Source organism: Theobroma cacao, chromosome 1, assembly GCF_000208745.1.
Source record: "Theobroma cacao cultivar B97-61/B2 chromosome 1, Criollo_cocoa_genome_V2, whole genome shotgun sequence".
NCBI classification, from domain to species: domain Eukaryota; kingdom Viridiplantae; phylum Streptophyta; class Magnoliopsida; order Malvales; family Malvaceae; genus Theobroma; species Theobroma cacao.
In genome coordinates, this window is record NC_030850.1 from 31,429,136 (window position 1) to 31,548,754 (window position 119,619).

Here is a 119,619-nt window from a genome sequence, read left to right on the forward strand (position 1 = left end):
TATGAGTTAGATTAAATCAGTTCATTTTTTACATAGACCATCAAAACTTCAACTCAACTCACCTCTTACTAACTTATGGGTCTGATTGGATCAAGTTATTTTTTTAAAAAAAATTATTTTTATAATTTTACCTAATAAATTTTTTATTAATAAAATTATTTTATGATTTAATCCATAATTGAATAATAAAAATATGTTACAAACAAATAAATTACACTCAATATAAATAAGTAAATAAACTACATCAGACATAAATAAAGTATTAATTTTGAATGCAAACTACAATCCTATAAATATAAGTACATAACCAAATAAATATAAATTTTAAGACTCATTTATATCCTCCTTAATCTTCATCTTCAAATAAAACATTTAAATTTTATTTAGACAGTAATAATGTCTCAAGTTTGAATCATTATCATTTAATATTCATTGTCATAAAAGAAAAAAAGATAGTGAGTTTTAATTTTAATTAAAATTATTAATTTGACAAGTAAAGATTANTTAATTTTTTTTCTTTTGGCCCACCCATCCCAACCCACTGATTAGATAGACAAGCCCATTTAGGTTTGATTTTAATATGAACTTAAAATTTTAAATTCAATTCACCTCATATTTAATGAAAAATGGGCTGATCAATGGGTTAAGCCCATTTTGACAGGTCTATTTAACAGTGTGTAGGGTTGTCAATTTAAGTTTGTGAATTCAGTTTGTTATTTTTATTATATATATATATATATATATCAAAAATTAGAATCCAACAAAAATTTCAAATTGACAATAAGATAATATATTTTAAAAAATATTCAACTGCATTAATACATATGCTCGTTTGTACTATGTATGTTGCTTAACAGATGCATGAAGTCGTACTTATAAGATAATGCACAACTATTACTTACCCTAAAAATACTGGTTCCAGACATTAATTAATAATTTAAGGACCCGATACTACCTACCCTAGATGTGTGCATGATGCTTATTGTTATAACTAAGAATGAATGAAATTAAGAAGGGAAATACAATTCTTTTATTGAAAAAAATTTGTCAAATATTTTTTGATGATTAGAAATTGGAATTTCTGCTTTGACAATTGCAAAGTTCAAATCAGAATCTAAAGGGATATACTCGCACAAATGAGATCCCAGCTAATCCTTGTTTGGTAATTCTAGTATTAATTATTTGAGTCAAACTTTGAAGAAAATCAATTTATACATTAATTTCTGGATATTTTAAATTTTATAAGCATGTCTACGAAGTTATCACATATCGGTTAAATTATAATTAAAATAATTATGAATTATATAAATTTGGTTGTATAAATTAAAAATCTTGTTGAGACGTATCAAAAACAATCCAAAGGCCATTAGAAGTAATCTTTACCCATTAAAATTGAAAGTATTTATTTATGGGTTGGACCAGGCTTCTAGCTTAAAAGTTTGCCATTAGCTTAATGAATCCAAGCCAGGTCCAACCAAAGAAATGTTAGGAACTTAGCCGGGTTGGAATACGTAGAACCATAAAATGCCAAGTCGAGCCCAACTCAATTTGCGAAGTCCACAAACACTTAAAAAGACTCTTGGCGGGCCGCCCAGCCAGTGAATACATGAGAGAATACATTTTGGTAAACATAGGGATGAGAAGCACTGTTCTAGAAATATTTACTGTCTAAATAGGTGGTTAAAAAATGAACAGAATCTTTGCTAGCAAAGGGGAACTTGAGAAGGGCATGGGCATGTGATGACCAATTACTATTTTTGATGCCTTATTCTTGTCTGAGAACCAACGCGCACATAAATGCATGTTTAATGAAATCTGCATAATAGTATAATAGAGTAATGTAATTTCAATTTCTTAATGTTTTTCAGGACATTTGATTTTGCTCATAGCTTTTCCTTTACGTCCTAGAACAGTAAAAACCCCGCCCGCCAAGTCCATTTATTCTTTGATCAAGGAAATTAATGCGACTGCTCGTCTGCAACAAATCAATATCAAAGACCAACCATAACCTCGAGAATTGCCAGCACTGTCATCTGTCAATGCCGAGCCACTGCCATAGAACTAAACTGCCTAACTATTGAATGACTTCATTCCTATATGTGACATTGTAATTAGAAAACAAAAATAAACATCTCCATTTACCAAATTATAAATTAAAAATGAAGGATCCTCAATTTGATGATGATAAACTTCTATTCAATTAACAAAGAAAGTTCAAAGAGTCCTCCAAGTGCATAGTCACAAAAGGAAAAATAAAAAAAAGAACAGCTTTTCGGTGCCTAAATTCATGTTTATGATCTGCGATCCACGTTGATTTAATTTTTGAAATGTACAATCATATATATATAAAAGCAGTGATGACTGTCCCCTTATCGGTGCATAAAGGGCTCCAAGTCAAATGTGTGAATCAAACGTTTTTTATATAGAAGTGCCGCTTATTTTCTGTCAAAGCATGGCTTTTGGCATACGTACCAAACCCCTTTCGTCATGTGCATTTCTGCCAATTTAGACTTTTCTGGCAACATTTCAATCTCGTGCCTCATTTACTTCGGAGTTATTTGTCTCTCATGCTTTGTCTGTTTATAATTTGAAAGATTTGACCCCTGACGTACGTTGATGTTACTTTGCATTTAAATTACAGAGAGAGCTTCTATAAATTGATTCTTTGTATCAATTAGACAAATATAAAACGTATCAAACTCCCATTTCTTATTGAAGAAGCCTCCTCTAATTTCTCAAGTTATTAAAACCTTTTCATTATTATAGAGAAGGTAATAATGCGACAGATTGAACTGTTTTTAATTCGTAATTTACTCATGATGTTGTTAGAGAAAAGATTTTATGAAACCGTTTACTGAACTAAACTCCTTTTTATCGTAAAATTGTTTACATGATGATATTGTGTAAGATTAACCACTATTCTGCTAGGGGCTGGGGGAAATAATATGTTTTGCGGTGTGAGAATGTAAGATGTATACTTTTATAGCATGTTTGGTTGGGGGAATGGCTAAGTCATTCCCCCTTTATTCCCAATGAATTTTTATTCCTTTGTTTGGTTGAAAAATGATCCAAGGAATAGCCATTCCTATGAAATGGCTATTCTCCAAAATCCTTTAAAACCAAGGGAATAGCTAATGCCACCCTTCCTTATGGTATTAGCTATTCCATGGTTGAAGAATAAATTTAAAAATTAATAAAGACAAAAATACCCCTTACAAGTTTGAAAATTTACAACTTTATTAGTATAAAATATTATTTTTCTCTCTCTCTTCTTTCTCTCACTTGATTCCAATTTTTAATAAAATATTAATATTAAATTATTAAATAAATATTAATATTTAAATTATTCAATTCTATTAAAATTAAAAAATATTTTTTAATGAAATCATTTAATGCAATTAATATTTTTATTTATAAATTGTTTAAATCTTACTGATAATTATAACAAAAACTATTTCAATAATTCTCATTTAATTAATACATATTTATGAATATAGGCTTTTAATATTTTACATAATTGATGAATATTGATATTTTTATAGTGTTATGGTAAAAAAAATGATGAGATGGAAATTTTTTTGAAATTAAAGCTTACTTTTATTATAACTAGGATGATGCTCGTAGCTACGCTACAAAAAGATCACAGAAAATATTGATTATGTTATAGTGGATTTCAATTTGATACTTTTTAAAAGAGTTTGTAGAGAAAGCAATATTGTATTAGTCAACTGCATGAATGTTCGGTTTTTACTGATGAGAAAAAAATAAACTAATATTAATTTAAAATAATTATTTGCTCTGGTTTCAATTACAGGAAACTTNATTTTAAATTAAATAAATGTTAATATTTAAATGATTTATTATTAAAATTTTAATTAAATTCTAGATTATTAATATTTTAAAAATATAATAAAAATAAAATGTCACATAAATAATAAAGGGTGTTTTTTTCTTTTTATTTTCTATTCCTTTCTTATTCCAAAATTATTGTTACTAACCAAACACTACAATAAGTCATAATAATTATTCCTGTTCTATTCTTTTTGTCATACCAAACTAAGTAATAACTATTCTATTCTATTCCCACCTCATTCTATTCCCACATAATAACTATTCTATTTCATTCCTGTCTATTCCGCCAACCAAACGTACCATTATTGTTATGGAGAAATAACAGAACAGAAATATGACGTGACCTGTGTGAAGTAACACTTTTGTAAATGTTTTGAATAATTTAATTTTAAGGGAAACTGTGTCCTAATTATAGATTACACCCGTGAGATGTCAAGCTCAACTTTCTCATTCTATAACATGAGGTACAACCATTGAACTTTAAGCATGCAGTGCTTGTTCTTTCACATCTTCATCCAATGACATTATTGTGAATTGTGACACCAGGTACAGTATATATTTTATAGAAGAAAGTAATTGTAGGCCACAAATTTGCCATAAACATTGTGCTCCTGCTTGACTTTCATGATTATGGTTCACATTCTGCATATTCAAGACAAAGATTCACCGCAAGCTACCCGTCCCTAAAAAGTTCTACTCTACAGGTTTTAGTTTCCAAGCAACCTTAATTAGAATCAGATTAGGCTACAGTCAATTTATTGGGTCCAGGTGGAGTCCAAACACTTTTAAAGTTCCCTCTCAGGCAGACCTTGTGAGGTCCAGTTGCAGTGGACCATGACCCATGTAAGGCCACTTGTTCTACTCAACAGCAATCAACAACCTTCTTTAAGAAGGAGCAATTATCCTCTTCGCACTTTGTCAGTCTGCTAATATCAAAGCACTTTCCTTTCCTGTCCTCCCTCCCTGTTCTCTACTTCTCCTCCATTTTCAACGTCAAAAAATAGCATCAACCATGTACATTCCTTGTGGAAGATCTAAGCCCCTGCATGTTCTTTTATTCGTTTCGACTCTTGTCTTTGTCCTGCTTTTGTCGGTGGCTATCCTAAAAAAGAGCCCCAAAACCGCAAAAATCCAGCATTTTCACGTCCACAATCATCTCCAAATTGCTCACTCAGCATGTCAAGGCACATTATACCCCGACCTTTGCGTCTCAACCATCTCTGTTCTCCCAGATCTCGCCTCCAAATCACTTCCAGAGCTCATCTCAGCAATCTTGAACCAGACAATGTACGAGGTCAGACTCGCCTCCGCAAATTGCACCAACATTGAAAGGAGGTTCAAAAGTTACAACACATTAGAAGAAAGAGCTATAAACGATTGCCTGGAGCTTTTCGACAACACCCTGGCGGAGCTCAAAGTAGCCCTCGCTGATCTCACCCCGAAGAAATTAGCAGTCTCGAATAACTACCACGACTTGCAGACTTTGTTGAGCGCTGCAATGACGAACCAGTACACATGTCTTGATGGGTTTTCTCATAGCAAAGGAAATATTAAGAACATTATCAAAAAAGGTCTGCACAACATCTCTCATCACGTCAGTAACTCTCTCGTCATGCTCAACAAAGTCCCCGGTGTGAACAAATCCAAATCCGAGGTTTTCCCTGAATACGGACGTGTGAAAAACGGGTTCCCCACATGGTTATCCTCGAAAGATCGAAAACTGCTACAGGCTTCAGTTAATGAAACCAAGTTCGATCTGATAGTTGCCAAAGACGGCACTGGAAACTTCACTAACATCACCGATGCTGTTGCCGCCGCTCCGAACAACAGTGACACAAGGTTTAGTTAACAAATTTATACTCCTTCTGTTACAAAATGTTAAACTGAGAAGATTAAGAGCTCCTAATGAGCTGATTAAAGCTGCTGATTTGTTGAATTAGGTTTGTGATATACATAAAAGCCGGGGCTTATTTTGAAAATGTAGAGGTGGAAAGGAAGAAGAAAATGCTGATGTTTGTGGGAGATGGGATCGGGAAGACAGTGGTGAAGGCGAGCAGAAATGTCGTCGATGGCTACACCACTTTCCGTTCTGCAACAGTCGGTGAGTTTGAAATTTCAATTAACTTTCTAATTTAGTACTAATTGTTTTTTAAGCCTAATTAAACAATTTTATGTTTAGCGATAAACTTGTTATATATGCTTTATTTTTTCTGGGTGGTTAAAAAACTCACGAGTGGGAGAATCCATATACAATGATTTTGAACCAATCAAAAGAGAAAGCCACGCTGACGTGTCCACTCTTTGTTTTTTCTTGCTACCTCCTAGCGGCTTAGATGATACTACTATAGATAGAATTTAGGAAGTGTCTATGACATTACTCGTAAGATTAATTGATTAATTAGGACTTGGCTTAGCTTATATTTTCACACCTCCAACGAGATATTACCCTTATTAATTAGTCTCATTCCTCGTTGTGGCTATAAGCAGACAAAGTTTAATGCTTTTCAATAGAAATAGAATAGAATAGACACGCAGCAGTATTTCAAAAGTAGAGGTACGTTACTTACCAATACCATTCAAGTCATTCACATGTTATGATAAAGCAACACGAGGGAGCTTTCCCAGGGTGCTCCTGCTGCTGTTCTAAATTTTTAATTTTATGATGAGTGCAATCTCTATCATTTTTGCTTCATTTGCTTATCTTTTCAATTTTTGTCATTTTACGTAAAAAGTATTGAAAATTATTTTAGAAAATAATAACGCGAGTTATTAGGGACTATAACTGTACGATAAATTCTAAATATACTTTTCTAAGTCAATAATCGATTGTTCGCCTTCTCATAATGTTCTTTAAAAGAATCTCGGAGAAAATCAATGCTTCTATGTGAAAACCTAAAAATGAGGAGAAAATGTATAACATTTTTCTTTTTTATTTGTTTGACCTATAATTTTTTTTAAAAAAAAGAACAAGGCACCCAAATTATACAGTCGCATCCATAACTAGACGTTGGCGATATAATTTTTAAAATGAAACTTTTGTAGACAGTCAACCTCATTAAATGTCCTTAACATTAGTGCTTCTCTGGGGAAACAAAAAAAAAATACAAGGAGAGACGCCAGAAAAATAAATGAGGGCTCATAGACCATGAAGCATGAAGAGGGCGCATGCATCACCGAGTGAGTCACTTGCGTGCTGATTGATATAGATGTTTCACTGCCGTTGCTTTCAATTTTGATTTCATCCACTGGTATATGTCGTGTAGGTAGATTAGGATTAGGACACGCATCTCCTGATGGCCGTGCATCCCGGGTAAAATTGAAGCGCGTTAATTACTGATTTTGTCGGGGACAAAGATTTTTGTCTTCACCCGCTTTTTGTTAGAACATCATTCATTATTCGGTTCTTTATTGCTATTAATAATCATGTCATGATAATCCCTTAAACCTTTGATGAAACACTTTATAAAATTTCAACCAACTCCACAGTTGCCCACAGGCTACGTGGGTCCGCTCTCATTGGTTTATCTACCCTTTTTAGTTGCTTTAAACATTGACAAGGTTCTTGCGACTAATCAAACGTCTGCTCTCTTTTTCGTCCTTCAGCTGTGGTGGGGAACGGTTTCATAGCCAAGGATATAACATTTGAAAACTCAGCAGGGCCAAGCAAACACCAGGCGGTGGCTTTAAGGAGTGGGTCAGATCTCTCTGCATTTTACAAGTGCAGCTTCGTTGGCTACCAGGACACTCTCTACGCCCATTCCCTCAGGCAATTCTACCGCGACTGTGACATATACGGGACAATTGACTTCGTCTTTGGAAACGCTGCTGCGGTTTTCCAAGAGTGTAATTTATATGCTCGTAAACCGAATCCAAACCAAAAGAACATTTTCACAGCTCAAGGGAGAGAAGACCCTAACCAGAACACTGGGATTTCAATTTTGAACAGTAAGATTGCCGCTGCTGCGGATTTGATCCCGGTCAAATCATCGTTCAAGACATACTTGGGGCGTCCCTGGAAAGAGTATTCCAGGACAGTTATTATGCGATCATACATTGATGATTCGGTGGATCCTGCTGGGTGGTTAGAATGGAATGCTACATTTGCTTTGAGTACCCTTTATTATGGGGAGTATTTGAACAGAGGCCCGGGGTCGAATACGAGTGCGAGGGTTACTTGGCCTGGTTATAGGGTCATCAACAGCTCGACTGAGGCAAGTCAGTTCACGGTTGGGACATTTATACAAGGAAATGAGTGGTTAAATTCCACTAATATTCCATTCTCTCTCAATTTGAGTTGAACCTCGAAAGCCAAATGTTACTATTTATTTTTTTTTTTGGTAATTTGATTTTGTCCTGGTTTGGTCAAGTAGCCGAACCGCATTTTGATCAGCTACCATCACAAGTCAAATTGCTTTTTTACTAGAATTAATAAAAAGCTGTATTAATTCATTTGAGAATTACAGTTATTGTTATATGCAATATTTCAAATTTAAATTCATCTGACCGGAGAAGCGATAGGTTAGGGTGAAAGTTCCCCCACTTCGCTCTAAATTTTGAAATTGGGCTCAAAACTAATGGACCTGTTGGACTGGTCTCTTTGATAACATAAGTATAGATATATGAGATTGGCCCAAACAATTTAAACTCATGTGCCATATTTCGTGAATGAGACCCAAAGTGCAGCCCAAATTCTCTCTCTCTCCCCCTCTTACAATTTATATAATTTAAATTCATTATATGGAAAAATGGTAATCAAAATATTTATCTTTTTTCATCTATAATCTCACATGATAATATTATTTTTTAGTTCAACGAACCAAAGCATTAGCTAAATAGGATCATCATTTTTGTTATAAAATTTACAAAAAATAATAAAAATTCTGTTTTTTCTTCTTTTTTTTTTCCTTTTGCTTCTCTGTTCTTTCTCTTGCGGGTCATGGACTAGGCCGACATGGAAAAAGGCTGAATCGGGCCTTTTCAAACCCTTTTATCCTTCTTACTCGTGGTTAGGGATGAGTATTAATGATTCAAATAAAAATAACTCATCGAAATTAATTGAATTCAGATTAATTTTTTTAATTATGATATTAATTGATTAGAAAAGATACTCTATTCAACTATTGCGGTGAGTTTGGTTGATTTTGATTATTTTTTATAAGAGTTCGACAAATATAGATTTCAAAATTTTAATCAAATTGATCAAATGCTTATCTCTCTCCATTTCTTTCATCCTTTTTATGTCCTTACTCTCTCTAAAATACCCTCAAAATCTTAAAATTTTTGTAACACCCCCAAAAATTTTCATTCCATTCATATCCTAGCAAAGTGTTGGTGTCATGAATTTTATGTTTAAAAGATATGTGATGTATCTTTGACAGATAAATAAAAGTCTTCTTTCATTTATTATGTATATTTTTTAAGTTAAAAATGTAAATCCGTAATAAAATAGTATCAAAATTTATCAAACTTTTTATTGATATAAGACTTTCACAAAAGATGTTAAGATGGAACTAAATTTGGATCAAACTCTTTATTGAGTTTTGTTTGTATCTCATTTTGCAATTGATAGAAGTGCCCTTCTCTTTCAGTAATTTGGCGCAGCGAGGACTGAGGAGTTACTGATTACGGTATAGAATGATCCCCCAACTCACATAGGATGCCCAAAGTGTAGAAACAGTGACACCCAATTCACCGCAAAGACCGGAAATCAGGGGATGCAAAATACTTGTGTAGAAAATAATGAACCCCCGGCCCAGCCACCCCAGACCCAGATAGTTCAGAAAATAGCAATCATGAGACTGCTAGCAAGTTGCAAAATTGCAACATGCATGCTTTTGTCAGGTAAAAGCGAAGGGACAGTATTTGAGAGAGTTTTACAATAGGAGGCTGACTGCCTGAGCTCCCCTCGGACCTGCTAAACACTGGTCTATCTTTATCTCAATGATAACCCCGAATCAAATTTATTGTAGGGAAATTAAGCCTAACTTAGAAATGCACTTTGTATGTGATAGAAGTTAATCTGTTAGCACAAATCACCAACTCAAGTAATAACAAGTTGGCTACTAAATTAGTAGTAGTATAATTTATCAAAATTTCATCCTAGACAGCAATTAATAAAGACAAAAAGTTTATGTTTTTATAGAATAGAATAGTTGGTAAATACTGCAAACTACAACTTTTAAAAAGAGAATGTCTTTCACTAAAGTAGTAGCAGTTGGGGAGAACAGCTCCATTCCACCCAATGACAAAAGCAGAAAGGCATATTAAAGCGAAGCTTTCGCCGATGTAATAATGGTTTTGACTTGGACGTCCTTCGTCCTCACGTTTCATGCAAATGTTAAGTGTAGGTCGTCATAAACTAAGCTGCATTTGCCCTCCTTTCACATTTCATTTTCAACTCTGTCTAATGACAGTAATGCTTGTGTCAGCTTTTCAGTCGCAGTTTAATGACTGATTAGTCTCTTCCCCCCATCTATCTTCGCTTTTACAGAGAGGCGCGCGCATAGAAGATGGGAACGTGAGTTCTAGCTTTTGCATGTGGGAGGATTTCAGAAGAGCACATGACGACTGGGTCGTATTTTGCCCATTGCCCATCCCTTTCTCACCAAAATTATTTAAATTCCTTTAGTACCGTTTCTCTGGTTTCTCCGTTTTCCCATTTATTCATTTTGCTTACTTTATAATGAAGCTTTAGTTAATTAATAAGATTAGAGTTTGAGAATAATTTCCTGTTAATCCAACATGCATGTCTCCTTGCTTTGCGATCAAACTTAATTCCATTATTTCGCAGGTTACTATATATTGAGTATCACCATGAGTTCTGTATCTATAATATAAGGTAGCTAGATCTGTTTTACCATAGTCTTTTGCCAGCTGCTTTTTCATTTTTTTTCGTTCCTTTTGCATTGAACGCTTGCTGACCATTTTGCTGGGCAACATGACATGGGTCCTTTCTGCTTCGCTTTACATAATTCATTGAGCGGAAAATTAAGGGCAAACATCTCTCAAGTCCCAATCCTTTTCTGATTGGCAGCAAATTAAGGGAATGCCCACCTAAATAATGCTGTAGCGCGTATGGAATACAAAAAAAAAGAGGTCCAATCATTAAAAGAAAATTCCGAAAAAAATAATTCTCTGCCACATGGAGAAACACACTTTTGCATAATATGATATAGATTGATAAATAGTACCATAGTATATTATTGTAGGAGTCCGGCCTTTCATCATATTTTCTCATGATTTATTTGATTCTTTACTCTTTTTTCTCTCCTTTTGGCTTATAGCCTTTAATCGTTCGAGGACCAAAGAAATATGAAAGAGTAATATAACCAAATTGGGAGAAACAAGATGGTACGGGCATTTAGAGATTGGTGGATGGGGGTGGATCCACCTGTACGATACAATTTTCATGTACAGTTGGAGAGGAGGTCTAGAAGTTCCCTTAGGCTTATGTTGAATTCCTGGTTCAAGCACATCATCACGAAGTACAACTTCTGCATGCACTACAAAAAATTTTTGTATTTTCAATGAAAAATATTTCGTTGAAAATTTTCAATGAATTTTCAGCGAAATATAATTAAAATTTTTAATTGCTTATTCCAACGGATTTTCAACAGACTTATATTGAAAATTTTTCAACGAAATTTTTTATTGAAAATTTGACTTGTACAATATTTTCAACGGATTTTCAACGAAAATTTTCGCTAGAAATCCGTTGAAACTGTAAACTAAAAAAAAAAAAGTTTGTAATATTTACAGTTTGCAATGAAATTTTCAATGAAATTTTTCATTGAAAATTCGTTGAAAATTTCATCTTCAACATACACGTGTTACTATGTATTATTGCTAACAGATTTTCAATGAAAATTTATGTTGGAACCTTAAATTTTTCCTATGTTATTTTTTATCTTTTCCAATGGATTTCCAACGAAAAATCCGTTGGAACATTAAACTTTAAAAAAAATTGTTCAATATTTTTACAGTTTCCAACGAAATTTTTCATTGAAAATTTTCAACAAAAAATTCCGTTGAAAATCCGTTGAAACATATAAAGAGTCAATTATATATTAAAAAATGTAACTTTCCAATGAAATTTCCAACGAAATTTTTTGTTGGAAAGTAACTTTTTAGTGCATAAAAGTGTTAATGATATTTGTAACTTTTCGTTGAAAAATTCCGTTGGAAATAATAATAATGTTAAAAAATTATAAAATTTAAATTTTTAAAAAAATTTATTAATTATTTTTAAAAGAATTAGATATCTCTTTAAGCAAATACATAGTCATTGAAGTAAAATTTTGAGCTCTATTTAAATATGTTTTCCTTTGAGTAATTTTGTATAATTTTTTATACTTTAATGAATCATACAATATTGATTAATACTACCAAATTAGGGTAATGTGACTTTATTCCAAAATTGAAAAAAATTACTATGTAAAATTTTATATTTTTATAAAAAACCATGACAAGATATAAAATCATATTAAAAAGTATATATTACTTTATTTACGTTTTAATTGTAATTAGCTAATATATGTAAATTAAGAGGAGTAGTTTTATAATAAACTTATTAATATTTGTGCTTAAAATATCATTTTATTATATCTATGTATTCATGCAATTCTGACCAAGAGCTATAGAAAAATATATATATATATATATATATAAACAAGTATGATTTAAGAAAAAATTCGATTAATAATTGTATTAAAATTAAAGTACAAGTTATATTTTTTAATTGAAATATCTTTATAACTGAATATATATATATATATAAATATATATGAGATATATTAAATAAGGGTCTACNACATATTATATATTAATATATAATTTATGTAAGATTATAGTAAATTTCATTTAGATGATTATAATTATTAATGTAATAGGATTCAAATCATACATATATATATTTATATACACACACTTTATAGTTACTATAACTTGTAAAGTCTTTTAATACACACACTTTCTATTATATATTATGTTACTATAACTTGTAATTACTATTATATAAATGAGTTACTAAATAATAATATATGTACCTTTTTTATATAAATTTACAATATATGAAGTTAATTATCTAAAAAAAAGTTGTGAGATTATAATAGTTTTGAAACTGAGCTATTTTTTTTAAAATTTCATATAACTAAGAGCAAATTCATATAATTAATAAAATTATAATTATTAATTAAATTATAATATCTTTTAATATCTATATTTTATATACATTGAGTTTATTTATAAAGAATATAATTACCAATTTGTATATACACTATAATACTTATAATACATATACTTTATAATATAAAACTTGTAATGTCTTTTAACACATATATTTTATATTATATATTATGTTTATTTATAAAAAATATAATTACTATTGTATTATAAAGTAATTACTAAATAATATATATACTTTTGTTTGTATAAATTTATAATATATAAACTTAATTATTAAAAAAGAAGTTGTGAGATTAGAATAGTTTTTTAACTTAGCAATTAAATTAATTATTTCATGTAAATAAGGATAAATTAATTCATATAATCAATAAATTTATGATTATTAATTAAATTATAAGGTCTTTTGATAACTATGTTTTATATAAATTTGATTTATTTAAAACAACATAATTACTATTTTGTATATATATAATATATATTATTTTATATTAATATTATGAAAATGATAATTTTAATACTTATAAAATTTATATAGGAAAATGTGTTTTTAGCACATTAATCCAAATGTTAAATGTTTATGTAATAGTAATTGATGTTAAAAAAATTAAAAAAGGAATAAAAAATAAAAACCCATCCCACCCCTCGATCCCTCTTTTTCCTTTTTTTTCTTCTCTTCTAATCGGGTGCCACTCCTTCAGCGGACTCCTTTATCTGTTGTTCTTCCCCGACCCCCAGCTCTCTCTCTCAACTCCTTCCTTTTCCAGCCGACGACAGAAGCCCGAAGCCCCAACTCTCTCTAGAATTGGCGACACAGCAACCTAGATCTTGTCTCTCTCGCTTCTTCTTTTTTCAGCCGGCGACAAAAGCCCGAAAGCCCAGCTCTCTTTAAAATCGACAGCACAACAACCTAGATCTTCTCTCTCTCGCTTTTTCCTTTCGCCGGCGGCAAGCCCGAAGCCCTAACACTTTCTCTAAAACCAACGGCACAAACCCCAAACTCCTTAAACTCTCACCGACGGTTGGCAGCCCTTCACCCAAAGCTCTCTTTCTCTATGTATATATATTTATTATTATTTTTTTTGGTATTGTTTGGTATTTTTTGGTTTGTGGATTGAGGTTTCTGGCTATTAGACTAGGGAATTGATTTTGGCTTTCTGTGTTTTTGGGTTGCTAGGGATTCTTAGAATTTTTTTTTATTGAGTTTTTGGCTCCCGGATCCCCTATGCTACACTTGTACAATATTTTTGATTGTGGTCTCTGCGAGGCTTCGTTCCACTACTCTGCCAGACGCGAATTTTTCGCGTCTGGCATTGTAGTGGTGATACTGGTAATGGTAGGGCATTGTGGTCTCAATTTTGTAATGTGTTTTTCTTTTATATATTTTACAGTTGAATGCGAAATTAAATTTAGTATCGGAAACAAAAATGATTATTTTTTTAATTAAATTTATTATAAAAATAATAGGTCAAAATATTACCAGCGAAAAATTTCGTTGGTAATATTTTTCCAACGAAAATTTTCATTGGAAATGCCAACCGAATTTTTCGTTGAAAATATGCTTTCTAACGGAATTTCTTTCCAACGGAATTTTCGTTGGAAATTCGTTGAAAATTTCAAAAGGATTTTTAAAAAAAAGGGGCAAAAATTTAAATTTTCAACGAATTTTCAACAGATTTCCAACAGAAAGTATTACTCATAAGGCTTATATCGACGAAATTTTCAACAGATTTTTCCGTTGAAAATCTGTTGGAAATAAACATTTTTAACGGTAAAAAATCTATTTCCAACGAAAATTTTCGTTGAAAATAACCAAATTTTTTGTAATGATGGTCCTTCGTTGACCCTTTTGTGACTAACTCATTGAACCCAAAGATTTATACAAATTAAGCATTTTGATCATCCCATGTTTCAGTCACCAACTTTCTCCGACGTCAGGGTCGAGTCTTCAACGTCGACACCCATCACCTCCCCATTTTTATGTGTTGAACATCTTTCTCTGAAAAACTGAGTTTCATTTTGATTCCTCGGTTGGCTTCCTCTAAACTTTGTTCCAACACTATGGGAGCCTAGTTACATTACACCCTGTCACCCTGGCTGTAAAAGATTACACCATCTCCGTTTTCATATAATTATAAGTGAAAAATTGAATTACATAATGCATTGCGTGTTTCTTAGCACTATTAAGTACTTATTGGGGATACCCTCAAAATCTTTGCAGATATGATTTCTTTACTTTGCATTCATGTGAACTTACCACCGATAAAGGGGTAAACTTTTTGCTTTACTTTTCTGTCATTCTGTTACATATTAGCATGAAGTTTTGTTACGTACTTCTTCATAGCAGTAAATCTTCTGTTTTTTTCTACTTTACATTAGTGTTAAATCACGTCCCTTCTTCCATTGTGCTAGTTCTACATTTTAGGTGTGTATAATTGAATCACCCTAATGAATCATTATTCACTGGAAGATGGGAAAAAGGCACATTTTACTGAGTGAAAAGTAGGAAGTATTACGAGCACGACTGCTTTTAGCCTTTGCACGTTTCAATGTTTCTTTGAATTATTAACTACAATGGAACATTTGGCTTAGATTTATCTGCAAATCTGCTTTAGTGAGGAATGTGAATATAAATATTTTGCACAACATGCTTTCCAGTTCTTCTTTTTTGTAACTTATTCTTCTTTAAACATCCTCTGCAGACTTGCAGTTAAAATCGTGGAAAAAATGTTTCTGACTTCACTTACATTACATGTCCTAACACCATTGGACGTTTTACCCCCAACATGATAACTGAATATTAATGTAATCAAAACACCCATGTGACCACGGGAATTTCTGTTATTAAGACTTTCCTGTCTGACTGCGTGTCCTTAATTTTGGGCAATGGAACCTTGAATTGAAAAGGCTATCTTCATTTCAATAAAGTAATGCTTGAAAAACATAGTGGAAACGAGAAAAATTTATTAGCCAGTGCCAAGCGCCTGTTACAGGATGTGGACTTAATTATTGTTCTAAATTGTACTATAGCTTTTAGTTTACTAAGTTGTAAGCGGTGACCTTAAAAAAATAATAAAAAAAAGAATGCAGTGTTAACTTGTAACCAAGCAAGGAGGTGAAGGAGGCAGCTTTTACTATATAAATAACGAAGGGGTTGTAGTCTGCCCTCAACTGCGGCTTGCAAGTTGGTTGTTGGTTGGTTGGGGTTGTTTACTTTTGGGGCAGCCTAAAAAAATGGGTCTCTCACTCTCCCCCTTGTCTTTGGTAGTCCTGCTTGCTTGTTTCACTGGTTCTGTCCTGCAGGGTGATGGTTTTCCTTTCCATCACAACCGCCCTTTTCACCACCACCACCCTCGTTTTGCCAAGCACAACTACAGAGATGCTCTTACCAAATCAATCATCTTTTTTGAAGGCCAGAGGTCAGGGAGGCTTCCTTCTAACCAGAGGATTACTTGGAGGAGGGATTCTGGCCTCTCAGATGGTGCAGCCATGCATGTAAATATACAAAACCATGCTCTCATTTTTCTTTGTATAGTCTGTTTATTTCACGTTTTTCTCGGTTTCTCCTTCATATTGGGTTATCATGCGTCCTCATTTGAGTGTGAAATTTGAAAATGTAGGTTGATTTGGTTGGAGGATACTATGATGCTGGGGACAATGTGAAGTTCGGGTTCCCCATGGCCTTCACCACCACCATGCTCTCGTGGAGTGTGATTGAATTTGGTGGGTTGATGAAAGGAGAGATACAAAATGCCAAACAAGCCATTCGTTGGGCTACTGATTACCTGCTCAAAGCAACTGCACATCCAGGCACCATTTATGTTCAGGTATATCCTTCTTTTCCCTGTAGCTCTTCAAATTATATGCTTTATTTTGTGTTAAAACAGAGGAGATAATATTGGCTCGGCTTTTTTTTTGTAGGTTGGTGATGCAAACAAGGACCATTCTTGCTGGGAAAGACCAGAAGACATGGACACTCCAAGGAGTGTTTTCAAAATAGACAAAAACTCCCCTGGTTCTGATGTAGCAGGAGAAACTGCTGCTGCTCTTGCAGCTGCCTCATTGATCTTTAGAAGAATTGACCCCACTTACTCCAAGCTTTTGGTTAGGAGGGCTATCAGGGTAAAATTCTTATTTTTGCTAAACAAATATGTAAATTATCCTTGCTCTGTTCAAAATTTCCTCAGAAATATGAAAGCTTATGTTGTTTCTGAATTCTGAGTAATAGGTGTTTGAGTTTGCTGACAAGTACAGAGGGGCCTACAGCAACGGGCTGAAGAAAGCTGTGTGCCCATTCTATTGCTCTTACTCTGGTTATCAGGTGCATTAATGTTACTAAACTTTTGCTATTCAAGCGTTGATTACATGGGATACTGTGAGAATATCTCAATCTAATCTATTTCTCTTGGTCTATTTAATAATGTTAGGATGAACTGTTGTGGGGTGCTGCTTGGCTGCACAGAGCCACCAAGAACCCAACCTACCTGAAGTATATTCAGGTCAATGGGCAGATCCTTGGAGCTGCGGAGTTTGACAACACCTTTGGATGGGATAACAAACATGTTGGAGCAAGAATTCTTCTTTCTAAGGTTTTATTTCCTTTCTTTGTTCTCGTTTCTACATGCTATTAGGTTCATCCATTAAAACGATTCATCTTGTCCTTGCTTTTGCAGGCATTTCTTGTTCAAAGGCTGCAATCTCTCCATGAATACAAGGGCCACGCAGATAATTTTATTTGCTCTCTCGTACCAGGAGCCCCATTCTCTTCAGCCCAATACACCCCAGGTTCCTCTCCAGCCTCTGGATAAATTTTAAATGTTTAAAAGCTTTGTAAGCGGCTAGTTTTAATTTTTTTTTCTGTTGTTTCTTGTTATAAACAGGTGGGCTCCTGTTTAAGATGAATGATAGTAACATGCAGTATGTGACCTCTTCTTCATTCCTGCTCCTAACCTACGCCAAATACTTAACTTCTGCCCACCAGGTTGTTAACTGCGGTGGCACCACGGTCACCCCAAAAAGGCTCCGAATCATTGCCAAGAAACAGGTAATTGCAATTGACAAAATCAAAAGCAAGAAATTTCTGTTTGTTAGGATTTCATTTCTATTTTCAAGTTATTTTTATACGTTTAACCAACATCTTTATGAAATATGTTATCATAAGGTGGACTATCTGCTGGGAGATAACCCCTTGAAGATGTCTTACATGGTGGGATACGGTCCAAGGTACCCGCAAAGGATACACCACAGGGGCTCATCACTACCGTCCGTAGCAAAGCACCCAGCCAAGATCCAATGCTCCGCAGGCTTTAATTTCATGAACTCCCAATCCCCCAACCCCAACATTTTGGTAGGTGCAGTCATCGGTGGGCCAGACCAACATGACAGGTTCCCAGATCAACGGTCAGATTATGAGCAGTCAGAACCAGCAACGTACATCAATGCACCCCTTGTAGGAGCGTTAGCTTACCTTGCTCACTCTTTCGGCCAGCTTTAGGGGGCCCTACCAGTAACTTAACTGATTTAGCTATTTCGGTGTTCGTAATGTTTTCTTTTTTACTTATTCTGAAAGTGTCGAAGTTCTACCAATATTCCTCTGGAAATAGAAGAAGTGCACGAGGCTAATGGGGTCGAGACCTAAGGCTCGAGCCCCAAACCTTGAAGCACAAATGTCAAGGATAGATAGCCTTGTTGGCTTTTTTTTTTTATATAGTTACTATTATTATCGTTAACAGTTTATAGCCTCTGGTGAGAGTGCATATGGCGTGCCAAGAACGGCGTTTTGTTGTAATGGCTAGCTCAAGCTAAGGATTCTGGGCTCCTAATTAGGATATATTAGGCCTTTTTGGAACTTGTAATATGTCTGCTAGCGTTTAACTTGCGAGAGTTCAATATTTTCCGTCCTCTCCCTCTGTTGTGGCTTTAGTTATGTCCAAGGTGTGGGCCGGGACCATTAAATTTGGGATTCGAAACAAAAAAAAGTCTTGAAACCAATAAATAACAGACAAAACAACGGCAGGCTGGACCCGATGACTAAGGAACAATAACTAATTGCCAGTGCCCAGCGGATAATGTTGAATATTTTTACCGTTGTAGCTTTAATGGGAAACGAGTATTTGACCGTTGAGAATGCGTGGTAGAGGTTATGGGAAGGAAGGGAGATCAAGAAAGAAGATTTTGCTCGACACGTGACATTGTTAGGGACGTGCGTCGTGGTCAAAAAAGCTGGTTTTTCACAGATGTTGCTGTCAGGAGTGTCAGGGCTGAGCTTAAGTCTACATTGTAAACCCCAAAATGAAAGTTGCAACTAGTTCGATGGTGGGAACCAAGCCCTAAAAAGACATTCCACACAATGCTTCTAATTTAGTAGGGTTCCTTTCTTGGAGTTCATTTTTTAGTTTGGAACTGACCAAGACCAGGTAACTGGATAATATTAATAAACAACATAGAGAACTACTGCACTAAATGTCTAAATCCACACGAAGGAGAGAAGACTCATAAACAAGATTCCTAGGGGCAGACAAGCCAATACAGTAGTATTATTACCATTTATTTACAACAGCCAACATTCGGGACATAGTCAGAGTTAAACACAAAAGCTCCATAGGCAGGAGACTCGTAAATATTTACCTTGCAACCAGAAGATAAACATATTCCGCACCCTTACAATCATTATCCTGTGAAGTCACTGTTGCAAGGGTTACCCAGACCCAGTTTGTGGAGCAGCTGGGGATTAAGCTTAATCATCACTGGCCAAAGGTACAGACTTTACCTGAAAAGAATATAAGCATGCTTAAATTCTGTACAGAATGCTTAGTTGAAATTCAAACGCAGAACTAAGCACCATTTTAGTCTTTCTAACAACATTCTGGGCATTTTAAGGATATCTGATACTGGACATTTGGCAGGCTGAAATCAAACAATAAATGTCCCTTTCCAGAATTCTGACCAAGGATATGAGATACTGGACATCAACACTGGGCGTTTTAACAATATCTGCTACTGGACATATAACAAGTTGCAGTTAAACAATAATGCCCCTTCATTTCAGAATTTGTTACTAACGGACACACAAAGCAAAACAATAAAAATGGTGGGTAACATAAAAAAAGAGCAGCACCAGTGATTGATAATAATGATGAAGCCCAGGCAAACCAGTTTTCTTTTCTTATACTCTACTTAAGATAATAAGAATGCTCTCCTCATGTCAAAAGTGTGAAAATAAAGGAATTAGGAATGTAGTCCCAACATCACTCCACCAACAATTCTAATGATGGATCAAAGTGCACTTACCAAATCACGAAACTTGAGAATGTAGAACATTTCAAGATATCTTCGGGTCTCACGCCTCTCAAGTTTTGAGACATACTTCCAGAAACTATATACCCCAGCCAATGTCATCAGCCTTTCAGAATAAATTTTCCATGTATACCTACAATTTCAAAATCTTTACTTGAGCTCCACATGATGGTAGAGAGAATGGAAGTACAGATGAAAATTAGAAGAAACAAACCTTTCATAAATTCTATTAAGCCCTCCATCAGATATTTTAGTCCAGTGGCTTGGATCCTCCTTGCAACGTTGAAAGAAATCTGCCAGGAGTTCAGCAGTCTGATCAGGGTGGTATGGATCAATATGGAACCCTGATACACCATGTTCAATAATCTCTGCAGGACCACCATGGCATGTGGCAAATGTTGGAAGGCCACAAGTCATGGCTTCCACCACTGTAAGTCCAAAGGCTTCATAGAAGGCAGGCTGAAATAAATGAGAAAGCGTAAACTTTTTAGAAAGCACAAGGGGTCGTAATACAACAGAACCATATCACTATACAAGGGCACATACCTGTACAAATATACCTTTTGTGTCGGCTATGTACCGATAGAGCTCACCATTGCGTGCTCGATTTGTTTGGGCTGCTATCCAACGAAATTGACCATCCAATTGATACTCTTTCATAAGGCCATGCATCTTTTCGATTTCTGCTATCTCCTCTCTGTCTTTTGACATTTTTACATCAATGTAACCAGCAACAACAACAAGGTTTGCCAATTCCCTCAGCTTGGTATTCTTACAATAACACTCTACCAATCCAGTCATGTTTTTGACTCGATCCAGCCTTGCCATGGAAAAGATTATGGGCTTTGACCGGTCACTCAAAGTACCACTGCATATTAAAGACAAAACTTGCATTACAAACTTGGCAAACCAACAATATTTTACCATGACTTAACTATTGCAACAAGGTAAATTCTCTGCAACTTTGTATTCATTACTTGAAAAATCTCACAATTGCTTTATATTATAACTGTAGTAGCCGAATTTTCCATTCAATGTCAGCTACAAAGATTCTTGATAGTAGATATCCTAAAAAGTAATTTAATATTCTTGGCAACCCTCATTCTTGACTATATTCAATAAATAGCAGAGTTTGTTTGACTCAAATAGGAAAAGAAAAAAGGGAAGGAAAATTTAAAAGTGCTTATAGTTCAGCCTTTATGCAAGTTAACAATTTTAACTTTACTTTTCTTGTCTTCTATCCTATATACAAAGAATAAAAGTAAGTTTCCGGTTGGAATTTTAGTAAAACATCAGTCTCATTTGAGCAGCAATTCTAGTGCTAGTAGTCATTGTCTGCCAGCAATGAGAAGATCTAAAATTAAAAACTGCAGGCATATGATTTATGTACATAAAATGGAAAATTTCCTGTCATTCTGGCATGCGTTTGTAAAAGAAAATCGATTGGGCCTTGTTCCTTCATGTCACCATCTAAAGAAACTTCTGATAAAATTCATGGTATTATGATCGTCCAATAAATATAATGTTATCATAGAACAAGCAGATCACAAGATTACTGATTTAAAAATTATGCTCTTCTAGACATTAATATATAAGGTACAGCAAAAAAAGACTGAAGAAACTCACATGTGTTCATCAGTCTGCTGAGGATCATACAACAACTCTTCTATTGAGCCATGCAGAGCTGTAAGTCTTTTTTCCTTATCAGAGTATGGGAAATAAATGCACATATCTGCCCCAGGAGAAACAATATTGAACTTTGGATCAAAAACATCAATGCCATGAACTACTCGATACAGCCCTGGAAGAGTAAAAGCAGTGTGGCTCTCGTACTGACCAACAGTGTTCTTCCTGGTGCAAAGAAATTGACATAATGTAAAAGGCATCTGTTAATTCATATTGCATAAGCCATTACAGAGACTCCAATTCAACAGTTATATATGTTTAAGCAGACAATCCATCTCCTTACTATAGGAAAACAAGCTGAATTAAAGATATTAAGATCAACAGTGTTCTTACAACACAGTAAGATAAAACAACAATAATGACAACATGACCATACTAAAATAAAAGGTGCTAACAGTAATCCTGTAAACAAATAGCATAAACCAAAGTTAATCGAGAAACTTACGTTCCAGCAATCTCTTGGTATGTGCTGGTGATAATAAAATCTGCATTATTCATGGCTATCAAGTCAGCAGTGAACTGACAAGAGAAGTGATATTTCTCATCGAACTTTTTCCAATATATATCTGAATCTGGATATTTTGTTTTTTCCAATGCATGCGCAATGGTGCACTGCAAAATGTGTAATTTAGACAAGTGCAATCAAACTGCTGGAAGATACAGTAATGATGATTTCAGAAAAAGTAAAAAGAAAGGGGGGAGGGGGAGGGAGTTGGGAGAGAGGAGAGACAAACCTGTGTAACACCCATTTTATAAGCCAACAAAGATGCAACAAGGTTGCCATCACTGTAGTTTCCTATAATAAAATCTGGAATGCCCTGCAACTCTGCTGCAATTTCACTTGCTACATCCTGATTATATATACAACCAGGAAAGCATGTTATGAAAGATGTTAAAGAAAGCAAGATAGAAACTAATATAAAAACATAAAGACAATGTACCTCTAAAACACAATGTGATTACTAAAAAACTTCATCATTTATTTTCTTCCAAAATAATAAGCAAAAGCCTTCGACAATTTGAAAGTCAAAATGATTTTACCTCAGCAAAAGTCTCCAGATAAGGCCATACATCAAATCTTGATATCCATTTACGAAGAATTCCTTTTTCTGATCTAAAAGGAACTCGCAGAATATGAGTATGTTCTGTCCCACTGACTCTTTCCAGCCGCTGGTTGCAGGTGGTTCCCTTTGCATCAGGTATTAACCTGGTCACCTTGAACAACCAGGAAAAATATGTCAAATTTACACAAGCAAATACAAATATTGTAAATTGAAATACACCAATCTTGACTAGATGTAGGTATACTTACAATAAGAATTCTGGGAGTAATATCAAGTCCTTGCCTCTGTATCCTAAGAAGCATTTCATTCTCTAAGGCACGCACTTGGTCCAATATATAAACAACCTGCTCATTACATAGGAAAAATGGAAATCTTAAAGATGATAATTCGATATAAATTATTCAATATATTATAAATAAGCAGTAGTCATGCACATCAAAAGGAAGATCGAAGATTTAATTCCTTGATGAACAAAAATCTAAAAACATTTCAATGCTTTCAGCATTCACAACAAACCTGTCCACCAGTGTCAGGCAAACCTAAAACATTTGCTTGCCCAAAGTATCCATGTGGAGACAGAATGACGACATTAAACACCATTGGTACTCTCCCAAGGAATGTCTCTAACGTAGAGGGATCAGGAGCCTGAAGGATGTCCAAGAGAAGATGCATCATCTCCAGAACATGTACTGCAGTATCTCCCCAACCTCTCTCAAAACCCATTCCTTGTAATCTGCGTTCATACAAGAAGGAAAAGCAGAGATGTCAACAACTTTAGTGCTCTTCTAAGACTCCTCCTTGAAGCAAATACACACACACACACACACACACACACACACATGTCTATGTTTGCATATATACCCAGAAAGAACAGAAACTTACACATATTCAAACTCAGAATAGGGTGCATCAGGTGGAAGCTTAGAAAGATGATCTTCTGCCTTTGCCAGAGCAGCTTGAAGTCGAAGTATGCTTTGTATACGATCATTCAACATCAATGCCTACATACAGACCTTCACTTATTCATCTTGCTATAAGCTTTTCATTACAAAATAAATACTCCCACATGTTCCTTTCCATATCCATTAAACCCTCACCAAGTGAACCACAAGCCACATAATATTTTTTCTAAAAATTGAAGGAACATAAGACATGAATCACAGAACTGCAATTATAGTAAATGCCAAGGGTAACATATAAGGATAATAGATGTATGATATAGACAAACCAAATAACTAAGAGTGAAAATGATTTAACCCATTTGACAAACACTTACATGTCCTTTATATTTGTGTGCTCTCAGGAAATTAAGCAATGGCTCCAAACAGTCTTTGTTACGGAACATGATTGAAGAAAGGTGACGATTGAGGAATTGAACACCATTGCCAATGGAAGAAGAACGGTTGGGCCGAGGGAAGGATGCATTGAATGGCTCAAAATCAAGCTCAAGCACAAAATGTTTGTTATCCCTAAGAAATGCGTAAAGATACAAAAACCAAAAATTAACAATGACATGCTCAATGATTTATGAGCTAGGAAATATAACCATATAATTTGATGTCAAAGAAACAACAAAGACAAATTACAAAGAACAGAAAAGATGCTTACTCCCCATCTGCAAGTGCTTCTTTGAAGCGAAGATATTCAGAAACACTCAGTTGCTCCACGCTGAGTTCATGAACATTGACTCGTACGAATTCCCAAACACCAGGTCTTGGACGAACTGCTATAGCCACATATGGGGGCAGAACTATGGCCTCCTATAGTCAACCAAAACAATGAAAACTTAAAATTTAGTATATCAAAATAAGTATAACTTAAAATTCAAGATCCCAAACTCCATTTGACTGAGATCAAAACCTTACTTAGTATAAACAGTGAAAGTAAGGCGTAAGCATTAAATAGAACTGCCAATGAAGTTCAATTTATATAGACTCTATTAAAGACACAGCAATCGACGTAAGTAAAGAACATAAAACACCACAAAATTCGACTGTAAATTAAATTACCGTATATTTAGGAAATGGGAATAAAAAGGAAATAAAAATTGAACAGCAACTAAATTTTAAGCATTGAAAAAATTGTTTAGATTAAATAATGAATTTTTTTACTGAATCACCGCCTCATGAATTGCGAAGGAAAAATAAATAAATAACTAAACCGTGTTTTTTTCTATTAAATATAATATAATAAGAGAGAGAGAGAGAGAGGAAAATGACCTGTGCAGATTTAAGGACTTCGCTAAAGGGACCATCACTAAGCCTCTGCCTTGCTTGATCGTCACCTATAATATTATCCAGCTCATCGATCAATGTATGAGGTTGCAGTATGCCTTTGCCCTGTGCCACATACCTTCAAATTCCACAACCCTAAACTTAAGTAACATTTTTCTTTTCCTTCACAATTTTCTCAGAAACCAAACAAATACTACTAAAAATTCAAAAAACCGAAAAATTTAAAGCGAACAGGGCAATAAGTGGAGAGGAGAACCTGGAGAGAAGAGAGACGAGCTCATTACGATGAGCGGAAAGCGTGTCTTCCACGCGCTCCCTGATGCTTGGAATTCGACCGAGCTTAGGATTCGCCATGATCAAACTTTCCGAAGCTCTGCGTTTACGACGGAAATAATTTGTCAAAAAGTGAAAGAAATAGAAGAGAAATGGAATTCTGATAAGAAATCAATGACTTGAGTGAACTCTGGAGAAGAAGCGGGCGGTTAGATATATAGCTAAGCAAGAGGAAGTGGCGGACAAAGCGGATTGTTACAAAAGAAAAACTCGTGCTTTTTTTTTTTTCTGTGAGAGCGACATTTTTTTCTCAATAAATCAGCCAAGCCATCTTGAGAACCATGACAGCAAAGTAATGACTACTGTAATAGAAAGTGTTATTTTATTGCACGTTCATTAGAATTATGACACGTCGAAAATTAAGGGTAATTAAATAATATCTAACTTGCCATATCATCAAGTGGAATAAATGGATCTAGAAAAAGATATGCTTCATACGTAATACTTTGGAGACCATAAAACTAATCCCCATCTAATGTCTAATTATGATAGGATTAGCTAATAAAGACAATTTATTCAGGGGGCAATTAATAACTAATAATCTTAATTTACTTTAATAACAAATATTACATGGTCAAAGTTCAAACTACTATCATCGGACTTAATTATTGAACATAAGTGTAAAAGGTTTTAGTATGCTACTATTGCTAATAGTTAGTATTTTTTTCCCGAGGAAATAAAATCAGATAATGTCATGATGGAGTTTAATAAAGGGCTAAGATCTCACAGCTTATCACATCCGAATGTCATCATTAGTAATATGTTAAAGAGGTTCTTCCTATTATTAATTAATTAATTCTCAATACAATGAAAATATTTTTATTTAATTAAAATATTTACTAATTTGTTAATGTCTTAATTTTTAGTTATCATCATGAAATATAACTCTATAGTCAATGTACTTAAACAAGTGTATATATAAATATATATATATATATATAATAAATAATGCTTTATTCAGTACTTTTTAACTATTAAATGCTCTTAGGAAAAAGAAATCAGCTTGCCATTAATGGTTTTGCCGTGGGGGACCTTTCATAGGAAGTACAACTGTTTGCAAAAAAAAAAAAAAGAAAGTACAAGCTCGTCGTGGACATTTCATAGGAAATTGAATGCATAGATCAATTTCGACAAAGTTTAGAGTGTCCTGTAAAGCATAAACAACGAATTCATCTTATTTTGAATTTTAAAAGAGAAAATATTAAAATTGAATAAATTTTAATATGATTGAAAATGTTATTAATATATGTATGAATGTATATTATGTTACGATTTAAGAAATTCAAATCAAGTCAAATAGTTAAGCTAGACACAAGAAGTATAATCTGATTTCAACTCTTAGAGTTGATTATATATATAGATTTGGATATGGATCAAATTAGATTAAGATTAGAATTTAAGAAATTATTAGCCTATAAATAGCCCCTCCTTTCATTTGTAAATACACATTTAATAAAATATTTTTTAATTTATTAATTATTTTATAGTTGTTCTTTCAGTTTATATTTCATAACATGTTATCAACACAATTCGTTTTGATATTATTTAGTTGATATTATTTAATTTGATTTCAATTATTGGTCTTTGAATTTTGGTTTTAGCAAATCAAGTGACTTAATATCTTTTTAGTATTTTCATTCTCTAAAAATCAGTTTTAATATGAATTTGCTATCATGTAGTATTTATTATATTTTGTCTCTTGATTTATTAAATCAAGTTGAGCATGAAAATATGGAGTATGTTTTATTTCAGATTTCATGTCTTTTTGTGGTTGAACAAAATAATAAGTTATTAATGAAAAATCATGAACTTCATCCATTTCTTGAAGTGAATGCAACATAATTTAATAATTATGATTATAGATGTGGAAGAGGTCGTTATGATAATTACAATCATGGTGGTTATACTAATTATTATTTTAAGAATATCTCTACCCACTAAAGGTAGATGGATACTTTTATCCACTAAAAATAGATGAGTAACGAAAAAATATAAGAAAAAGATACAAATAAATAGAATAAAAGGAATGTAGAAAATATCTGTCATCAATGTAACATGAAAAGCCATTGGTTGTGTACTTATTGTATGTTGAGACATCTTGTTGAACTTTATTGAAATAGATTTTGTTCAAGATAATTTTAACTATGACAAAATTAATGTAACACACAAGATGTTGTTTGATTTTTTTTGTCCACCCTTAAGGAATTGATCATTTGATTGATAATTGAAATATCCATGAAATTTCTTAATAGTTTGTGGTTTGTTTGAGTATAACTTTATTATAAATATGCTTTTATATGTTCTTATTATATTTAAATGATATGTTCTTATTATATATTTTAATAATAAATTTTGTATTTAATGTTTTTTTATGTTAACTTGTACATTTCTTATTGTATTTTTTTTATTTTATTAAAGACAAATATTGATATTCATATGATAGTACAAGATTAATTGGAGGTTTCGGAAGAGCAATATTTTACTACCTAGAGGAACGAAATTAATAATAGAGAATGCATTATTTTATAGTAAGTTTTCAAAAAAAATTATTAAGTTTTAAAGATATTCGTCTAAATAGATATAATATTGAAACAACGAACGAAAGAGATAATGAATACCTTTATATTACATCTATTATCTTTAGTAAGAAATGTATATTGAACAAAATTACTCGCTTTATCATCTGATTTGTGTTACATGAAAATTAAAATGATTAAAACTCATGTTATAGTAAACCAGAAGTTTACTAATAATTTGAGTGTTTGGCATAATCGATTGGGCTATCTCGGATCAATATTGATGCAAAAAATTAATAAAACTTCATGTGATCATCCATTGAAAAACTATAAGGTTTTTCAATTTGATGAATTCTCATTCTTTGTTTGCTTTTAAGGTAAATTAATTATAAGTCTATCACTAGCTAAACTTGGGACTAAATCTCCTATATTTTTTAAACTTATTCAAGGTGTTATATGTGGACCATTTGAATATTTTGTGGTTTTAATCAATGCATCAACTAGATGGTAACATGTGTATTTATTATTAACTTACAATTTGACATTTGCAAAATTACTCACCTAAATTATTTGTTTGCAACCTCATTTTTCTAATTATGCAATCAAGACTACTCGTCTAGCGATGTTGGTGAATTTATATTTCAAGCCTTCAATGAATATTTCATATTAGTTGGATTAACTGTTAAATAGCTTGTTGCTCATGTTCACATATAGAACGGTTCAACAAAATCATTTATTAAACACTTCCAACTAATTGTAAGGTCATTGTTTAAAAAAACTAAACTCCTTATTTTTACTTAGAGGCATGCCATTTTGCATGTAGCAGCACTTTTACATATCAAGCCAACGATTTATCATAAATTTTGTCCTATACAATTGGTTTATAATTAGAAACCAAATATTTCCTATTTAAGAATTTTTTTAATGTGCGGTATATGTCCCAATTGTTATACCACAATACACAAATATGAATCCTCAAAGAAGATTAAGAATATATGTTGGATATAAATCTTCATTTATAATTAAATATTTAGAGCCATTAATAAGAAATTTATTCAAGGTAAGGTTTATTTATTCTCGTTTTGATGAAACAAATTTTTTAACATTAAAGAGATAAAATAAGCAACTGAAAATAGAAATTTCTTGGAATACATTATTATTATTTAGTTTTGATCATCGCACAAATTAATGTGAACTTGAAGTTCAAAAGATAAATCATTTAGAAAAATATAGCAAATCAGTTGCTAGATGTATTTACTGACCTAAAAAGAGTAACTAAATCTCATATATCAATTGCAAATACTCTTATTCAATTGATGTCCTTATAGGACAAGGCACGTTAGAGGCGTGAGAAACCAATAAGCTTTAAAGATAATCCTCGAAAAAGAAAATGAGCAAATATACAAGATGATCAAAAAGAGAAAACATAAACTCCAAAAAATACCCTTAATATAATTGATAAAATTCTAAAAGAAATTTAGGTACCTGAAATCATTAAAAATGAATAGATCTTAATAAATTATGCCATGACGTGAAAAGATAAAACTAGAATGAAATAAACGTCAACGATATTTTTGCATATAATGTAACGCTCAATATTATAAAAAAAATGAAGATATTGAGCCTTCATCTATTGAAGAATGTAGACATAGAAATAATTAGTCAAGGTGTGTTGGTATATGCCCTTGAGCCAATTGGATTGGTCAAGAAATATTTATATATATATTATCATTTAATGCATATTTAATCGCATAATTATATGTGATAAATGTTTTTCTTCATGTTAGTTCAATAATAAGGAGTTAAGTACTAATTGGATGAAGCCCATGGAACATAAAGACATTGCAAGAGAATTGTAAAGTTGTTACAGTTATGAGATCACTATGCATCAAAGCCATGTTCCTAAAATTGTTCCTAGTCATTGTATTATCAAGACAAGGTATTGACAATGCTCAAAGATTGGTACATATTAATCCTTCTTACTTGAAAAGTAAGCAATCGATCTCATAGATTGAAGTATATGGGATACTTGAGGATAACGTGTAGGTACTTGTTAAAGAACAAGTTGACTGAACATGACCCACTATGAGAACTCCATTTGATATTTCCCTTAAATGTCTATGAAAAATGTTCTCATGTGATAGTCGTGCAATTAGTCATTAGACTTGAGACACTAGGTCATCTTGTATGAGGAATGACATACTTTGATTTCACCCCTACAGGTTTGGAAGCAACCAGATGCCTAAACATGGTGTTTTTGGGTATGCCAAGAAGCATGCGAAAGTGAATGAGTGGTCAAGAGAGAATTCATCACCGTAAGTGATATGAGGGGATGTATCTCACTTGTTCTCAAGTCTTGATTAACTTGTATGAAGTCTTTGGCCAAAGTATGATGAATTTGAGAAAAATTAGTTTCCTAAATTCATAAGGTTAGTTATGAATGATGAGAACTAATATGAAATGTCATACGTAGACACCGAGCCATGCTTAATGACATATTCAAGATATTTGATGAAAGGACCGTATTGCACTGTTAGGCTTATTACTGAAGGGTTTTATTAAAATTTTTAATTGACTATTTTAACATTTTGGTGGTCATGATGTATTGCTAGATGTTGTTCATGATTTATAAATATAAATTAATTATTAAATTGATATTTGATTATAATTTATAGTTATTGCCAACATGTTAGAAGCCTAATGGGTCACACACATTAAGTGACATGATTGAGATTAAATAAGGATAATTAATTAAGTTGAACTTAATTGAAAGAGACTTAAATAAAGTGAAAAATTAATTAAGTTTTCAGAAACTTAATTAAATTAAAATACAACTGTTGTATTTAGAGTTACAAATTAGTTTGGCTATATAAATATATTATATTAGCAAACTAGAATTGGAAGTCTTAAAAAACCACTTCTCAGCTGTTTCATAAAATAAGAAAAGAAAAATAATTTTCTTTGTCTAACAAAAATAAGATTTAGCAAGAATTTTTGGTCATTTTGTTTTAGAAACAATACTTGCTAGCATAAGTAAAAATCCTACCTTTGAGAATGTCTTATTCAGTCACTGTGTGGATTATTGTTAGATGCCAAACACTTGGGTGGCTAAAGATTTAACAAATCCTAAAGGTGAAAAAGCAAATATTTGGATTTAATTGGCTCTTAATTACGATATCCATAATAAGATATGTAACTCTTAAACTTATGAGTGTTCATTATTAATTTAAAAGTTACATGAAAAATACAAACATTGATCCTGTAGGATTTGACTGTTTCTCTGATTAAATATTATTTTATTTTTCCATTGTGTTACTATTTTAATTATTAATTATTTTTCATGTTTGAGCATGAGGTCGAATTCCAGCAAGGTGAAATTGAATTCACTTGCAAAACATAAAGTTTTTAGACTTGTAGTCCATATACCAAATGGTGTAAAACCAATGCGATATAAACTGGTATTTGTACAAAAACGAAATGAGAAAAATGAGATTGTGAGATAAAAAGCATGACTTATTGCACAAGGTTTTAACTAAAAACCTAGTATTGATTATAAAGAGACATATTCTCCTGTGGTGGATGCAATTACATTTTATATTTAGTTTTTTTTTCTATAATTGGGGGAGAGAGGATTCGAACCCTGTTCTTTAGGCATGTGGATCATACACTAACTAATGAGCTAAATACTCAGGTGCTACATTTTTATATTTAGTTAGTTTAAAAATATATGAGAAAATTGAAATGCTTCTAAGGAATGTAACTACATCCTATTTATATGGCTCACTTGATATTGATATCTATATGAAAATCCCTAAAGGATTTAAATTACTTGAAGCACGTACCCAATTTTTAAAAATTTATTTGATCAAAATAAATAAATAAATATATGGATTAAAAGAATCTAGATGCATGTGATATAATCATCTTAGTGAATATTTGTTAAAAAAAACTATAAAAATGATTTTATATGCCCATGTGTTTTATAAAAAGATTCGGATATGAATTTCTCATAATTGCAATTTATATTGATAACTTGAATATTATTGAAATTCTTAAAGAGTTATCAAAAGTCCTGGGTTACTTAAAGAAATAAGTTGAGATGAAAGATCTTGGAAAAATAAAATTTTATTTGGATATTCAGATTAAACACTTAAAAAATAGAATTTTTTTAATTAATCAAATTATATAGCAAAAGTGTTAAAATGATTTTATATGGACAAAGAACATCTATTGAGTTTACTAATAGTTGTAAGGTCACTAGATGTGAACATGAACCATTTACCATTTCCGATCTCGTAAGGATGATGAAGAACTTTTTAATCTTGAAGTACCATACCTTAATACAATTGGAGCACTAATATATTTTGAACTTTTTAATCTTAAAGTATCATATCTTAATACAATTGGAGTATTAATATATCTATATAGTAATACACGACTTAATATATCATTTTCTGTAAATTTATTAGTAATATATAGTTATTCTGCAACTCAATGATATTGGAATAGAATTAAACATATACTTCGATATCTCTGAAGAACAATGGATATGAACTTATATTACTCAAATGTCTCAAAATCAAATTTAATTGGTTATGCAGATGCAGAATATTTATATAATCTACACAAAACTCGATCCTAGATAGCTTATTTATTCAAATATGGAGGTATGATTATTTCATAGTATTTTATAAAACAAATTATAGTTGTTATTTTTTTTAATCATGTAGAAATTTTAGCAATTCATGAGGGAAGTCGTGAATATGTCTAGTTAAAATCTATAGCTCAACATATTCGAGAAACGTGTGAATTATCAACCAAGAACAAAATTCTAACAATGTTATATGAAAATAATATTGCTTGTATAGTACAGTTAAATGAAGGATACATTAAAGGTGATAGAACAAAACATATTTCATCAAAATTCCTCTTCACTCATAATCTCCAAGAAAAAAGAGATATTGGTGTTCAACAAATTCGTTAATGTGACAATTTAACAAATTTATTCACCAAAGCTCTTTTTTTTGCAACATTTGAAAAGTTGATATAAAATTTGAAATGCGCCGTTTTAAAGATTTTAAATAATGCAGTCATAGGAGAGTAAAATACACATTATAATTTTTTCCTTCATCAAGGGCTTTCCTACTGGGTTGTTTTTGGTAAAGTTTTTAATGAGACAATATTTCAAAAGTGTACTTTTGAAAAGAATTTTATACTTTTTTTCTTTCACCTAGATTTTTTTCCATTAGGTTTTTTTCCTAATAAGATTTTAATGAGACATATTAACACTCAAGAGGAATGCTATGGATATCTGTGTGAATGTCCATTATATTACTCAAAATGTTCAAATTAAGTCAAACAACGTAATAGACTAGACACATTTAATTATTTATATCTAGATTTAAATATATATTAAATTAGATTAAGATTAAGATTTAAAGGTTATTAATATCTCTCTTATTTTATTTGTGAATACACACTTGAATAAAATTTTTCTCTTATAGTTATTCTTTCAATTTATATTTCATAACAAAAAAGATATTAATTCTTAAAATGTAATTCAATATCAAACGATAAAAGAAATTACGTGAAATAATAAATATAAGACAAATTAACACAACTCTTTTGAGAATATATTATATTATGTCTGTATCCAACCACAATAAACTTGGCAGCTTATGACCCCACTTTGGTCCACCACCGGAAAACCATCAATGGCCAGCTGATTTCTGAAGGCTAAAACCTATCTTAACTTTGCAAAACCTTGTTCTTTTGAATAGTGAAGTGAGGCTGCGAGGGTCACACACACAAAACGTTAAACTTTTGAAAAGTGGTCCTATTATCCTCTAATGCTTTTATTATTTGTTCGGCCATCCTTATCCAAACAGGTCCCCAATGATCGTGTACTCTAATGCCCATTAGATTACATTATCTCTAGTAATAAGTAATATTCAAAGTCCAAGTGAGATCGTAAAATTAATGGGCAATTGTGCACAATTAAACGCAGTTAAATTTACTCTCACTCTTTAATTTCATTTTGATTCGATGGTCGAGATTTGGAATGCCACTCATAGTTATCAATGTAAATATAGGTGGATTATTCTTTGTTTACTAGTTTCCGTTTCGCCTGAACTCTTTGTTTTGACTCAGTTATTTTACGTTTCTTCGTTTTTTTGTTTCCTCGCTATTAAATTTGGCACCCACGCACAATGGACAACGTGGAGGCCACACAGAGTTGGATGCAATGGGATTTTTGGTGCGGAGAGTAACGACACACGTGTCCTGGGATGCTAGGGCTGGTAGTGTTCCAGCCTTACAAAAATGTCACTTCCAACCCCTGGTCCCAACTCCTAGTCTTTCCAAGATTTCTTAGATTGTCAAGATTATGGATAATCATTGAAGAAAACAGGAGTAGTCCGATTAATTACTCCATTTCTTTTTCAAATAGATGAAAATGACTCAGCAAATGCATTGTCTCGGGCAAGGAACGGTGAAAGGGTACGTTGGCAACTCAGGTCTGCCTTAAACATCATTGAGGTTTGTTCGAGGAAAATCAAATTCGTCCAATTCTCTAAAATTCCCATAAAGGCTAATTCATGAGCAGACAATTTGTCAAAAATGGGTGTCAACAGACCTCAAAATTGAGGTGGCTGGTGTTGATGGTTTATTGCTGGATGTTTACTTGTTCTCTTCTTCTAACTGTCCGATTCTCTCGTCGTTTCTGGAGGATGCTTTAAAGTTTAGCTGGAAGCTCGTGATGGGTTGAGCTTGTTTGTTCTTTTGAGTTGGGTTGTCAGTTTTGGGATGGAACTTCGCATTTTCTATGCTCATTTCAGTGGGTCGATTAATGATATCTTTGTTGATCTCTCTATACACAGCCGAGTACGAAAAAACTAAAGGATGATGGATCACTGGATTGCAATAATTACGAGGAATCCTAGGAAAATCATGACAGAAAATACTATTTTGGATCGTGATTTGCTTTAAAATTGATGATAGATCACAAGGATCCAAAGTGCCCACAGGATTTGCTCCAAGATTTCATTATTAATCGTTAATAGCATATTATAGCTAGAGAAACTGATAAAGCTAGGGTGTTTTAATAGTTTGGTCACGAATCATTGATTGACCTCTGTTTCTATTAAATAATCTTTAATTAAATCGCGCTAATTAAGGTACCGATTGGCGATTGGTCACAAGTTCAAATAACTTTTGTTTAAATTTGGATAAAGGTTGGGCAAGGAGCCCAAAGGACCGTTAAAGAAAAGCCGCTCGTCACGGCGGCCTTGAACTCCCCATCTGTCATCTCCGAGTTCTGGTGCATCATGGAAATTAACTAGGGAACGCAAATTCCTGCTGCTCAAGTCATCAAGAAAGTGAAGAATTTCTGCTACAATGACCCTAATTAGTATATTTGACACCTACATGATTTTTTAAGGTTATAGTTTAGGTATATAATATTCAAAAAAATTTTAAATTATTTAAAAAAATTTAAATAAGTTTTTATATTTTTATTATATTTAATTAAATATTTATATTTTTATTTTGAATTAAATAAGTTTTTTTGACTAGTGATTGATTTAGTAGAAATATTTTTTATTATTTTATAATAAACGTGACATACTAATATAAAATAATTAATAATGATATAACATGTTGGCATATTATAATTGATAATAACGTAACATATTAATTTAACATGATAAGATAAACATGTGATATTTTTTAATCTTCACATTAATGTTGATGTCTATGTGAATATAAAATTACAAGTGATATTTTAATTAATGATAATTAGTCAGTTAATAATCATAAAAATTTATTTGACTTAAAATAAAAATACATTGACTTAATTGAATGAAATAAAAAAATAAAAAATTATTTTTTTAATAATTTAAGAACTTATTTAAGCATTACATTTATAATTTAAGGCAAAAATTAATGAAATTTGAAAATTGGAATAACGAAAAGCAAACATTTGTGGGCTGGGCTACTTTACGGAGACAGTTAGTCCACGTTCATTAACCCCGCATCCAGTATTGCAGTCTAAAGAAAATAAAATTCAATCTCGGCGTTTACAGTAGAATCCTAGCACAATTTTAACCCGTCAACTACAAACTTTGAATTAAATGGACATTCAAAAATTGATGGTATTCTCTTTCATATCCCTACCCAGCACTCCAGGTGTTCTTATCCATATTCTACCTTCTACCACAGCCTTTTCCCAGCAAGCCAAAACTATTGGATGAAATCCGAATAAAGAGGCGAGGGTGGAACTGGAATCTAATCAGTACATTCTTATACAACTTGTTCCAGATCCCTTATTCTTTGTTCTCTCCTCCAAGCTTTTAATTGGCTTCCTCATACCAGAAGCATCGACAATGTGGGTGTTTTTCCAACAATTATTTAGTTCAGATAGGAAGAGATAAGTTCCCGAAGAATCCTGCTGACTATTGACTGACTTGACCATAACGTCACAAACATATGTAGGGATGGGCTCGAATTTTCATTTGCAGCACCACGTGAAAGGCCACCGAAAGTAAGTTAGGCTTCCTTATACGAATTTGAAAATGAAGATTCCAACAAGAAGAATGCTATAAAAGGGTCGTGCTTCTTTGGCCTTATACATAGCGTAGCCAAGACAACATTTCTACTGAAGCAGAGAGAGCAAATTGAGTGAAATGGCACGTCCAAGTGACCTTGAAAGAATTGGGATTGAAGCCTTTGCTTTGCTGGAGGAAGGCCTTGGAAGAAAAACTGGGCCTCCTCTTGACCAAAGCTCCCAGCATCATTTCCAACCCCGTCCTCAGCCTGCAGGTGTTCTAGGTGGTGACACTCGTGATGACATGGATTGTTACCGTGCAGCCAAAATATTTCATGGAGTGGTGGTAGTAGAGCATCGTGGCCACAAGAAACCCACACATACACTAATTCGTCATAAGCTTTATTAGTCTCTCTTTTTATTTTTTTAATGAACTTTGTGTTGATTTCAAATCTACTTGCAGATTAAAATGTCTTGGCTTTATGATGCCATTTCTACTAGGATTACCTATTTGATTTCTTGTAATTATCTGTTATCTCCATATTAAAATGTCTATAATATCATTATATATGAAATCCTTTTAAATATAGATGATAGAGCTTTCTGATTAGTCACTGTTTTAACATCGCGAGAGTTCATTTTTGCAAGTGCGCCCTGCTACATATAGTCTACCTCCATATTCTATCATATGGAGGGTTCCTGATTTTTTGTATTCCATATTCTGTACATGATAGTTTATTATTTTGATTCCGATATATTTCAAAATTTATTAATTGAGTTAAGATTTATATTTTATGCATTAATAATATATTGTTAATCATAAAATGTCATATTATTAATAAATAAATTAAAAGCTTTTTAGATACTTAAAAATGAATGTCAATAAGTTATAATATTTAATTACCTAAAAAATAAAATTATTATGAACAAATATGCGAATGTCCATTATTTTATAAGAAGTGCAAATCAAATTAAACAACCTAATAGGCAAGATACAAGAAATGTAATATGATTTAAACTCTTAGATAGAATTATATTATAATTATGATTCAAAAGATTGTTGGCCTATAAATAGGTCTCTCACTTCATTTGTAAATATATACTTAATAAGATCTTCTTACTCTTTTTAAATTCTTTCTTTCTTTTTAAAATTTTTTCTTATATTTCGCTTATAATTGCTCTTTTCAAATTTATTTCATAACAAAATCATTTTCTTTCTCTCTCAACTCTCTCACTGAGTCTCTTAAACTCCTCCCTTCTGCTTTTTTGTTCCTGTGGCAGTACCAAGCAAACATATGGATTATTTAATAATTAAAAATACTGCTTGAATTAGTGTCACCAGTTAATAAAATTTTATTCTCATATATAAATTATTGTTTGAATAAGTGTCACCAGTTAATAAAAAATTATTTAATAATTAATAATATTTACATAAAAATTAGTAGTATTAGAATTTGCAAAGGTAAATAAAAGAGATTTTTTTATTTTCCTTTTATGTGGATGTGAAATAAATAAATTAAATAATTAATATAATCTTATTTTATATGTTAATTTTAATTATGTTATTAGGCTTTTATGTAATTTCATCAACAAACCAAATTCAGTGAGCAGTTAGTTTGAATATTAGCTAGTAAAGATATTGAATTTATATGGAGATTAGTTTTATCATATAGAATACTATATGTTTTTGTTTCAGTATTAGAAAAGATTTATTTCATAATTAATAAGTAAAAAAAAAAAGATGTTTTGAGAAATAAAACTACGTACCAGTTTTGTTTTCGATGTTTGTGGCTTCAACATATGCGCAGATATAGTGGTGCTAAATCCAGCGAAGATACGTACTATAAACATGGAGAAACCAAAGACCAGGAATTCCACCGCGGTCTAATCTTGTAAGAATTTGCTAAAGATAGTTTGAGCGCACAAAAATATAACTTCGGAATCTCAGATGGATTCTATTGTGGTGTTTATACACACCAAAAACTGTGGTATTATATATAAGGCGCCGTGTACACGGTTACCATGGCCATTGCTGGAAGATGCAAGGTTAAAACTGTAGTTTTGTTAGGCTTAGCCTTGCTCTCCTTCGTGGCCGAAGGTGCAGTACCTGAGGGTCGCCGGCATGGTTTCCGTGTCCGTCGCAATCTTGCTGATGCTGATGCTGATGCCACAGTTTTTGATGTTATGACATATGGTGCCAAGGCAGATGGCAAGACCGATAACTTTGAGGTGAGTCTGACCTAGGAGATGAGGCACGCATCAGCTTGTCTACATGAATTTGAGCAATGGAAGCTAGATATCAGTATTCCATGCCCTCACATGCATTGGACCTTCCAATTGAATTGACCTAGCAAGTTCCGGATATACAGAATTAACCTTGAAATATCTTCTCTATGCAGCCGTTCGTTAAAGCTTGGAAGGCAGCATGCAGCGCTAGTGCTCCAGCGACGCTAGTTATCCCACGAGGAACATATCTGACTGGGCAGGTGGTTTTTCAGGGGCCATGCAAAAGCTCAAATCCTATAACTGTCAAAATTGAAGGAACCATAAAAGCGACGACAGATATCAGCGAATATCCTACAGCTGAGTGGATCCTGTTCGAGTTAATTGATGGCTTGATCATTACCGGCAGTGGAACTATCGATGGCCAGGGAGCCTCTGTATGGGGATATAATGACTGTAGCCACAACTCCGGGTGCCAACTTCTACCAGTGGTAAGCAATATCAGTTAATTAATGTAATTATTAAGCAATAAACATTTTTGAATGCCGTTAGCATTCTTCAAGCACTTTTGGTGATTTAATAACTAATTCTCCTTGTAACCTTTCCTGATTTGGTGCAGTCAATTAAATTCCACAGAGTGAATAATTCTGTTGTCAATGGGATCAGTTCCGTAAATGCAAAATCATTCCACATGTTCATCACACGCAGTGCTAATATAACAGTTCATGACCTGAATATCACTGCTCCTGCAAAAAGCCCGAATACCGATGGCATTCATATAGGCAGTTCCAGTTTTGTTAATATAACTAACAGCAACATTGGAACCGGTGATGACTGCATTTCCATTGGACAAGGAGCGACCAACATCTCCATCTCCAGTGTTTTTTGTGGTCCAGGACATGGCATAAGGTAACAATTATAGATTACCATAGTAGAATTTACTTCTGAAAATTCTGAATGTTCCTTTGGCTTTTTCTTTCTTCAATTTCGGGCTTGCAATAGTATTGGTAGCCTGGGCAAGTACAAAGACGAGGAGGACGTAAGTGGGATTGTTGTTAAAAATTGCACGTTATCTAACACCACCAATGGTGTGAGGATCAAGACCTGGCCTGGATCACCTCCAAGCCAAGCTTCAAGCATCACTTTTCAAGACATTGTAATGGATATGGTTCAAAATCCCATTATCATAGATCAGAATTATGGCTCCCATAAGAGTGCGGTAATGCAGAAACACAATTTGCAATTCTTTCACAAACTTTTACTACTTACGATCATAATTATTCTGCGGTGATTTAAGTATTTTAAACTCCTGTTTTGTTATGCGCAGCCATCACGGGTGAAAGTTAGTGATGTCCATTACAAGAACATCAGGGGCACCTCAAAATCACCAGTTGCAGTCTCTTTGTCATGCAGCTCCGAAGTCCCCTGCCAAGGTGTTCAATTGGTTGACATCGATTTGGCCTATAAGAGCGTCCGCAAAAGCAAACGCATGCAAAATTCAACCCTGTCAGCTTCATGTCTGAATGTGAAAGTCACATCTGGCGGTAAACAGAATCCGCCAGCTTGTCCCTAATTTCTTCTCCTAGATGCGATATCCATACATATCATAATATCAAAATTTTTTTACCCTTTCTTTTCCACCTCTCTACATAGCTTACCTCCACTGCATTTGCACTTTGAGGAAACGCCCGTTTTCCATAATTCGGCAGTGGCAGTTGCACTGATGTAGGGAAGCTTAAGTTGAGACTTGGAACTTCCATTTTTTTTTTGAAAATTAAGGTTCATTCATAAAGAAAGGATGTTCATGTACAAACAGAAAAGGTTCAAAACTGGAAAGAACACAGTCTTAACCCTCTGATCACATACTGGTAGGCAAAAAATACCAGCACCCAACCTTGCCCTTAAACCATCCACCTAAACATTTACAAAAAGCCCTAAGGCAACACATCCCCACCAGCCCAAAAGATTAAAAACAAAGGAAGAGTCAGTAAGACAAGGAAACATAACCAGCGTGCCTGTTTCCTTCTCTTGCCGCACCAAGCAAAGAACAAGAACAACAAAATTCAAAACTCACATATTTACAAAGACCAACACATCAAGACGTCCCTAGGCACAGAGGACCACCATCGACAAGGCTGAAAACCATGACCACATTAATACCTCTGGACACACAAATCCTGTTCTTGAAGCATAAAAGAGCCATCGACTCCGTGAGGAAGTCAAGCGAAGTAGACAAAAGCAAACCATGACAATTAAGGGATAACTTGCAACAGGTCTGTGGCTCTTTCCACCCCCAGTTTGGTAAGGCTGTCTGCTAGTTCATTCCCAGATCTCGGAGTGTGAATAATCTGCCATTTAGGAATCTTACTCAACAGAGCTTTGATTTTTAGCACTAGATTTCTAAGGCGCCATGGAGAGGAAAGTGGTTTTGAGACCCAAGTAACAGCATTTATAGAATCAGTTTCAATGATTAACCCAAACGGATGACACCAACCTATCACCATAAAAAGAATTAAAGCTTCTTGAATAGCTAACATTTTCGTAAGATTGGCATCATCCCAATCCCCTGTTTTGGAGAAAAGCATTTTCACCATACCTTTCTCATTTCTCAACACACCCCCAATGCCAAGAGGACCGGGGTAGTCCCTAGCAGCTCCATCAGTGTTAAATTTTAACCACCCATTTGGAGGAATCTTCCATTGAACCTGGACTTTAACCTTATCTCTTTTTGTTGGAATAGCAACAAGGAGCGAAAATCTCACAATCTTAAGAGTGTCCAAATTATCCTGGGGCCCTTTAGACTTTACCCACCATGCCATTCTAATTTTGATAATCTCCAACACTTTACAGGCATCCCAAGTTAATCCATCAAAAACCATCTTGTTCTTATACAGCCAAATGGACCAAACAATGGTGAAAAAGGACATCTTCCATACTTTTCTTCTAGCAATGTCGACAGGACAATTATTCCAAGCTAAAAAGAAAGCAGGCGCATCCCCTGGAAAGCAAGAAATAATGCCCCAATCCGCTAGCCACATGCACCACACATCCCAAACAGCTCTGCATATAAAAAAGAGGTGATTTACAGATTCAACATCATTGTTACACACGTTACACACAGCCGCCTCCCTATGAAGCAGATTCCTCTTGACGAGTTCCTCTTTACACACTATTCTTCCTTTCATTAACTGCCAAACAAAAACCTCCACTTTTGGTGGTGCAAGCCTCGCCCACACTTCTCTCCACAACACCTCTTCAGACCCATTGTTGCCAAGAGCTAATTCACTGAAAGAATTGGGTGTGTAATGCCCACTTGGCATGCTTTTCCAAATTAGCTTATCTTCCATTTCCTCATCAAGCTGTATGTGATTAAGACATTCCATAAAATGCTCCCACGCCTCAATCTCCCAATCAAATGGATTTCATCTAAGCTGGACATGCCAACGTCAAGCTTGATTATCCCATGTACCGAACTCGATGATCTTTCTTGATTTATTTTCGCTAAAGTAAAAATTTGAGGAAAAATAACACGGAGGATGACCCCATCAATCCACTCATCTTCCCAAAAGTGAATTTTGGCACCATTGCCCACCATGAAGCCAATACTTGCCCACAACAAAGAAGAAAAACTCCTCGAGGGAATAAGAGGGTAAGTAATGGTTTTCCACATAGAGGACGGTCACTTGCCACTCGAGTCCAATGGGATAAGGCTCAAAGAATTCCCTCCCATTTTGGCGTTAAGAATGGTTCTCCATAGACTTTCACTTCCCTCACTATACTTCCAAATCCATTTATTCAGCAAAGCTTTGTTTTTCAACTAAAAATCTGTAAAACCAAGACCACCTTTTTCCTTTGAAGTGCAAACCAAGTCCCAATCCACCTAGTGAATTCTCCTTTTATCACTAGAGCCACTCCAAAAGAAACGCCTCTAGATTCTATCAAGCTCCTCCTTGACCCCTTGCGGCATTTCAAACAACGACGTGAAATAAACTGACAAACTCTCCAACACCGATTTGATCATAGTAACTCACCCTCTGCTAGAGAGGATTTTAGACTTCCATCCCGTAAGCTTTGCCTCAAATCTCTCAATCACAGGCTCCAAATAGCAATGGAATGGTGTCTAGCTCTAAGTGGCAATCCTAGATAAGTTGTTGGCAGAGAACCAACAGCATAAGGTATTATGTTAGCCTATGACTGTAACACATCACCCACCTTAACTCCGAACAAGTTGCTTTTACAAAAGTTGATTTTTAATCCCGATATCACTTGGAAGCACCGTAGCACTCTCTTGATATTAAGGACGCTCTAGATATCCGAGGTACTGAAAATCATCGTGTCGTCCGCATATTGAAGATGAGAGACCATGATTCCGCTATTCCTAATCTCAATGCCCTTACACAGATCACATGCCACTGCTTTATTCATTAAGGCAATGAAGACTTCTGCAACAAGATTAAAGAGGAACGGTGATAAGGGACACCCTTGTCTTAATTCACGCTTCATTTTCACTTGCCTAGTTGGGGATCCATTGACCAAAATCGAGACAGCAGCAATAGACACACATGACTCAATCCACGTCCTTCATTGATCTTTGAAGCCCATTTTCCTCATCACAAATAGTAAAAATTTCCAATCAACACTATCGTAAGCTTTCTCAAAATCAACTTTGAAGGAAACACCCCTTTCTTCGCTCTTGCGCAAGTAGTCCATGAGCTCATTAGCTATAAGTTCACAATCAGTAATTTGTTTGCCTTTGATGAAAGCAAATTGATTTGGCCCCACAACCTCCTCCATAACTTTTCTCAGTTTGTTAGCCAACATTTTAGTGACCACTTTGTAGATGCAACCTACTAGGCTGATTGGTCTATACTCATTCAAGGCAGTTGGGTTATTATTTTTAGGGATAAGTGTAATAAAGGAGCCATTAATCTTCTTATCAAAGCAGCTAGAGACATAAAAGTTATGCACTCATTACCTCATCCTTTATTTTGGACCATTGGGCTTTCAGGAAATTAAAGTTAAAACCTTCTGGTCCAGGCGCTTTATTCCCATCACAGCTAAAGATAGCTTGTTTGACCTCCTCCTTTGAGAATGGCTTCTCCAAGCTTCGAGCGGATCCATTAGACAACATCTTGATCTCCAACACCCAATCCTTAAGTTCAGCCACATTTCGATCCCCATACAACTTCTCAAAGTACCTCGTCACCTATTCTCTAATGCCTTGCAGATCCTCAATCACTTTTCCATTGATCTTTAGACGGTCGATCATATTCCTTCTCCTTCGTGCAGAAACTAAAGCGTGGAAGAACTTAGTGTTTCTGTCCCCCTCGAGAAACCACCTTACCCTTGATTTCTGGTGCCAATAACGTTCCTCTTGTCTGTAGAGAGTCCATAGTTCATACCTCATTTTCCTAATCTCTTCTTTGAAAGAGACATCTGTCGATCTGTTCTGCCATTCAATCATTTTTTTTAAATTCACCCTCAAGAGTAGCAATCTTTTTTTGGGAGCCGTTCCACTTGTTTGCCTACCATTCCTTAATTGTCGGTTTGATAGATCTTAGCCTCTGCCATAAATTTCCCTGACCATTGATCTTACAACCGTTTTCTTCCCATGCCTCAGCAAAAACTTCTTGGAACCCATTGTCTTCCAACTAGTGATTAAAAAATCTAAATGGTTTAGGACCCCACTGGACACATTTCTCTCCCAAAACAACCGAATTATGGTCTGAAAGCGAAGATGGTAAACACCACTGTCTCATAAACTGAAAATTTTCAAGCACTGACTCATTAACAAGGAAGCGATCAAGCCTACTGAAGACCACATCATCCTTATTATTAGCTTATGTAAATTTACTGTCGCCCATTGGAAGGTCGACCAGCTCAACAATATTAACAAAATTCTGAAACTCTTCCATCTCCTTGTGATCTGAATATGCCCTCAACCTCTCATCTGGCCTTAAGACGTCATTAAAGTCCCCTCCTAAGCACCATGGGATCTCAAACTCCCTCATTTTCTTAATGAGTGTATCCCACAATTCTATCTTCAGCTTCTCCTTTGATGGTGCATAAATATTACCGATTTCGATTCTTCAGTTCCCTTTTTTGACATTTCCAACTAGAAGAATGAAGTTCTTGTTTAGGATTTTAGCTTCAACCTTTATAAAGTCCTTCTGCCATAGAGATACAAGACCTCCAGATGCCCTATTGGAGTCCACCCATACCCCTTTGTACATCTCTTTAACCCTCAACGCATCAACTATTCTGTTATTAGTTGTTTGCAGCTTGGATTCTTGAAGCATGACCACATTAGGACTGACATTACTAATTTGTTTACCCGTAGCTCTTTGTTTCTCACACTTTTCTAAACCCCTCACATTCCAAGTTAATAGTATCATGGAAAGGTATGACCCCACACTTGATTACCTTCTCCCCGTACTCACATTGTCCACTCCGCCATCATCTCTTTTTCAAGCTTTGTGAATTCATTAGTGACAGCCTCCTTGCTATCAACGAAAAACAAACCCAACTTGCAAGCTGTATTCCAAGTGTTCTCGCCTTCCCTTTTTAAATTGCTGTTCTTAAGCCGATCGTCACTCTCTGATGTCCTTATCTCTGGCAGGCTTTCATTGCTCTCCTGAACACTACCTCCCTTACATATTTCCTTGCTTTCCCCTTCCCTACTGGCTCCTTAGCTTTAATTCTCCCTTGTACACCTTTCTCAGCACTTTTAAGCCTACCCCTTGTCACCCATCTGAACCAGATCCATTTTGTTGACTATCTTTGTCTTTCCGCATTTAGCTTTACTAAGCTTCACATTTTTTTCACTTCTCATCAACAATCCCCTCCCAATTAAGCCTCCATTAATTCTAAAACTTGATTTGCTTTTTGATTTCTTCATCTTCTTAACCATGTGTGCCAGTGTTAGGCCCTCGTCCATACTGTTGGAAGTTTCTCGTGAGATAGATCCGCCATCCCCACTTTGTTTTGTCATTTCCTCTGTTAAGTTCATCTTATCGTTCAGTTTCACAACTTCATTATTCCAGCCACTAGACTTTTCCCCCTCAGGGCTTAAGCTTGCTTCCCCACAGTTCACCACTATATTCTTTTTAAATATGTGCTTAATTAATCCACAAGGCTTCTCACCATTTAGATTCTCTTCATACTTAAATTTCACTTGATTGGGCTTTTCCATTTTACTAGTAGAGCTGAACTCCCAATGTTTGGAAAATGGACCCATATTCTTTGGTAGGATAACTAGACCGCCCCCACAATCCATCATGTTAATCTCATAGGACCCCTCCAACTCTCCACACCCTATAGGAGGACCAACGTGATAGGCCCATCCATCCACCACTTTTATCTTTTGGAGGTAAGACCTTAAACCTATCACATCAATCTCACTAGATTCACAATCCTCCCCTTCATCCTCTTCAAGCACTGGTTGCTAGATTTTTTTCCCTTTTCGATGAGTAGTCGGCTGAACCTCAATCTCATTACCACCTCCACACTCAACCTTTTTACATACAGATCTAGTGGTAATTCCTTTTTGACCTTCAGTCTTTAACTTTTTAATTTGAATTTGGTTATCAATCACTTTTTTTGCCTAATTCCCGAGGCCAAACTACTACAGCTATTGTTATCCTTTTGTCTCATCTTCTCCAACATCAAGGCTGTAGTTTGTCGGCGTTTATCTTCACTTGGGTTATCGTCCGGCTGAGGGAACACCCTCTTGGTTTGGGAGTCATTCACATTCAGTTCAATCGAAGTTTGGATCTCATAAGTCGTACCTCGTATGCTCAATTTCACAGGTTGGGGGAAATTTTCTTGGTTCTGTACCTCAACTTAAACCATGGCTTCACCAAACTTGCTTTTGCTCTTGGTCTTATTGTCAATAGAAATGAATTTCCCCCATGTGTTACCCAGAGCTTTAAAAATGTCTTCATGCCATAAATGCCATGGAACATTTTTGACTTTCAGCTAGACCACAAAACTGCTACATTTATTCCCCTTAAATGGCTGAAGAGACTGGAACCATGGTTCGAAGATTTCCCAATACAATTCAGTGAGCAATTCCATTTCCCCCTTCTTGTCAAATGTGACAAGCACCTGCTCCTTGTCAATCTCCGTTAAAACAACCATTACTCTGTCTTTTGATAGACTCATTTGTATTTCCTCAATCGTGTGACCTTTTCTTATTTTCCCTACGGCGTTGCAAAAACCCACTACATGTCATCTCCATCATAGATATCATCACAGGTCAACTCCAGATAAGCCGCTCCTCCACTAGTCTTAGTGGGGTTGATAGTTGGCGCCCTCCCATTTAGAGGTGGGAAGTAGTTTCCACTAACCACATCTTTGAAGGACCGACCTTCATGGGTGGTCCCTACAGCACCAAACCTGTTCAAACTGGTCATCTCCTCTGTTTTGCAAGTTCCAAATTTCCTTCACGAGGTTGCCTACTTCACTAAAAGATGTCTGCCGTCCATAATAGAATTATCACCCCTTTCAATGGCTCTAAGCATCTCATCCTTTCCTTTGAAGCGTACAAAGGCATAATTCCCCCTACCATGGTCATTCCCTTTTTTTAGAAAAACATCCAGGACAGTGCCAAAAGGACAGAACCAATTTTTGATGTTAATCTATGAAGCGTTTAGACTGATATTTCCAACAAAAATGGAGAAAAGGCTATCCCTCCACTTCTGGATACTTTGCGAAACTCTAGCATTCCATGCCTTCCGTCCATCTTGCTTTGGATTTGGTTTGTCAAGGTTCCTCCGATCTCCAGAATCCAAAGGAGCTCTGCCGTACACCTTCTCTCATGACCCTCTCTCTAATTGATTGACTCCATTCTAGGAATGACTTGGCAAATATGCTTGTTTAACTCTTCTTTCCAATAACATAGTTTAGCCTTGTAATCTTGTCTAGATAGTTAATTTTGGTTATTATTTAGTTTTTAAAAAATTAGTTTATAATATAATATTATACAAAAAATAATGAGAATAATTATTATAAGTGAAATACTATTTAACGCAGATCAATTAAAATAAATACAATATTATTTTATGTGAAACAATTAATACAAGTGTGACAACTACTTCGCACATGATAATCATTTCATACAGATAGTAGTAAAAGCAATCCGAAATAAGTGATAGGGTTCACGAGTTATTTTTATTTTGAGATGTTTTGAAAAATTTGACTTAATAGTTCAAATATGAAGGTAGTTAAAAGGTTTCCTCTTAACTTTTTCCTAATTCCTTTTACCTCATGTACCTATACACGTACATCTTCTCTCTTAATTTATTCTTATATAGCTTTTCCTATACACTTCCTTCATTTACTTTCTACTAAAAAGTAAATTTTATTATATTATTATTAACAGTTATAAAATTTATTACTTTAATAGTCATATAATAGATTTTTAACCATTATCAACATTAAAAACTCAATAACGGTCACCCAATATTAAAACCCTTCTTAATAAGGTTATTTATTATATGCATTAAAATTTATTTTTGAGTAATCGTCATTTTTAATACTATATACAGAATTTTAGAATTCATTTGAGGACTTTTGAGTAAACCTTCTCTTTTCCGAAGCTTAAACACTCTCATCCAGAGCTTCTTTCTAAATTCTTTGTCTAGCCCTCTTCTACTTAGTGTTTCTCAGCTTCACTCTACCACTAGTCTATTTTTTACTTATTTTCAATCTTAGTTTACTACTTTGACAATTCGGTTATCATTCACCTATAAACCCTTGGTCTATTCTTTACTTATCTTTAATAATTACTTTGCTATTCATATATTTTCTTTTACATACCATGGCACTTAATATTTCAAAAATTGCTCTACTCTTCCTCTTAGTCACTTTCGATGCTTTTTTTGCTGCAAAATAGTATTTTATTAAAATAAATAAAAAGCTTTGATATTTTATACGAAGCAATGGGTTTCCCCCTGAAAATATGTTGCATCTGTTTTTTCTCTTTTTCAAATTTTCATTTTGTAAATATTTGTCGGCGGGATCAAGTTCTAAAGATTTCAACAAACATAAAGAAATGTATAATTTTAAATTCGCAAAATTCTTACTCGATTGTTTCGCCTTATACAACATACACCCTTCTTGCCAGTCGCTCGGAAGCAGAGGAATAGTGGAGTTTCTGATTCATCTAAGCTAAAGCCTAGTTTGATCCTCCTTCCCACTTTTCAATGTTGTAAGCCACATGCTAGAACTATTCGGAGGTAACTGAACTCATGTGTGCATAGAAATCTGAGATCTTTAACGCCTTTGAGAAGGACAAATTTAAATTCATACGCTTGTTAACTATTCCTTTTCAGGCTGGAGTCCGGACAAATTGTGATGAGGCGAACAGTAGAGCCAGAGGAAAAAGACACAAGAGTTTCCGATATATTCAGAGTGAACAGGGCGTTAAAAACAAGAATAACTATGTAGAAGGCTGCCCTTATATTTCAAAATAAATGTAACAGGGGTAGAGATATGATCTCAGGGTAGAGCTAGTCAAACAAGAAGGAATCCAATTACTACTATTTACCAGGTAGAGTAGTTCACAAAGCCGTGTAACAATGACGACTAGAAAAAGGAGGGAGAGCATACAGAGAGCGATTGTTGTTTTAGAGGGAGAAAAAGTCTCCACCGAGAAGACAGGCATCGCCCCACTATGGAGGGCCTCGAAATATGTGAGTAATACTGAGGATGAAATTTTAGTTCTCACCCTTCTCTCCGTGGATGGATCCGGACCATCTTCCAGTAAAGGCTTTCATGGAGATCATCAATGTAATTATACATGTGAAGAATATTCGTATAGCAGATACCTGCGCCAAGAGATCAGCCAAAGGAAGGACGATTACAGGCGAATTTTCAGGCCTTTCTATGAAAGATGCAAAAGCAATGGAGTAAGTCTTCTAGCTGTTCGTATGCTTGCAACTACTGGTGACTGACTTTGACTTGGCTTTGGCAAGTTGTTAAGTTGTTAGTCTTTTCCCTCAATCTATTCTAAGCAGGTCAATTTCCTGGAACGCAAATTAACAATAAACAAAAGGGGGAAACAGATTTGTTTTAGTTTTATCTCTGAGTTATTAGCATGTTCAAACTTCCCTTGATTTTGTGCCTGACAATACTTTCAATTTTTATTCTTCACACCAACTTTTCTGTATTACAGGTGAAGTTTCAGGTAAAGATTGCTGCAGGCTGCCAACCAATGGATATCATAACCGAAGAGGCAAACAATGCTGGGGCCACTTGGATTATCATAGATAGGTTACTGCCTTATATTCCTTTATTCTTCCTTTTCCAGTTTCTCTTAGTGCTGCCAGGTACTACAAATTAAATCATGGCTTTGTCTATATTCATTAGCTAGCTTTGGAGAGATTATACAATGAAGTTTCACAATGTTTCTTCATCCATATTTAATAAGCCTTAGGAAGTCAAACAATCTGTAAACCTATAAACTGATGTTTGTGAGAAAGCAAGGAATACTCTGGCCCCAATTGTTAGTCCACACTAGATGTTAATTTTTGTTTATTCGTGCAGTACCTTTGCAAGACACTTGACTTTCCGGCTGAGTGGCACTGAATGTAATGTAACATTGGTGAGTGATGTGGAAGAGGCCATAGTTCAGAATCCCTTGATTGCAAGGGATGAGCCAGAAAGCTTAATGCTCATGGAAGTAACACATAATCCCAAGTCTCCAAAGCTGATGAGGGGATCAACATCACAAGAGGAGCCATCCATTAGTCATTGGCCAAGCACAAGTAGAGAAATTGAACAGGAAAAAATGCGTCGGCCACTTCTAGAAAATGAAACAGCGGGCAATGTTAGCACAAGAGTTTCTGAGGCTGATTTTATGGTAGAAAAGCCAGAGCAGCTAAGCTGGGAAGTGATTGTGCAAATAACAAACAGATTTTCTACAAGGGCTTGGAATAACAAGGACAAGATCTATAGCACCTATACTGGATATTTTGAGAATCAGTCTGTATTGGTAAAGAAATTTGCGGCATATTCCGGAGGCATTCTTGAAGCAGAAATAAGAGCGGCCTTGTCTATGCACCATAGGAACATAATGAGTCTGACAGGTTACCATCAGAGTGAAAAGGGAACAATTTTAATCTTTCCTCTCCTACAAGGAGTGACATTAGACAGATACATTAGGGGTTAGTCCTATAATCCTACCGTTGATATATTCATTCCGAATAATTTTCAAAAAGGGCTTCATTTTTTAGCAGGCTCCGGAAGAATGGAGTTGAAATTTCAGGCTAGACTGAAGATTGCCAAAGGTATAGCACATGGTGTTCGCTACATGCATGAAGAATGTCCACAAGGGCCCGTTGTCCACGGTGATTTGAAAGCCTGCAACATTTTTCTAGGGCGTGATTTGCAGCCCATGGTAAAATATCTTAAAACCAAATCCATTACGAGGATATCACCTTCATATTTTAGTCATGCTTTCTTTTTCCAAATTCTATTAGATTTCTGGCTTCGGAAAGGCTACATGGCTTCGTTTCGAACAAGTATCATCAAACTCCAAGAATAGGTATGGATGTGCTTTCAGCAAAGGAAGTTCCTCATTATTCCAAGAGATTCACTTTTATAACATTCAGATATATATTGACTGTAGTCCTATATGTATACCTTACTGTCAATCATTAAGGGCAACTTTCTTTTATTGGGTAATTAAGTAAAAGCAACTTTTGTTGATAATTAAAGGTGCATCGTCGTGGATTCTTTATGCGATGAATCAATGGCGTTGGTGAAAAGCGATGTCCTATCATTCGGAGTTCTGCTCTTGAGACTGTTTTGCCGAACATCAGCCCCTGAGGATGACAAAAGTTTAATTGAGTGGGTTAGTAGTCTATTAACATCAGCTTGATCTGCTCAGAAATTCTTTATTTTTATTTTTTCCATTTCAGCCTCATCAATGCCATAACATATGGGATTTTGGCAGGCCCGGCCATTGATGCTGAAAAGAAAATTCCATGAGCTATTGGAGGAAGACTCAGATTTCTCGGACATGCATGGGATTTACAGAGTGATGACTGCTGCAACTGCATGTACAAGGACTAAGCCAAGTTCACGACCCTACATGACTCAGGTATATTTATGACGGCCCCCTTGTTATTGCTGCAGAATCCTTCCTTGATTTAAGCTATAGCCTATAGATCACTTGCTTCTTTATCCCCAATCGACAGGTAATCTGCCTTCTTAAAGCAGAGCAGTTTTGTGCTATGCAAACATCTCCATCAGACAGCAGCATGTAAAGGGGAACCAGAAATTCTTTCAAGGTCAGCACCCAAAAGGAGAAGGCTCAATTGGTTGGCATTTTTGACAAAAATGAAAACCGAGGAAAGCTTCAAACATCTGTTTATCATTGACACTAGGGAAGAAGGACAAGAACTAGAGCAATGTTACTTCCCCCTTTTCCCCTTTTGTATTATGTCCTACTGATCAGGGATTTTTCAATGTGAGTGGTTGAATGAATATATACATTATTATCATCTTTGTTGACTTACTATACTCTGTTCATGTAGCGTCAAAAGCAAAATATTCCGACAAGCTCTCATCAAATTAAAAAGGTTAACTATATTGACTTCTGAGAAAGACAGCTTCACCATCTTCCCCTGTTCTTTGAAGCAGATGAAAGGGAATACCAGCATACAACCAAGAAACATGCCCGATTACCATTGATAACACAGACTGCATATTCTTTCAATTAAGCTTTCATATCCATGGTTCTTTCTAGTGATCCTTCGGATGACAGAGATTTAATATTGGAATTTTCACCCTCCAAGTTCAAAAAATTATTATAAAATAAAATCATCACCGTGTACAACTTAAATTTAGTTGTATTGTAAAAAGATTCTTAAAAATCTATTGAAAAAATCCTTGAAAATTCATACTAGTATTATTTATTCAATTAATCTTAACATGATTGCTTGAGCAATTTGGCTATAGAACTACCGCACTTCATTCAAATGACTCCTTTGCTAATTTTATTCGTCAAACCTAAACTCCATTAACCATGAAAGAGTTAAGTAGTAAATGGTTTCTTACCTTTTTGGCCATAATATGATAAAGGTTTCTCACCTTTGATCCGTCCATTACGAACACTCTGCAGATTGATTATTTTGTCCAAATACCAGATCCAAATTAAAAGCCTTTGAAACTTTATACTAGTAATGGCTTATAATGCTCTTCACTTTTAGGCCTTTAGCCCCCGGCCACTATGAAACATTACCTCAACTTAGGCCAAATTCCACAATGCCTGTAGTGCAAATCTATTGTTTTCATCAATACCTATTGTTTCATAGGCAAAACACATAGGTATTGTGCAAATCTTGTAGACATAAAAAATGCCTGTTGTTTTCATCATGTTTAAAGAAAACAAAACACAGTGTTGTTTCCTCGGATGTTCTAAATATCCGGGAAAAACTATTGAACTCGTTGTGAACAAAGCATCTGGGAGAGCCATGAAAATGCCAAACACTTTGATTCCGCCGCAGAGCCTCAACTGAACAAGCAACCACTGCTTACCATATGCCGCAGATTGACTTGGCATCTACCCTTTTTAAGTTAAGAAAACAAAATTCTGTTGGGACATATTTTGTTCTTCAATCACACTTAAATTATTAGAGGCATGGAATTCCATGCTTCAGATATTAAGCTGTCTCAACTCTCAACAGGTCTTGCAGATGCTTTTCCATATTTCTTTTGTCCACATCCTGCTTTGCTTGGTTTCATTGAAAGAAACAAACCAAGGACCAAGGTGTTATACATAAATCATGTGATACAATCATCCAGTATTGCTGAATAAATTTATAGCCACCTTTGACATGCACTAAAAATCTACCATTTATTTGTTAAAAGAGAAAAAAAAGCTGTAATTTTATGATTGAAATTCATAAGTCAATAATTGTATAATTGATGTACTGTCGATCATTAAAAAGATCAGAACTCTTAACAAAATAATTTTTTAATAAATAAATAATAAAAAAACATATTTAAAAATAAACCTTAGAAAGCATAAAATATTATCCTTTCTCTGCAGACCGCACCTCCAGTGATCTTGGCATACCAATGGTTAATAGATGGTTCCGTCATTCCCCAAGCACCCGCACATTGGATGAAGGGAAAGACTGCGCAAATGGATCGGGCACACCTCTTCTTTTCTACTCACATTTTGAATCAAAACGGAAAATACAATCTTTACCTCGACTACCACTAGAAGTTGGAAAATTGTTAATTTTCTTAATTATAACTTAATTAATGGAATTTATGGATTTGAGTTACCATTATACTTTCTTCATTGTAGTAATACACTCACCATTTATTCTAAATTAAATTAAAAAAAGTATAATATTCAAAAAACATTTAAATCATTTTAAAAAATTTAAATAAATTCTTATTCTTTTATTACGTTTAATCAATCTCTTATACTTTATTTTAAGTTAAATAAACCCTTATCACTAATGATTGATTAATTCTCATTAATGAAAATGATATTTATCATTTTATATCCATATAACACTAATATAGTATTGATGTAAATGGTAAAAAATATCATATAATCATGTTATTATATCAAATTAACATGTCATTTCATCATTAATTATAATTTATTAATATGTCACATTATTATTAATTATGATATATTAACATATAATGTTAGTACCACGTGATATATAATGAAAAATGATATTTTAACTAAGTTAATCATTAATAATAAAAGTTTATTTGACTAAAAAAAAGATTAAGAGTTTATTTGATTCAAAGTAAAAGTATAAAAATTTGAGTGAGTATAATAAAAATATAATGACTTACTTAAATTTTCTTACAAAGTATAGAGATTTTTTAAAATATTATATTAAAAAATGAATAAATATTTTATGTCGTGTCTTTTATAATTTGAAAAAAAATATAAAATTGTTAAAAAAATTATCCAATATGTACAAAAATGAATAAATGGTTTACTAATAAACCAATTACAATTCAAGTTGAGACTTTGAATTGTCCTTTGCGGTGCTATGCTTTCAATTTCTCTTAAATTCCCTTCAAGGCTTCCTTACCTAATCAGTAAATGCTAAAGCTAGTACTTCCAAGCAATTTCAGAAACCATTATTTTTTCATAGCAAACTTGATCATAAGTTCAGCCAATGCGAAAACCCTGAAAAGGAAAATAATCAAAGTTGAAATGAGAGACATGCAAAACAAAGACTGAGAAAAAGTCTAGTCTATAACTCTAAGTCAGTCAATCAGGCAAGAATCAGCAATTTTCCATTTGCGTCTTAAACCAATGAAGGGATTAACATTCAAGGCAGCGGGAAGACAGGTGTTGCTTCCAACTCTCCACTTTTAACGTGATTCTCGTGCAAACAAATTTTGATTTGTCAATCTGGTTGAATCTCGCTGCGCCCCATATATATCTTCCGATCCAACTAATTGCTATAAATTACGTCTAAACCTGTTTTAATGCATAACACGAGTTTTTGAATTGATAAACCTGTTTTAATTATAAGAGTGTCCTTATAGGATATCCATGCCTCAACTGACTTTTTGACCAACAAACGATAACATAAAGTGTACTCTTAAAAATATTTATAAATAAATTAAATAAGTTAATTGTTATTTTTAAAATTTAATGTCTTGAATAATGATATTTAAAAAAAAGAGTAAATTAAGATCCTTATCAATAGTTTGAAAAAATCATTAAATATTGAATTTTGGCAATCATGTAATTGTAATTAGACCTTCCAAAGTGGTAAACACGAAAAAGAAAAAAAAAAGGAAAAGAGAGAAAATATTGCATAGAAAGGGCATTATCGTCAATCAAAATGCATAAAAACGTGGCTTTGCCAATATAAATTGTGTACGTGTCGGCTCCAGAATTTGATGGCGTAAAATTGCGATGTCATTTAACATATTCCCTTATAAAATTATTTAACTCACGAAAAATTCCACCTAGAAATTAGCAAGCCTAAATTAAAAGTTTCCGTCATTTATTCACCTATAAATCAAACCAAATAAAAAAAATAAAAAAAATGAAAGATAGAAATATCTAAATGGAGGGGTATTTTTGTGTGGCTTCAATATCTCTCACATTTCTCTCTCCAGATTATCTCTTCACCTTCTTTGCTTCAAATCCATCATTTATTGGTCCAATTTCCAGCTCTCCACTGCACACAAACCAAAATTAAAAGAAAGCGAAAAAAGGGAAAAAAAAAAAGGCGTAACGCTTTCTCGAATTCGAAACTCGAAGCCGAATGAGACAATCCTCGAATTTCTTTTATCTCAGCTGTGTCCCGCAAAAGCTCTTTCTCTATCTCTGATGTGTTTGATGATTGAGTTGCTGTTTAATGCCTAGTTCGATTCAATGAGATTACTCTGCTGTTGTAAATATGGCCTCTGCTCCTTCCTTATCCGGTGCGTTTCAGTTTTTATTTGGTTTTTTCTGTTCTCTCCGATTTAACTATGTTTCTTGTTTGGTTACTGATAACGAATGTTGGAAAAATGGCGGAATTTCAGTTCTCCAGTGCTTATTTCCTTAACAAATTTCGACTTAGTTTTAATTTTAACCAACCGAAAGAGTGAACAATTCATTCTATGCTTTATTTATTTATTCACTTATGCTTCTGCCTTTGTTTGGTTTTTGTTTCATTTGATTGCAGTTTCTGTCCAATGCGTGAATATGTGTAAGTTAACGAAAGGGGAAGGAAGTGGAAGGTATGATTGTAGCGTGCTTTCGTGTGCTTGGAAAGCTCCAAGAGTCTTAACTGGATTCCTTGCCAGCACTGCCAATCCTTCTCATTCTTCTTCCTTTGCCTACACCCGCTATGGAAGTAGAAATCGGATCAAATCTGTGAGTTTATTTTTATTTTTCCCTCTTTGTTTATGTTAGATTCTTAGACTCTCAAAGCTTGATAAGATATATTTTGCATTGCAGATGATGTTAGATTGAATTTATTGCCTATAATGTTTTTTAGTTGATTTGACTTATAATTGATGTTGTGGTTTGAGAATAGGAATTATGATTCTTGTAATTTTCCTTCAAATCTGATCGGAAACTGGTATTTAGGAAGGGTTGTTAGGTTGACAAATATGAAATGTTTTGTTGAGTTCGGATTGACTGTAAGTGGGTGTGTTTCTTTAGTGCTGGGAATCGTTCAAAAGTTCCTTGCTGGTGTATGAATTTAAAAATTGGAGTGTGTTGAATTCAGGGATAAAACATATAGAAAATATTGTTAGTATTAGGCCATTTAGGTGGAATATTCATCCTTTATTCAAATTATGTTGCTATATTTATGACTTTTGTACAAATCGCATGCATAGGCGATAATGTTTGTGCTGGTTCATTCTTTTGTTTTCACCAGGCTCTTGATGGAGGAGGATGCTATTCAGCAGATATTTCCGAGTTTGTACTGCTCAGAAAACTCTTCAAATCAAGCTTGCTTTATGTTGGTTGTAAAAGATGGCAGTTGCATTGTTCTTCATCTGTCTCTTCAGAGGGATCTGATGATGTTTCTCCTGAAAGGTTGTGGGAGGTACAATTGACTGTTTTTTAACCTAGTGTCTGTAACAATATTGATTATTCCGTAAGCAAGGCTGTTACTGTGATATATACAAACTTATACTGATTATTGCTATAATTGCATTAGGATCTGAAGCCTACTATATCATACCTTTCACCTAAAGAGTTGGAATTGGTTTACAACGCTCTCAGGGTAAGGCCTTTGATTTGCAAAAAATTGTTATCATGCACTTTTTGAAAAAATATCTCTTTGATATTGTGGTAATACCTAAAAGTTGTTTTTTATTTGGTACAGCTAGCTTTTGAGGCACATGATGGCCAAAAGAGACGGAGTGGAGAGCCTTTTATCATTCATCCAGTTGAAGTTGCACGCATTCTTGGAGAACTTGTGAGTTGTTAGAAGTATGCTCTCATTGGAAAATGTTTTCTGCAGTGTGATCTGAAGTCTAACTTGACTAAATTATTATTCTAGGAATTGGATTGGGAGTCTATTGCAGCTGGATTGCTACATGACACTGTGGAAGATACAAATGTTGTTACATTTGAAAGAATAGAGGAGGAGTTTGGTCCTACCGTGCGCCGCATTGTAGAAGGAGAGACTAAGGTTCTTTGTTTATACTTGAATAGATGTTATTACTGCATTTGTCTGTTCTAGCTCTAATGTCATGTCAGACAAATCTCTCTAGTTTGTTTTGGCTTATTTTGGTTTCTTTTATCTTTTTTCCTGATCAGGTGTCCAAGTTGGGAAAATTGAAGTATAAGAATGAAAATGATTCAGTAAAAGATGTGAAAGCTGATGACCTACGGCAGATGTTTCTAGCCATGACAGAAGAGGTGATGATTCTATCTCTCTCTTAATGATGTTTTTATGGAAATTAATGTGTTAACCAAATGTTTCCTACTTAGGTTCGTGTCATCATTGTTAAATTAGCTGACAGATTGCATAATATGCGCACTCTTTCACACATGCCTCTGCATAAACAGGTTGGTGGTATGAGTTGAACCTTACCTAGTAATAGACCATTGACTTATTCTTTTTAACAGTATTGTATCATTTCAGTCCAGCATTGCAATGGAGACATTGCAGGTCTTTGCTCCTCTAGCAAAGTTGTTGGGAATGTATCAAATCAAGGTACATCCTTATGCTTCTTTCGAAAATACAATTTCCATTTTATGTTCACGAATTCAACATAATTTTTGGTGTTTAAATGATGCTGAAAAATCCGGACACTGTAAGCACAAATTTTCCATTCTTTGCTTTTAAAATTTCTAAGTTTATTGGTCTAAATTTGCTTCCCACTTTTAAACCTTCACGTTTAAACTCCTTAATTAACTTCTTATTTGAAATGGTTGATGTTAATTATTAAGTGAAATTTATAATATTTTTATGTTTTGCTAAGATTTATATAGTAAAACACAATGGCATTGTATTAATAAAGATCAAACATTTAGTGCTTGTTTGGCTTGGTTTTTTTACAGCTTATTTACCTCTTAAAAACAGAAGTCAGGCCAAATAGGATTGTTGAAAAACTCTTAAAAAAAAAATTGCTTTTTTTTTAAAGAACAAAATTAAAAAAAAAAGCTTAAAGAAAAGCTCTAAAGAGGAGCTTTCTTTTCTTTTTTTTTAAAAATACGCCAGCTTTTTAGTAAATACCCTCTCTCTCAATCAATCTCCCTCTCTTCTCCCCCCCTTTGCAAATCACTTTTCTTTAGTGCAAAATCGCGATTTTCTTTTCCTCTACCTCTCTCTACAAAGACTACTAAAAAAACAGAAGACTTAGCAATAAAACAACAAAATTTAGGAAGTTTTTTGTTCTCACAAAAATTAAGAGAAAAGAAGACCTAAAATTCAAAGTTGTATTCAGGTACTATTTAAAGGTTTTCTCTTTTCTTCTCCAAAAAATCTAATATTATTAGAACTATACAAGTTTCAGAGTTGTTCTGTTTCTTTATGGATTTATTTGATTTTAATGTTTGAAATCATATATAAACTCGAAGCAGACTTGTTCTGCTTTGGTTTATTTGGTGATTGAAGATGGCATGAATACCCTTTATAATAATTTTAACCAAAATTAGAGCTTATATAATTTATTTTGCCAGACGGCTTTAGTTTAATTATAAGAGCTATTATTTTTCATAAGAGCTTCATAATAGCTTTTAAGCTAAAAAAAAGCTAGGCCAAACAGGCTCTTGATTATCTCATTTTATATAAATATACTATATAATTGTTTGCATTTAGGTTTCTTATTCTGTACTATTTAGTAAGATCTATGTATGCTGGTTATGTTGAACATGTATTATGGTGTGTCAAAGCACTGATATATGAAGAATTTGATTGCTCATTTGCATTTATTTTCCACAGTTCTATAAAGAGTGCTGACAATTTAGAATTCTTGTAGTTCTGTTGATGATAATATATTTGTCTTTATCTTTGCTGTATATCAGCTGCTGGTACATTACATCCTTTTGCTGGATAATAATCATGTTAACAAATAATCTGATTACTTTTTGCAGTCTGAACTTGAAAATTTATCCTTCATGTACACAAATCCTGAAGATTATGCCAAAGTGAAGAGAAGAGTTGCAGACCTCTATAAAGAACATGAAAAAGAGCTCGTGGAGGTAAACATTATCCTATTTTACTCAACTGTAATTTAAGTAGAGCTATGCAAATATTGTCTATGTGATAATTGACATAGTAGTTCAATGTTGATAATCTACTTTATGAAAGTGTGAAGTTTTGAAGTTCTTGATCTGATATATATCTGATTAGTTGTGATTTTTTTTTTTGGGTACTAGGCAGATAAAATTTTGATGAAAAAGATTGAGAATGATCAATTCCTGGACCTTATGACTCTTAAAACTGAAATTCGTGCCGTGTGCAAGGAACCATACAGGTGAAGCCTTGAGTCATTTTTCTGCCCCTTTGTTCATTTCGATTCAGTTCTCTTCCTCATGATACTCATGTCTAGAAGTTTTGAGGATAATTTCAAGCTGCATTTTTTGTCTACCATCTATGACTGCATAGGTTTATTAGAAGCAGAGAAGAAAAGATGCAAAATTTCATGCTGTACCTTCATATATATATATATATATTTTATATGCCTTCCCTGGTTAAGTGGGGATTACATATGAGTAATTGGGTGTGTCGTAGAAATAACCTACCAATGGGTTTTAAGTTTTGTGGGGTGACTCAAAGGGGGGAGGAGATACCATTTGATCCAAAGACAGTTAGATTTAGCAAGACGTAAGATATTATTTGAATATCTATATTGAAAATGGTGTTTGAATTCCTGTGGCCTGCTTTACCACTTTATGATGCCTTTTGAAGGCTTGTTTGGTAGGCTTTTGAGTGATAAATTTCCTTACATGTAATTTTTGTTTTGGATCACAGTATTTATAAATCTGTGCTCAAATCTAAGGGTTCAATCAGTGAGGTTAACCAAATTGCCCAGGTCTGTTCTGATGTTTCCTTGAACCCTCTTGACATCTAAAATGATGCTTTTTTCATGGTTTAGTTTGGCTTATTGACACATTGATTCCTGTTGGTTATAACCAGCTTCGTATAATCATAAAACCAAAGCCATCAGTTGGAGTTGGGCCTTTGTGTAGTCCACAGCAGGTAAATTTTTGTGCCAATGCAAAACTACTTAGTTGTCTTAGAATGCATCTGTACTTATGTAAAAATTGTGTTTGCTTTGTGCAGATTTGCTACCATGTTCTTGGGTTGGTCCACGGTATCTGGACTCCTGTTCCTAGAGCTGTATGTATCCTTCTCTCTCCTCTTTTGGTTTGTCTTTTCAATATTAGATTATTGATATTTTTTTATAAATATTGGTGTACTTTTGAACAGATGAAGGACTACATAGCAACACCAAAGCCTAATGGCTATCAAAGTCTTAATACAACTGTAATTCCATTTTTGTATGAAAGCATGTTTCGCCTGGAAGTTCAGGTTCTTAAATTCTCAACGTTCCTTTCAGCTATTTCAGAAACAACATTTTGCTGAGTTAAATTATTTGAATTGAAATTTTTAATGCCAGAATATCCTTAAGCTCTTTCCAAACAATTTTGAATCTTTTGATGAATATTCAAGTAATAAATTACGGACTCATATATGTTGATAATGTATTAAAACATGAATGTGCATGTGATGCTCATTGGAATTTAGTCTTATTTTTTATTAATTTTTCAACATATTTGATTAAATATTTTCGTCGATTTCTTGCAGATTAGAACTGAAGAGATGGATTTGATAGCTGAGAGGGGCATTGCTGCTCATTATAGTGGTAGAGTCTTTGTTACTGGCCTAGTTGGGCATGCGGTGCCAAATGGTAGAAGTTCAAGAGGGAAGACAGTTTGTCTTAACAATGCAAACATAGCACTCAGGGTATACATAGATTCCTTGATAAATTGTGATGAATCATCCTTGAAGGGATTCCTTGACACCTTTTAAATTCCCCTGACAAGATGGATAAAGCCTTTTCTTTTCTCCAGGTTGGTTGGCTCAATGCTATTAGAGAATGGCAAGAGGAGTTTGTTGGCAACATGAGTTCTAGAGAATTTGTTGATACCATAACCAGGGATCTCTTAGGTAGCCGTATCTTTGTCTTTACCCCAAGGGGAGAGGTATTATAATTCACATACCAAAACTTCTGCTTTATTTGTGGTACAAAATTTTAAGAATCTGTGAGTGCTAGTGTTTTGATAAATTCTTTATGTGATGGACAGATTAAAAATTTGCCTAGAGGGGCCACTGTCATTGACTATGCCTACATGATACACACCGACATTGGAAACAAAATGGTGGCCGCGAAGGTATTTTGTATTTTAATGGCATTATTTTCTGATTACGTGTCAGCCTATAACAAAAGGCACAAGTTTAATGCTTGATCTTCTCATTGCAGGTCAATGGAAATCTTGTTTCTCCTATGCATGTACTTGCCAATGCAGAAGTTGTGGAGATTATCACCTATAATGTCAGTATATATTGGCTATTGCCCAATACCTTTCCATTTTGCTGAACTTATAATCATACATGTTTCCTTCATCATATTTAAATCGTGGGATAACCTGTATCTCCTATGCATGAAAAAAATATATGTAATATTTGCATTTCTTTTTCTTTGAAAAATTTGAAACTAGCAGTTAGGGCCACCAAATCCAGAGTATTGTTACATGATTTTGGTCATTGGACCTATTATTGAAGAGATGTGTGTTTTCTATTTTGTCAGTTGTGACAGAATAGAAGAGACATAGTTTAATGGTTGAAATACTTACAAAAATCTAGTTATTGCTGTTGGCTAATCTTATCCGTGTTCTCATTTTCTGTCTATTCTAAATTCACCAGGTTGCAGTATTGATTTATAGGTTATTTTTGCACAAGCAATAACCCTGTTCTTTTCATAGTTTACAACTTTGCCTCTTGTCCAGGCTCTCTCAAGCAAATCAGCTTTTCAAAGGCATAAACAGTGGTTGCAACATGCTAAAACACATAGTGCCAGGCACAAAATTATGAAAGTAGGTTGAATTGCATGCAGTATGAATTATCTATATATTTCTCTCTTAATTGTCGATTCGCTGATTGTCTAAATAACTACTTATAATTAGTTCTTGAGGGAGCAAGCTGCCCTATCTGCTGCTGAAATAACAACAGATAGGGTAAATGACTTCATTGCTGATTCTGAAGAGGAGAGTGAATTGGAAGAGCCCTCACATATTTCCCGATGGAGTAAACCTCTATGGGAGAAGATCCTAAGGAACGTTGTGGACTTTTCATCCCCAGGGAGAAGTTGTGAAGATGCCTTGATGGCAAAAAATGGAAGTATTTGGGTCCCTAAGGTCAATGGTAAGCATAACAAACATATGCAGCAGGTGAGTTTGAAGGCCAATGGGGACTTGTTATCACTGGGCAATGGTGCTGCAAATATGATACCTGCAAACATTCCACCACACAAGGAGGTCTTGCCTGGTTTGGAAAGTTGGCAAGCCAGTAAAATTGCCTCATGGCACAATCTTGAAGGACATTCTATCCAGTGGTTTTCTGTTGTCTGCATAGACCGAAGAGGTAAATCTTTTGGTAATTCTGATGATGATTATTTTAAACTTGCTTTTCATAGGAGGTTTTCCATTATAAGTGGCGTGTTGATGCTAGTGGCATACAAATACAAACAATTGGAGGAAGTAGGCTCTGATAGGATTGGTGGGAACTGGGAAGATTAGGTAGGGATCCAAGCAGACTACTCAATAACTGTCCTCTAATGCCAGAGGAAATGTGGATCAGCCCACCAAGCTATTTCTATAAACATTAGTCTTATAGCCGCCTTGTGGATATTCTAACCAGAGCATTTAGATCTAGTATGCCATCATTGAGCAGACTATTAGCTTAAATCAAACTGTTCTTATTTTTTTTCTGGCTAAATGGTTTAATTTGCAAATATGATTTTAGGAATAATGGCTGATGTCACAACAGCATTGGCAGCGGTAGGCATTACCATATGCTCCTGTGTGGTGAGTGATTTAAATTCATCTATAATGTAGTTTACATCTGATTGTTAAGTCTTTGCTAGTTCCGTAACATCTTTACTTGCTATTTTCAGGCTGAGATTGATAGAGGAAGGGGGATGGCTGTAATGTTGTTTCATGTTGAAGCCGACCTTGAAATTTTGGTACTGTCAGATCTACTTTTAATTCAATTTTGTTTCTTCTCTTCCTTTTTTACATTTTTTTCTATTGCACCTTGTGTCTGTACGTGCACATGTATGAGAGAGAGAGTTTATGCTTTTTAAATGTCATGAGATGAATTCTATACTGATACAAGGAACTGCTCGGTTCTTTCTCAGGTTAATGCTTGTTCAAGGGTGGATCTAATCCTGGGTGTTCTGGGATGGTCTATTGGTTGCAGCTGGCCAAGCTCAATACAAAATGACCAACTTCGTGAGTGCTAATTCAAAAATGAATCCAATAAATCCAACTAGTTGACCCAGCGGTTGCAAGCTTGGGTATGAAGTTTTGTCCCCCATAGAGCTTAAGACCTACTGTTCTATAGTAAATGTTGCTTTTTTAGTCCATAGTCCTCATCTATTTGTTAGACGATCATAACCAAATGAACCAGGAGCCAAGTAAGCTGACTCTGGATCGGGGCACTGTATATAGAAGAAAAGAGATGGTTAGAGTTGAGTATACCTTTGTAAAGATACTTGTACTAAAGGATGAGTATACACTGGAAAACACTTATACAAGTTTGTAACTATTTCATATGAATAAACTATTCTCCCTCATCATTTTCATATCTTAGATTTTTGTTTTGCTTCTTGACATCAGCTGATATTACAGCCCCTGGATAATGAATTAGCTCGGTCTGTAATTTGGGTGGACCAGCTGCATTGTAAATTACTGATCAATGCCGAAGCAGGTGAGATTGGCAGTAGGGGCAAGCAGACGGGATGGGATCTACTTTATATATGGTGGGGTAATGGTAGTCGACGATGATTAATGAACCCGCACTTTCGTCAATGCCGCTATTTCCTTCCCAGTCGTCACCTTTTTTATTCTTTTTGACCTTTCTGTTTAACTGTCACGTAACCCGGAGTGTAGTATATGTTACAATTTATGGGAATAAGTCTTGTAATCTCATTAGTATGTTTGTAGCATGTTTATAAACTTTAACTTCGTGAAGGGCATATCGAATTTATTAAAATTCACAAATAATTCAGTTGAATGAAATGTACAGACTTCCGTTTACGTTTTCTGCACTTGTTAGTGCTGATTCTTATTTCATGGGAAAAACAAAAGAAACATCGTTAAAGAGGTAATTAGGTTGCAGTAAGCAATTGGCAAGCAGAAGTAGCAGCAGTAGAAGCAAACCTAACCGAACCCAAATCTGCCGCTTTGCTGCTGAATGTTCTTTTTGATCATTCTTCTCCACATGCTCCTGAGTTTCTTCCTTCTTCTTACCGTTATTGCTGCCACTTTCGTCCAACATGTTAGCCGAGTAATGACACGCTTCTATCTTGGCTGTCGTGTCTGTCTCCTCGAATTTCTTTACAGATATTAGATGGCTAATGGTCATCTCCTTGGATTCGGGTGATAGTACCCCCATCATCTCTGCAGGCCAAATTGCCTCCATATTAGATTCTGAGGAAGAGCTTCCTGTTCCTTCTGTTGAAAATGATGATTGCAACGGTGAGTCTTCTTCTTCTTCTGTTGAAAATGATGATTCCGTTGGTGAATATCCTTCTTCTTCTTCTTCTTCTTCTGTTGAAAATGACGATCGCATTGGTGAATATTCTTCTTCATCTTCATCTTCTGTTGAAAATGATGATTGCATGAGTGAACATTCTTCATCTTCTTCCTCCTCCTCCGTTGAAAATGATGATTGCATGAGTGAACATTCTTCTGATGATTCCATGAGTGAACATTCTTCTTCTTCTTCTTCCTCCTCTGCTGAAAATGATGATTGCATGAGTGAATATTCTTCTTCTTCTTCTTCTTCTTCCTCTTCCTCCGCTGAAAATGATGAGTGCATAACAGAATATTCTTCTTCTTCTTGTTCTTCCTCCGCTGAAAATGATGATTGCATGATTGAATATTCTTCTTCTTCTTCTTCCTCTTCCTCCGCTGAAAATGATGATTGCCTGAGTGAATATTCTTCTTCTTCTTCTTCTTCCTCCTCCGCTGAAGATGATGATTGCATGAGTGAATATCCTTCTTTTTCTTCTTCCTCTTTCTCCTCCGCTGTAAATAATGATTGCTTTGGTGAACATTTCTCTTCTTCTGTTGATGGCACTGATGACAACGATGATTGCATTGTTGACTTTTCTTCAGCCGTCGGCTTTGCACCTACATCGACCGCTTCACCTTCTATCTCTATTTCAATGGTTTCCATCACTGAAGAGTCGTTGGTGTCATTCTTGACCACGTTCTTTGGTTTATGCAAGGAGTGGTCAATCACTGGACGTGAAAGCTCTTCAATATCACCATAATCATCAGTCATTGCAATGCTTTCTTGCTCTGTATCAGAGATGAGAATCTCTTGGTGACCATTTATAGAATGAGAATCCTTTTGCTGGCAATGCATCGTATTCTCTTCCTGAATAAAACACGTATAGATATGAAGAACGTAACAAGTTACAATATCTCAAATTTGTTAGCTTTGAGTCAGATTAAATGGGCTTAGGAACCGAAAAAAGAAAAAAACCACAACTTTTGATATAGAAAAAGAGTTCCAAATGCAGCAAAAAAGCATGGGGTTTTTTACCGTGGTCAAATTTTGGGTCGAGACCAATTCGCAAGTTTCAATTTGGGTGATACCAATCGTTGATGTTCCATGGTTTGTGCAACTGCAAATAAATGATCCTCCAAATTAAACTATTTACTGAAAAGAAACAGGCAAACAGCAGTCTAATGATATCCCACATACAACTGTTTACTTCATCATAGACTCAAAAGTTTTCAAAGTAAGAACTTGGTAGAACCATAGATCTCGGGCTCTAATTTTCCAAGAACGTATCTTTAATTCCAGCCTATTCCAATACTAAAGGTCGAATTCTATGACATAAAAATACTAACCATGAATTTTGATGTAGAGTTGAATTGGAATCCTGAAGGATAAAACGTAGCCCTTGGCTTCCATCTTCTTCTTCCCTGCCACAGTCTGTAACTGCCAAATTCGTTGTGTCCTTGTTGCTATCTTTCCTACCTTTCTTGATCATAAAGGAAGCTACCAGGCTTGCAATAGCCAAGGCTCCACTCAAGAAAACCACCCCTTCTATACCGCTACCACCGGCAGCATTACTCACGCTTAGTTGAAATTTCCTTCTCCCCTGTCCACAGCTCCTCTTTTGCTTCTCCATATGTTTTTCTTGACGAGTTTACTCGAAAATTTCTTGTGTTGCTTTCTTTTCTGTCAGATTGGCTTTAATCAATGAAGGCAAAGGGATTCGATTCTTGAAGAGAGGAAGAAAGAGAGGAAGAAAGGAAGGTTGATGGTATTGACCTTGGAAGGAGTGAAGTATCAAAATCGGAGCTTGAAGCGGACATTTCTTTGGGTAGATTTATGACTTGGCAATTCAGCATCTTAATTTGCTTCACACCCGTTCCCCTCTACGGATTCCGTTACTTTTTCCACCTCCCAAATGACGCAAATCTAGTCATTATCTAAAAAAAAGAAAGCCATTGGTACATTAATGCTAGAGGTTAATTTTTCTCAAGTGACACCTAATCCTAATCCTAGTTTTGGGGGAAATGGGTTACTTTGTACTTTATTAAAAAGCTCCATTGTATACTAGCAATAAACTGGTATAAGATAAGTACTGTCCTTTCTATAATATATTTTAATTTACGAAACTATAAGTAAAAAATATTAATTATAATCAAATAATTTTCATATATATCACATATTATATTCAAAGTTTTTTTTTTTTTGAAAAACAAGGACCTTTTATTTAAGACCATGTAAATGCATTCTGAGATGAATATATAGAACACATAAATTATAGACAACAGCATCACAATCTAAACCCTTTCAAGGATAATAACCAAAATAATAGTTCCGAATCAGAAGTAAGGATCCGCAAAGTCTTGTTAACCATAAACCCCTCATTTACTAATAAGCATAATCTACCAAAACCACAAAAGAACACATCTCTCCCTCAAAAATTAAACATGCACAGAACACAAGAGCATGTTATGTATTACACCATTCATTTGCCACCATGCTTGGCCTTTTTGTGAGATTCTAGACCACCCTCAGAGCCGAATGACTTGTTACAAGATCCGCAAGTGAATTGACCACCAGACTTCGGACTCTTTGCAGAAGATTTCCCAGCTTGCTTTGATGGGTGAGGTGTTGCTCTGTGACCACCCTTCTTACCATCCGAGGTTGCTGCAGACTTTGCCTTTTTTGCAGAAACAGGGGTAGCAGCTTCTGCAGGTCTCTTCTTGCTTGCCTCGACCTTGTTAGGTGTCTCCTCATCCTTATCATCTGAACTTTCATCCATAGACATCTCATCAGACTCATCTTCATCCTCAGAATCATCGTCCTCATCAGAACCACTTTCATCCTGAGAATCACTCTCATCGTCATCTTCTTCAGTTTTCTTGTTATTCCTTGGTTCTTCTATCTTCACAGCTTGTTTTACAGCATCAGGTTTCCCAGCATTAGCCTTAGATGTTTTTACATCTGTCTTAGCTTTTCCATTTTCTGCAGCAGCCACAAGAAGCTCCTCATCCTCGCTACTTTCTTCGTCACTAGACATGTCAAATTCATCATCACAAAAGTTTTGTAACCAAGGAAATAGACGCTTGTTGTGTTTTGATGGATATATGAGAAGTATGAAAGCACAGCAAGTGAAAAAGAGTTTTTTGGAGTAACAGAAGCTTAATATTTCTGATATGCATTAACTTAGTTTTTAATACATAGCAAAGCTTAACTAGAAAGCTTAGATCAGTACAAGGCACAAGAATACATGCTAATCATTACATAAGTCTTTCACTAGATGCATAGCTATCATAATAAGATAGGAATCTAGCTGTCTTAATACAAAATGATCACATATCATCCAAAGGTTAATAGCATGCACTGATGTAGTTTTCAATGCAAGTCCTATTTCAACACTCCTCCTTAGGACTTGCTTTGCAAACCCATAGCATTAATCTAAGGTCTTCAAACCTCTCCTTTGGTAGTGCCTTGGTGAAGATGGCTGCTACTTGCTTGTTTGAGTTGCAGTAGTTGAACTTCACTTCATCTAATTTTTCAGCTTCTCGGATAGCATGAAACTTCACATTGATGTGCTTAGTTCTACCATGGTTTACAAGGTTCTTGGCAATGGCAATTGCTTATTTGCTATCCAAGAATAGTTCTGTAGCTTTCTTTTGTTCAAACTTCAGATCCAAACACAACTTCTTGAGCCATAAAGCTTGGTTCACAGCAGCTGCAGCAGCAATATATTCTGCTTCAGCTGTTGACTGAGCCATTACCTCTTGTTTTTTTGAGTTCCAACTGAAAGCAGCTCCTCCTAAATAAACACATATCCTGATGTGCTTTTGAAATCTGTTGGATCTCTAGCAAAATCACTATCATTGTATCCAATCAATTTGACTTCATTTAAGTATTTGAAGTGCAAGCCAAGATCAAGAGTGCCCTGCAGATACCTCAAAATCCTCTTAGCACCTGAGAGTTGCTGAACAAAAGGACTTTGCATAAATCTTGAGAGATAACTCACTGAAAATATGATGTCAGGCCTTGATCCACATGCATAAAGTAGACTACCAATTAAGCTTCTGTAGATAGAAGGATCAGTGAGTTTGGGAGAGTTAGCATCATTGAATTTATCATTTACAACCATTGGAGTTGCAACTGATTTGCATTTCTCCATGTTAAACTTTTCCAAGACTGCAGCAATATAAGTTTTCTGACAAAGGAAAATACCCTGGTCAAATTGATCAACCTGAAATCCCAAGTAGTACCTCATTTTTCCCAAATCAGTCATGTCAAACTCAGTCTTCATGGCTGCTTTAAACTGAGTTATTAGTTTGCTTGTAGAATCTGTGATAAATAGATCATCAACATATAAGGAAACCATCAACATTACTTGATCTTGGACCTTTAAGACATAAAGTGTAGGTTCATTTACACTCTTGTAGAACCCTTTTGACTCCAGATAGCTGTCCATCTTGCTGTACCAAGCCCTAGGGGCTTGTTTGAGACCATACAAAGCCTTATGCAGCTTGTAAACCTTGTTGACTCTGTCATTGACTTTCAGCCCTTCAGGTATTTCAACATAGATATCTTCCTGTAGGACTCCATTCAAGAATACTGATTTGATGTCAAGGTGATAAACCTCCCAACCAAGACCACCAGCTATAGCAAGTAAAAGTTTAACTGTCTTAAATCTGGCCACTGGTGCAAATGTATCAGTGAAATCAATTCCTGGTAGTTGAACATAACCTTTTGCAACCAAGCTGGCTTTATGCTTGTTGATTGAGCCATCAACATTGTACTTGGTTCTAAAAATCCATTTAGTGCCAATGAAATTCATAGAATTTGTTCTATCAACCAAGGACCAAGTTTTGTTTTTGTCAATCACCCTTAGCTCCTCCTTCATGGCAACTTGCCAGTGAGGTAATTCTTTGGCTTCTTAGTAACTTGTAGGACCTGTAATGGCCATATTGCATCTGACATAGATGTTTTCTAGAGTCCTGGTGCCCCTGACAGTAAATTTTTCATCATTAGGATCTTCAAGAGGTTCTTGAACGAATTCTGGTAGTGTCCCTAGACCAAGCAACTTGTAATTTGAAGCCTCAATCACTTCTGACTTCTAGTTCCAGTAGGCTTGTTCATCAAATCTAATATCCCTTGCTGCTTGAACCTTTTTGGAGCTTAAATTGAACACCTTGTAACTTTTGGATTGCAAACTGTAGCCAAGAAAGACTCTTAGCTCAGCTCTTGGTTCTAGCTTGGTTTTTTTGGCCTCTGGAACATGCACATAACAAATGCATCCAAAGACTTTGAGATGGTCAACAGCAGGTTTCACATTATACCATGCTTCATAGGGTGTTAACTTCTCCAAGGCTCTTGTTGGCAGAATATTTTGTAGATAAACAGTAGTATTTGCTGCCTCTGCCCAGAATTCTTTAGGCATTTATTTTTCAAACAGCAAGCACCTAGCCATATTCAATATAGTTTTATTTTTTCGTTCACAGACCCCATTTTGTTGAGGTGAATATGGAACAGTGAATTGATGCTTAATGCCAGTAGCAGATAAAAAAGCTTTAAACTCGTCTAAATTGAACTCCCTTCCATTATCAATTCTCAAACATTTCACCTTCCACCTTGGCTCAAGCTCAACAGAAGCTTTAAACTTTTTAAATACTGAAAACACATCAGATTTGAACTTAATGAAATAAATCCAAGTCAACCTGGTATAGTCATCAATGAACAACACAAAGTACTTGCTACCATTGAGTGATTCAGCACTCATTGGACCACAAACATTAGAATGTATCAGTTCAAGTTTCTCATAGGCTCTCTTAGTGCTTTTTAAAGGAAATGGCAGCCTTGTTTGCTTTTCTAATTGGCAAACTTCACAAACATCAGTGTGTTCATATATGGAGGGCAATTTTGTCACTAAATTGTTAGATTTCAGCAACTTCATTGTAGAGTAGTTGCAATGCCCAAATCTCCTATGTCATAGCTTAGACACATCATAACCATCCTTCTCAACAGCTTTTAGACTCATGTGATGCCAATCTAAAGGGAAACATCTATTTCTCATCTTGACAGACATTAAAACATTGCCTGAAGGTTCAATGATAGTGCACTCTTTGTTTTTAAACAATAAGGTATAGTCATTGTCTACCATTTGACCAACACTCAGTAAGTTTTGACATGCTTGAGGCACTAAAAGAACATTCGAGACATACCTGGCTCCATTTGATGTTGGTACAGCAACTGTTCCTCTACCAATGGCATCCAAAAACTCTCCATTCCCAATTTCTACCCTTGCCCTTTGATTCTGATCAATTGTGGTGAATAAGGATGCATTTGGTGATATGTGACTTGAACAAGCACTGTCAATTAACCAGGTCTGATCTGTCTTTCCCGTTTTGCCCTCTGATGTCATAAACAACAACTCTTTCGTTGTCTTAGCTTCCTTTGATACTTTAGCTTGCTGGTTTTGTTGAGCAAATTTTTTTTTGCATACCTTTTCCACATGACCAAGCTGATTACACTTCCTACACTTAACGTTTGGCCTAAACCAACAATACTTTTCAGCATGGTTAGTCTTTTTGCAGTAATAGCACACTGCATTTTTGGTTTTCTTACTTTGTTGCCTCTGATTTGAAGTTGCTGCCTTCTCTTTGTTCCTTGTCTCATCTTGGAACTTTTTGTTGACATCATGAAGGACATTCTTGTCCTTAAACTTTGCTTGCAAAGCTGTCTCAGTATGCTCATCAAGCCTAATTTGTCTTCTTGTTTCAGCAGCTTGAAGGGCATTTACTAGCTCTTGCACTGTCATTAAGGTGAGGTCTTTGGATTCCTCAAGAGTTGCAATCTTTGACTCAAATCTCTCAGGAGTACTCACCAGCACCTTCTCCACAATTCTTGAATCCGAAAGCTCAGCTCCCAAGAGCCTTACTTGGTTTACTATCTTCATAAGCTTATCCACATAGTCTTTCACAAACTCATTCTCCTTCATCTTCAGCACTTCAAATTACCTCATCAAATTCAGAACTTGCATCTTTTTGGTTTTATCTAACCCTTGAAACTCCTCCTTGAGCTTATCCCATGCTTCCTTGGCTGTTTCACAAGCCATAATTCTTGCAAATATAGGTTTTGTTACAGCAGCATGAATATGGGACAGTGCCTTGTACTTTTTGGCTACTTCTTCACTATGCTGTCTTATTTGGTTTATAGTGGGATTGGCTCTAAGCTCAGGGGTTTCTCTTCCATGTTCAACAACTTCCCAAAGGTCAAATGCTCTGAGAAAAGCCTTCATTTTGACAGTCCATGATGCATAACCCTCACCATTGAAGATTGGTGTAGAGAGACTTGCTGTACTGCCACTTGATGCCATACCTTTTGAAAGGAGGTTGTTTATGTGCTATGAAGGTTTTTAAGCTTGCTAACAAGCCTCTAAGATCATTAGAGCTCTGATACCATGCTGTGTTTTGATGGATATATGAGAAGTATGAAAGCACAGCAAGTGAAAAAGAGTTTTCTGGAGTAACAGAAGCTTAATATTTCTGATATGCATTAACTTAGTTTTTAATACATAGCAAAGCTTAACTAGAAAGCTTAGATCAATACAAGGCACAAGAATACATGCTAATCATTGCATTAGTCTTTCACTATATGCATAGCTATCATAATAAGATAGGAATCTAGCTGTCTTAATACAAAATGATCACATATGATCTTAAGGTTAATAGCATGCACTGATGTGGTTTTCAATGCAAGTCATATTTCAATAACGCTTCCATTTTTCCAGTAGTGAGAGAGCTCAAACTCTTGGTCAAACACTAAATCAAAAGATAATTGAGGGAAATTCTGGTGGGAAAGAGTTCCAACAACGAGTTTCTGCCCATCAGCATTTACATGGAGGGTGACAGATTCTACTTTGTTCTATGACTCGCCAAGCGTTGCCTGGGAAAGATGGATGACATGATTGGCACCAGGGTCTGCTTTAATAGGCTTTCTAGCCTTAACTTCAATACCCTAGAACTCCATGGATGATGTTGATAGTCGGAGAGAGGGAAGAAACTGAGGGGCCAGGGTTTTGGGAGGAAGGAGAACTAGGGTTCAAGAAAGGGGAAGCACGAGAGTATAAACGCTTTAAAGAGTATTCAAAGAAAAATTAATTAAACAAATAACATAAAATTAAACTGAACTCACATACTTTACAAATAAATTAGTAGTAATATTTATTTGTTGTCAAATAATTGCACAATGTGGGTCTTTCCTAGTACAACTTTCCATGGTTGCTTAGAGTTTGATGCAATTTTTGGTACATGGTATGATTATCAAAGAATTCTATTGCCTAAGCTATTTTCAGAAATTTAACACAAATACCAAAAAAGAAATTAAGTGGTGGAGGTTATAATTTTCCATGAGGTATGATCGTGTTAACAGTGACTAGTTGGATAAGGGGAAGTGGTCGACTTGAATTTAAGTAACTTTGCTGCAACTCAAATATTTAGAAACAATTGTAGTAATTTTTACATTGTTCCTAGCAAGTTAAGCAAATTGTCAAGCAAAAAGCAGCAAAGTATTCAATTTGCTGTATATTGATATATAGAACCCCAACTCCCAAAAACAATTGACAAATTCCGTTTGGTTAACATGCGATCTCAATTATTTCAATATCCATCGGGCCAGATTGATTTAGCGTCTTTCTGTGGAATGAAGAAGAAAGGTCCAACGGTGAACAACTTCATATTCTTGTCATGGAGGAGATGGTAAGAAGCAAGAGGAGCACCAGTAATCCCCTGGTTGACATCAGTTGGAACGTCGCAAGCATCCGATGGGGAGAGTTCAAGGAAAGCCTTGCATTCTCTAAGCCTCCTACTATCTTTTACCTCATAAGGAGAGACTGTTGCAATGAAATAACCCTTGGCATCTGTTGCACAACTCAAGATGGAGAAAGACTCTGTTTCGTACCCGTACTTATCCACACCCTGGCATGTTATCCTCGCCACAGCACCTACACCCATAAAAAGAGATATGAACATATGCCAAACTTCCACGATATTCAGTTCTCTTGCTACTTTCGCTGTATGTATATAGTACCTAATTAAATATAGTGTCATCAATTAATCTTAGGTTGTTAAATGTCATTCTAATTAATAGAATTTTAGCTTTGTAAAAAGAATTGGGGGTTGGGATGGAAATTACCTTCAAGCGGGATGAATTGACTGCCTGACCTGCAATACACAAGGCCTTGAATACCAATCATTGTGGAGAGAAGCTTTTCTTTTTCAACATATGGCTTCTGAAGGTTGGGGTTGGGTTTATATTCACCATCACTATCCAAAGCAGCCGTCGGAAGTAACAAAGGAAGCATAAATAAGGTTGCGAAGAAGAAATTCTTAAGAGCCATGCTCATGTCCTCTCTCAGAGAGAGTTGTTGAATTGAAAACTTGGTGGATTATAGGAGTACATTGGCTTGGCCTTTTAAAGAAATGGTGCCATATATTGCTATGCATCGTGGCATAAATTATGGAGGTAGGAAAAGACTTGGCTGCACGACGTAATAGAGCAATCATTGGACCTGGATGCCAACCAGAGAATCCCATGCCATGCATACATCAAATTATCCAGCAACAACGTGCAAAGCCAGCCATTTTTATTCGGTATACAAAATATGCTAATTTGGTTTCTTTTTTACCTGATTCATTAATATATGATTCCTCCTCAAAATTTGATAGGGAAATTGGGTGCTTCTCCCCTTCTCGGCTTCTACATCATCCCGTTGACTTTTGACCCCGTTAGACTTAAACTCAGTAAGCCAATATATATTTTTATTTTGGACGTCGTAATTGTTCAGCTTCCTTACATGCCTTTCTCGGACAATACACTAGATATCTTCACAAGTGAAACATGACTAGGAGGTGAAAATCGTAAATTATTATATACTTATTTATTGAAATATATCATATCTTTATTTAACTTTGTTAGTAATCTTAATCTCTTGAATTAATAATCTCAAATTGCATGGTATTCTTTTTTTATAAACATTGATCTATTTTTTTATAATCTTATAAATAGTTTCTAAGTGATCTTAATCAATAGTATTCAATAATCTTGTAAGATACAAACTTACTAAAATATCACATACTAATATTAGACACTTGGTAACATAAAGGTTGCTAAAATATTTGATATTCAGTCATTGAAATATAATTTATAAATTTTTCAATAACTTAAATCTGAAAAATCAGTAATCTCATAATACAAGATTACTTTCATAACTTTTATCTATTATTTAGCAAGACGTGTTTTGTAAGTAACTTTTATGAAAAACATGAACAAATATGATTATTGAAATTTTAAATACTTAGTTACATAAAATAATTATTACATATTTACTCAAACATCATATTTTTGTTTCTTTTTTTGCCCAATCAATAATTAATTAGTATTAAGTACCATTGAATGATACATAGCATGGTCATGAGCAACAACAATGCCAGACCATTAAGTTCAAGCAGACCGAACTTGCCCAGAAAAAAACCCTATACAAAAGTCAGAAACACCCTATAGAAGACAATCCACCCCATTTAGCTTCTCTCAAACAGTGGAGTTTCACATGAACTGACAAGAAAAACAAAGCACCGCAACAAAACAAGATATATTCCTTATAAGCAAGGTCATGAGCACAAGCAATTCCATTCCCGAAGCAGAAACAAAAAGAGTCAACTTCCCTTCTACTTCCTTATGCAACAACACTAACTAAATCAGAGATAAGCTACCAGAAGCATTCGGGAAACTCTCCTACTATCCCCGTTGCACCTATTCCTAATATATGAAGACTGCAGTTTTATGGTCGTCTCGTCCCTTACAAAACTAACAGCCAAGCACCCATAGCAGATCATTTTATCCATATTATCCAAACCACCAGAAATAAGACATCCCCCACTACCACCGAACTCACTAAGAACCAACTTATATTCCACATTACATTCAACTCTTGTGCTATTGAAATATTAGATATATATTTAGTGATATATCGTATATTAATATTAGATACTTATATATAGGAAATACCTAACTCAATCCCAAAGTGTTCCTATTTTTTGAGAATTTCATTTGTTGGATATAAGATTGGGAGTGCAGTTGAGATAAAAAGCTGTACATTTGGCTTTTAATAAATTTATATGGTTTAGTTTCAAACTAGAAATGTGTTACAAGTCATAACAATTAATGATGAAAAACTCTTTAAGGCTCTGTTATTCACTTTGTAGACCAGGAGGGATTGATTGGGTTGTGCACTTGTTATGCACCTTGTAGCTGATATAAAACTCTAGTAGGCTCCGTGGTGCACTTGTTATGCACCTCTGTTTTTTATTTTTACTCTGCTTATGAACTTCATCCCCAGCCTTATAGGCTGAACTCAGTGTATAGTTTTTTCAGTCATATTAATGAATTTATCTTCATGGTTGAGAAAAAAAAAATTAATGATGAAACAACATGATATAGGAAAAGGGAAGAAAAGAAAAGACACAGGAGGAGAAAAATAATCATATTCAAAGCTTTATTAATAGAGCAAAGTTCATTACAAATCTCTGGCAGAGGCTGCAAGTCCAGCTAGCCAATAAAATAATCATTAAACAACGAAAATCAGACCCAAAAAAGAGAAACAGAAAAGAACCAACTTAAGTTGCCTTCTCAACTTCAAAATAAAAGATAAAAATGGGGGGAAGGGGGTCTTAAAATGGATTGTTTAGTCATGAAGAATTAATTCAATTTTAGTAACCATTAGTGGCTGATTTAGCTACGGAGGTGTAGAAGAAAGGCCCCACGGAGTACAAATTCATCTTCTTATTTAGAACACTGAAATTAGAAAGAGGAGCACCATCAATCCCTTTGTTGTCATTCGTGGGAATATTACAGGTCTTCAATGGAGAGCTCTCGAGATACGCCTTGCAATCTTTAACCTTCAACTTATCTACGACACCTGAATGAGACAATGTGGCAAAGAAGTAACCCTTTGCATCAGTTGCGCCGCTGCAAATGGAGACGGTTTTCTCGAGCCCGCCCTTATCAACAGCTTTACATGTTATCTTTGCTAAAGCCCCTGCTCATGCATAGAAATTTGATCAGAAGTGAACCCAATTAGACAATCTTCTCAAACAAAGTCATAATATACAAAAGGGATTATTAGGAAATCAATTGTCCAAATCGATATACCTTGAATTGGATAATACTTGGAACCTGATTTACATAAAACAAGCCCTTGAACACCAACGGAGAGAAGATTTTCCTTTTCTTCCGACTTTGGTTCATAGAACTCTGTTTTTGTGTCATAGTAAGGCTTTTCTTCTCCTTCTGGCTTTGGTTTAACAACGTATGATTTTCTGCCATACTCAGGCTTTTCCTTTTCTTCTGTCTTCGGTTTGTAGAGGTATCCCTTTGTGTCATAATCAGGCTTTTTTTCTCCTCCATACCCAGACTTTTCCTCTGGCTTCTCCTTGTAGTTGTCTGGTTTTGTGCCATAGTAAGGCTTTTCTTCTCCTTCTGGCTTTGGTTTAGCAACGTATGGTTTTCTGCCATACTCAGGCTTTTCCTTTTCTTCTGGTTTTGGCTTGTAGATGTTTTGTTTTGTGCAATAATTAGGCTTTTCTTTTCCTTCTGGCTTTGGTTTAACGACCTCCGGTTTACTACCATAATCAGGCTTTTCTTTGTCTACCGGCTTGGGCTTGTAATAGTCTGGCTTTGTAGGCTTTTCTTCTTCTTCTGGCTTTGCTTGAGGGCTGTCAGCTGGTATTCCATCGAAACCATATTTAGATGAATCATCATTACTATAATCACCAGCGGAAGCAATGACCAGCAATGACAGTAGAAGCAATGAGAATGCCAAGGAGAGACGGGTGAGAGCCATGATTATTGCTATTAACTCTGCAATGTAATTATAAGAATGGAGAGAGAAATACAAATGGATGAATAATAGGGGCTGCGACCATTGTCTTTTATAAGGAAATTGGTCAAACATACACATACTCACCAATAATTAAGATCTATAGAAATAAGATGAACAATCGATTTAGAGATTAGAACATGGGCGCACGATCGCAACGTGATTTGTAGACTTGGGTACCACTAACTAATGTACATGAATGCTGCTTTGAGTGCCACCCCAAGACATTGTCTGCTGGCGTACAAAGGTTTTCTTTGATTGCATACATACATAATCGTCTCAATGCTTGGTTGTTTTTTAATACGACTATCTTATTTTACTCCTTTCATTCACTTATTTATTTTTTTACTGCTTAATTATAATTTAACTTATTTTATCGTGTATATATGTTGTGAAGATAAAGGAGTGAATTAATAATGAGAAATGGAGCCCAGTAGGAGAATAAATGTAGTATGAAAGAATCTCTTAGACTTATTAGTTGAGTGAAATTTGGATAGAGTTTTTAGGTAAAATTATAGTATTTGTACAAAAAAAAATTACTATCATATTCTTACTTATTACCATATTTCTTTAATCTTTGATTAAAAGAAGTATTAGAATTAATTTTCCTTTAATAAAAGACTTTTGAGGTTCAATTCAAAACTTATTTACTCATCACGTCATAGTATAATTTATGATAAAATACATCAAATCCCTTAAATTTTAATCGAAATTCTAAATAGATCCATTAATTTTTAATATGGACACTCCGTCTCAAATAAATATAACTATTAGTGTTTCTATTAGTTTGATGATGTAATAATATTGAAATAACAATTTTATTTTTTATTAATTTTAAAAATTACTATTATATATTTTGTATTAATTAAAAAAAAAGGAGGTGCTCCCTTCTCTTGGGTGCTTTCCTTTCTTGGGGAGTTGGGCACCGATCAATGCTCTTTTTTTAAGGTTTTTTTTTTAAAAATATAATAATAATTTTTTAAGTTAATAAAAAAAAGACAATTTAGTCCTTTCATCATCTCTGTTAACGGTGTTTACACTTATGGGTTGGAGTATCTATTTCAAAAACTAATAGACCCGTTTAAAATTTCGATTAAAATTTAGAAATGTAAGGGTATTTTATCCGATAATTTAAAATCATTTTCAACTTCCTTATTTAGTCATGTGTCTTTGTAGTTTGAATTGAATCAAATTAACTGATGTTTTTGTCTTAGTTCTTGGTTACAGACTTATATTTTTAACTCAAAAAACATGCATGTTAGGTGGATAAAGGTTTTTTCTGTAAATCCAAGACTTATTCCATATCTTACTGATATGAGATTTGTAACATTCGACCTCACTTAATTGTGCAACGTCCTCATTGCACTGATTCTTTTACCTATAAAGAAGAGAGACCGTACCTTGATTCGAGTTTATTTCGACTTTGGTATCTCTCATGAACTCTTATGTTGATAAAGATTTAAATTTGTTTTGATATCACTTTACACATATCTATGTTTCTAACTAAAAAAATATATTTATTAAATGAAAAAATGCTTTTATTTACAAGTTCAAAACTCACTTTATCTCTTATTAATATAAAATCCATAACATTTACATAGGACTTATTATTACCTTAAGAACTACTTTCCCATGTATTTTAAACTCTTCATTTAAAGAATCAACCAGTTAGAACCCTTCATCATCTTCAGGCACTTTCCTTCATCTTATTCTAGCCATTAGTTATGGCTTTTCTTGTATCATTAATTCGTCAGGGTTCAAACTGGGATGATCAACACAAATTAAATCAAGATGGGCATTGTCGTTGTGGGCTTGGTAAAGAACCTCACCATCGAATGCATTGGGTTACAGCTAAATTTGCTGGAGTACGTTCTGAACTCATAACCCAATTGAGCCCAAATTTCATCTACTGTCTTTTTTGTATTTTTATTTATGAAAATTTTTTATTCACCAGCAACATAACCCTAAATTTTCCATTCTTCAGAACTTAAGCAATTAAATTTGACATTCACCAACAACATAACCCTTGTGGATGTTATATTTGTAGAATAATTAAATAATGGTTGAATGTTGAAAAGTAACAAATATATATATAGCATAAGAAGAAACCAGCAGACAATGGATCTAACATGGCCCAGTAAAATTATACAAAGAAGAGTTCAGAAATGAACAGAGACTGCGGACTGTAGAGCTGTTATTCTGAAATGCCGTGTAAAATTTCAAAAGGCCAGCGTCAGCAAAGCTGACATCCCCCGCCAATCAACCAAGATTCTTTTGCCCACGAATTTGACAAACAATGTTCTCAGCGGTTTCCATACTCATCAGCTAGTTTAGTGTAATAGTATTAGTGACTATACATTAATTATTCATAGCCGAATATCTTAACTATTTGTTTAAGCACTCTTTATTGTTAATTATTTCAAGATCGACCTTCCGTGCTTTGACCTTCAATTAGTGGACTAAGCAATCTTTGCTAAATATATTAACTTTACTGCCTAGCTAATTTAATGCCCAAGTTAATCTATTTTATTACCACTTGTTTAGTTGTACTGCTTTATTTATTCATTTTCTTCAATGCTCCTCATTTATCCAAAATTTTCAACCAAATGAACTTTCAGGCATGTGTTTCCACTTAAAGATAACAAAGTGAGCTTCCCCCACACTTTTGAAAGGAACATTTTGTAACTTTGGATAAGTTTAAGGGGGAACGACGGTCCTATTAATAAATCTGAATTAATTTTTTTTAAAAAAAAACAAACAAATAAAGCTTTTAACAGTTGGTTTTACGTTAAGATAATCATGATTAATTCATAGTGAAAAAACAAACAACAAACACATCAATTAATTGTGCAACTTGACCATTGCAATTTAAAATATACAATGGACCCTGGTCAGAGCAGATGGAAGAAAATCTTCTGAAATCTTTTGAAGGACGAGTATCACCTAATGCTGGTTAGCTTGGTAAAGATTATGGAAGTTACTTAATGTTTAGCAAAACTTCCCATTTCCTTATGTTTTTTCCACCTTACCAAAAGTCATAATACTGTTCCAAACCTTTCCAAAATTTCCTACCAGGATTACCTCGTTTTAGTCCGACCAACCAAAAATCATAAGAGAATTCTTTAGACTTGGCCGCCATTGGCCAAGCGACGTAAGACCAGGAACATGCCAGCAAAAGAAAAGAAAATATATTCGTACACAAGAAAAACAAATTAAATTTTTACTGTACACCCAAGGCAGGCAAATTCACACGAAAGTTCCAATTTCCAACTTGCATTCACTGTCGCCCACCACCGCTCTTTGCCTCCCACTACTTAAAACCCTGCTCTTTCCTCACCTTTCATTCTTCACTGCGAAATTCTTTTATATTAAACCCATTTTTTGTTTCTTCAAAGTCCTTAAACCCTTTTTTCTTGTGACAGCTTCTTCACTACTGCATTTATTGCTCAAATACCGTTAACAATAGTTGCTTTGCTTCTACTGGTTAAGAAATGTGTGGCGGTGCTATCATTGCTGATTTCATCCCTCGCAAGCGTGGCCGCAACGTCACCGCCTCTGACCTCTGGCCTAACCCACCCTTCGCTAAAATCGATGGTTTTAACTCCGAACTGTGTCAAATTGGCCATAGTGACTCGCTCTCCCACTTCAAAGGACCACAAACCGAGCCCTCCTTAGGTGCCATTCCCTTTCTGCTTGTGGTTTTATTCGATCTTTTTGTTCTTTCATTTTGCTTTTGTGTTCTAATTGTGGAATTTGTTAACAGGTGTTGAGCAAGTGGAGAAGAAGCCAAAGAGGCAGAGAAAAAACCTGTACAGGGGCATAAGGCAACGCCCCTGGGGCAAATGGGCAGCAGAGATTCGGGACCCTGGGAAAGGTGTTCGTGTTTGGCTCGACACTTTCAACACTGCGGAAGAAGCAGCCCGAGCTTACGACAGAGAGGCCCGCAAGATCCGGGGAAAAAAAGCTAAAGTTAATTTCCCTGACGAAGACAACGACTTCTCCATTCAATATAACCAAGATCATTTTAACAACCATGAAATCAATAACCATAACTCAGCGGCTGCGTGGAATCCCATCCCCAATTCCAATCCACCTGTTTATCCACAGCCCTGTAAAAATTTAGATAATTATGGATTTGGTTATGACCTGAACCAGTTCGGCGGTTATGCTACAGACCCTATTGTTATATCTGGGGAGAAAAATTCAATGTCTGGTTCAGAAGGGTCCTACTCTTGTAATCCAAATATGAACAATGGTTGTTTATATGGCCCAGTAAAGGTTGAAGAAGAAGACGAAGAGAAGCGAGAAGAGCCAGTGAACAGGGTTGTGTTGCAAGTTCAAGAAGAAAACCAAGTAGAGAGGTTCTCTGAGGATCTGATGGCTTATGAAAATTATATGAAGTTTTTTCAGATTCCATATTTGGATGGGCAATCAACGACACAAACTGTTGCTGTTCCGCCTAAAAATGTTATCGGCGAGCTTTGGAGCTTTGATGATGGTGGTGTTCTTGTTACTTCAACGGCTATGTAACCGTTTCTGGGTTTTCATTCTTTCATTTTTTTTATTTTTCTCTTTAGTCTTCATCTCTGTTTTTTTTTATTGATCTTTTCAATCTTTGGGAGGTATTATGTAAAAAAAAAGGTGATGTAGTATAAACTGTGAAATTATCTTTAAAGAGTTATCCAAGATCTTATTCAATTAATAGGATAAAGAAAAAAAAATCAAGCACACTCACAATAACACAAGAATTTACGAGATTCGTTTTTTTGATAACCTACGTTCACGGGCACAACAATAGAGAAAGATTTACTAAAAAAAAAATCAAAAGATTACAAAAACAGTCTTAAACTCATAACTCTTATCCTACGTACACTCAAATCACTCTTTCTAAATCTAAGTGATGACTATTCTTTAACACCATAGAATCTTTTAATAGGGACCAAGTACAATAATTTTATCCTAACACAATTAGGATATGTTATTCTAATATAACTAGATTTAAATATTATCTTAACAAGGTATACTAGTTTAATTAAAATTAAACAATCTTAATTAAATCACTATTTAAGACTATCCTAGCAAATCTCCACCTTAGACTTGAATTCATCAAACTCCACCTTACGAACCAATTTCTGTGGACACCGCCAATGCCCAAAAGGACCTCAAGCACTACGAACACTAATCAAGTCCAAGCAATGCTTGAACTTTATCCCAGAAACTAACTTAGTCACTATATTTGTCGGGTTTTCAGCTGTAGTTAATTTCTTTATTGCAATCTCACATCTAGAAACAATATTTTGAACAAAGTTATACTTGACTTAGATGTGTTTGGTTTTCTCATGAAACATTTGATTTTTAGTCAAGTGTATGGCACTTTGACTATCACAAAACACAAGCATATGTGCCTGTCCAAAACCGAGATCACTAGCCAAACCTCGAAACCATAAAGCTTCCTTCATTGCCTCAGTCACAGCTATATATTCAGCTTCAATTGTAAACAAAGCAACTATTACTTTCCAATTGATTGCAAACCTTAAAAGGGGAGCACATACCCCATTCGAGATCTTCTACTATCTAGATCACCAGCAAAATCTGAATTGGAGAAGCTAACCATATTACAACTATTGTTTGCACCACCTTCACATATTAAGCTAACATCAATAGTACCTTTAGGTATTTTCACAAGCTCCCACATTTGATTTCAGTGTAAAAACACAATCTTCTTAGAAGACTTGGCATATGTAATTGTCTCACAATAAAACAAGATATATTCCTTGTAAGCAAGGTCATGAGCACAAGCAATTCAATTCCCGAAGCAGAAACAAAAAGAGTCAACTTCCCTTCTGCTTCCTTATGCAACAACACTAACTAAATCAGAGATAAGCTACCAGAAGCATTCGGGAAACTCCCCTACTATCCCCGTTGCACCTATTCCTAATATATGAAGACTGCAGTTTTATGGTCGTCTCGTCCCTTACAAAACTAACAGCCAAGCACCCATAGCAAGTCACAAACAGCCCATAGCAGATCATTTTATCCATATTATCCAAACCACCAGAAATAAGACATCCCCCACTACCACCGAACTCACTAAGAACCAACTTATATTCCACATTACATTCAACCCTTGTGCTATTGAAATATTAGATATATATTTAGTGATATATCGTATATTAATATTAGATACTTAGATATAGGAAATACCTAACTCAATCCCAAAGTGTTCCTATTTTTTGAGAATTTTATTTGTTGGATATAAGATTGGGAGTGTAGTTGAGATAAAAAGCTGTACATTTGGCTTTTAATAAATTTATATGGTTTAGTTTCAAACTAGAAATGTGTTACAAGTGATAACAATTACTGATGAAAAACTCTTTAAGGCTCTGTTATTCACTTTGTAGACCAGAAGGGATTGATTGGGTTGTGCACTTGTTATGCACCTTGTAGCTGATATAAAACTCTAGTAGGCTCCGTGGTGCACTTGTTATGCACCTCTGTTTTTTATTTTTACTCTGCTTATGAACTTCATCCCCAGCCTTATAGGCTGAACTCAGTGTATAGTTTTTTCAGTCATATTAATGAATTTATCTTCATGGTTGAGAAAAAAAAAATTAATGATGAAACAACATGATATAGGAAAAGGGAAGAAAAGAAAAGACACAGGAGTAGAAAAATAATCATATTCAAAGCTTTATTAATAGAGCAAAGTTCATTACAAATCTCTGGCAGAGGCTGCAAGTCCAGCTAGCCAATAAAATAATCATTAAACAACGAAAATCAGACCCAAAAAAGAGAAACAGAAAAGAACCAACTTAAGTTGCCTTCTCAACTTCAAAATAAAAGATAAAAATGGGGGGAAGGGGGTATTAAAATGGATTGTTTAGTCATGAAGAATTAATTCAATTTTAGTAACCATTAGTGGCTGATTTAGCTACGGAGGTGTAGAAGAAAGGCCCCACGGAGTACAAATTCATCTTCTTATTTAGAACACGGAAATTAGAAAGAGGAGCACCATCAATCCCTTTGTTGTCATTCGTGGGAATATTACAGGTCTTCAATGGAGAGCTCTCGAGATACGCCTTGCAATCTTTAACCTTCAACTTATCTACGAGATCTGAATGAGACAATGTGGCAAAGAAGTAACCCTTTGCATCAGTTGCTCCGCTGCAAATGGAGAGGGTTTTTTCGAGCCCGCCCTTATCAACAGCTTTACATGTTATCTTTGCTAAAGCCCCTGCTCATGCATAGAAATTTGATCAGAAGTGAACCCAATTAGACAATCTTCTCAAACAAAGTCATAATATACAAAAGGGATTATTAGGAAACCAATTGTCCAAATCGATATACCTTGAATTGGATAATACTTGGAACTTGATTTACATAAAACAAGCCCTTGAACACCAACGAAGAGAAGATTTTCCTTTTCTTCCGACTTTGTTTCATTGAACTCTGGTTTTGTGTCATAGTAAGGCTTTTCTTCTCCTTCTGGCTTTGGTTTAACAACGTATGATTTTCTGCCATACTCAGGCTTTTCCTTTTCTTCTGTCTTTGGTTTGTAGAGGTATCCCTTTTTGCCATAATCAGGCTTTTTTTCTCCTCCATACCCAGACTTTTCCTCTGGCTTCGCCTTGTAGTTGTCTGGTTTTGTGCCATAGTAAGGCTTCTCTTCTCCTTCTGGCTTCGGTTTAGCAACGTATGGTTTTCTGCCATACTCAGGCTTTTCCTTTTCTTCTGGTTTTGGCTTGTAGATGTCTTGTTTTGTGCCATAATTAGGCTTTTCTTTTCCTTCTGGCTTTGGTTTAACGACCTCGGGTTTACTACCATAATCAGGCTCTTCTTTGTCCACCGGCTTGGGCTTGTAATAGTCTGGCTTTGTAGGCTCTTCTTCTTCTTCTGGCTTTGCTTGAGGGCTGTCAGCTGGCATTCCATCGAAACCATATTTAGATGAATCATCATTACTATAATCACCAGCGGAAGCAATGACTAGCAATGACAGTAGAAGCAATGAGAATGCCAAGCAGAGACGGGTGAGAGCCATGATATTGCTATTAACTCTGCAATATAATTATAAGAATGGAGAGAGAAATACAAATGGATGAATAATAGGGGCTGCGACCATTGTCCTTTATAAGGAAATTGGTCAAACGTACACATACTCACCAATAATTAAGATCTATAGAAATAAGATAAACAATTGATTTAGAGATTAGAACGTGGGTGCACGATCGCAACGTGATTTGTAGACTTGGGTACCACTAACTAATATACATGAATGCTGCTTTGAGTGCCACCCCAAGACATTGTCTGCTGGCGTACAAAGGTTTTCTTTGATTGCATACAATACATAATCGTCTCAATGCTTGGTTGTTTTTTAATACGACAATCTTATTTTACTCTTTTCATTCACTTATTTATTTTTTTACTGCTTAATTATAATTTAACTTATTTTATCGTGTATATATATTGTGAAGATAAAGGAGGAGTGAATGAATAATGAGAAATGGAGCCCAGTAGGAGAGTAAATTTAGTATGACAGTCTCTCTTAGATTTAATAGTTGAGTGAAATTTGGATAGAGTTTTTAGGTAAAATTATAGTATTTGTTCCAAAAAAAAAAAACATTACTATCATAGTCTTAGTTATTACCATATTTCTTTAATCTTTGATTAAAAGAAGTATTAGAATTAATTTTCCTTTAATAAAGGACTTTTGAGGTTAAGTCAAAACTTATTTACTCATCATGTCATAGTATAATTTAGGATAAAATACCTCTAATCCCTTAAGTTTTAATCAAAATTCTAAACAGGTCCATTAATTTTTAATATGGACACTCCGTCTCAAATAAATATAACTATTAGTGTTTCTATAAGTTTGATGATATAATAATATTGAAATAACAATTTTACTTTTTATTAATTTTAAAAATTACTATTATATATTTTTATTAATTAAAAAAAAAGGAGGAAGGGAGCACCAGTGCTCCCTTCTCTTGGGTGCTTCCTTTTCTTGGGGAGTTGGGGGCACCAATTAGTGCTCTTTTTTTAAGGTTTTTTTTTTTAAAATATAATAATTTTTTAAGTTAATAAAAAAAATAGTTTAGTCCTTTTATCATCTCTATTAACGGTATTTACACTTATAGATTAGAGTGTCTATTTCGAAAACTAATGGACCCATTTAAAATTTCGATTAAAATTTAGAAGTGTAAAGGTATTTTACCCAATAATTTAAGATCATTTTCAACTTCCTTATTTAGTCATGTGTCTTTGTAGTTTGAATTGAATCAAATTAACTGATGTTGTTGTCTTGGTTCTTGGTTACAGACTTATATTTTCAACTCAAAAAACATGCATGTTAGGTGGATGAAGGTTTTTTTTATAAATCCAAGACTCATTTCATATCTTATTGATATGATATCTGTAACATTCGACCTCACTCAATTGTGCAACAATGGCTCAATTATGCAACATCCTCATTGCACCAATTCTTTTACCTACAAAGAAGAGGGAAATTATATGAACTCATGAACTCTACGTTGGTATATCTCATGAACTCTTATGTTGATAAAGATTTAAATTTATTTTGATATCACTTGACATAGATCTATGTTTCTAACCAAAAAATTATATTTATTAAATGAAAGAATGCTTTTATTTACAAGTTCAAAACTCACTTTATCTCTTACTAATATAAAATCCACAACATTTACATAGGACTTATTATTACCTTAACAACTACTTTCCCATGTATTTTAAACTCTTCATTTAAAGAATCAACCAATTAGAACCCTTCATCATCTTCAGGCACTTTCCTTAATCTTATTCTAGCCATTCGTTATGGCTTTTCTTGTATCATCAATTCGTCAGGGTTCAAACTGGGACGATCAACACAAATTAAATCAAGATGGGCATTGTCGTTGTGGGCTTGGTAAAGAACCTCACCATCGAACGCGTTGGGTTACAGCTAAATGTGCTGGAGTACGTTTAGAACTCATAACCCAATTGAGCCCAAGTTTCATCTACTGTCTCTTGTGTATTTTTATTTATGAAAATTTTTTATTCACCAGCAACATAACCCTAAATTTTACATTCTTCAGAACTTAAGCAATTAAATTTGACATTCACCAACAACATAACCCTTGTGGATGTTATATTTATAGAATAATTAAATAATGGTTGAATGTTGAAAAGTAACAAATATATATATATATAAGAAGAAACCAGCAGAGAATGGATCTAACATGGCCCAGTAAAATTATACAAAGAAGAGTTCAGAAATGAACAGAGACTGCAGACTGTAGAGCTGTTATTCTGAAATGCCGTGTAAAATTTCAAAAGGCCAACGTCAGCAAAGCCGACATCCCCCGCCAGTCAACCAAGATTCTTTTGCCCACGAATTTGACAAACAATGTTTTCACCGGTTTCCATATTCATCAACTAGTTTAGTGTAATAGTATTAGTGACCATACATTAATTATTCATAGCCGAATATCTTAACTATTTGTTTAAGCATTCTTTATTGTTAATTATTTCAAGATCGACCTTTCGTGCTTTGACCTTCAATTAGTGGACTAAGCAATCTTTGCCAAATATATTAACTTTACTGCCTAGCTAATTTAATGCCCAAGTTAATCTATTTTATTACCACTTGTTTAGTTGTACTGCTTTATTTATTCATTTTCTTCAATGCTACTCATTTATCCAAAATTTTCAACCAAATGAACTTTCAGGCACGTGTTTCCACTTAAAGATAACAAAGTGAGCTTCCCCCACACTTTTGAAAGGAACATTTTGTAACTTTGGATAAGTTTAAGGGGGAACGACGGTCCTATTAATAAATCTGAAATAATTTTTTTTAAAAAAAAAACAAACAAATAAAGCTTTTAACAGTTGGTTTTACGTTAAGATAATCATGATTAATTCATAGTTAAAAAACAAACAACAAACACATCAATTAATTGTGCAACTTGACCATTGCAATTTAAAATATACAATGGACCCTGGTCAGAGCAGATGGAAGAAAATCTTCTGAAAACTTTTGAAGGACGAGTATCACCTAATGCTGGTTAGCTTGGTAAAGATTATGGAAGTTAATTTTTAGCAAAACTTCCCATTTCCTTATGTTTTTTCCACCTTACCAAAAATCATAATACTGTTCCAAACCTTGCCAAAATTTCCTACCAGGATTCCCTCGTTTTAGTCCAACCAACCAAAAATCATAAGAGAATTCTTTAGACTTGGCCGCCATTGGCCAAGCGACGTAAGACCAGGAACATGCCAGCAAAAGAAAAAGAAAATATATTCTTACACAAGAAAAACAAATTAAATTTTTACTGTACACCCAAGGCAGGCAAATTCACACGAAAGTTCCAATTTCCAACTTGCATTCACTGTCGCCCACCACCGCTCTTCGCCTGTCACTACTTAAACCCCTGCTCTTTCCTCTCCTTTCATTCTTCACTGCGAAATTCTTTTATATTGAACCCATTTTTTGTTTCTTCAAAGTCCTTAAACCCTCCTTTCTTGTGACAGCTTCTTCATTACTGTATTTATTGCTCAAATATCGTTAACAATAGTTGCTTTGCTTCTACTGGTTAAGAAATGTGTGGCGGTGCTATCATTGCTTATTTCATCCCCCGCAAGCGTGGCCGCAACGTCACCGCCTCTGACCTTTGGCCTAACTCACCCTTCGCTAAAACAAATGGTTTTAACTCCGAACTGTGTCAAATTGGCCATAGTGACTCGCTCTCCCACTTCAAAGGACCACAAACCAAGCCCTCCTTAGGTGCCATTCCCTTTCCGCTTGTGGTTTTATTCGATCTTTTTGTTCTTTCATTTTGCTTTTGTGTTCTAATTGTGGAATTTGTTAACAAGTGTTAAGCAAGTGGAGAAGAAGCCAAAGAGGCAGAGAAAAAACCTGTACAGGGGCATAAGGCAACGCCCCTGGGGTAAATGGGCAGCAGAGATTCGCGACCCTGGGAAAGGTGTTCGTGTTTGGCTTGGCATTTTCAACACTGCGGAAGAAGCGGCCCGAGCTTAGACAGAGAGGCCCGCAAGATCCGGGGAAAAAAAGCTAAAGTTAATTTCGTCGACGAAGACTACGACTTCTCCATTCAATATAACCAAGATCATTTTAACAACCATGAAATCAATAACCATAACTCAGCGGCTGCGTGGAATCCCAACCCCAATTCAAATCCACCTGTTTATCCACAACCCTGTAAAAATTTAGATAATTATGGATTTGGTTATGACCTGAACCAGTTCGGCGGTTATGCTACGGACCCTATTGTTATATCTGGGGAGAAAAATTCAGTCCCTAGTTCAGAAGGGTCCTCCTCTTGTAATCCAAATGTGAACAATGGTTGTTTATATGGCCCAGTAAAGGTTGAAGAAGAAGACGAAGAGAAGCGAGAAGAGCCAGTGAACAGGGTTGTGTTGCAAGTTCAAGAAGAAAACCAAGTAGAGAAGCTCTCTGAGAAGTTGATGGCTTATGAAAATTACATGAAGCTTTTTCAGATTCCATATTTGGATGGGCAATCAACGACACAAACTGTTGCTGTTCCGTCGAAAAATGTCATCGGCGAGCTTTGGAGCTTTGATGATGGTGGTGTTCCTGTTACTTCAACGGCTATGTAACCGTTTCTGGGTTTTCATTCTTTCATTTTTAAAAAATTTTTCTCTTTAGCCTTCATCTCTGTTTTTTTTATTGATCTTTTCAATCTTTGGGAGGTATTATGTAAAAAAATGTGATGTTGTAGAAATTGCGGAATTATCTCTAAAGAGTTGTTCAAGTTCTTTCTCAATTAATAGGATAAAGAAAAAAAAATCAAGCACACCTACAAAAATACAAAAATTTACGTGATTCGGTCTTGTAATAACCTACGTCCACAAGCAGAACAACTGAGAAAGATTCACTAAGAAAAAAATCAAAAGATTACAAGAACAGTCCTAAACTCACAATCTTTATTCCACGTACACCCAAATCACTTTCTAAATCTAAGTTATGACTATTCTTTAACGTCCTAAAATCCTTTAATAAGGGTCAAGTACAATAATCTTATCCTAATACAATTAGGATATGTTATTCTAATATAACTAGATTTAAAGATTATCTTAACAAGGTATACTAGTTTAATTAAAATTAAACAATCTTAATTAAACCACAATTCAAGACTATCTTAACAAATCTCCACCTTAGGTTTGAATTTACCAAGCTCCACCTTACGAACCAATCTCTGTCGACACCGCCAATACCCAAAAAGGCCTCAAGTACTACAAACACCAATCAAGTCCAAGCAATGCTTGAACTTTATCCCAAAAACTAACTTAGTCACTATATTTGTCGAGTTTTCAACTGTAGTTATTTTCTTTACTGCAATCTCACATCTAGAAACAATCTTTCGAACGAAGTTATACTTGACTTGGATGTGTTTGGTTTTCTTATGAAATATTTGATTTTTAGTCAAGTGTATGGCACTTTGACTATCACAAAACACAAGCATATATGCTTGTCCAAAACCAAGATCACTAGCCAAGCCTTGAAACCATAAAGCTTCCTTCATTGCCTCAGTCACAGCTATATATTCAGCTTCAGTTGTAGACAAAGCAACTATTACTTTCCAACTGATTGCAGACCTTGAAAGATGGAGCACATACCCCATTCGAGATCTTCTACTATTTAAATCATCAGTAAAATCTGAATTGGAAAAGCTAACCATATTACAACTATTGTTTGCACATCCTTCACACATTAAGCCAACATTAATAGTACCTTTTGATGTTTTCACAAGCTCCCACGTTTGATCTCAGTGTAGAGACTCAATCTTCTTAGAAGACTTGGCTTATGTAATTGTCTTACGATAAAAGTAAGGCTCATCAATCTCTTATTCCACAAATAAAACATAAGAATCAAAATCACCATCGATATAAGTAGTGCTTCGTTGAGATACCAATTCTTGTACCTCTTGTAATTCATTCCGGATTTCCCTATCATCCTGCACTATAAAAGGAGTATTAATTTCAAGCTCCACTTGCTTGCCAACTTCCTGCTCTGATGTGTTTACAATTCTAAACTTTATCCCATAAAGTAATGCAAACTTGTCAAAGGTAACATCCTGACTCACCATAAACTTGGGAGACTTACAATTAGTACACCACAACCGATAACTATTCACCTCATATGCATAGCCTAGGAATATGCACTCTATCGCCCTCAACTCAAGTTTACCATCACTCACAGAAGCACAAACAGAACAACCAAATACTTTTAGTATAAAATAATTAGCGGGCTTACCAGACCAAACTTCCTTGGGAGTCTTCAATTCAATTACAATTGATGGAAACCAATTTACCAAGTAGCAAGCTATGTTGATAGCTTCTATCCAAAATACTTTGGGTAGGCCAACATTAGAGAACACATATTTTGCTCTCTCCAGAAGTGTTCTCTTCATCCATTCTGCAACACTGTTTTGATGTGATATTTTGATGACATTGCGATGTCTAACGATTTCCTCATTCTTGCAAAACAGACCAAACTCACCTTTGCAAAATTCTAAACTTTTGTTTGTTCGAAAGCTCTTAATTCTTTTCTTAGTTTGCTTCTCAATCAATGCCTTCCAATGCAAAAATTGGTTAACACTTTACTCATAACTTTCAGAAAATACATCTACACCTTTATTGAAAAATCATCAATAAAGGCCCACATATATAATGATCCACCTTTTGATTCCATAGGAGAAAGACCTCACAAATCTGAATGGATGTAGTTTACTGCACTCTTGGTTCGATGAATTGTAGTGCTAAATTTCACTGTATGTTGCTCACAAAAATCTAGCTTCTCAGTCTTTTGACTACACAGCAAACTACGCTTACTTAGTTTTTTAATCCCTCTATCGCTCATATGACCCAATCTCATATGCCCTAAATGTATTACATCATCATCAAGATCATTGGATGAGACCACGAAAACAGTTTCAATGACAGTGTTTCCCATTAGATGATAAAAGTCACCAGATAATTTACCCTTCATGATAGTTAAGGCTCCTTTAGATACATTCAAGAAACCATCTTGGTCAGTATATTTATAGCCTTTTTTATCTAATAAACTCAAGGATATCAAATTTTTTTTCATGTTAGGGACGTGTTTCACCTCAAGTGTCCTTACCATACCATCAAACATCTTGATTCGAATTGTGCCAATCCCAATAACTGAGAGAAACAAATCATCTCTTAATTGTACAGTGCCTATACAACAGATTGATAAGTTGTAAACCAATCACATATAGGACATTTGTGAAAGCAACAAGCGGAATCTAAGATCCACGTATCCATTGGGTTACTATTGGTTACTACAAGAACATTATCAGTTTCCTCAAAAGTATCAAAGTCATCTCCAAGCACATTTGCAGTATTCTTAGATTTGTTGATCTTTTCATCATCCTTGAATTTGGTACAGTCTTGACGAAAGTGCTCTTTCTGACCACAATTGCAACAAGTTTTCCCTTTTGCTCTAGATTTACCTTTTCTGTCTAAGCCATGCTCTATGTCTTTTCCTCTATTCACAATCAGGCTTTTCGCTTGATTTTCATTCTAGATACCATCAACTTTCTTCTTCAATTCTTTAGAATTTAAAGAAAAGATGCCCTTACATCATTGAAAATGAGAGTGTCTCGACCATATAACATAGTATCCATGAAGTTTTCATACGATGGAGGCAAAGAACATAAAAAAATTAGGGCTAGGTCTTCATCCTTAATTTTAACATCGATATTCTTTAAATCAAGAATAACTCTATTAAATTCATCAATGTAAGAATTAACCGACGTACCTTCACTCATCTTGAGAGTATATAATTGTTACATCATATAAAGCCGATTCGTAAGGGATTTGATCTTATAAATACTCTCGAGTTTAAGCCACACTGCAACAGCAGATTCTTTATCGGTGACTTCTCTTAGCACCTTATCAGACAAAGCTAGGAGAATAGCACATATGTTTTTTTCATAAGGTCATCTTTCTCATCATTAGATAAATTTGAAAGAAGATAGTCATTTTCCTTCAATGCCTTCAACAGTCCTTGTTGCACTAGCAATGCGCGCATCTTAGCACGCCACAGACTGAAATCGTTTCTTCCATTAAACTTTTCAATCTCATACTTGGTCGAAGTTGCCATAGTGAAATTCAAATTGACTCAAGACCTTAAAGCTCTGATATCAGTTTGTTATGAAAATTGCGAAATTATCTCTAAATAGTTGTCCAAGATCTTATCCAATCAATAGAATAAAGAAAGAAAGAAATCAAGCACACCCACAATAACACAAAAATTTACGTAGTTCGGTCTTTTGATGACCTACGTCCATGGGCACAGCAATAGAGAAAGATTCACTAAGAGAAAAATCAGGAGATTATAAAAACAGTCTCAAACTCACAACCCTTATTCTACGTACATCCAAATCACTTTCTCTAAATCTAGGTGATGACTATTCTTTAACCCCATGGGATACTTTTATAGGGACCAAGTACAATAATCTTATCCTAATACAATTAGGATATGTTATTTTAATCTAATTAGATTTAAATACTATCTTAACAAGGTATACTAATTTAATTAGAATTAAATAATCTTAATTAAGCCATAATTCAAGACTATCTTAACATATGGTAATTGATTATTTTGGTTGCCACTTTTAAAATGGTGGTTAATTTTGTTAAATTCTGATGCACGATTATCTGCAATTTATATCACGACTCAATCAAATTCGTTCTTTTTGCTCTTGTTATTTTATGGAAATGTTTTATCCCTTTGGTCCCAAAATCAGCCATCAGAGTTGGGCTCGGATAAAACCATAACTTGCCCGGTGTTCTTAATTATTTTTAAGTCTTTGCTTTTTCCTTTCTTTTACCAATTATTATGCCTTAGCTTCGAAAAGAATACATTCTTATTACGTCTTATGTTGATCTTGTTGTTAACTTAATATACTCTGACAAATGATTGCAGATAGGATCATGCCATACTGCCTACCAGTTCAGTCAATGTCCATAATGTATTTTATGGGATAAATAATAATTATGGACAGTTTGATACTGAACAGAATTACACTTGTGGAATACAAGTGATTTTGTTTAGGAAAAGGGGGAAAATAAAACAGTAATGTGCAAAAAAAAGAAAAAAACTTATTGAGAAATTATTAATATAGCAAAGCTCTTTACGAGTTTCTGGTGAAGGCTGCAATCTTTAGCCCTTGCACCAAGAATGCATGATTACACAGCAAGAAAAATGCATCGAAGAAAGAAAAATTAATGAAGACAGAAAAAAGATCAATCCCACTTGCCTTCTTCAATCCAAAAACAGAAGATAAAATGTTTTTTGAAAAAAAATTAAGCTGTTTAGTAACCATTAGAGACTGAGTTAGCTTCATCGGTGAAGAAGAAGGGTCCCACAGAGTAAAGTTTCATCCTCTTCTGATTTAGAACTCGGAAACCAGAAAGAGGAGCGCCGCTAATGCCTTTATTGACATCCACCGGAACATTACAGGTCTCCGATGGGGAGCTTTTAAGAAATGCCTTGCACTCTGTAAGCTTCAACTGACTGTCGTCGTCAAGGCCTAAAGGAGACAATGGTGCAAAGAAGTAACCTTTTGCATCGGTTTCTCCGCTGCAAACTGAGTGAGTTTTCTCGTATCCATTCTCGGCAACAGCCAGACATGTTATCCTCACCAAAGCTCCTGTGCTCATGGAAAAAAAAAATGAGCAAAAACATGGTGAGTTGAAACTTGAATTAGAGACGGTCTTAAAAATGCGTCATAAGACAATGACACTCTTAAAACAACAACTTGGACTTAATATGCATGCTTAAATTATAATTATCTGTGAAATATTACCTTGAATTGGATTATACTTAGGACCCGATTTACATAGAACAAGCCCTTGAACACCAATGGGGAGAATTTCAGGCTTTAGTGGATACAAGTCTCGAACCTCTATGCCATAATGATCAGCATTTCCTTCTCCTTCCGCCTTTGGTTTAGCAACGTATGGTTTTCCACCATAACTAGACTCTTCTTTTTCTTCTGATTTTGGTTTGTAGGAATCTGGCTTTGTGCTGTAATTAGGTTTTTCTACCTCCTCTGATGACTCTGGCTTTTTGTTTACTTCTGGCTGTGGTTTGTAGAAGTCTGGCTTAGTGCTATAATCAGGCTTCTCTTCCTCTTCTGACTCTGGATTTTCTTTTTCTTCTGGCTGCGGTTTGTAGAAGTTCTGTTTAGTGCCATTATCAGGCTTTTCTGGCTGTGGTTGGTAAACTGGTTTTCTGCCATCATCAGGTTTTTCTTCCTTTCCTGACTCTGGCTTTTCTGGCTGTGGTTGGTAAACTGGTTTTCTGCCATAATCAGGCTTTTCTTCCGTTCCTGACACTGGCTTTTCTGGCTGTGTTTGGTAAACTGGTTTTCTACCATAGTCAGGCTTTTCTGACACTACCGGCCCTGGCTTTTCCTTGTCTTGTGGCTGTGGTTTGTAGAGGTCTGGTTTTGTGCCATACTCAGACTTTTCTTCTCCTTCTAGCTTTGTACCATAATTATATGCTTGGTTTTTGGATGAATCATAATTGTAGTCATTGGCAGTAGCAATGACAAGCAGTGACAAAAGAAGCAAGGAGGCAGCGAACAAGGGAGCGGTGATAGCCATGTCTAAGACGGTAACTATGTTAATGTAAGCACGATGAGAAGAAAAACAATAGGATGAGGTGCATGGGCATTGGGCAACTTTCATTGCCTTTTATACAAGAAAGTTGGTGTCATTTGCCAATGATTAAGAAATAAAATAAACAGAGCATAAGATGATTTGATTGCACGATGGCAAAGCAATTTGCAGACTTGGGTGGCACTAACTAATATTACATGAACGTGGTCATAGACAACTGTATTTTTCGATAATCACGTACATAAACCAGTGCTGGGAGCCTTGGACAGACAGTACGTTGGACAATCTTTGATTTGAGTGATTGAGGCATTTGAATAAAGCAACCCCAGTCTCTTGGCTTGAGATTGACGACCTATTCAATCTCATTTGTTGGAATCAGTATTCATCATGCAATGCGTAACAATTTTTCTTTTTCACATGAAATTGTGTGTTTCCACACTTTATTAATTATAGTACAGGCTGTAAGCTAGTGGACAAGTATTCCTTCTCTCTATTTTTACATGAGTTATTATGCACATTTTCCTACCATTTTTGGAACCCTTTTTATATATGATCATTTTTATATACTTTTGCTAGGGATACAAAATTATTGCAAACCAACCAGGCAACTCGAGAACTATTTGAATTCGACTTTACTCAACTTTATTTGCTAAATAGAAAAAATAGTTAAGATTAAAACCCATTATTAAACTGAGGTCTAAATATAATTATCTAAAATTCACAAACTATAAGTATATAGTAGGATTTAAATAGTACTATATTTATTATATATCGAATTATATTTATACATATAAATAAATGTTTATATAAACAACATTAATTCTTAATGCAATAATTTAGCATGCAAATACTAAAACTTTATTTCTTTATTTTCACAAATGAACAAATTTTTCACGGTCATTTGAGTTTAAATCTAGATACATTAAAAGTCGTTCCAAGAAATAATTAAGGGTCCAATTGTTGGTCACGTGGCATGGTCAATTGAGCCCTTGGACATGATTTTCCTTTTTGAAAAAGTCAAGGTATTTTTATGATTTTTGTGTTTTTGGAGCTCACGGTATTTCCGTATTTTCCTAATGCTGTGGTTTCAAAATTTTTTTATCAAGCATGAGAGAGAGTTAAGGGTACGAACAAAGAGAAGAAAAATAAATATAATTTTCAATTTGTGATTTTTTTAATTGATTGAACAGATTCTCTCATATTTTTCGCTTTTCTTCTGTATCTTATTTCCTTGCCCATTGTTTTATCTTTTAATTATTTATTTTATTGATTTAATTTTAATTCATGCATTAATTCAAATTTATGAAATTAGTTTAAAAATTATAAGAATAAAAAAATAAATAATTAAAAATTGATTCCATAATTTTCTGTTTATCTTGTTCTTATTATTTGGGTTTTTATTATTTTTTATAACATTATTATTTCCATACAGAAACTAGAAACTTTGATGTAAGTTTCTAATTTCCTTTCTTTTTATCTCATTTGATTTGTTTATTCAAGCTTCTATTATTTGGATTCTTTATAATTTTTATTTTTATAATATTATTGCTTTCATACAAAAATTAGAAACAACAATCTATTTATTGATTTGTTTAAAATTTTTCTTTTTTTTATCTCATTTGATTAATTGTGTGGTTATATTTCTCTATTGTAAACAACAATCTACTTGAATTTTTGTGAGATTTAGTTTAGATTTTTTTTTTGTTATTTTTTCACGGTTTCATAGAGGATGTAATGCTTATTGTCATTATTGAGAAAGAAGATCCACCAAGACCCAATGTTAAGGTCGTTGAAATGGTAGTCACTTATCATGTATTTAATGAGTTACTAAATTGTATACTGCAACCTACATTTACAACTCTTAAAATGGATTACTACTTAAACAATTATGTAACTTTTGACCTTTTCTGTATACATTACAGTTGACAAATAGCTTCATAATTGCTTATGTAAAATGAGCACCATATGATTATTGAAATGTAGATATATTTGAATAAACATTATTTTACCTATATCACAAAAGTGCATCGCATGGGCATATTCTAGTATATTATCAGATGAACTTGACTTTAAATTTAAAAACCAATTTGACAGATGTATTAAGTATTAAGGATCAAGTCTAATCTAACTAATTGGAATCTTCAACTAGTTTTTATATAGGTGGCAATTGTATGAGTTCGGATCAAGTTGCCTTGAGGTTTTGAGTTATTTTAGACTTAGATTCATTTCGAATTTAGATTATCTTGAGTTCAAATTAGGAGTGAGTGTTCGGTTAAATCGATTAAGAATACCATTAACTGACTTTCTTAAAAAAAATTAACCAAATCGAATCGATTTAACAACTTTAATTCGACTTTAAATTAACCAACTTTAATCGGTTAAATCTATTTTAACTTATTTAATCGAATTTTTTTAACTTTTTTCTTTTTTTAATTTATTTAATAATATATTAATAATATACTTTATGTTACCACATATTACATTATTACTTATAATTTTACTAATATACTAATATAGTATATTGTTAATATATAATTTTTGACTAATTATACTTGTTATACTATATATTGATTAATTAGTGTATTACTAAGTATACTATCTATTGTGTATTAAGATATATATTATATAATGTATAACTGTAAACAATATATACTGTATTAATATTTACTATATATAATTATATAGTATATATGTCTATTGTATTGATATATTTTATATATTATGTATAACTATATGCTAATACAATGTATTGTGTATTAATATATTCCTATATATAGTTAATATTTTCTTATATAGCATATAAGTATACTAAGAAGTCATATAATATATATACTATATAATAGTATATTGTTATATACAATAGTAAATTTTTATTAACTAATTAGTATATTAATAAATATACTATAATATATTGTTACATATTATAATATAGTCAATTATTAATATAAGTTATATTACTATAAGATACTAATAATAATATAAGTTACTTTAGTAATATAAGCTATACTATAGTAACATTAATATATTAATATATATTAATAAGTTACTATATTAAATTATTAATATAAGTTATACTATAGTAACATTAATATATTAATATTATAGTATATTAATAAGTTACTATATTAATGTAAGTTATACTATATTACTATAGTTTATTGATCATTTATAAAAAGTATGTTACTATATTCTATACTCTATAGCATATAGACTATGTATTGTATATTAATAAATATGATATACAAAGTTTAATATATTAATAAGTTAATATAATAAGTTATATTCATAACTTAAGGTTTGTGTATAGTTTTCATTATATTTTGCATTAATTTTATATCAATTTTGTATGGCTATATTTATATAAATATTCAATAACATTAATATCTAAATAAAGTGTATTTTATTATTTTTATTTTTTNTAGTTATATTACTAAAGTACATTAATATTAATAATTTAATATAACTTAGTATATTAATATAAGTTATACTATATTAATATAGTTTATTAATAATTTATAAAAAAATAAGTTACTATAGTCTATAGTCTATATAGTATAAATTATATATTGCATATTAATAAATATACTATATATAGTAAATATATTAATAACTTAAGATAAAAATAAGTTATATTAATAACTTAAGTTTAGGGTATAGTTTTCATTATATTTTGCATTAATTTTATATCAATTTTGTATGGCTATATTTATATAAATATTCAATAATATTAATGTCTAAATAAAGTGTATTTTATTTTTTATTTTTTGATGATTAAATCTAAGTAATTTATTCATATACAAGTACAGAAAAAATGTGTGAGTTAATACATCTAAGAAAATCCCTCTCGGTGATTAAATCTAATCCTTCATTCATATATATGTATTGAAAATCAATGTGAGCGCATACATATAACAAAAACCTAAATTTTTTAATCGATTTATTCATATTAACCGAATTAACTGAAACTGAATTAATCGAATTTATAGGTTAATTTAGTTAATTTGGTTTTGACCAAATTTTGCTCATTCCTAGTTCAAATCATCTTGAGTTCAAATCATTTTTCATCTTATCAATTGTCTTGAATTTGGGTGATTCAAATGAACTTCAAGTCTTTTTGAGATTCATATGATTGATAGACATTTTCATAAATTTGAATACAATAAATAATTTCATTTTTTTCTTAAAAGATGTCAAATCAATATTATTGATTAATTTAAAAATTTTAAGATAAAAATTTGATAAATATTTGTAAAAATTATAAATGATACTATAATTTTTCTTTACTTTACACTCGCTATTAATATTTTGTGTGATTTTATTTTTATCTTTTTATAACTTTTTTAATAGAATTCAACTTTTCAAATATTTCTTATAAATAATTATAGCTTTTGTTTGGACATAAATTAGAAACACCAACATCAGATATGATTATATAGACAAATGTTCAATCGGAGTGAATAGTGGATATTATTAAAAAGAGGATCATGCCATACCAATTCAGTCAATGTCCGCGTCGGATTTTATGAGATAAATAATTATGGACAGTTTGATACTGAACAGCATACTTGTGAAATGCAAGTAATTTTATTTAGGAAAAGGGGAAAAATAAAACAGTATAGTGTGCAAAAAAAGAAAAAAAAATTAGTAAATTTTTAACATAGCAAAGCTCTTTACGTGTTTCTGGTGGAGGGTGGCAATCTTTAGCCCATGCACCAAGAAATCATATTATTGCAAAACAAGAAATAATCCATCGAAGAAAGAAAAATTAATGAATACAGAAAAAAAATGAACCCCACTTGCCATCGTCAATCCAAAAACAGAAGATAAAAATTAAGCTGTTTAATAACCATTAGAGACTGAGTTAGGCTCATCGGTGAAAAAGAAGGGTCCCACGGAGTAAAGTTTCATCCTCTTCTGATTGAGAACTCGGAAATCAGAAAGAGGAGCGCCGCTAATGCCTTTGTTGACATCCGCCGGAACATTACAGGTCTCCGATGGGGAGCTTTCAAGAAAGGCCTTGCACTCTGTGAGCTTCAACTGACTGTCGTCGTCAAGGCCTAAAGGAGACAATGGTGCAAAGAAGTAACCTTTTGCATCGGTTTCTTCGCTACAAACCGAGTGAGTTTTCTCGTACCCATTCTCGTCAACAGCTAGACATGTTATCCTCACCAAAGCTCCTGTGCTCATGGAAAAAAAAATGAGCAAAAACATGGTGAGCTGAAACTTGAATTACAAACGATCTTAAAAATGTGTCAAAATACAATGACACTATTAAAACAACAACATGGACTTAATATGCATGCTTAAATTATAATTATCTGTGAAATATTACCTTGAATTGGATTATACTTAGGACCCGATTTACATAGAACAAGCCCTTGAACACCAATGGGGAGAATTTCAGGCTTTAGTGGATACAAGTCTGGAACCTCTATGCCATAATGATCAGCATTTTCTTCTCCTTCCGCCTTTGGTTTAGCAACGTATGGTTTTCCACCATAACTAGACTCTTCTTTTTCTTCTGATTTTGGTTTGTAGGAATCTGGCTTTGTGCTGTAATTAGGTTTTTCTACCTCCTCTGATGACTCTGGCTTTTTGTTTACTTCTGGCTGTGGTTTGTAGAAGTCTGGCTTAGTGCTATAATCAGGCTTCTCTTCCTCTTCTGACTCTGGGTTTTCTTTTTCTTCTGGCTGCGGTTTGTAGTTCTGTTTAGTGCCATTATCAGGCTTTTCTTCCTTTTCTGACTCTGGCTTTTCTGGCTGTTGTTGGTAAACTGGTTTTCTGCCATAATCAGGCTTTTCCTCTTTTCCTGACTCTGGTTTTTCTGGCTGTGGTTGGTAAACTGGTTTTCTTCCATAATCAGGCTTTTCTTCCTTTCCTGACTCTGGTTTTTCTGGCTGTGTTTGGTAAACTGGTTTTCTGCCATAATCAGGCTTTTCTGAGTCTATTGGCCCTGGCTTTTCCTTGTCTTCTGGCTGTGGTTTGTAGAGTTCTGGTTTTGTGCCGTACTCAGGCTTTTCTTCTCCATCTGGTTTTGTACCATAATTATATGCTTGGTTTTTGGATGAATCATAATTGTAGTCATTGGCAGTGGCGATGACAAGCAGTGACAAAAGAAGCAACGAGGTAGTGAACAAGGGAGAGGTGACAGCCATGTCTAAGACTGTAACTATGTTACTGTAAGCACGATGAGAAGAAACACAATAGGATGAAGTGCACGGGCATTGGGCAAACTTCATTGCTTTTTATATACAAGAAGGTTGGTGTAATTTGCCAACGATTAAGAAATAAAATAAACAAGGCTTAAGATGATTTGATTGCACGATGGCAAAGCGATTTGCAGACTTGGGTAGCACTAACTAATATGACATGAACATGGTCATAGACAACTGTGTTTTTCTATAATCACGCACATAAACCAGTGCTTGGAGCCTTGGACAGACAGTACATGGGGCAATCTTGGCTTGAGATTGACGACCTATATTATCTCATTTGTTGGAAATCAGTATTCATCGTATCGTACACTAAGTGTCAATTTTTCTTTTTCACATGGAATTTTGTGTTTATGCATTTTAATAATTGCAAACTGGAAGCTAGTCAAAAAGTATTCCTTCTCTTCTTTTTTTTTTTTTTTTGCCATATGTGTATCACGTGACTACATGAGTTATACACATTCTCTTACCAGTTTGGGAACCCTTTTATATATGATCATTTTCGTACATTTTTTATAGGGATGCAAAATTATTGCAGACCAACCAAGCAACTCAAGAACTATTTGAATTTGAATTTACTCAACTTTATTCGCTAAATGGAAAAAAGTGCTAAGATTAAGACCCTTTATAAAACTGAAGTCTAAATATAATTATTTAAAACTCATAAAGTATAAATATATTATAAGATTTAAATAGTACTATATTTCTTATATATTAAATTATATTTATACATATATATATATATATATATATATTATTATATAAACAACATTAATTCTTAATGAAATAATTTAGCAGGCAATTATTAAAAGTTTATTTCTTTATTTTCATAAAAAAAAATAGATATTTTCATGCTCAATCGAGTTTAATATATCATCAAATGAATTTGACTTTGAATTTAAACACCAGTTTAACAGGAGTATTTAAGATCAAGTCTAATCTAACTTGTAATCTTCAACTTATTATCTATAGGTGGCAATAGGATGAGTTTGGGTCGAGTTGTCTACATGTTCGAGTTATTTTAGATTTAAATTTATTTCAAATTTGGATCATTTCAGGTTCATAGTGTATTGGGTTTAAATCATTTTGGTTTTGAGTTGTTTCAAGTTCTAGTGATTTCAAACGAATTTTTAAGTCATTTTGTGATTTATATAAATTATAGATATTTTATAAATTTGACTACAGTAAATAATTTCTTTTTTTGTAATAGATATCAAATCAATATTATTGATTAATTTAACAAATTTAAGATAAAAATATGATAAAATTTTGAAATTGAAAAATATTTGTATAAATATAAATATAAATGATACTATAGTTTTTTTATACTTTACACTCATGACTATTGGTATTTTTGTGTACTTTTACTTCTATCCTTTTAAAAACTTTTAATAGTATTCAACTCTTCAAATATTTCTTCTTATATATAATTATAGCTTTTGGCTTGGACATAAATTAGAAACACTAGCATTAGATATAATCATATAAAAAATGGTCAATCAGAGTGAATAGTGGATATTATTAAAAAAAGGCACCAATTACCGCTCATAAAGAATACTAACTTAAAAAATATATATCATTCAACGGTCAATTAATGGACGTACATTAATACTTAGAAATTATAAAAAGTCCAAAAAAGTCATGATACTTAAATATAATTGATATAATATTATTCTAATTTTAATATTTGATCATTTTCATATTTTGATATTAATCGAGAATAAAGATATTTGGGTTTTTTGATGAATAATGTAATAAATTTAATTAATCAATTAATTTGCATGACATTAATTAAAGTTTAAAATTCTAATATTCAATTTTGAAAAGGTTGGAGATATTATTTATATAATTGTATAATAATTATAAAAAATATTATTCATTAAATTTTAAAACTTTTCTTTAAAAAAATTAATCGTTTTATCATTTACTCAATCACTCATTTAAAAAAATATTTAATTATAGTTTAAATATTGTGAACAAATTTAAATTTTCACAAGTTTTTAATTGGATCAGTTTCAAGATTCCAATAGTTGCAGGTTAAAGTTGCTTTATGTTCAAGTTGTTTCAAGGTCTAAGGGTTTTAAGTTTGGATTCTTTTGATTTCTTATTTTTAATTTTTCAAATAATTCAGATTAGATTGAATTCGATCTTTGATATATTTATACGAGTTTTCATATTCAATCAATTTTGTCAATGTATACAAATTCAAATAAATATGTAATAATCAAGTTCAAATTTATTTTATAACAAGTTTATTCGGTTATATGTCGTACGTATAATGAGAATTATGCTATAAATTTGAGGAAAAGAATTGTAAGATTGACAAGATTCATGTTAGGGGTCCACAATTGAAAGCCAACATCACCTCGCTTACGTGACCAGCAAGTCAACCATCATGACATGCCCACGAGTTAAGCCATCCTATGTGCTTAGTGGTTTCCCACTTTCATCAACTTGTTAGTTTAGCATTGGCGACAATTAATTATTCATGGGTGAAATATTGCTTACGGCCACTGCCAGTTCATGCTTGCTATCTTGTTATTGTCAAGATTAACTGTTCTTGCCATTGATTTTCAACTAATGGACTCACCAATCTTTGCCTAATGAATTCAAGTGTACATATTTAATTAATTTTATTACCTCTTCTGTATTACTTTATTGGCCTCGAAGTGTTGATGTTTCCCGGCATTTACCCAATTTCAGGTTGAGGTAACATAGTTGCCTAATTTAAACCAGAAGCACTGGTCTATAAGCATACACTTCCGCTGTTTAATTTATAAATACCTAATTTAATCTTTAATAATTCATTAATTAAAAAGAAATAAATGATGATGATAAGTGTATCGAAAAATAACTAATAAAAAGTCGTAAACACTTCCTTCCTCTCGTGGGGGTTTTTTTTTTTTTTTATGCATATGAAACAACTATTTCCATTAGTTCTGGAAGGAATTAATATATAGCTCTTATAATAAATCTAAAAAGGATAGGAACTATGGACCTGATGATCTAATATATTGATCCAGAATTTTCCTCCGAAAGAAAATTCCAATCTCGAAATGTAACAAAAGCATGGAATAAAATTAAGCTCATGCAGCCTCCAATTGCAAGCCATTCCCCAAAATACTATTAAACTACCACTTGCTTAAATCATTTGCAGCCATCTTATTTGATCTAATCTACTAGTCCTTATCTTTTAAAGGTCCAAAACTTAGACTTCACTCTATTCTCAACTTGATTCCTTGTCGTTCAAATGCCTGTCTCAAATGATGATACGAGGAAAATGTTGATCTAAGACCAGACCTTCAAATATTTGCTAGTTGATCATCAATAAATAAATAAATAAATATAGCTTTAGCCTTGGTGGCTTAATATGTGACTTTGATGTATCAACAAGAACAAAAATTAAGAATTATCAATCATTCCTTCATTTCTAACGAGATCAGATTTAATAAATAAATTTTTTTTATAATTATTATATTCTTTCAATGTATTAAACATCATCACATTAATTGTGAACTACTTCATTTTACGAAAATGTTACAATAAATTTTAAACTGTCCGCATAACACTTGTTAACAAAATTCTAGTAATATTAATTGTTTTCAAACTTTTAATTTTGATTATTAAAAGAAAAAATTTTATAATGACAAATTTGATAAATGCAATCAGAATTGGTCAATGGACATGATTTTGTGAAAGACTAATTAGAATATATACTCGAATATTTAATTTATTAATTGATGTATGATTCTTTCTTAAAAAGTAAAATTCAAACCTTTTTTTCTAAATTCAAAAAAAAAAACTTACTTCAATTTCACTTTCTATAAATTCGGGATAAAAAAAATACTTGCTCGCCACGCAAAACCCAAGCAACGCTAATAAAATTCCGAAGACAGTACCTTTTGTACGATGAAATCAAACTTAAAACACTGTACATAAAAAGAAAAAAAGAGAAGGGCCGGTAAATCTCAGGAAAGTTCAAAACCCCCAACTTGTATTCACTGTCGCGCACTTTCCTCTGTTTTCCACCCACTACTTAAACCCCAGCTTCTCCTCTTCTTATCTTCATTCTTCACTTATTCAAAAATTCCGTAAAACCCTCCTTTCTTATTCCTTCGACTTCGAGATTTCCTTAAACCCTTATCTTTTTTGGCGTTGTCTTAATTACCACTCTCAAGTTTCCCAAAGCAGTCATAACCCTGGTCGAGTAGTTCCTTCATTTTGTTTTTGAAGAGATGTGTGGCGGTGCTATCATCGCTGAATTCATCCCCCGGAATCGTGGCCGCCGCGTCACCGCTTCTGACCTCTGGCCTTTCGCTAAACTCAATGGCTTTAGCTCTGATCTGAGTCAACCCAACCCTGATGCTTCATTCTCCCACTTCAAAAGACCCCAACCCCAACCGTCCTTAGGTACTACTATTTCCTTTCCGGCTTTTGCCCATTTGGTTTTCATTTTCATTTCTAAACTTTCATTTACTTGTGCTTTCTGATTGTTGAAATTTGTTTTTAAACAGGTGATGAGCAAGTGGAGAAGAAACCAAAACGGCAGAGGAAAAACTTGTACAGAGGCATAAGGCAACGACCCTGGGGCAAATGGGCAGCAGAGATTCGCGATCCCAGGAAAGGAGTTCGTGTTTGGCTCGGCACTTTCAACACTGCCGAAGAAGCCGCCCGAGCTTACGACAGAGAGGCCCGCAAAATCCGGGGCAAGAAGGCCAAAGTTAATTTCCCCAACGAAGATGACGCCTTCTCCGCCGAATATAATCTCAAGCACTCCAACAACCATCAAATAAATAATAACCATAACTCAGCTGCTGCCTGGAATCCCAGCCCCAACTCAAATCCCTCTATATACCAACAGCCCCGTGACAATAATCTCAGTAATTATGGATTCAATTATGACTTGAACCAAATTGGCGGTTATGCAACTGACCCGATTGTTATATCTGGAGAGGAAAATTCAGGGTCTGGTTCAGAGGGGGTCAACTCCGGTGATCAGAATGTGAACTTTTGTTACGTCGCAATGAAAGCGGAAGAAGAAGAGAAACGAGAAGCGCCAGTGAATGAGGCCGTGGTGGAAGTTCAAGACGATGATATCGAAGTGCAGAAACTGTCCGAGGAACTAATGGCGTACGAGAATTACATGAAATTCTATCAGATTCCGTATCTGGATGGGCAATCGCAGACCCAAAATGCCGTAGCTCCTCAGGAGAGTGTTGTCGGCGAACTTTGGAGCTTTGACGATGCTGCCGTTGCTGCACCTGTGACATCATCAACGGCTATGTGACGACGTGTGTTTACTGTTTTTTTGTTTTTTTAACTTGGTTGATCTTTGGGTGGTGTAAATTGGGTGGGAATCGATGATTTTGGTCATTAGTTCTTACTTTGTTTTCCTTAATGATGTAAGTTTAATTTTGTGAATTTGGACTAGACGAACTTCCATGTAACTCTCAAATTTGTTTCTTTATGTTTAAAATTATGAAATACAATTTTACTTGAATGTTTTTCACGCCGCTTATCAACTCAGTGACTTCTTAAGAGGCATTTTACTTGCCGGTCTTTAGGCTCAAAATTTTCTGCACGATATGGGATCATAAAAGGACTCTCAATTTTGTTTGCATAATGTAAATAAATACCGTTAAAAGAAATTTTCTTTTGATCACTTAATTTATATTTAACAGTTTAACTACTGGTGTAATAAAAAAAATAAAATAGAAGATGAGGAAGAATTTTTAGAATGCCAGGAACGAGCATGGGTCCCAAATGTCAAAAGCCCAACATGAAACGTGTGTGACTAGGTGCAAGAAGGAGGACGCATCAAAATTGGCAGAGATGTTGGTAAAGTGAAAGGGACAGATAATCAGGTAATCCAAGCTGCGGCGCTGGCGGTTTTGCGGTAACGGTTTTCAGCGTACAATCTCTGTCTGAAACATTATTTCATGTCCACTTGACAGGTTCGTTTTCGGCTCACGGTTTGAAGCCCATAGATTGAGCTTCGGAGTCTTGTACTTTTCACCCTCCTCTTCTTCTTCTTCTTCTTCTACCTACAACATTTCCTAGTTCGTAGTGGTAGTACGCAAGTGCACTTGTACTACACCTAAAAAATTCATCGCCAAAACATGTACTAGGCCACTAGGGCAGTAGGACATACGTTCATAGTACCAATAACCGCGTGGCTTGCCCACCACGCTTCATATAGCTTCACTCCTCCATTTATTTTAATTTTCATTTTCTTAACCTTTTTCATAAATTCATTTCAGTAAAAGTTGTCCACGTTCATTCCAAATTAGAAAAGAACAAGGTAAAAGGATGAAATGGTCAAAAAAAGAGGAAATCGATCTATTAGCCTATTTTCTAATCGAAAAAAAAAATCCAAAGTTCTGTTCTCTTTTATGGAATATTTATGTATAGTCTTGGCTGACGTTGCTTAGTAATGTCTTTAATATATAAGTTTAACATAATCCATAAACGAATTTACCTCTAGATGCATTACTTTTTGCCACAATTTTTATGTGATGGTGAAAGTGAACTCTCTGTTCCATTTTCTAGATTATGAGAAAATTCTTTGCCTTTGGACCAGGATCTTGATTTGAGGAAAAAGTCGCCTCTAGGGATAAGGAGAAGATCAATTCTTCTTCTTCTTTTTCCATTTCTTTCCTATTTTCTCTCCCCGCAGCAACTGGTCTATGCGTAATGACAAAAGCAATCATACAGTACTAGAATATTACTACTATCTTTTCATAACTTGTTTTTTTCTTACAGAGTACAAGTATCTTTTCGGCTTCTTCAGTGTTCATGAAGTCCTTGAAAGTCGCTAGGTAATCACCTGGGCCGTCTGATTTCTAAGTGAGCTCAGAACAATTATTTTATTGGGTCTGTCATCTAAAATAGCCTGCTGGGTTACACAGTATACAACAGGGCCCAAATTGCTAACGAAACAAAGAACCCAAAACCGAAGGTGCTGAATTTCAGACTTACCGTGCATTACTGTTAGCAATAGTAGAACTAAGATTTCATGTTTTAAAAAATGAAAATAATATTTGTAAAATAATTATATTAAAAATATAATGTTTGTAAAGATAAAATTATAAAAAAAATTTAAAAAATAAAAGTAAAATTTTAAAATTTTAAAACTTCAGAACCGCGAGACCCTTCCTAGCCCCCTCCCTCCTTCCGTTAGTATATTTTTCTTTCTCGAAAAAGGTAGTCCTTTCTACACAGATAACGGACTGAGATTCTAGTTCCTGATTGAGAGAAATATGAAATCAAACTTGGATCACTAAACATGCAAGTTTCTGGAAGTGGGTCTTATCACATGTCCAAAAATGGTAATAGCAACATGGTAGTGACAGAGACAATAAATGAAGCGATCAAGTCACAAGCTTTGTGGTTGTATATGGTGCTTCAGCTTGCTGTCACTCTCCTACGTAATCCATGTCCAGACTAGCATTTGAATTATGAGCATAAGTTGAGGTTTTCTTTGAATTTAAGTAACCTTTGTGGTAATAAATTAATAAAGCCGCAGCAGTAAGCCAATAACCTAAAAAAGTACTTATCTTATAAATATCAGAGCCCAATTCGGATATAATCAAGCAATATGCGACCACTATCTTTTCATTAAATGAACTACACAGCGTGATCCCATTTCAGAGTGAAAATATAAGCAAATTTTGTTACAAAACGCTATTATGTTTCCATATTACTATTTACTAGCCATTATGGCTAACAGCATGAGAGCATTAACACTACAAAAAAAAGCCTATTTTCAACGAAAATTCTGTTGGAATACAATGCAAAAAGAAAATTCGTTGAAAATTTTCAACGAAAATTTCATTGAAAAAACACTGCAGACAAAAATTTCGTTGGTAATTTTCAACGGAATTTCCGTTGAAAAAGAAAATTCAGGGGAAAAAAATTCCGTTAGAAAAAAATCCGTTGGAAATGGTGTTCCAACGAAAAATTCCGTTGAAAACAATTCCGTTGGAAACTCAGTTCCAACGGAAAATTCCGTTGATAATTTTTCTGTTGGAAATTTTTTTCAACGAAAAAACCTATAAAATTTCTTACAGAATATAATAATTTCATTAACAAATAACACTTATAACAAGATAACATACTTCTCCCCAATAAGAGTTATACGTAATCTGTTGGATGGATCTACAGGAGTACGTAATCCCACACTCAGCTCTTGACCCCTTGGCCTTGAAGATGTGTCATCTACACTTGCACCTAAATCAGTAGATGGGAATTTACGAGAATCATGAGTAGATGTCTCATTGTGAACTTGCTCTGCAGATGCACCCAACAAAGAAGGTGTCTTAGATGGCACATCATTATAGTCCTGCTGCATTTGTTGTTGAATAGATATATCAGCTAACGTACTGGCATTTGTAGGCAAAGAGATACTTCCAAGGGCATTTGTTGATCTAGGTCTCGGTTTTGAATGCTTCCCTTTAACCATCGCTCCTACAATAATTGAAAGTTAAAAATCAGACACAAATTATTTTAAATAAAATTTAATCAACGTATAAAAATCATCAATTTACAACAGTGACAAGTATAAATTTTCATTTGTTCAATCAAAGCTGCAATTATATAGTATTAATTTAAACATTTATATATATATATATATATATATATATAAAATTGATGTTATAATTTCATATAATGTCAAGATATTTTAATATTATAAAATTAAAGTTAACCAACTATGTAACAAAAAATATAAAACCAATATCTTATATGCTTGCCATCATCAATCACTTTCAGAATAAGCAAACTCATGTTCTTCATTATTATCACTATCATCATTAAAAGTTTCACAATTGTCATCTTCAATTTGATCTTCATCTTCATCTTCATCTCCTTCCATGTCATCTTTTTCATCTTCATCTCTTTGCATGTCATCTTCTTCATCCGCAATCAAGAAATTCACCTCTTCATAATCACCACTTGCTAAAACTATAAAGTCACTAAGTTCTTCCGATGGAGTACCAGTAATTAAAGTAGACACAATTTCTTGGTACACTTCTTCATTCAAATCAGTTTCATTTTCTCTATCTCCACCAGTATGAATGTGAAATCTACTCCTAGTTTTTGTTTTAAAGATTGCCCACCAAGCACGTCGATTTCTTTTGGTTGATGGATAACTACTATAATAAACTTGGTGAGCTTATGTAACTAAAACAAATGGTTCATTAGTGGCAAGTATTGAGTTGTATTTAATTTCAACAAGACCATGCAAAGGATCTACCTTAATACATTTTTCAATGTCAAACTAATGACACTTAAATAACACAACTCTATTTCCCATACCGAAATACTCCAACTTGATTATATCCATTAAAATACCATAAAAATCACGCTCATGATCATTGTGAAAACTCCCTTTTATGCAAACCACACTATTCATTATTTTATGATTTTCGCCGTAATCTAGGGTGTGAAACTTGAAACCATTTACAAAGTATCCTTTGTAACACCTTATCATACGTCCTGAACCATAAGAGATTTCAAGTAAACGTGGGTCAATTTCATCCTTACGTTTTGCAGCCTATAAACATGACATACAATATCCAAAATTAATAATACATAATTATTGCGTCAATGTTACGAAAAGTTCAATTCTAATTTACATAAACTTACATAATTTTTAAACTATTTCACGAATCTAGCATCACGTACTTTCTCCAATTCATCTTTTGATACATGCAGAACATCTCATTTCACAATGTCATCAAATATCCTATCATCACATCCACAATTTTATGATTAAGTTCATTCTTACGATCAATCATTTGAGTTTATGGTAGAATGGTACTTACTTTATATATGGGAGCATCTCTTCACAATTCATTAACACATATAGCTTAGAAGCATAAAACTCATCCTCATCTAAAAATCAAGATTTATCTAAAAGACCAAAAGCTCGCCCAAGATGAGTGAAAATTGAAAGACGACTCAGATAGTCAACATCTCCCCCATCATCATTACATGACACTCTATTTAATCTTGTTCGCACAGCTGGTTCAAAATACAATGAGCAAAACAATGATATTTCCTCGATAATGTAAGCCTCACATATAGATCCTTCAACTGATGCTCGATTTTTAACTTTCTTCTTCAAATGTTTGAAAAACCTACAAATGAAAATAGTCATCAAACTTATAAAGGACCTTAAACTCTTGTCTTAAATTATTAGAAAACAAATAACAATTATAGTACCTCTCAAATGGATATATCCATCGATACTGGACAGGTCCACCAACCTTGACCTCTTAAGGTAAATGAATAGGCAAGTGTTCCATACAGTCAAAGAAACCGGGAGGAAAGATCTTTTCTAGTTTGCATATAGTTTCACATATTTTCCCTTACAAAATTTTCATATGATCTACAGGTATTTCAATTGTGCACAAATCCCTAAAAAAGTGAGACATCTCAGTAATTGCATCCCAAATTGAGTGAGGCACCATATCACGCAAGACAATTGGCAGCAATCGTTGCAAGAAAACATGACAATCATGACTTTTCATTCCATAAAATTTGCAATCAATCTCATTAACACACTGAAAAATGTTCGACGCAAAACCATCAGGTAATCTCAATTGTTTCACCCAAGTACAAACATTTCTTATTTCCTCCTTATTTAAGGTGTACGCAGCCTTAGGCTTGTAATTTTTTTCATTATTTTCCACCAATTCCAATTCTTGCCACTTGCAATACACCTTCAAATCTTGTCGTGCCGTTAAGTTATCGTTTGTCTTTCCCTTAACATCCAGCATTGTGTTGAATATATTCTCGAACACATTACGTTCAATATGCATCACATCGAGATTGTAACGAATAAAAAGCGTATGCCAATAAGGTAGAGCCCAAAAGATACTTTTCTTCACCCAATTATGACTTACACCATAACTCGAAATCTTTTGGTCACCACATTTTGTTTCGAATGGGAGATGAGGAAGCGAATTCAAACGATGTAATATTTCTTCACCTGATAATCGAGGAAATGGTAAGTCATGTTCAACTCTTTTTTGAATAAATTTGTCTCTCTGCCTCCGAGAAGGATGATTAGCTCCCAAGAATTGCCGATGACAATAAAAAAAGCAAGGTTTCCTACCATGATTCAACATGAAAGATTTAGAATGTTCCATGCAATATGGACATGATAATCGTCCATGAGTACTCTAGCTTGACAACATACTGTATGCAGGAAAATCATTAATTATCCACAGTAAGGCTGCCTTTATATTAAAATTTTGTTTCCTATATGCATCATACGTGACAACTCCCTGAGTCCACAATACTTGCAACTCATCTATTAATGGTTTCAAGAAAACATCTATGTTTTGACTTAGATTTTTCTTCCTCGGAATAACCATATTAACAAATATATATTGTTGTTTCATACACATCCATGGGGGTAAGTTGTACACACAGAGCATTACTGGCCAAACAGAATAAGGTTTCACAGTTGGTCCAAAAGGATTGAAACAGTCAGGACATAACCCTAGTCTGACATTTCGAGGTTACATTGCAAATAACTCGTGTGTGGTTAAAGTGTTGCCAAGCCTCACCATCAACAGGGTGTCTAAAGACTCCATCATCCCTTTAGTTTTGCGCATGCTACATCATATGTTTAGCAGTTTTGGAAGACATATAAAGCCTTTGAAGCCTGGGTGTCAATAACAAGTAACGCAAAATCTTGTTTGGTATTTTCTTCTGCTTTTCCCACTTGATTTCCTCAGTTTATACCGTAGATGCCCACATATCATACAATGCTCAAAATTCGCAGTTTCCTCATAAAATAACATGCAATTGTTTTTGCAAGCATGAATTTTGATATATCTCAGGCCAAGTTTTGCTACCTTTTTCTTCATTCTACAAAATTCAGTAGGTAAATTTTCATCTTATGGCAACATATTCTTTATTATCTCCAACATTGGATCAAAACATGATTCACTCAAATTATACTATGACTTAACATTTAAAAGTTACGACACAGCTAAAAGCGTTGTGTGCTTTGTGCAACCTGACCACCAAGGTTCTCTGCATTACTTAACAAAAAGTAAAAGCTAGATGCATTTGGATTTGGATCTTCTTCCACAAACCTTGACTCATTTTCATAACCATGGCTGAAAGCACCTTCTGGACCAATAGCATCCCTAACCATTCTAGTATATGGATTTTCTATTTCCTCTCGATATGTAGGTTCCCCGTAATCATGTTCCTCATAACTAGCATGTGTTTCAACTCTATCTCTACTTCTTGATGATTGTCCAACATCATGTTCTCCATGTAAAGTCCAAATTGTGTAAGCACCAGTAAAACCCTTTAACAAGATGTGCTCTATCACCTTATCGAAATCTAGAAACTTGTTGTTACTACATCGAGAGCAAGGGCATCTAATTTTATTCTCCCATATAAAGGTAGAATTAGAACGTGCAAAATTAATGAATTCATTAACTCCATTTACAAATTCATCTCTAATGAATCCATCAAAAGTTAAGCGACGGTACATCCAAGAGCAATCTCCCGTCATTTTGTAGTCCTAAGTATCATAGAATATAACGGTCAAGAGTAATTTCCACTGTTGTTTATAATAAAATTTGTTAACAACTACAATCCAATATTAATTTTTAATTATTATTTTAAAAATTAGTAACATCTGATGATACTATAAATGATTCCATACAAGAATTAAAACAAAAAAACAAGATGGTATACAAGTGTAACTTTATAAACGAGTAAATAAATTCATATTCACGAGCTTATCTATGTATTAATGAGTGTCATGTATCCTATAAAACCAAGTAAGTGAGAAATGGCGAAAACTCTTATACTTTTAATTTTGGACTCAACTTAAGCACAACCAATTGGACCTGACCTCATGATATCTTTATTATGATAAAACTAATCAATTTCCAACATACGCAAGGATTTGCTAGTATTTTTAAAGTAAAGAGTTTATATTTTTGGCTATACTGCATGTCTTTGATAAGAGATAAAACGAGCATGAATAGGTGGGAAACGGTATAAAGTATTTAATTTGAACCATGAACCAATTAAGCCTTAAATCAATTATGCTAAAGTTAATTCACGTGGTTTTTATCAGAATAAAATTGTTCCAGATTTTAGGTTTGGGGGTAATGTTGTTCTTTTCGTATGTCTTAAAAGTGCAATACATCCATGAAAGACAGTATTATTCTTCAATATACACCACAAACAAAAATTAAGGTAATAATAATAATAATGATGAAGATAATAAAAAAGTCCATCAAATTAATAAGGTAAGTAAGCAATCAATCCTGACTATTTATGGCAATTGTAAATATTGGGAGGGAAGGTAAAAAATACCTGTGCTTAGTGACACTGACGGAGAGTGTTTGAAGATGTGGACAATAACAGTAGAAAATGCAGAGATTAGAGAACTAAAGCCGAGCAATTGATTTAAGCAGTAAACTTCTGAACCATTATGCTAAAAGAGATTTACATGAGGAAAGAGATTTACAATAAGCTTTAGAAAACCAAGTTTTTCCAACAGCAGTGTTTAGCACTCAAAATCAGGCAACAATGTCAGCAAATTGTATGCTACTGAGATTTTTTCTGTACTGTACACTGTTTTTTCAAATTGTAAATGTATCCCTAAACAAGTACAGAAGCAACAATTTGTAGCAATTTGATAGCCACTAATAATATTGGTTTTATTTTATAAAATATTAACGAAGGAGACAGTTGTTCCTTCTACGTTTACAATCACAGAAGTTCTAATATGTTGATTTTATTGAAAGATCTAAACTAGAAAAACAAATGTCAGACTTATGATTGAAATTGTGGTATGTATATAACTACATATTTTACAATTTTTTAGCGTGTATATAAATTACATATGTTCTTTCATCAAGTAATGCATGGTTCATAAACAACAGAATATTGTTTATTAACTTGAATCCTGTACAATATCAGTAAGATTGTTAAATAAGTACAAGCCAATAACATTAAGGCAGCTGGTTCGATGCTAGACGTAATAAATATTTTCGAGGTTTCATGGCACTAAGAAACATTTCAAATGAAAACAACTTAATCGAAGCAGAATGCAAGGCTTACCACATATAAGGCGGCCTGACTTCCGTTTACAAACCCTCGCGTGCCATCTATTGGATCTAATATCTGCATCAAGTTTGTGAATTTAACCATGTAAATAAAATACAGATCCAAGCATGATTCAGAATACCAACAAAAATTTATTCAGACTGCAGGCCCATTTATTTTTTTATCATTTACCGTGATAAAACTGAATTCTCTCTCCTAATTCCCATCGAGGTGTAGCTACAAAAGACGAAGTGCAATTTTAAACGATGCATAAACGGAAAAGGCTGAGACTAGCAACAGAAGGCACTTACTACTTAGATATATCCCCTAACCAAATGTAAAATTGATAGTTACAAGTGCAGAAAAGAGAAGAATATATTCCAAGATTAATCATGAGCAACAACTGCAGATAAAGTAGTGGTTGACAAGTGATGCCTAATAAATAAACAAAGACTAAGGAAATACGGTCCACACTTGAACAGTTAATTACATAATGCTACCAAGGGAGACTGATAGGGTACAGGAGCTACAAGGATATAATTACGACCAAAAAAACACAAAGAATGTTAAGGAATCAATGCACTGCACAACTTATTGAGCAAAATCTCGAAATAATGTCTGATTCCACTAAGAGTGATCGAAAGTTATAAAGAAAAGCTTGTCTAGTATATCTCTTAAGTTATAATGTTAAGGAATTTGGCATTTATGAAGTTGAAATTTCAGTTCTTGAAAAGCCAACAGAATAGTGGAATGCATCATTTTTCTCATTAAAGAAAAAAAGGTATAGTAGATTGTGGAGATAAAGATACCTCAAGAGCAGCAATGGTAGAGGTAGAGGTAGAGCTCAACAAAAGGACCGACTTTTAGAGAGAGGTGAGAGCGCCGGACGGGAGAGCTGCCGTCGGTAAGGGAGAAAGTCGACCGAGAGAAAGGGAAGGAATAAAAAAAAAAAAGAAATGAAGGTCGCTCAAAAGGAAGAGACGTCGGTGGCATAAGAGAGCTAAGCAAAATGATCGATTGTTAGAGAGACGTGAGAGCACTGGATGGGAGAGCTACCGTCGGTAAGGGAGAAAGCCGACCAAAAGAGAGGGAAGAAAAAGAAAAAAGAAGAAGAAAGGAGGGCCGCCCGGAAGGAAGAGATGCCGGCGGACGGGAGAGCTCAGCAAAATGATCGACTTTTAGAGAGAGTTGAGAGCGTCGACCGGTAGAGAGAGAAAATGGAAGAGGGAAATGAGGGATAGAGAAGAAAATTTTCATTTTATACTTAAGGTTTGGAGGTTACAAAACGACGTCATTTTGTGACTCACCAAAATCCCTCTCAACTCCATCAAACGACGTCGTTTTGAGCTTTTGGCTTAACTAAGCAACAGACATGGGATATTTAGGAGCTGATCATGAGTTAAAACACTGTAAACGGGTGATAGAATTGGTTAAAGTCTATTTCATTTAACATGTGGTCAGAGGTTCAAGTCTTCACAATGACACAAATGTGAATATTTGAATTTTTATTAATAAAGTCATTTTTATTAATATTACTCACCCTAAGACTTAATGTTATATTATAAAATTAATTATATACATATATTTTATTTCCAAATTATATGTTATACTTAATTTGATATATATTACAATATTTGTATAATTAATTATCAATATAATTTTATAACTAATAAAATTAATAACTGTAATCATATAAATGAAATTTACTAGAAGCTTACATATAAAATAAATTAATGTATATATATTAATTTTAATATCTCATATACATACATATTAATACAATAGGTTATATATATATATATATATATATTATACTATTATTTTTTGTGAATAATGCATACATATATATATATATATTAACATAATTATAAAGTTATATAAAGTTGTATGTAAACACATATGTATTAACTCATATACATGTATGTAAACATATATATTAACTCATATAAATAAAGTTGTATGAGTACATATATATATGTATGTAAACATATATATACATATATATATATATATATATATATATAT

The 119,619-nt window shown here is 34.1% G+C and overlaps 14 protein-coding genes and 2 pseudogenes across 14 annotated transcripts; 8 read left to right on the forward strand and 8 right to left on the reverse strand.

Moving 5' to 3' along the window:
* On the forward strand, nucleotides 4,694-8,350 carry LOC108661504 (pectinesterase-like). The gene is made up of 3 exons (XM_018118633.1): nucleotides 4,694-5,691; nucleotides 5,793-5,953; nucleotides 7,456-8,350. Exons 1-3 carry the CDS (start codon nucleotides 4,865-4,867, stop codon nucleotides 8,148-8,150), a joined length of 1,683 nt encoding a protein of 560 aa, XP_017974122.1. The 5' UTR covers nucleotides 4,694-4,864; the 3' UTR covers nucleotides 8,151-8,350.
* Nucleotides 16,109-18,923, forward strand: LOC18613598 (endoglucanase 17). Its single transcript, XM_007050921.2, has 8 exons — nucleotides 16,109-16,527; nucleotides 16,653-16,859; nucleotides 16,954-17,154; nucleotides 17,261-17,353; nucleotides 17,460-17,621; nucleotides 17,706-17,817; nucleotides 17,913-18,076; nucleotides 18,194-18,923. Exons 1-8 carry the CDS (start codon nucleotides 16,267-16,269, stop codon nucleotides 18,524-18,526), a joined length of 1,533 nt encoding a protein of 510 aa, XP_007050983.1. The 5' UTR covers nucleotides 16,109-16,266; the 3' UTR covers nucleotides 18,527-18,923.
* Nucleotides 19,441-25,843, reverse strand: LOC18613599 (sucrose synthase 2). The gene is made up of 15 exons (XM_018124906.1): nucleotides 25,569-25,843; nucleotides 25,298-25,430; nucleotides 24,687-24,838; nucleotides 24,355-24,547; nucleotides 23,961-24,079; nucleotides 23,595-23,811; nucleotides 23,327-23,422; nucleotides 23,056-23,229; nucleotides 22,749-22,865; nucleotides 22,460-22,626; nucleotides 21,955-22,179; nucleotides 20,875-21,196; nucleotides 20,543-20,787; nucleotides 20,323-20,461; nucleotides 19,441-19,801 (listed from the first exon to the last, which is right to left on the reverse strand). The coding sequence occupies exons 1-15, from the start codon at nucleotides 25,664-25,666 to the stop codon at nucleotides 19,769-19,771; spliced, it is 2,430 nt and encodes an 809-aa protein (XP_017980395.1). The 5' UTR covers nucleotides 25,667-25,843; the 3' UTR covers nucleotides 19,441-19,768.
* On the forward strand, nucleotides 38,679-40,564 carry LOC18613601 (exopolygalacturonase clone GBGE184). The gene is made up of 5 exons (XM_007050927.2): nucleotides 38,679-38,932; nucleotides 39,103-39,417; nucleotides 39,546-39,835; nucleotides 39,929-40,145; nucleotides 40,254-40,564. The coding sequence occupies exons 1-5, from the start codon at nucleotides 38,726-38,728 to the stop codon at nucleotides 40,497-40,499; spliced, it is 1,275 nt and encodes a 424-aa protein (XP_007050989.2). The 5' UTR covers nucleotides 38,679-38,725; the 3' UTR covers nucleotides 40,500-40,564.
* On the forward strand, nucleotides 49,507-52,405 carry LOC18613605 (proline-rich receptor-like protein kinase PERK8). Its single transcript, XM_007050932.2, has 8 exons — nucleotides 49,507-49,836; nucleotides 50,103-50,200; nucleotides 50,474-51,093; nucleotides 51,166-51,326; nucleotides 51,409-51,473; nucleotides 51,647-51,782; nucleotides 51,885-52,031; nucleotides 52,129-52,405. The coding sequence occupies exons 1-8, from the start codon at nucleotides 49,507-49,509 to the stop codon at nucleotides 52,195-52,197; spliced, it is 1,626 nt and encodes a 541-aa protein (XP_007050994.2). The 3' UTR covers nucleotides 52,198-52,405.
* LOC18613606 (putative GTP diphosphokinase RSH1, chloroplastic) lies at nucleotides 56,032-64,744 on the forward strand. Its single transcript, XM_018127997.1, has 24 exons — nucleotides 56,032-56,356; nucleotides 56,602-56,792; nucleotides 57,304-57,474; nucleotides 57,589-57,654; nucleotides 57,757-57,849; nucleotides 57,934-58,065; nucleotides 58,194-58,295; nucleotides 58,368-58,445; nucleotides 58,522-58,593; nucleotides 59,976-60,083; nucleotides 60,261-60,358; nucleotides 60,856-60,916; nucleotides 61,021-61,083; nucleotides 61,168-61,224; nucleotides 61,315-61,416; nucleotides 61,693-61,851; nucleotides 61,959-62,090; nucleotides 62,193-62,279; nucleotides 62,369-62,440; nucleotides 62,895-62,981; nucleotides 63,072-63,528; nucleotides 63,910-63,971; nucleotides 64,061-64,129; nucleotides 64,304-64,744. The coding sequence occupies exons 1-24, from the start codon at nucleotides 56,332-56,334 to the stop codon at nucleotides 64,406-64,408; spliced, it is 2,649 nt and encodes an 882-aa protein (XP_017983486.1). The 5' UTR covers nucleotides 56,032-56,331; the 3' UTR covers nucleotides 64,409-64,744.
* Nucleotides 65,131-67,538, reverse strand: LOC18613607 (protein Ycf2). The gene is made up of 3 exons (XM_007050935.2): nucleotides 67,032-67,538; nucleotides 66,721-66,802; nucleotides 65,131-66,552 (listed from the first exon to the last, which is right to left on the reverse strand). Exons 1-3 carry the CDS (start codon nucleotides 67,313-67,315, stop codon nucleotides 65,233-65,235), a joined length of 1,686 nt encoding a protein of 561 aa, XP_007050997.2. The 5' UTR covers nucleotides 67,316-67,538; the 3' UTR covers nucleotides 65,131-65,232.
* On the reverse strand, nucleotides 68,156-73,692 carry LOC108661802 (annotated as a pseudogene).
* LOC18613608 (proline-rich protein 3) lies at nucleotides 74,037-78,616 on the reverse strand. The gene is made up of 4 exons (XM_018118177.1): nucleotides 77,872-78,616; nucleotides 77,433-77,758; nucleotides 74,857-75,100; nucleotides 74,037-74,665 (listed from the first exon to the last, which is right to left on the reverse strand). The coding sequence occupies exons 1-4, from the start codon at nucleotides 78,560-78,562 to the stop codon at nucleotides 74,322-74,324; spliced, it is 1,605 nt and encodes a 534-aa protein (XP_017973666.1). The 5' UTR covers nucleotides 78,563-78,616; the 3' UTR covers nucleotides 74,037-74,321.
* On the forward strand, nucleotides 81,992-83,194 carry LOC18613610 (ethylene-responsive transcription factor ERF071). The gene is made up of 2 exons (XM_018118182.1): nucleotides 81,992-82,273; nucleotides 82,362-83,194. Exons 1-2 carry the CDS (start codon nucleotides 82,090-82,092, stop codon nucleotides 83,126-83,128), a joined length of 951 nt encoding a protein of 316 aa, XP_017973671.1. The 5' UTR covers nucleotides 81,992-82,089; the 3' UTR covers nucleotides 83,129-83,194.
* On the reverse strand, nucleotides 85,266-86,701 carry LOC18613609 (proline-rich protein 1). The gene is made up of 2 exons (XM_007050937.2): nucleotides 85,946-86,701; nucleotides 85,266-85,832 (listed from the first exon to the last, which is right to left on the reverse strand). Exons 1-2 carry the CDS (start codon nucleotides 86,634-86,636, stop codon nucleotides 85,504-85,506), a joined length of 1,020 nt encoding a protein of 339 aa, XP_007050999.2. The 5' UTR covers nucleotides 86,637-86,701; the 3' UTR covers nucleotides 85,266-85,503.
* On the forward strand, nucleotides 90,194-91,231 carry LOC108661421 (annotated as a pseudogene).
* LOC18613614 (proline-rich protein 3) lies at nucleotides 95,843-97,276 on the reverse strand. Its single transcript, XM_007050942.2, has 2 exons — nucleotides 96,475-97,276; nucleotides 95,843-96,318 (listed from the first exon to the last, which is right to left on the reverse strand). Exons 1-2 carry the CDS (start codon nucleotides 97,274-97,276, stop codon nucleotides 95,981-95,983), a joined length of 1,140 nt encoding a protein of 379 aa, XP_007051004.2. The 3' UTR covers nucleotides 95,843-95,980.
* On the reverse strand, nucleotides 102,131-103,446 carry LOC18613615 (proline-rich protein 1). Its single transcript, XM_007050943.2, has 2 exons — nucleotides 102,624-103,446; nucleotides 102,131-102,468 (listed from the first exon to the last, which is right to left on the reverse strand). The coding sequence occupies exons 1-2, from the start codon at nucleotides 103,444-103,446 to the stop codon at nucleotides 102,131-102,133; spliced, it is 1,161 nt and encodes a 386-aa protein (XP_007051005.2).
* LOC18613616 (ethylene-responsive transcription factor ERF073) lies at nucleotides 107,403-109,012 on the forward strand. Its single transcript, XM_007050944.2, has 2 exons — nucleotides 107,403-107,913; nucleotides 108,018-109,012. Exons 1-2 carry the CDS (start codon nucleotides 107,739-107,741, stop codon nucleotides 108,788-108,790), a joined length of 948 nt encoding a protein of 315 aa, XP_007051006.2. The 5' UTR covers nucleotides 107,403-107,738; the 3' UTR covers nucleotides 108,791-109,012.
* On the reverse strand, nucleotides 111,485-117,666 carry LOC18613617. Its single transcript, XM_018121023.1, has 3 exons — nucleotides 117,610-117,666; nucleotides 112,254-112,419; nucleotides 111,485-111,969 (listed from the first exon to the last, which is right to left on the reverse strand). The coding sequence occupies exons 2-3, from the start codon at nucleotides 112,417-112,419 to the stop codon at nucleotides 111,602-111,604; spliced, it is 534 nt and encodes a 177-aa protein (XP_017976512.1). The 5' UTR covers nucleotides 117,610-117,666; the 3' UTR covers nucleotides 111,485-111,601.

Bases quoted from the DNA above. Each gene is read 5' to 3' on its own strand.
- LOC18613607 (XM_007050935.2), bottom strand. From the start codon at position 67,315: ATGGAGAAGCAAAAGAGGAGCTGTGGACAGGGGAGAAGGAAATTTCAA. The intron at 66,803-67,031 runs GTTAGTATTTTT...ATTTATTTGCAG, and splicing joins ACTCTACATCAAAATTCATG to TTGCACAAACCATGGAACAT. The intron at 66,553-66,720 runs GTAAAAAACCCC...TGTTTTATTCAG, and splicing joins CGACCCAAAATTTGACCACG to GAAGAGAATACGATGCATTG.
- LOC18613601 (XM_007050927.2), top strand. From the start codon at position 38,726: ATGGCCATTGCTGGAAGATGCAAGGTTAAAACTGTAGTTTTGTTAGGC. The intron at 39,418-39,545 runs GTAAGCAATATC...GATTTGGTGCAG, and splicing joins GGTGCCAACTTCTACCAGTG to TCAATTAAATTCCACAGAGT. The intron at 40,146-40,253 runs GTAATGCAGAAA...TGTTATGCGCAG, and splicing joins ATGGCTCCCATAAGAGTGCG to CCATCACGGGTGAAAGTTAG.
- LOC18613610 (XM_018118182.1), top strand. From the start codon at position 82,090: ATGTGTGGCGGTGCTATCATTGCTGATTTCATCCCTCGCAAGCGTGGC. The intron at 82,274-82,361 runs GTGCCATTCCCT...ATTTGTTAACAG, and splicing joins ACAAACCGAGCCCTCCTTAG to GTGTTGAGCAAGTGGAGAAG.
- LOC108661504 (XM_018118633.1), top strand. From the start codon at position 4,865: ATGTACATTCCTTGTGGAAGATCTAAGCCCCTGCATGTTCTTTTATTC. The intron at 5,692-5,792 runs GTTTAGTTAACA...TTGTTGAATTAG, and splicing joins CCGAACAACAGTGACACAAG to GTTTGTGATATACATAAAAG. The intron at 5,954-7,455 runs GTGAGTTTGAAA...TTCGTCCTTCAG, and splicing joins TTTCCGTTCTGCAACAGTCG to CTGTGGTGGGGAACGGTTTC.
- LOC18613606 (XM_018127997.1), top strand. From the start codon at position 56,332: ATGGCCTCTGCTCCTTCCTTATCCG. The intron at 56,357-56,601 runs GTGCGTTTCAGT...ATTTGATTGCAG, and splicing joins CTCTGCTCCTTCCTTATCCG to TTTCTGTCCAATGCGTGAAT. The intron at 60,359-60,855 runs GTGAAGCCTTGA...TTTGGATCACAG, and splicing joins GTGTGCAAGGAACCATACAG to TATTTATAAATCTGTGCTCA.
- LOC18613598 (XM_007050921.2), top strand. From the start codon at position 16,267: ATGGGTCTCTCACTCTCCCCCTTGTCTTTGGTAGTCCTGCTTGCTTGT. The intron at 17,354-17,459 runs GTGCATTAATGT...TAATAATGTTAG, and splicing joins GCTCTTACTCTGGTTATCAG to GATGAACTGTTGTGGGGTGC. The intron at 18,077-18,193 runs GTAATTGCAATT...TGTTATCATAAG, and splicing joins GAATCATTGCCAAGAAACAG to GTGGACTATCTGCTGGGAGA.
- LOC18613617 (XM_018121023.1), bottom strand. From the start codon at position 112,419: ATGAAGAAGATGACATGCAAAGAGATGAAGATGAAAAAGATGACATGG. The intron at 111,970-112,253 runs GCAAGCATATAA...CAATTATTGTAG, and splicing joins TCTGAAAGTGATTGATGATG to GAGCGATGGTTAAAGGGAAG.
- LOC18613609 (XM_007050937.2), bottom strand. From the start codon at position 86,636: ATGGCTCTCACCCGTCTCTGCTTGGCATTCTCATTGCTTCTACTGTCA. The intron at 85,833-85,945 runs GTATATCGATTT...ATGCATGAGCAG, and splicing joins CAAGTATTATCCAATTCAAG to GGGCTTTAGCAAAGATAACA.
- LOC18613616 (XM_007050944.2), top strand. From the start codon at position 107,739: ATGTGTGGCGGTGCTATCATCGCTGAATTCATCCCCCGGAATCGTGGC. The intron at 107,914-108,017 runs GTACTACTATTT...GTTTTTAAACAG, and splicing joins CCAACCCCAACCGTCCTTAG to GTGATGAGCAAGTGGAGAAG.
- LOC18613608 (XM_018118177.1), bottom strand. From the start codon at position 78,562: ATGGCTCTCACCCGTCTCTCCTTGGCATTCTCATTGCTTCTACTGTCA. The intron at 77,759-77,871 runs GTATATCGATTT...ATGCATGAGCAG, and splicing joins CAAGTATTATCCAATTCAAG to GGGCTTTAGCAAAGATAACA. The intron at 75,101-77,432 runs TAAAATTGAATT...TAATCCACCAAG, and splicing joins AATCAGCCACTAATGGTTAC to TTTTCAATTCAACAACTCTC.
- LOC18613614 (XM_007050942.2), bottom strand. From the start codon at position 97,276: ATGGCTATCACCGCTCCCTTGTTCGCTGCCTCCTTGCTTCTTTTGTCA. The intron at 96,319-96,474 runs GTAATATTTCAC...CCATGAGCACAG, and splicing joins TAAGTATAATCCAATTCAAG to GAGCTTTGGTGAGGATAACA.
- LOC18613615 (XM_007050943.2), bottom strand. From the start codon at position 103,446: ATGGCTGTCACCTCTCCCTTGTTCACTACCTCGTTGCTTCTTTTGTCA. The intron at 102,469-102,623 runs GTAATATTTCAC...CCATGAGCACAG, and splicing joins TAAGTATAATCCAATTCAAG to GAGCTTTGGTGAGGATAACA.
- LOC18613605 (XM_007050932.2), top strand. From the start codon at position 49,507: ATGACGACTAGAAAAAGGAGGGAGAGCATACAGAGAGCGATTGTTGTT. The intron at 51,474-51,646 runs GTATGGATGTGC...TGATAATTAAAG, and splicing joins TCATCAAACTCCAAGAATAG to GTGCATCGTCGTGGATTCTT. The intron at 52,032-52,128 runs GTATATTTATGA...CCCAATCGACAG, and splicing joins CACGACCCTACATGACTCAG to GTAATCTGCCTTCTTAAAGC.
- LOC18613599 (XM_018124906.1), bottom strand. From the start codon at position 25,666: ATGGCGAATCCTAAGCTCGGTCGAATTCCAAGCATCAGGGAGCGCGTG. The intron at 23,812-23,960 runs GTAAGTTTCTGT...GTATGAACGCAG, and splicing joins TATTCTGAGTTTGAATATGT to ATTACAAGGAATGGGTTTTG. The intron at 23,230-23,326 runs GTAAGTATACCT...TGGTTGTTCAAG, and splicing joins TTACTCCCAGAATTCTTATT to GTGACCAGGTTAATACCTGA.